We start from the raw sequence: 142,106 nt of genomic DNA on the forward strand, positions 1-142,106 counted from the left end.
TGGTGGAGGAGTTTGAGTGGCTCAGTGATCCTGGGAGCTATGTTGTCCGGGGCAGTAGCCCCTGGTAGGGTCTCCCAAGGCAAACAGGTCTCAGGGGAGAGCCCAGACTAAGAGCGGTTCAAAAGAACCCTGATGATAAGCAGCCCACGGACTTCAGCCACCTCGCCCGGACCAGGAAAACCGGGGCACCCTCCCGGAGCCAGACCCAGGAGGGGAGCTCGTCGGCGAGCGTCTGGTGGCCCGACCGGGCCCCATGGGCGAAGGCCCGGTTGGGCTAGGCCCGAAGAAACAACATGGAGCAGCCACCCTGTGGACCCACCACCCGCAGGGACAAGCATCGGGGTCGGGTGCAATGCAGACCGGGCGGCAGGTCAGGCCGGAGGCCTGGGCGAGCCGATCGCCGGCAGCATAGACTAGCTCTAGGGACGTGGAACGTCACCTCGCTAGCGGGGAAAGAGCCGGAGCTGGTGCAGGAGGTGGAGCGATACCAGCTAGATATAGTTGGACTCACCTCCACACACAGTACTGGCTCTGGAACCAAGCTCCTGGAGAAGGGTTGGACTTTGTCCTTTTCCGGAGTTGCCCAAGGTGAGAGGCGCCGGGCGGGAGTGGGGATACTCACGAGTCCCCGGCTGAGCGCCGCTGTGTTGGAGTTCTCCCCGGAGAACGAGAGGGTCGCCTCCATGCACCTACGGGTTGCGGGGAGCAAGGCTCTGACTGTGGTTTGTGCTTATGCACCAAACAGCAGTTCAGAGTATCCGGCCTTCTTGGAGTCGGTGGGAGGGGTCCTGGAAAGGGCGCCGCCTGCCGACTCCATAGTTCTCCTGGGGGACTTCAACGCTCACGTGGGCAATGACGGAGAAACCTGGCGGGGGGTGATTGGGAGGAACGGCTTGCCCGATCTGAACCCGAGTGGTGTCTCTTTATTGGACTTCTGTGCTAGCCATGGTTTGGCCATAACGAACACCATGTTCGAACATAAGGTGGTTCATAAGTGTACCTGGTACCAGAACACCTTAGGCCGGAGATCAATGATCGACTTTGTAATCGTATCATCTGATCTGCGGCCGTATGTCTTGGACACTCGGGTGAAGAGAGGAGCAGAGCTGTCAACTGATCACCATCTGGTGGTGAGTTGGATCAGATGGCAGGGGAACCGGTTGGAAAGACCCGGCAAGCCCAAACGCATAGTGAGGGTGAACTGGGAACGTCTGGCGGAGGACCCTGTCCGGGAGGTCTTTAACTCCCACCTCCGGAAGAACTTCTCACACATCCCGAGGGAGGTTGGGAACATGGAATCCGAATGGACCATGTTCAAAGCCTCTATTGTGGACGCGGCCGCTAGGAGCTGTGGCCGGAAGGTCATCGGTGCCTGTTGTGGCGGCAACCCGAGAACCCGGTGGTGGACACCGGAGGTGAGGGAAGCCGTCAAGCTGAAGAAGGAGGCCTTCAGGGCCTGTTTGGCCCAGGGGTCTCCTGAAGCAGCTGAGAGGTACCGGCAGGCCAGAAGGACTGCAGCTGCGGTGGTCGCGGGTGCTAAAACTCGGGCATGGGAGGAGTTCGGGGAGGCCATGGAGAAGGACTTTCGGTTGGCCTCAAGGAGGTTCTGGCAAACCATCCGACGGCTCAGGAAGGGAAAGCAGGGCCTACCCCAGGCTGTTCTCAGCAGGGGGGGGGAACTGTTGACCCGGACGGGGGACATCGTCGGGCGGTGGAAAGAACACTTTGAGGAACTCCTAAACCCGACCAACATGTCCTCTGCAGAGGAGGCAGCGCCTGAAGACCTGGGGGGCTCACCCATATCCCTGGCAGAGGTCGCTAAGGTAGTCAAAAAGCTCCTTGGTGGCAAGGCGCCGGGGGTGGATGAGATCCGCCCTGAGATGCTGAAGGCGCTGGACACTGTTGGGCTGTCTTGGCTGACACGCCTCTTCAGTGTCGCATGGGGGTCGGGATCAGTGCCCATGGACTGGCAGACCGGGGTGGTGGTTCCCATTTTCAAAAAGGGGGACCGGAGAGTGTGCTCGAATTATCGGGGTATCACACTACTCAGCCTCCCGGGGAAAGCTTATGCCAGGGTGCTGGAAAGGAGGCTCCGACCGTTTGTCGAACCTCGGATTCAAGAGGAGCAGTGCGGATTCCGTCCCGGCCGTGGAACAGTGGACCAGCTCTTCACCCTCGCAAGACTACTGGAGGGGTTCTCGGAGTTTGCCCAACCAGTCTACATGTGTTTTGTGGACTTGGATAAGGCTTTCGACCGGGTCCCTCGGGGGTTCTTGTGGGGGACGCTGCGGGAGTATGGGGTGCCGGACCAGTTACAACGGGCGATCCGGTCTCTGTACGACTGCAGTAGGAGCTGTGTCCGCATTCTCGGCAATAAGTCAGACACGTTCCCGGTGGGTGTTGGCCTCCGCCAGGGCTGCCCTTTGTCACCGGTCCTGTTCGTGACTTTCATGGACAGGATTTCTAGGCGCAGCCGGGAGGTGGAGAACGCCAGGTTCGGGGGTCTCGGGATCACCTCTCTGCTATTTGCAGACGATGTGGTCCTGTTGGCCTCCTCGGATCTTGACCTCCAGCATTCATTGGGGCGGTTTGCAGCCGAGTGTGAAGCGGCGGGGATGAGAGTTAGCACCTCCAAATCCGAGGCCATGGTGCTCTGCCGGAAACCGGTGGATTGCTCCCTCCAGGTGGGGACGGAGTGCCTACCTCAAGTGAAGGAGTTTAAGTATCTCGGGGTCTTGTTCACGAGTGAGGGTAAGATGGAGCGGGAGATCGACAGGCGGATCGGTGCGGCTGCAGCAGTAAAGCAGGCGCTGCACCGGACCGTCTTGGTGAAGAGAGAGCTGAGCCGGAAGGCAAAGCTCTCAATTTACTGGTCGGTCTACGTTCCTACCCTCACCTATGGTCACGAACTCTGGGTCGTGACCGAAAGGACAAGGTCGCGGGTACAAGCGGCCGAAATGAGTTTCCTCTGTAGGGTGGCCGGGCTCAGCCTTAGAGATAGGGTAAGGAGCTCGGACATCAGGAGGGAACTTGGAGTCGAGCCGCTACTCCTTCGCATCAAAAGGAGTCAGCTGAGGTGGTTCGGGCATCTGATTAGGATGCCTCCTGGACGCCTCCCACTGGAGGTTTTCCGGGCACGTCCAACTGGGAAGAGACCCCGGGGAAGACCCAGAACACGCTGGAGGGATTATATCTCCCAGCTGGCCTGGGAACGCCTCGGGATCCCCCAGTATGAGCTGGAAAATGTTGCGGGTGAGAGGGAAGTCTGGGTCAGCCTGCTTGGCCTGCTGCCACCGCGACCCGACCCCGGATAAGCGGAGGAAAATGGATGGATGGATGTTTGAAATTTAAAATGTTTCCACGTATGGGGGTGCAGTGTCTTTTAGAGGCGCCCGATTTATTGGATAATTGGTAGAAATCCATCCGTCCCATCAATCCGTTTTCATCCATTCTGTAAAACACACTGATGAAGGCCCTGTGCTGATACCTGGTTGAATTCTGTTGAGGTGTTTTTTTTATACACTCCTCTGGGATCCTCACCCCGCCCTTCGTGCCAGACTCAAAGAACATCAGGAACATCTCCATCCCCTGGCAAGAGGAGATGATCGAGACGGGAATCTACGGCGAGCTCACTCTCTGGGGAGCAGACGGCGCTTTGCCCAACGACCTGCGACGTGAATCCGTCCTGGAGCAGCCGCCCAAGTCCTCCACCTGCCATAAGTCATAAGAAGATGATGACCAAAGAGCACCGAAGAGAAACATCCAGCTGTTAATGAAATATTTCACATGAACTGTTTGTCTGAAACACTTTTTGTACAAGACGTCAGTATATTTCAGTGATGAGGCTGAGTTTGGAGGGGAATGAATGCTTCTAACTGCAGTCTAATAGATAGCTAGAAAGTCTCACAAGCGATCTCGACAGTATGGCTGCTACTGCCGGAAGACGTTGTTCATTTGAGGTCCATACACAGCAAAATCTGAAGTGTGAATTCAACTCGCATAGTGTTAATATGAACACGATGCCAGTGTTTATATCATTTTCACAGATTCCGAGTTAAATTTACACTTTGGATAGTGTTTATATTGTAACTCTTTAATAGTGTTAAATATCGGACACTCACAGTGCTGTTTTATGACACATAAAAGTGTATTTCTAACACTGTGTGTCTGTGTTTACATAAGTTTAAATGTGTTCACCCTAAAGACGTAACAGTGAACAACTACAATAAATCATTGAAACAGACAATTTTATCTTTCTTTTTATTCCAAGCACAATGTAGCTGCATATGCATATTTACAAAAGAAATGAATGGTACATTAAGGCTCTCATCTTCACCATAAGCACTTTGTAAGTCAAAGGGCTTATAAATAACAAGACTGTCTGCTTTGATTACATCTTTCTCATCACTTTCACAGAGAGCATTTGAGCATGGAAATGCTCAACCACAAGCTTGTTCACTCCAAAGTAGATAACAGTGTCGACTAAAAGTATCTTCTTTATTCTGCAAAACCCAGACATATCATGATCGATCTCACTGAAAATGATTAGTCCTGCCCTATACTCTGTCCCACTGATTTGAACCCAGTTGTAGAGAAGATTTATTTCGGTACAGCATCCATACTCAATGTGGTTTAAAGGTGATGTCTCCCAATGATATCCTATGGACCTTTGATGTTTTTTTGCAGGAGATTTAGTGATGTTCTTGAAGTTTTGAAAACATTTTTGAAAGCCTTGTGTGTTTCATGCTCTATGTATTGCTCTCCAAATACCCATAGTCAAAAGCATAAATCCTAGAGAATATATCGAGTTTTGACAAAACATTTTCTGAGAGATTAGGTTAGATTAGAAAACTTTATTAACCCCCAGTGGGGAAACTCATTTGCCACCAAAAACTCATACAGACAACAATAGACACAATCCACAGTGCACAACAGACAAAAACACATTACAAAGAATATATAACACCAGAAAATGCCATATGAAACATGATTGACATCAGAAAGATGCTAAATCTAAAAGCCACATCTAAAGGTGTTCACTGCTGCTGGTCATTCAGTAGAACACTGAGGCATCCTGAGTCTCTCACTAAATGAGCTTCTGAGTTCATTAAAAACACAGTGTACTGGATGGCCTTCAAAGGAAACAATCGTTTTTAACTTGGCCCTTGTTCGCTTTTACCTCTAGTGAGTCCGGGGTAAGGCCAATCACTGAGCCAGCCTTCCTGATCATCTTATTGATCCTGTTTTTATCATCCGCAGTGGTAGACGAGGACACTAGCTAAGATCCCCTGATAGAAGACATGAAGAAGCTTCCTGCTGATATCAAAGGATCTAAGGTTCCTCAAGAAGAAGGGTCTTAACTGAACCTTCTTAAATACAGCATCAGTGTTCTTTTTCCAGTTTAATTTACTCTCCAGATAGACCCCGAGATATTTATGCGACTGGGACAATTTCTATCTGCTGACCCGCAATTATCACTGGGGAGACTTCCTCCTTCTGAAATCAATAACCAACTCTTTGGTCTTTCCAACATTTAGTTTAAAAAATGTTCATCACACCAGCTGACAAAAGACTCAACTGTGTGAGATACTCTCACAATAACCTCATCTCATACTGAGCCACCCCTTTAATGAATGTCGTGCATTATGTTCAAAAAAGAATTGTGGCAAACCTGAAAGAACTGCAGGCTGTTGAGTTGTGGAGTTGAATTCCTCTTTAAACCAAACACGGATAACTTCTGTGGGTCTGAACTCATTGCAGCGCATTTCAAAAAGCTCCTTTCCACGGAAGATTATCTTGGGGTCATCCTCATTGTAAACATTCTGTGTATCAGCTTTTTCACCAATAATTTCACCAACAATTGTTGCAACCAAACTATTTGCCATACCACTTCCTTGGAGTTGAGCAATAATTGACACAAATACTTTTTGTATTTTCTCTGTAAAGATCTGACGCATCGTCCTCAGAACACCCAGCCTCTGGGCTCTGCGTGGTACTTGTTGACTGTGAAAATTAGCTTGAGATGACTCAGAGTTTGCTGCATCACCACTTTGACAACTATCCCTCTCATGAAAACTAAATTAAATGATTTTTTTTAAGCCAGAATATGTTGAAAACTGACTGAAGGCATCAGTTCTGGTTTGGGTTCGTCCAACAGCAAGGATGTATGGTTGTTTAGCTTCTCTTCCCTGCAAGTGTTCAACGATGCTGCAGCATGACTGAAAAACAGAATAACAAACACCTTAGAGAGGCAGTTCAATTTCCATACAGTTGTACTTGCTGTTCCATGAGAGTTTAATAGATCCTCCAGTTTGACCAGTCATCTGCCCCTGTGTTGCAAAAACGTTTGCTTTACTGGGAGTGTGTTCCTTCCAAATGAACTGTGAGATACAGGTCAGTATTTATTTGGGAGGAATATACTCCCGGTGAAGTGTGCGTGAGAATCTGAATCATCACTCTAAAGCAGCGCAGGAAAAGGAAGAGTTAGCAAGTTTTTAACTGTTCACTACATACATGGGTCTGTAAAAGTTGAGTTGCTACTGTGTGTGTTTAAAACGTCCTCGCTGTTGAGGAATTGTTGTAAAGTTTGCAACATTGAGACGTTCAGATTAGTCCTTTCTTTTTTTTAAATCTCTTGTTTTTAATTGAGTTAATATAACTGAAAAACTGGCTTGTGGCATTCAAACAGATGAGACATACATACCTTGTGGAAGAACAACATTTTGCCCACTGCATCACTGGGACTCACTGTGATCCTCTTCCGTCCAGCTGTGGATGGTAAGAGATGGAGGAGCAGCAGGGAAGCCGTGTCACTGTCCCAGTCTACCAGGAGGAAGAATGAGGTGAAACAAGTCATTAGTATGTATACTTGGAATGCTCAAAGTTAACAGCACAAGCCATTTGGAATACAAACCAATATCATAGCTTACTGGTGTGATCGTTCTCTGCCAGGTTCTCAGCAGCTGTCAGAAGTCGGCACAGCTCAGTTGACTGAGTCAGGTGTTTTGATATGGGCTTGAATGCTGTATCCCACTTCTCAAGCATCTTGGAGGCTGTTTCAGCACCAAACAGCAGCAGGAAGTCTTGATTCAGCTGTTGATCATACACAGATGCAAAAATAAAAATCAAGCCAATGGTGTGTGCATTGTTAACGGCGTACATCCAACCAAATTAAAGACGAGAGTTTAAATAAAATATATGTACAACTCACTAGTCACTCATCAATCTTATAAAAAGGGCAGTTATGGGATTGTGAATTAATGACTTTATAACAATGTCAATCAAACTAATATATAGAATCTTTTTCTTGTTTGTGTTTGTTTTGAAGAAAAACCCCAAAACTCTAGCCTGTAAAACCGGTGTGTATTCTGGAAGTAATCCTTAAAAATAAACGTACATTGCTCTTTGGAGAAAAGGGATCCTTCAGCGGAGGAAAGAGTGTAATGATTCCCAGAGCAAACTTCTCCTTCTGGTTACGGGAAGGAATCCTCCTTTAGAGCAAAGACGATACAAAAACATTAAATTCAAATGCCCCACCAATGACATTGTTACAATGCTATGCATTCTAACAATGCATGGCATTCCTTTTTAATATAAACCACAAATGTAATATCAGTGCATCAGTTACACCAGAGCACTCGCCTGTATTGTAAATAGGATAATAAAAGCTAAGGGTTTCATGTAGTGTCCAACAATATCAAACATCTAGATGTTACATTGATATGTGTTTTATATTTTAAAACACCGAATAATAGTATAAATGCCCACACGACTTGTTATTCAAATGTTGACCGATGGAGGGCGCTGTAAACTCACTTCACCGCTGCAGCCTCATGATATTACAGCCTGTAGACATTAAAACACACCAAGAAACTCACTATATTATACTAAGAAAATACATAAACAACTCGTCATTACAAAGTATAGAGTTTAGCCATATATTCTGCGAGTATTTTAACATGAGTCCTGAAATTAAAGCTGAATTAAACTTATGTAAGACAGATGATTTAATAATTGATCACTGAGGTGAATGTAGGGAGCTGATTGGTCTCTCTCGCTCTCTCTCTCTCTCTCTCTCTCTCTCTCTCTCTCTCTCTCTCGCTCTCTCTCTCTCTCTCTCTCTCTCTCTCTGTCTTTCTCTCTCAGGCTTGAAGAAAAGTTAAAGTCGTCTTCGCTCAGAATCAGCTGTACAAATCTATATGAAACCGCATTCTTATTTATCATAAGATGATTCAACTATAAGAAGCCTCTTGTTCGCAGCGTATTTGCCTGAGGAGGATGACGACTCTGTTTTGAATCTACAGGGACAAAAAAAGAAAAGCGTCGCTTCAGCCTCCTGCTCTGCTTTTATTCATTTCTGAAGATAAATCATCCGGACTGAGGCAAAATGCAGCAGCCTGAAACCCAGCGGACAACTCAGCAAACAACGACAGAAGTGCTGGATCCAGCAGGTAGGACAACATGTCTTCTAACCTGACTCTGCGTGAAGCTGCAAGTAACAGCAGCATCTTTAATACCATTAACACATTATTCAAAACACATTTTTTCTTATAGTGTGCTTTAATGTAATGAATATGGAACGTGGCAGGAAACACAGGGCTAATGTACCGCTAATTAATTTTAAAAAGCTCCTAGCATAGCTCATCTACAGAGGTGTTTACTCAAGTAGCCTAAACATGTATACTTCTACCTCAGTGAATTATCAGAGTACTTCTTCCACCACGGGTTACTTTGCTGATTAGGATTTTATAAAAAGCTTTAATAATTACCACAAACCCACAAACAAAAACTATGGCAGTGAAAAAAAACCAAATCCTACAAAATATTGATGACAAAATTAACAAGTATATACAATAAGATGTCTTGTTATACAGGAAATTAAACCAGAAAATAGCATATAAAACAGTCCCACCATAACCATATAAGAGCACTTAAAGTACTTATACTTGTGTAGCTATTTTGATAATTACTTGAGCTTGAGTGAGAATATGAATGCAGGGTTTTAACTTGCTTTACATTGTTGCACTGGTACTTTTACTTAAGTAAATGATCTGGATTCTTCCACCACGGCTCAAAAGAATAATAGAGAAATGAAATTAGAATAATCATGGAATTCTTTTAACATGTGCATGTTCTTGAGAAAAAAGGTGGCTGGAGTTTGGGACTTTATGTTCAGAATGAGGTTGATGTCATTCAGAGAGTTCAGGATGAAATGAATGCAAAGAGGTCCTCCTGTCATCCATCCTCAGTTCACTACCTGCGTCGGAGGAAAACGGCTCTGTGGGTGACGGTGTCCCTGCTGGCTCTGGCTCTGGTGGTGCTGGCTGTGGGTCTGATCTCTGCCACTCGCACAGACAACGTGCCTGTCGCTGGATATTACGCCGGCATCACCGTGAGTGACAGACGCCTCCTGTCTCACATTCTCAATCCTTTGAACGTCTTTGTCCTGACACTGAGAAAAGCACGACCCCCCCCCCCCCCCCCCCCCCCCCCCCCCCCCAACCCATCACAATATGATTGATTGTCAGACGGTATGTGTTTTCTTTAATCATGTCTTCCACTTTGATCTGTTTGTGCCTACAGCTGAGTTTTGGAGCTTTTCTGGGTATTGTTGGCATCCACCTGGTGGAAAACCGCAGACCCATGGTGAGTCTGTTCCTCTGGCTCTCATGTCATTGTTGCAACACATTTAAAATCACATTATTATGATGATTTCAATAATTCCATCGCATGTAACACCTTCATGGTCTTCATTTAGACCCCTCAACTATATACAATTTGTACTTTGGACTTCAAGAAAAGTCTTATTGTCTTATTAGCCAAGTGCAGCATTAAGCAGCTAAACACAGTTTGGCAGACAGCAAAATAGATCTTTAAGGAGAGGGAATATTAGACTTCCAATCTTCAAATTAATTAATGTTGCTGTGTAACTGCTGGATGTGCAAATTTGCTAACAAGTAGGCCTTATCAATGTTTTAAAGGTGAAAATATGTGTTAACAGCTTGTTCTGCTGCACCCAAGTGGCCAAAAAAAGGATTTGGCAGATGTTAAATTAAATGGCAAATGCTTTCAACGTGATTGTTGGCCCTTTTCTGTTTTGTTTACAACAGCTCGAGTTGTGTGTAGCCTTTTATTTTTTCTCCCTCAAGGTGACTTTTGTCAGCTTTTCAAGCTTCATAATATTTATCTTCTAAAAATGAGTTATTGTTCCTGGAATATGGGACATATATACCCCTGTGAATTAGAAGATTATGTTACCAACTTTGCAAATTCACTCAACCGTTTTACGGGAAATTGCTCTATTATGAGCAAGAAGCCAATCCGATTACTCGATGGCGGCCGTAATGTGTTCTTGGTCCTTGCGCCCGAGTCAGACTACGTGACTGGGTTTGTGGTCGAGGGCAGTGAATGGGATTGGCTCTAGATTTCTATGACAGGAGGGGAAATTGCATTAGTATTGGTCAGTTACTGACAGAGCTGCATTATCATCAAAGTGCCTCTCTGTATAACAGAGACACTTTCAGGTAGACCAAAGACCTGACTGAAATTAGTGACTCTTTAAAATGTCCTAAATTTCTAACTTGGTAAACAAAGTAAAAGAACAAAATTAGAAACTCCGCTTTGAGACCTTCACACTGCTCTAAAAGAAATTAAACACAACAAAAGGTGAACAAAAGCTCCATGAATTGACCTCCAATCAGCTTCATTTGTGGCAACATTCAAGAGGCAACGTTCAAAAGTGCTCAAGAGCCAGTGGCAATCCGAAGCTGAAACTGTTCCCTAACGTTTAAGTCAGTATCACATTCACAGGACATGAAACCCAGGACTGAAGAGGACACCAGTGACACAGAAACTGTAGCAGATTGAGAGTCCTTGTTTTTTATACGGTGATTCGTCCCAATTATTATCTAATTTAGCAAAAAAGATGGAGTTTAGAAGTTGATGAGAATACAGTGTTATTACATAATTAAGTTTCTCGATGACTATATCTCGTTTATTCCTATTTTGAAATATTTTATTTGTCATTTCTCAATTAAGATTTAACAGTGTATTCTCCATTAGCATTTGTTATGTACTACCTTACTCAAAGAAAATGAAAGAGAGATTTAGTTAAAGTTTCAGGACAAAACCAGGATTTTAAAGGTTCTCTACAACACGGTTCTTACATTTTCAGACTCAAAATTCCAGACTTCACGGTAGATTGTTTTAGACCATATTTGACATCTGAGCACAAATAGCTCGATGTTTGTTTTGTAAGTATATTGATTTATAATCCAGCTGTTACAATTTATGTTACATTATAAGTCTATATATTGCCAAATAATTGTCAGAAGGCTGTAGCTAGGAGTTCAATTCACAGCTGTTTAAAAATACAAGCGATAAAGTATAAATCTAACCTGTTGCTCGTCTGTAAGTTAAGAAGCTAAACATGGTTATGTTTGAATGTAATGAGATTTTTCCTCATTGTACTCAGTGTGTCATGACATCATGTATGTAGCCATCAAGTAACCTAATTCAAGACTCCTTTAAATGCATTCTTGTTTTAAAACGATTCAGCTGGAAACATTTCTGCAAGTCTTAGCTCAATTAGCTTTAGAAATCCTACTTGTGAGAGTTGACGCTTTAGCTGACAAAAATCAACCGGCTAGAAATGAGAATCTGCTTTTGCCACGCGAGAACAGAGCGTTTGACAAGTGTAGCAATAGTAACAGGAGCGAAGCTTTCTTAGTTAACGTTCAATTTAAATATATGCCTTGAAATACTATTAGATTATAAAACATCCCCTATGTGTCACTTCATTGGAACCGGTGTTCATTTTGACAAGAATTTCAAGTTTAATTTGGGTCTTAGTCTGAAAACTGTAGTTGTTGTAAGTCACATATGAGTCTTTTGTTTTGTTTTAGTCAAGATTTAGTCAGTGGAACTCAGCTTTACTTTTAGTCCAACTTTAGTCTGTTTTCTAAGACAGATTCATGATACTGTTATGGATTTTGCTGAGGATTATTTCTCCTGGCTGTAAATAAATCATACCTACATCATAACAGACTTATTGCTAATGTCGTCTTCTAAATTCAGCAACAGCAACAACAAATGTTATGTTTAAGCAGCAAAACCACTTAGGTTCAGGAAAAACATCATGGTTGGACTTCAAATAGGTACAGTATGTAAACTTAGGTTTAGGCAACAAAACCACTTTGTTAGTTTTACAATAACTCAGGGACCCTTTAGGACACAAACACCGGTCTCCTGGTTGAAAGTCCTGTGTTGTTTGACCCATCCTCCTCCTCGCCCGGAGCATTAGTAGTCTACTTAATATTTACTATGTCACCAGCTCTGACGGTAGCATCTGTAGTCACAAGGATGCCTTATATTCAGGAGTCCACCTCGAAAAACAATCCTAATGGACTTTCCATTGGCATTGTATCCATGGTGCCGACACACATTAAGTGCCACCACAAAGGAATGCTCTGTTTACAGATCAAGGTCATTTTACATATTTCAGTGGGACAGGTTGCTTTGTGGACACTGCGGCAAGTGGTGTGTGTAATTCATGTCAAAATTCAAACATCTCTTGCTCGTCTTTTCTCTCTGAAATGGCGTCTCATGGTGGTTCCCCTCTCTATTTGAGACTTCGGAAACCAAACAGGTCCGAAAATGATGACGAGTAAGAAATACAGTCTGAAGTCACGGTGACCACTGACGATGTGGCTCCAGCCAAAAGGAGACAAAAATATTGAGCGTTCATGATGTCATTCTTTACCCAGTTGTTATTAAGCTCATTATTTTGTTCTTTTTAATGGGTCACAGACATTCGTCTTTTCTAAATAGTACATTTTAATCTTTACTGTTAACAGCTAATGATAGGTTAACACGGGTCGCTAATTGATCAGGAAAAAAAAATGTAAATTAGGATCCCTTGACATCCCGTAACAGAGCCAACTATGTTGTCTAATTGAACGAAGCATTTGCCAACATTTTTGTTGTCAATATTTTTTTCATTTACGTTGTCGTTGCGATTTAGTCATAAAATAAAAGGACGTCAACGGATACTTATGGGAAACAATTTTGTTGACAAAATGAACACTGATTTTAACTGCTAAGTGCTAAAACCTCCAAAACTTCCAATAAATGACCTCTGGGCACTGTTATGTTTGAAACCACAGCCACAACACGCTTTAAAACGTGTCAGCTGGAAACACTGCTCAATATGTTAAGGTAAAAACACTTTAACAGGTTTTTTTTTAATTGCTTTACAGATAGACTAAACTGACAGTTATCAGAGCACATTGAAATATTGTCTTTGCATGATAGAGATGAACCTGTCACCATGACTGGTATATCAGTGTGTGTTGTGAATTTTTAATGTGGCGTCCAGGGTGTCGCTGTCTTACGTTACGCTACAGTGTACCGTATCTAATCCGGTCTGCACAGATACCCTTCTTAGAGCTGATCACACAAGTGTCTGTGTGTGATAATACATCCATAGCTCAAAATAAAGCATCATATAAGAAAGACAACGACTACTAAATAACATTGTATGTGGGCTCTCACTCCATTTGAGTGCTTGCATTGTTTCACTTCTCGTGTTGTGTGTGTGTGTGTGTGTGTGTGTGTGTGTGGCTGTAAATGTGAGAGGGAACGGCATCGACACAGACAATTAAATACCTGCTGTATCGGTCTGCCTCTCCGGCATGGCTCCCAGGTCTGTGCTTTAATCTTTAATGATGAGATCGCTGCCACACTAGCGCCGGTCTACGGTGTCTCTTATGAGGCACGTGTGGCACAATGTTCCTCTCACACAGGTGTCTTCTTCCCATCCTGTGTCTGAAGCTCAGCACTGTAACACGAGAGCCGGCTGGCAGAGCGAGGTCGCTCATTGAAGAACAACCGTTGTAACCAACGTGCCGACAATGCCACGGACATCTGAGAGCTCTTCCCTTACTTCCTGGATCTCACAGACCTTTGCTCCTCTGGCAGCACAAAGCAGCAGATGGAGGGCATGATGCTGCTATGTCAGACAGGCGTAAGCGCGGGGAGATCATGAGTCCGGTCGTGTGTGTGTGTGTGTGTGTGTGTGTGTGTGTGTGTGTATGTGTCTGTCTGTCCACAGCTAGTCTTTTATACCACTGGACCCATTAGTCTGATATTTGTTGTGCTCATTGGTGACTGTATGCTTAAAGAAATACATCACCCACGAAATGACCATTTGTATGTCATCCCTAGTTACCTTTAATTGTCTCTGAAAACGTTGATTTTCTCAATTGTCGGAGAATCCAAAAACAAAGAAAAAAGTCTTTATGAACTGTAACGTAACAACAAAACTATATAAAAAACATTTACAACTAGTGCAGTATAATCCAAGTCTCATTTATCCATGGCGTAGGGTCACTACTTCCCAAACATGTGAAAAAAACAAAAACAAAGCACTTTTCTAGTTTAAACCGTAAACAGGCAGCAACAAGTTTATCTTCTGCTGCTTACAGAAATGAGCATCTTTAAATTCCTTCCTTCTGTTGAAGTGGGCCGCATCAATTGAGCAATTAAAATGTATTGTAATGTACTGTGTGTAGTATGCAGACATACTAATAAGACTGGTGATACATTAACATTATAAACTAATGCATACAAAATGAAATAACAATAAACAATAAAACACAAACAAATGCTTAATACAAATAGAGGTAGATCATCTAGATTCTAGAATATTGACTTGACAGACATTTATGTTGACTTTATTATATGTTTATGTCTATTTGTTGCCATGATTACAAATCCCTTACAATGAATAATGGACAAACAGAGCAGCCTGCTTGAGTATATGTTTTATGTACAATCCATGTTTCTAAACAAGTCTAAACAACATATACAAACCCATGTACACTACGTATTACTGTTGAGTAAGTAGATGATTGTGGCCTTAATTCTGCAGAAATGACTTGATTGTAGACACCTGAGTGAGTCATTCAGTCGTTGATTCAATGCACATGTTAACACACACTAATCAATGCTGAAGAGGGTTTGTGCTGGGTTTTCTTTAGTAAATATGTAATGATTACTGGATAAATTCAGCTCAGGAGTCCTACAAAAAGTGAAGACCATATTTTTCTAAATGATTTACTTTAAGTAAGTATGATTATCAAATATCTACAAAATGGCTGTGACATCACTTTGGATAAGATTTGAGATGGTATTTTTGTCTGTGCGAGAGAACAGAAATAGCAACAACTTACATATAATAAGCTTTATATAATAAAAAACAAGACTGCAAACAAAAAATACCACCCACAATAGAAAAGAAGAAATCTATCACCCGTGCTCAACAACCGTCTAGTTGTGTCTTTTGGCTTTATATCTCTGGATTTTAGAGTTATAAGACATTTTGCTCCGATCAATTTATGTTCCAAAGAGACCCTTTTCATGAATGTGTGGCGTATCGTAACACACGTTTGTGCTCACTGACATCTCCTGGAGAAAGCTTTTAAAAAATCTTAATGACTTGAATATCGCCACTTTTCATTTAGTCTTATCTTGTCCTCCAAAATGTTTAAAAGGATGGTGGAGCATGAAATTCTGTCTGTAAACTCGCCTCCTATCTGCACTCACCCTGCTGCTCCCTAAAACAGGCTTCACTGCCCTGGTACACTGTAGGATTTCTTTATGACTAAATGCTTCGTGTAGCTCATGTCCTTTGTTCTGCAGTCACTGCCTGTATCTCACGGACTGTCGTCCTTTTGGTCACCTTGCCGCTTGGAGAGCAGAACGGTGAAGATTTTTAAGGGGTCGTATTTTACCCAACAAGTTTCTTATTACCAGCGTGTCCAGCTGTGGCCGTGATTGGTCACTGGACCACTGAGCAGGGGGGAAAAAGACCTTGCAGCGGTCAGCGACTTCAGTTACATAACCTGATGGGTATCTTTACTGAAGCCATAAAATTTCGCCTTGTGTCTTTATCTCTTTGTCACTGATATCGTCTACTCTAAAGCTTTCAGCCGCTGTGTCTCTCTGTTCTTCAATGGCTATAATGGATATTTTAATAATAGTGTATCAAATTATTTTTAATGATGAACCCAGAATTATCACCTGAATCTGAAGCTCTTATAAATTTTACGTTGCTTTATAACGAGGCTCATTGTTTAGCTGTCCAGCCAACAACTTTTTGTTTTGGTTCCCTCTCACTTCTCTCATCCCTTCCTTTTAAGCATCAGAAAGCAGCTGTTATCAATGAAAAAGCTCTGCAAACCCCACTGAACAGCACCTGCTCATCACCAAACGCCAGGCAGACACAGTTAACAACTAGCTGGTGAACATAGTGCAGCATTAAGAAACAAAAAGGACTAAATATTTCCCTCAGCAGCAGGTGGAGACCAAAAACGGAGCTAAAAGAAGAGTAAGTATTGATCTCATGTTCATTAGGTGGACACAACCACAACTCCAAATGAATAATAATGTTACTCCACACCTGCTGGATGTGTAAATAAGCAACTGTTCACTAACACGTTTCGCCAAATCAACTGAAAAAAGTGATGTCATATCAATGTTGTGTTCACTACTTGTTTCCTCAATTGGCCATAAAAGTTATTGCAGGTTTAACAAATGGTACCAATACCACAATATAAAAAGTCTTCAAGTAAAAGTACAAAGTAATATCAGCAAAATGTACTTTAACTATCACAAAGTAGCATTTTACAGTTGTAACTGGACTTTTATAATGTGTTGCATTTTTTTATTAAAGGAAAATTTGAAAACTGGTAAACGTAGCTATCACATAAATGTAGTGGAATAAAAAGTCCAATATTTCTCCCTGAAATGTAGTGGAGTAAAAGTATAAAGTAGCATAAAATGGAAATAATTGAGAAAAGCACAACTGTACAGCACTTGAGTAATTATACTTAGTTACTGTCCACCAACGGTCATTTTAATGCTTCCTCACTGACTCGACTCCTGAGAGCAGAAACCCATCTACAGTGTGTCTGTGAGTCTTTAATCTTTTACAGCATTTGATTTTTCTCTCTGCTTCAGTTGTATCAAGGGAGATTCGGGGGTTTTGGCGACAGAGTGTGTGTTGAGGTGTTTTATGTGTTGGCAGCTGGTGCTAAGGTAATGTGAAGTAATGCAGTTGTCAGGCTCTATTGTCTCGGCTACTGGCCTCATCTCCCACTTGCAGCCCATAAAAGCAGAGTCATTTAAACCGCTAATGAAGTGGAGAGTCTGGGCCAGAGGCAGATAAAACCCACCAGAAAAAAAGCGTATTTTCTCAGCCAGGCTATTATTTCACTTTATTCAGGGATATTCATTTTAAAATCCCCTTGTTATAATATCCGTTTAGTAGAGGTTTCTCAGCCCGTGCTGCCACAAAACAAACCAATTCTTAAGTGCAGCCTGTGGTAGATGTTAATTGAAAACCTCACATAATTTCCAGCAACGTCAACCTGAACCTCAATAAGCCACATTAAGTGAAACCACCTGAGCAGGTGTGCAGGGCCTTTAACAATTCATCCTGCTCACGTGACATTGGTCAACCTCATCTCGGAAATAATTGTTTTCATATTAAAGACAAAATCCTTTATCTAGCACAAAATGTAAATGAGATTTTGAGATGTCATTGTAGGAAAAGCACAGGTTTTACTAATAACAACAACAATGCAGCAAAACAGAATTCAGCGATCATTGACTTTATTATTCACGTGTGATTTTCTCACTGTGACATGACAACGTGTCTTAAGTGAAAAAGGCTGTTGACTCCGAATATTCGATTCTCAGCCTTTCTTGGGAGCAACTTTTAGTTAGACTCTAGTCTCACAAACAAGAACTCTTGTTGTTCGTGGAACTTTGGGACCAACAAAAATAAGCAATAATAATAATTACTCACTTGTGCTACTTCAGCTTCGTCAGCATAATCCAAACAGGAAAGGTCTTCGTGGATTAAAGAAATTATGTTGAAATCTGTCAAGAAAACCTTAAAGATCTTAAATGGCATTAGAAATGAAGGAAAGGGGGAAAAAAGTCTCCCATGCATCAAATAAGTCACTTATGTCAACGCAGCATCAATAGTTATATAGATTATATCTAGATTATGAAAAAACTACTCTACAATCTTACTTGTTTTCGCTTGTGTGGACAAACTGCTTTCTACCACCTACCATTAGATAAATAGAAAAAAGTGTGTTTTTAATCTCCTCCTTCAATACAGCAGGTTGGGTCCTGGAGGAGCGATTGAACAGACAGTAAACGATGCTCAGTGATAAAGTTCATGATCAGACATCTGGGATCCGCCAGCTGGGTCTGCTGGTTGTGAGGGGGGGAGGGAGGCTGTAATATCAGAAAAGTACTTTGTCTTACAGTAAAAGCTAAATGGTGTGTGTCCCAGATTTAAGGTTATTGATCAGTGATCACATTCTTGGGCTCAGTTTGCAGAATTGTCTTAATGTGTGAGATAAGCAACATTGTGTGTGTGTATCAGATTGGGAGAATTAGATTGACCTTGCTGTACAAAAGGCCCTCTGTCCTGTACGTCTCCTCTGTGCCCATAAATCTACCCACAAAGCACCTCTGCGTTGGCAGAGCAAGAAGCCATACATTTCCTTTATCGTCCTGCAGGACAGACGCAGGAAACCAATCAGGACACACACACACACACACACACACACGCACAGAGTGTGTGCAAAGCTTATGATAAGAATGTATACTTTGTTTTTTTATATTCAAATTCGGGCATATTAATGAATAAATAAATTTACCATCTTGATCTCTTTAAGCTGGTGGCAGCGATCATCTTCATCAGCATCGGAGTCATTGCGTCTTTCTTCTGTGCCATTGTGGACGGGATCATCGCTTCAGAGTTCATCGTAAGTATAAAATGTATTTACATGCCTGCACTGAAAACAAAGCAATTCAAACTAATGCACCTGTTTTTTTGTTCGAACAACCCCTCAAACACACATTCACACACCAAATTAATTCACACATGCTAAGGTCGACAGAAACTCGGCCTACAGAAATACATATTAAGACTGGCACAGACACGTTACTGAGATCAGGAACTTTGCAGATGCAACCAGACAGTAGTGTCGGTATAGCTGCCGTCACGACACCAGACAGGTAGACCAGACCAACTAATCTCAGGGCCCGACCTGCAGAGGGCTGCTGGGAAAACATTCGGCATAGCAGGGCTGATTAAATGTGTCGAAAAGATAAACAACTTGTGTGAAAACTCTCGTATTAAGATGCAAACAAATACACACTACAGAAAAACACAAAATATGCAATAACTGAAGATACATACACTTTTCCAAAAATACATTTTTAACTGTATTTCAACAGAGAATTGATTTGCAGGAAACATCCTTGCAATGGTTGGATGTATACACAAACTGTATTTTTTTAAAGAAAAATTAGGAAATTAAAAGTAATTCCATTCAGATTTGTGTCTCCCTTTTATTCTCCGTCTTACAAACGTATTCACTCTGACATTATGTCTGTATTTTGTTCTTTGTTTTCACAAGAAGAAGTCTCAAGAAGCCTCATTAAACATTTTCATAATTGGCTGTAGTTTGTCCCCATCATGGCATAAGTCAGAGGACAATTACAAACTCTCTAGATTTTAAACAACTCTTTACTGTACAAATACCTGAATTTGTTTTAGAGGAAATGAACAGAAAATGGAGAGGGGTCAAATAAGGTTAATTCATTATTGTTGCTTCCTTCCTGGATATCTGAGATGTTCTCTGTGTTTGGATACGCGGACACAAACACCTCAGTTTGTCACATCAGCTTAATGAATTTTAATGAGTATCTTAATGAGTATGATCCAGAGAGAGTTCAAAAACCTGCCATAGAGTCACATATATTGATTAGCCGTGCTATCAAACCCTCTGCAGATATATTTATTTTGTGCTCACGGGACAGTAAAATTCATATGTATTGCACCTTCAAGCTTTGGACAGTGAAAATGATTATATTACCTTTCCCGGTATATATAAAGCCCGGTGAGGTTTAATGCTGTAGGGTTAGTAGTTCAGTGCAGTGGACGGGTCATGTTGGTCATGTTGTAAACCTTCACTGCTGCAGTGACACAGAAACAGGATGGACAGAATGACACGAACCACGGTTCATGCAAAAAGTGCATCATTATTGAAACCCTTAAATCATGGAGATTTACTCCAGAAAAGAGGGAAAAAACATTTAGATTGCAGCTGTGGTGTATGACAAGTCGATTACCGTATACATCCTATATTAGGTTGTGCGTTTGTGTGTGGCTTGTGTATTTAACAAGTCTCTTGTCTCTCTTTCTAATCTTTCTAACACACAGGACATAAGGCCCTTGCAGGAGGACATGTGTGACTTTTACGCCAGTGGAGCAGGCTACTCCTACGATAACTACTATACTGAGGTGATATATAAACAAAATAACGACATCACAGCTTTACATTTTTGCGTCTCAGTTACTGTCTTTTAAATGTTGTAAATGAAATGCATTTTAGGTTAATTTTAGGATGATATTCTGTGTTCTTGCAGCCTTTTTGCACTTAAATAAAAAATCCACAAAGTGTGTAGTGACATCTGGTGGTCCAATAATGTTACTGCATTTAAAGCAGTAGTCATTGCGTCTTGTTCACTTTGCATCGAATTCTAAGCAAATAGAAGTTCTGGAAATGATATGCTGACACAGACACACATTTCTTCATGCATTTCTTTGTCCAAACTGTTCGTCCAGCTCCTGCTTATCTGGCTGTTGCATCCGTTTTCATGAGGTTAATACAACTTTTATCACAAGTGATCAAAAAGCTCCGAGAGCCCCTTTAACTCATCAGACCTCTCACGCTGCAGGTGACATGCCGTTCGTTTGACAAAGCGTGCAAGCTGAAGCTGAGGAGCAACACCTGCTACTGCTGCTACCTGTACAACTGTGCGAGGTGAGACGACCACCAGCTGTTGCCATTTGTTTAGGTGTCCGTGTGGGTGCACCTTACTCGGGATACACACAGACCATACAGCTGGGTGCATGTTTTAATCCCATTAAACTTCAATTTGCATGTGCCTTCCATTACTGCAGAGTATTTTCACACATTTTATTCCAACTTTTTACTTCCAGGCAACAACAATTCATTCAACTACACTGTAGCAGTTATTGCAAAGACTTGAACCTTTCTGGTGTGCGGGTGTCCATTACGGTGAACATGTTTGTAAATATATTTTTGTCACTAACAATGTTAGAATAGAGAGATAATACAGTAAAGTAGAGAGCAGTGTAAAAACAGCATCCTAGATGTAAATGCTGGCTGCATCTCCAGGCTCCACTGTTGGAAAAATCACTCTTGTGATTTGGGCGCTTTCTTGCATTAAAGAAGTTCCTATTCCACAGCCAACTTTCAAAACCCAGAATGTTGAGTTTTCCATGACCTCTCGAACACACAACAAAGAGGAAGAGCTTTCCAAGAAAGTCCCACCCCTGCTTGCAACTACGTTACCACTAAGTTATTAGCGGATGAATAAGCTGTCTGGTAGGCTTAATAAAGTCATATGGACAGTGTGAGGGATTCTTTGATTTCTTCCCTCCTTGGAAGATTTAAAAAAATAAAAAAGTAATGTGATGTGCTGTGGAAAATGGTTGCCATACATTACGCCTCTTTCATGGCAAGACATTTTTGTTAAATATAGTGAGTCATTGAAATGGAACAAACTAGATCAGCGCTTTTCCCGCGATGACAAGTGAAATGTCTGCTGTGAAGAAGGCCTCTTGTACACACGCTTTGTGATGTATGGCCATAAGCATATGAGCAGAGTCATCCTTGCCATCTTACGATGAGCACTGACTCCTGCTCTCTTCATCTTCCAGCACAGAGTTCCACACACAATACTACGCGTTCACCGGGGTCAGCAGCTGCTGGGATGTGATCCACCTGCACCGCCTGCTGTGGGCCTCGGTGGTGCTCAACGTGCTCGGCTTGTTCCTGGGCATCATCACCGCCGCCGTGCTCGGAGCGTACAAGGATATGGTGAGCAGGAGAAAATTGGAGTGCATCTTTACTTTATAGACAACAAGTACAAAAGTGCTCTTTGGAGTGAAGGGCAAAGCAAATAAAAAGAAAGACGATTTAAAAGCAGTCTGAGTCCTGAGAGGAATATAAAAGCTTGTAATATTACATGGCTCACAAACTGACTGTGACGAAGGGTTTTTAATACACTTGTTTTCTTAAAACTACTTACCTCTCTTTAATGCCTGCAGGCCACATGCAGTATCCCTACACATCGTAAAACATCCGTTTGTTGTGTGTAAATCATAGGATGCTAAGCTCCGGGATATGTACGTCATTATTTTAATAGCAACTTCGCTCACTGAGGCTTGTTTCAAAGCTATTAAAGGTTATATTTGTCACTCAAAGTGGAAGCGTGCTCTGTCTGAATCTGATCAACATAGTTCCTGAATTACCGAAACTCATGAGAGTGAACTGTCAAAAATGATGCATCAACAGAATACTGCACTGTGTGGAGTACTATTTCATCTTCTTTTGGATCTGTTAACTTTACCGAAGCTTTGTCTGAAGTATAATATTGATTTATGTGCGGATATCTTTTTGTTTTACTGCCTGAAAAACTCATATTCCCATAAGTCAATGTTTCAAAGACATACATATCTCTGATCTTATTAATTTTACGTACTGATCATACTTCTTTCCCTCTTATGTAATAAAGTGTGTGTTTCATGTGTAACTGCACGCTCACTCACATTTTCCTTCAAGCTTCATTTGATGATTTCCCATCTTATTGAATCGTTTTTACCGTTTCCTGCAGCAGAAGCCGACTCCTCAGGTGGCTGCCAGCCCAACACCGCCACCCCACATCCTGTACAACCCGACCCAGCACATGGTCACCTACGCTGGCTTCTGCCCTTCAGGACAAACTCTGCCCACCTACCCCAACTATCCAATGACCATGCAGGTACAACACCACAAAGAACCATTAATAGGTGCTTCTCACAGAAGACACATGTCCATTACGCTGCAGGAAGAAAAACAGGTGTGAATAATAAAATCATTATTGGCTGCCTCAGTTCAAGGGTCCTGGTATTGTGCATGTTGGTTTACTGGGACACTTGAATATAACTGAGCCATTTGATGAATTACTATGACATTTTCAAATTCATGGTGCCCAGAGGATGAACCCAACAGAGTTTGGTACCCCTGACTTTCCTCTAGCGCCATCATTAGGTTGAAATTTGTGGTTTTCAGTGAAAAATCTCAAAAGCTATCATATGAATCACCATGAAATTGAATACAAACATTCATGGTCCCCACAGGATGGCTTATTATTGTTTTCTGACATTCCCATTAGCCTCAGCTGTACTTTTGTGTTTAATGCTAATTAGCAAATACCGTAATAGCATGCTAACACTTTAACTAAGCAAATAAACATACTTGCTAGACATCAGCATGTTAGCGATGTCATTATGTTAGCATGCTCACTGACGTTAGCATTCAAATCAAAGCACCTAAATACAGTTTCACAGAGCATGTCTGTACATTCTTCTTCTGATATTGTTTCATGAGATCATTTTTTGTGATGACGGCCGTCCAAGAACCTGTTAAAAACAGGAGTTTCTGATTAATGCTACAAAGTAAACCGTGACAGGAGCTGTCATTCTGAAGCAAGCCAATCACTAATTAGCAGAGGCATAGTTTTATTCATATTATGGTGAATTTAGTTTTTTTTCTCACAGATTTATTCCTGATTAAACCTGTGACTGCTACCAGAGGACCAAACTACATAAAGAGAATAAAAACCATGCCTCACATAAAAATGTCAGAAATAATTGAGGTATCTTTGGCTCTTCTTCCACATACCGGTGCAAGCTACCACTCCCTGTCTCTCCACCTCTCCCACAGCATAACAGCAACTATCAGCCACCTGCTACTCCCCAGATGATCCCTGAGGGAGGCACTGCCTCTAATTCCTGTCTGTCTGAGGAGAACCAGAGCCAGCAGCCCTCTCAGACTCAGCCACAGCCTCAGGGAGCCACCCAGGAACCAGGGGGCTACATGCTGACACCCAACGCTCCTGTCCTCTACGGATCCGCCTACAGCCCCTTTGAGAAACCGCCGCCTTACGCCTGCTGAGCCACGAGACCAACATCTGGGGCATGATAGAGAAATAACGTCTTGATCTGGTCGGACTGAATGTAGCACAAGACATTTCATAGGTGACCTTGTAGATGGAAAACAATCAGTGAGCGTCTCAAATACACCGTACTGATAGTTATGCTACTTTTCATGTGGCACAGACACCGATGTGTAGCTATGTAGTGTGTGATTATACTATATATAGACATGATTAAGTTATTTCATGTGAATTCATTCAAAGGAAACGGTTTGGGAAATATGCTTTTTTGCTTTCTTGCGTCTCTTGAGTTGCATGAGAGAGATTGATACCCCTCTCATCAGCCACAGCCAGCAGCCTGCTAACTTAGCTTAGCACAACGACCGGAAACGGTGGGGAGACAGCTAGAAACAAAAGCCGCCCACCATATTTCCATAGTTTAATATGCAGAGAAAATGAAGTTTAAAACTGTGGACTATTTCTTGGTAGCAGATGCCATCTCACTCGCAGCAAGAAAGCAAACATGTATATTTCCTAAACAGCTTTTACCTAAAGCTAAGGCTGGCCTTAAGAAGCTTACATATTACATGTCAATAGGTGTATAGTCGTATACTGGACTGTGACCTGATAGTTGTTTCTATTCTAATTTGTGTAGACTGGATTAAAGGTCTTCATTGTCTCACTATATATTAACTACTGTATGAGCAATTAAAAGGGCTTTCTTGAAATGTGAAATAGAGAGTAAACAACGATGATGTTGCTGTTATTGCATTATGTAAGTGTGAATCATTTAATGTGCACTTTAAAGTCAGTACACTGTATATATTATTGATGATGCATGTTAACTACTGTGGGATGTAGCTGCTTTAAAATACATTATGTATTGAAGAGGCACATTATGTATTAAAGAGGCACCTTTAGGAAATATATATATTCACATATACACAAATAAATGTTGAGTGAGGGCTTCATCAAAGTCTCACATTTAAAGGAAGAGTTTGACATTTTGGGAAATAAGCATATTTGCTTGCTTGCCAAGAATTACATGAGAGGATTGACACCACTCACAATGCTTTCAGTGTTGTCAATCCTCTCATCTCAAGAAAGCGATAAAGTGTATTTCATAAAATGTTGACCTTTTCCTTTCCACATTTTAAAGTTGAACCAGTACTTATTTTACTCCAGAAGCAGGTGTTTTCATAGTATTGTTTCACCTTGAAGAGGAACTATACGTGTAAATCACACAATTTCTTCCTCTTACAAATAAAAAGTTAAATTCATGAGATTAAAATGATTTTGTTCAACCAAAAAGCTATATTGGAAAAAGCCAGCTTATCAGGTAAACCTTAAGTTTAGAACATTAATAACATGTCTCACACTTAGCAAGACATGAAAAGGTTGTTGAAGTAACCACACAGCAGACAAATGCGTTTTTTGAAAATACAATTTTACTCTATAATGTTCATACAACTGCTTTTATTTTAGTTTTTAAATAAGATTTTCACTGTTGAGGGAAGTTAAAACTCAAAAGGCAGACTCCTCTCAGCATCGTACACATACTGGCAGTTAAAGTGAAAAATGAAAACTGAAGACAAGTTCAATATACAACACATGAGAAAAATAAATTTAAAATAATAACTCGTCAAGCTGTATATTCTGGAATTCATTCATCAGAAAACTAGATGATACATTAGAGGGAAGTAAAATAACACTGGAGCCCTTTTGGCATTCTCAGTCACAATGCTCCTGTAATTCTTTGTTTTTATTGTGTTTTGATTTGCTCAGCACCTATAGAATCAAATTAAAAAAAACTGAGTCCCTAAAGATGTATGATACTTTGATCCCTGGCTGTTGCTCACCCACCTTCTACTTCAAGAAAATAGTTTTTTATTTGTCGCTCAAACATTTGCAGGAAGCAGATGAAGTTCAGAGACTCAGATTACCGTTTTGTTACAAATTAAATGTGCAGGAAACCTCAGTGAGCATAAGGTAGTGTTTTTTTCTGTCTTCTACAAAGCATTGTACAGTCACATTATTTACATATTCAGTATATTACAGCGCACTCTTTTTTGTTCTCTCTCTCAGTAGCTTGTGTGGTGCGTTCGATGCAGTGCTCACTCTCTCTCTCCTTCATGGTGAGGGCCCCTTCCTGCCTCCCTGTGCTTCTGAGACTAATCTAGCATCCTCGGATCGGTATATGGCAGCTATTAATTATGTGTTTGGGTGTTTCTGAGGGAAAGAAGGGGCCTTTGTGATGACGTTAGTGATCGAAGAGGATTGCGAATCAGGGTGTCAGTCAGGTCTTTAAAAGACTGTAATACCCCAAAATGCACAGGTGGTAATGCGTAGTGTATTAACTGCAATGAGTACACCATTGTATCAGGAGAAGCTTTAGCTCTGTTTGTGTGTTACAGCACTGCACCTTTGTGAAATGATTCACCAGTTAGGAGGGAAGCTGTTGGGAAGTGTGGTTTGGTTGTTCTTTGTAGGCACACGGTTGATTTTTAAGGTTGCAGGCAGACATGGAGTGCCGCTTTAGTCGAGAAGAAATCAAGAAGATTCACACGCAGTCCATTGCTGCCTGCAACAATGTGCAAGGTTTTCTACAGAACGCAAAGTTGTGCCTAATACCACGCCACCCCTGCTGTGGTGACGGAGGGGATTCAGCTTGTCAGGAGCAAATAAGATTGATTTAGTCCCCGATCAACCCCTACAGTCATTATGCGACAAACACTCGTGAAGATCTGAGCACCTAGTCACACATTTTCTCTGAGTAGGGTAGCTGACTATATTTCTGGTCCCCATCTTTTTTTTTCATTTCATCAGATTCTACATGAGCACTTGATTATTTCAGGCTTTGTGACGAGGGCCTTAGGTGGACTGGATGTGAGCAACATGACCACAGCTCTATCAGCTGAGTTGCTGCAGCGAAGAGTCACAGCCTACAAAGTCCCAGTCAGATCTGCACAGGATGCTAGGCACAGTAGGCTGACCCAAGACCAACCATTGGACCGTGATCTAGATAAGGCCCTGTGTGTTCTTGTGGGCTTAAGAGGCTGTGATTCATGGGCAGTTTTTGAGGCAATGTTGTGCAGCATTTATTCCCATATCTTCTGCCTAGTACAAGGGACATTGCTCATTGGCTTACTAACTGCCTTACTGAGTCATGATACTGGGACTACTGTGAAAATCCCTGCAAATGCCTCGAGACAGCAGTGTCATCACAGTAATAGGACAGGGTGATCCTGGAATAAGGCTCCAGCTGAACCACAAACGCCTGGTCCAGGTTTTGTTTTTTTAACATTCCAATCCAAAACATCTCCCTACTGGTCAAAGCTTTTATCAATATATTGGAAACAAAAAAATCCCCATTGCCTCAATGAACTGCCAATGGATCAGCTTTGGCAGACTAATGCGCTGGTCACTGGTGAGAGTCCAGCAGGGGGCAGGAGTGTGAGCGGATGTCGTTGTGTTTGTGGATGGCCTGGTCCAAGTCCAGAGACTGCCCGTTAACACTGACCTCCATGCAGCCGCTGTAGGGCGCCGACACCAGCGTGGACACCAGGGAAACATCTGAGGGAAGGAACAACAACATGTGATCCAGCAGATGTGTGGGAGCCCGAAGTCTGTGTGTTGAATCAGTCAGACTCAGCAAACACATTAAACAACACTTTTTATCAAGTACACATGACATTTCTCATCAAGGAGAAAAACAAACTAAATCCTTATTTTGTTTTCTTTCCAGTTTGGGGAATACTGTATGCGGAGGTATTTAATCAGCTGCCAGTCACTGCAGAGGTGACAACTTTGGATCTCTCCTCATCACTCCTCAGGTAAGACTTTTTTTTTGCTGACATGAGGAAGCATGAGAGTGTTTAGAGAGGGATTGGCAGAGAAATCTAATTCAATGGATCAGCTCAGTGTGGCTTTGCGATCTTAAAATCTACATGTGGCAAGTACTTGTGTCGTCTCTGGACACATTCTAGAACAACCATTTATCTTCACTGAAGTAAAATACATGAATAGCCGACAATAATGTGCATGTTTTTGTTAAATTACAAGCTTCTCACATTATAAATTAATTATGAATCCTTAATTTCCACCTGAGTGTAGAATTATGTCTGGCAGCTTTAGATGCCTCGATTATTTTAATACTGAGCATCTACACTAAACACTGCACAAAAAACTACACAAAAAACAAACACCCGACAAACTGCATGAATCACAACCTACTAAATGTGTACATAAATGTGCCTGTCCTCACCAGGGAGGCCTCCTATAAAGGTGCTGGACTGTGACAGGACGTCAGTAGGAATTTCGATGTCTTCACTACGTCCAGACCGGCCATCGACCAGCAGCAGGGTTTGGTTGCCTGAGATCGTCACGTGGATTTCATGAATCTCGCCGTCACACAGGGGGGCAGGAGAGCTGGCAACGATGACGTCACCTACAGAAACCAGAATAAACTGAAGGCACACAAAAAAGGTTAGTGTTGAGATCAAACACAGGAACTCATTTTACAAACACACACACACGTTGAGCAATTAATACTCACATCTCGCCATTCATCAGTGCCGGGATGATAGTCGGCCAGAGCGATGGAGAGAGGGACTCTGTCCTGGTGAACGAGTGCAAACAGCACTCCGATCGCAGAAGTCGGACGCAGGGTCAACTGTACGCTCAGGTTCTGTGACTCTGAAGTGACGATAACAGGAAGAGAGAGAACAGTGGGTCCTGAACTTTATTGACAAACAAACCGTAGGCATTTGACAGGAGCAAACATTCACCCAAACAAATTGAACATTAAATAACTACTGCAAGGATTAGGCAAAGATATGTAATCCCGAGCTACGCTCTGCATAACACTCCCACACATGCACACACTGCACCATAGCTGATGTTGAAGAGAGCGAAGCCTGTGCCGGGGTAATACGCTCCAGGAACCTCCGTGCTGAAGCACTGCATGTTGTCGTTGGACCGAATGGTTTCTTGTATGGACGTGTCTTCGCCCGTCAACCACCTCCAGTCCTTCATACAGCCATCCAGACGGGGGTTCACCTATGTGATGATCACACCAGTTGAGAACTATGTAAAGAACATTTCTCTGGTACGTGTTCGGGATAACACACGAGCACATACAAATAAACACCTGATTGACGAGGCCGTCCTCTCTGAAAGGGACTCCTCCCACGGTGAGGTTGAGTTCGTGCATGCCTTTCTTGAGCGTAAACAGATCACCGTTCACTGCAATCTTCATGACGGCCTCCCTGTCAATCTTTATCACTAGACTCCGCCCCTGCTCCTCCACCGAGATCTGAAAAGAAAACAAGACATTTAAAGAAGCTGTCAATCAGCTTATGTAGACGGTGCATTACTGTTCACAACAACAACAAAAAAACTCAAACCTTTCTCCACTGGCCGTCATTGACGATGGAACCGCTGCTGGTGACCCTACTGACGGTGCCGTATTTAAGCTGTAGCTCCAGCTTCCCATGGTGCATCGCCAGAACGATCCAGGAGCTGTTTAGGTGACCTCCAGCGAAGAAGATCACGCCCTCAGGGTCGTAGCTGCGGAAGTCAAACTCTGCGGAAAAGCTGGGAGGTGGGTAGCAGTGACAGAGCGTGCATTTAAATAAGTATGTTAGTATAACAAAGACGATTGAGAATAAACATGAAATAAAGGGAAAATTAGAGAAAAAAGGGACAGGAAGAAAAAAGCAATTGACCAAAATAATTTGATCTGCGATCCACTTGGCAATCAAACTAACTGGGTGGCTTTTCCAGAGCTAATATTAGTTTTAGAATTAGCTGATACAACTTCACAGAGCGTCTATGTATGGTTAAAAAAAAAAAACACCACTTTTGCCTTTCTGACATCAAACCAAGGGACCAGCTCAGCTTGCTGTATCATTTTAATACAAACATGTCCATTAAAAACAAAAGAAAATTATGAATCAGCTCATTGCATCTAAAATCTACATTATTACAAATCGACAAACATGCAGAAAGTTATGGCACATGTTTTGATATTGATACGATTCCTGAGTCCACATTGGGAATGTTTGTTGCCAGAATAGTACATCACTTTCCTTTTGTCTTCTCACTCGTGAAACTAACACAGTCTTACCCGAACCAACCAGCAGGCCGGAGGAGTCCATTTAATCATTTATCTGTCTTCATACTTACTGTAACAAGGGTATACATGAAAACATTATTTTCTCACCCAGTTTGAATCCTCCGGCGGAAACGCAGCCTCACCACTGGCACGCCGCTGAACATGCGGCCGAGGTAGAGGGAACGAGAGTTCCTCTTCAGAGACGGTGACATACAGGGAGTTATAGGCTGTGAAAACACAAACATAAAACGTAAAACTAGAGATAACGCATGCTGCTGCCTCGCGAGAACCATTTGTGTATGCAACACGAGACTCATTGAAAATGGTTTAAACAGACCGAGAGTGTAGTTTACGGTTCACATTTAACGGTGAGGGCTGAAGTATGAAATATGCTGGTTGATATTTGCCACAGTTAATGTATTTCACCTTACAGCTCCGGAGGTCCCGGCCCAGCTTCATTCCCTGACGACCATCACAGAAGCAACGGAAGCTCCCCGGAGTGTTCAGACACTCCTCGGCACACACGCCCGCATCGCACTCATCCACGTCTGACGAGTGATCGAGCAGGTTGAAGACGTAAGAGAGGAGGAGAGATGAAAGTCGTGAGTGAGGTACGAAGGGTTACACACAACCAGAGAGTTCATGATTTCTCAAGAGTTCCTGTGGAGGAAAAAAAAAGGATCTAAAACACATTAGTTCCACAAGCATTACAAAAAGATCTGATGTCTTTCCTGTCAACATATCAGAGAATGCAAACAACACTTGAGTCGAGTGGTCTTTGACGTCAACTGGGTGGCTGGGTGGCTGTACAGCCTTACATGGCCATGAGAAGTTTGGCTATAATAAACGTTAATTCTCAGAGGAGGGACACTGAGGTTATGAAAAGTCTGGTTTCCACTGCAGAGGAAAAACAGGGAACAGGAGAGATTAATGACCTTGGTTTTTGAATTCTTACTCAATGTTTCTACCAACAGGCCTGATGATGTGGTTGTTTATCTTGTTATGTTATCTTATTAAATACCAAGAAAGCATGTTTTCAGCCTTGGAAAGTCTTCTATTGCTTGAGTAGAAAAGTGCATGTTGAGCAGTTTGCCAATGCCTCTTCGGAAACCTTAGATTCATTTTTTAAAATCATACAGTATACAATAATATATTAGTACATTGTGGGCTCTTAACATTACATTAATGAAATGAAAGATTAGGCTTGGTGATGCTTTTGATTGTGTTTTCAAATCATTACCTGTGTAAAGCAGGGTTTGGTGTGTAAAGAGACTATGGTGTATCTTGCTGTGTTTGTGAATTATAACTACTGCATTTTGTCTTTACCTCATTTATTTTGCTTTAATTAACCATTTCTGTCCTGCTTGAAATCAAAAAGACACTGACAAGAACAGTATGTACCAAGAGAAGGTGAATACCAGGGTACCTCTGTGTTTATTTTCCCCGTGAGTTTCACTTTTTCTACAGGCATGGAGATGGTGACCTGTTACCTACTTATACAGAGTTTCTCCAAATGTCTTTGCATTCCTTTCCTGACCCCACAACACAGCTGCATCAAGTCCTGCTGGGGCTGAAGCTGCTCTTCAGTCCGTTCTCATGTATTTGTGTCTTTGTGTGCGTGTGTGTGTGCGTATACACACTTACCAACACAGCTCTTGGTTTCATTGTCGTAGACATAGCCAACATCACACAAGCAGTTGTAGCTGCCCTCCTTATTCTCACACCGTGCTGTTCCACACACGCCTGGGTCCTCACACTCGTCCACATCTGAAAGAAAACAAAACGTGGTCAGCTGGACGGGTCAAAGTCTGGTAGGATTTCAACAGAACGAGGAAGACTATAAAGTCAACTCCTCTGAGCTGAGGACGTTATTTGTATACTTCATGAGTGTCAGGAAAAGACATCATAGGAAATTAAACCAGCCACAAGACAGATGCTAGTAAACTCTGGTCCTGCTTGACTAACCACTTCACTCAGCCCTCACTGAAACTATGTCCCATTTACACTGGAATAAATATTTACACAGGAGACACTATTTTTAGAGGTTGTGCCATTCAATTAAGTGGAAATTTCAGGATGTTATTATCGTGACTTCTGTGGGTTTAAACAATGATTGCTTGCACAACATGAGTTTGTAATGTTGGACCAGGCAAAGTGTCCGAGAGGCCTAATTCACTAATTAAAACACTGCCATTGGCTTACAAAAGGGACCTCAACCATTCAAAAACCTTACAAATTGATTACAAATATTTAAACAATAACTGCAGAAACATTGTTTTTTATATATATAGTTTGACATAGATGCACTAAAAAAAGTCAAACAAAGTGTTCTTTGCAGCTACAGTATTGCCATGATTCCAGCTGTTCGATGACGTCCTTACCGTTACACATGTGGCGTCCTACCAACATGTAGCCTTGGTGACAGGAGCAGCGGTAACTCCCCATAGTGTTGTTGCACTCGTGGTCACACCCTCCATTTCTCTTGCTGCACTCGTCAACATCTGCAAATAGGATGACGGCACAGTCGACATGAACGCGGGGAAAGCATCCTCATGGGCTGAGAGCAGCATTAGGCTTGTGTTAAGATGTCCCACAGTAATTCAGGATAAGGTTGTACTCAACTTAAGTTTAATTTTGAAATTTCGAATAGGAGCGCACGGTGTATGTTGCCAGTTCAGACAGTTGACCTCAATGTCCAATGAACTTCTACTTTGTTAAATGGCTCACAAATAACAGCCACACTATGTCACTGTGGCCGGGTGTTGCAGCCGAGTGTTTAGGAGGAGTGCGGTCGTCAAGTGGAAAGGCTCGGACCGAGTCAAACTGAATCTGTTCTGGTTTCCTCTCACAGTAAGGTGGCAGGATGAGTCACAGTGGAAATGTGTGGAATGGTGGCGGTGCCATAAATCAACATGTTTCCCTCACAGTGTACACTTCATATTTGTTACATTTCCCTTGTGAAAGTGGAATCCTTGCTCTGACTTTCAATGCAAGCCTACCCTCACGTCTGTACACAGTAAATAGCTTTGACCTCTGATGAGACAAATAGATTACTGTTGTGAGTTCCCCGTATACGCAGGTCATATTGATCTGACACACCATTCACACAGCGTTAATAAAAGCAGCAGCAGCAGCTGGATATTAAAGAGGCATGTGAAACAACAACAGTTGTAAGACAACAGAACAGAAACACTAGAAGTACAGTTTAGCGAGGTCAAAATAATAAAAAACATTCACATCAACATGATGAGAAACAATGACAATATTTGACAGTTATATGACCAATATAAGTGATGGAAAGTCAGATCTTTCCATCAGTGTACGAGACAGGAGTCGGCTGTCAGGAGCAAGGTCACTAAGTCTCTGATGTGACACAGAGTGACGGTGCAAAAATCCAAACCTCTGCTGAGCTCTAGCACACAGTGTCCAACTATAGATCCTCTCCCATAGCGATGACAGTACCTTTCTCACATCTGGCTCCTGCCCAGCCTGTGAAACAGTGACAGAGGAAGTCGCCCTTTTTGTCCTCGCAGCGCACCGTACCTCTGGCATTACAGGGAGATGGAGAGCATTGGTCCGGGATATCTTCAAGTGTGAGAAAAAACAAATACAGACAGACACAGAGGAAGGTGAATATTGAGTCCGGATGCATACAATGAGTGTAACTGTAAATGGATACCAGACAGGGGAAGGGCATCTCTGATGTTCAATATAAATAGCCTAATGCTGGCTAAGCCCTCCTGCCGGAGATGCCCTAATTCTGTCCTTCCCAGCATACCTGACCTCCAGCTCGCAAAAAAAAAAAACCAAGATCAAATGGAAATTCAACGTTTCTGTTTGTTTGTCCTACTTTTCTATTTAATATTTTCACTTGAGCTCTCTTTCCCTCCGAGCTTGTGTAAGTGAGCACATGCGTAGATCTTTTCTCTCCCCGTCCACTTTCCTTTTCCCAGCAGTGGAGTTTCACTGCTCGACAAGTCCGGGCATGTTAGCTGGAGTTCAGAGAAAGGGAAAAGGACAGCGGAGGAAGAAAATTAGGGGAACAGGAGAGAGCTGAGCTCTCATGTGAATGATGCCAAATACTGTACATTTAAATGCCTTCATTTCATTGGTAAAACATCCGGTGTTTGACACGTAACCTTTCAGAGCTTTGGCATACGCACATTAAAACTCAGCCAAACAATACACGTGAACTACACAGGGGTGCAGCATATAGTGGCAAGTCAGGATCAATTACACTCTTAACTGTGAGAAGCTTTGTTCAACATTTGAGTAACTCATGCTCATCTTTTTCAGTGGCTACAGACCACTAAATATAGTAAATACATAAAGAATCAGTGTTAAAATATGAGAATATCTGTATCATTATCAGTACTTGTATATTTATATTGTGTGCCTCCTTCTAAGGGCAGGACACAATTGAGCGGGACCTATTTGACCAAAGCTCCTGGTCGGTAATGCGTTGCTCTATGAACAAGCAGGGTTACTAACCGCAGGAGCCTCACTTGTTTCCTCTGCTTAACATGTTAGAGCCCCCTTAACAGCATGTCAACATTACACTTCATTTAATAAAGCTAACACTGTGGGCTACCACAATGAGCCCTGCAAAGTTTACAGAGCGGCAACAATTCATGTCACTTACGGTAGATGCAAGAGAATGGGAAGATGTGTTTTTAATGATTCCATTATTTACTGTGGAGCAAACTGCAGACTAAGGGAACAGAAACAGGGAGGAGTGGGAGAATAAACACCGTCTGCCGTGCTTCTGGTGTGTGCAGAAACTGTATCTTTCCAGAACATGCCATGTCCTAAATATTCCATAAGTGGAATTTGTGGAATGTGGTGAGCTACCACCCACCACTAGACTGCACCGAGGCGGCAGACAGAGATTTGCAGTGAGAGATAGATGGTGAGCTGCCGTGTCATGATGCTGCAGCTGAGTCATGGAAACCCCCCCCTGAGGTTCCTCAGCCAATAGCAGTGAAGCCGGGTTGGTCTCTTGTATCCTGATGCAGCACAAATCCTGTGCTCCACTCACATCAGACTCTTTCTTTTTGTCCACGTCACTCCTCCGCTGTGCCAACTTACCAAGACGCTGGTGCAGTCACCCAGAGATAGTGAGCGAGCGAGCGAGCGAGCGAGAGTGTGACGACTGAAGGGGTGTGTCACTCATTCACCAATCTGCAGCATCACTGTAGAAAAGTGCTGCAATGTTACGCACAGACACCTGGGCTCACGTGCATATAGCACACTAAGACACAGAATCGGTCAGGTGTGTCACGCTGCAATAACTGTAAACGGAGTTGCCAAAGAAATTCAGCACCTTTTTCTTTATTTCCTTCAGCTTAGAGAGAGCGTGTGTGCCACAGTGTGATGCAGAGCAGTGATACTGCAGTGCAGCCCAACCCCACATTACAACCTCTCTCTGGATATGTATAATACTTACAAGGTGAAACGACAAGAAAGAAAGGAAGGAGGAGAAAACGACTCTCGGTCAACCTGTCTACATTACTGCCATTCACAGACAAGAGGGCAGAAAACTTACTGTGAACACATGTGATCAGATCCTGTTTCTTCTTCTCAGCATCTCCGAACTTCTCCATGCAGGCTAGACAGAAACAAAAATGTAGACAAAGAGATTAACGACATACAATCCATCTTCATCAATCAGATGTTTTATTTAGAACGATAAACTTACCTAAATACTTGGGATAGAAGTAGTCCTAAATCAGGGAGAAGGGGTGGAAAGAGAGGGATAAAGTTACGCAGGCGTATCAAGTAAAACCTAAAACAGAACAAGATAATCTAAAATAAATGCTCACGATTAGTAGAGGGGCTTCCGTTAAGACTTGACATAAGCTAGGATTTGGTTTGGTTTCATGCCTGATCTCGGTGCTCATACTCAAGGGAGTGAAAAGAGACTTGCAAACAATCAGTCATTTTGCGTCGGTGTGTTAAATTTGCGCTGAGAGATCACAATGATGAATCTCTGTGTCTGTGTGCTCTCTCTAATGGGTGCGGCCCTTTGCCAAAGGCTCCCTGAGGATTCTCTGCATTCCTGATAGTAGTAGCATCCCTCCCGCCTCCTGGCTGCAGTACTTCTCTACATGTAGGTCAGAATTTGGGGATGATCTACCAGTGGGAAGGTCTGGAGACTTCAGAGAACTACTGCTACAGTAGGATCCAGATGCAGCAGGCTGAGGTGGAAAAACTGTCTTGCAAGAATCGGTTATCAGACAAAAGTCCCAAAAGATTATTTGTAAAAAGGTGAGTTCCGTTTGTTTGAGATGCAGTGTGGTCCTAAAGCTTGTTTGAGGTTATTACGAAACATAATCCTTACATCAGATGCGACACCTTCTTACTCTTTCACTAACAAGTGAGATACCAGAAACTTGTTGCCAAAGATAATCGTGAGTATCAAGGAACACCCCACTCTCTCTCTGCAGAGCCAGAAAGCTGCAGCAGAGGAAAATGCAGAGTCAGAGACGGGCTCTTTCAGAATGAATAATGCAGCTGTGAATGAGTCTGCAGCTTTGGGATACGACAGGGTAGAAACCTGCAGACACAGACACACACACACACACACACACACACACACACACACACAACGCTGTTCTGACGGTGGTGCAAGTCCAGCTGATTCAAACTCAACTAAGACGAAACGTCACCTGCCTTCACCTTTTCCTCTGAACCCAGCTCAACTTCGCTCTAATCCTCCCTCAGCCTCCATGTCTGCCCAATTGGCTAATCTTACGAGTAATCTCTGAGTCATCGATTGCCCCATTCACTCCCTCGCTGCTACAATTCACGACGGCAAAACTTCCGAGAGTTGAAGAGCGCAGCATGACCAGCGCATCGAATCGCTCACTTACAAACCAAGCAGTTGAGCAAACATTCGACAACGTCAGGATACACTGGTACGTTTTGACAGTTAGGCAATAGTCTGCACTGTAAATGGCTCACACTATAATTTAGCTTACTAGGCAACATTCACATGTGCAAACACACAGGTGTTTGTTAAAAAGTCCAACAGCCCATGTTCCACGTTTTTAGACATGTTACGTCATTTATATCTTTGGGGCTTGTTTGGCATATGCAGCACATATATAGTACATATTCAATAATCTTACATATTTGCATGAATGGAAAGGCTAATCTGTGCATTCATGAAGGTAGAATGGAAAATCATCTGCAGCAAGTATTCCTGAATATACACAGCGTGAGGGATTTTGTTTGTTGGTAAACATTGAATAGGAAAAAGAGGGTGGGAGCATGTATACAGATTAGTGAGACTCAGCTCCAATTGAAAGGGACAATTTTCTTTTTACCCAATTTAATATATTTAGGCGGAAAACAAAGACACACCAGTGACAGTGTGCGTTTACGTGTGCGTACAAGAGTGATGTGGAGCGTAGGGAGCTTCACTGTATTTCGTAAATTAAAGATTAGTCACGCGCTGACTCAAAAAAACAACAAAACATGCCAAGTCTTTGACATGGGAATATTATGTGCACTGACAGCCATCGGCACTCTGGATTTATTAGAGCATGAAGACCAGCGGCCCAGACAATGAATCATTAGTCTACTGTTGCATTACAGTCATCAATTTACAGTCAATATGAACATGATGTAAACAACTGAGCTTGCAGCTCTATGTTTTTCTCTAATGGATATCGTGTGACAATTGGTAACACGTGTTTTGATTAGTTACCAGACTGCAGCACCTCTATGGAGAACGAGAAGGTGTGGTGTTGTGGTTGTGTTTCGGTTGCTGCATTCAAACCTTGGGAATGAAAACCACAACTTTAGACTCACCGTCTCCGGGTCGTTTTCAAACACTTCTCTGGCCTCCTCTTTGCTACACTTTTCCTCCACACACTCCCTCTCCAAGTGTCCTTGCTTTGTCTCCTCGAAAACTTGATTTGCTCTCCTCTGTCTGCTCAGAAACTGGTTGGCCTCTTGGGGAGACAGCGAAACTAAAAAAAGAAAAGAAAGACACCCCAAATATACACTCATTGACCCGAAAAGAACAGGAGAAGGTCAAACAACTCTGGATTTAAACACTATTTCTGGCTCACAAGAACGAAAACATTTCAGAAAAGGTTGCGAAACATCTACCGTTAATGCCCCGCTAATGACGTTAATAACACGCTTCATCATCAGCCACAACACAAACGTCAAAGGGGACTTAGCGAGCTAGCTAGCCACCTAGCATGTAACCTAATTGTTTACTCACTGCTGTCGGACCAGCGGACAACCAGCAGGGTCAGCAGGGCTGCCGATGAGAGGGACATTGTCGGGGTCAGCCGCATTGTTTCCCCGCTGTGTCTGCGCCAAGCTTGCGAAACTTTCTCCCGTCCCGTGCTGTAGTCTCTCTGTGCACCTCTCTGTCTCCTAGTCTCTCAATGTCACCGAGCCGAGGCTAACGTCAGAGCGAAACACGCTGCAGGTATTCAGGTACTTTCTGATATGAAACCACTGCCGCGGACCGCTGCAAACCTAAACTGTCGTGTGCTCCTCCCGCATGTCGTTCGGCACACTGGCGAATTAAGCAACCGTCCTCTTCTCTGTGCGGTTCAGCTCGTCCCCCATAGCGATGAGCACTTTATTTGTTGACCCTCCTGTCTTGTACTGAGCCCTCTCTGGCCGGACCGAGTCCCCACTCTGCAGAGAAAGACAGCGCGCCTCTGCTGCTTCAGGAGGGGGAGTACGCTCTGAAGAGTGCAGACAGGAGTTTGTAGCGATGCATCCCTCCCTCCTTCTTCTGCGTGTGTGTGTGCGTGTGCGTGTGTGTGTGCGTGCGTGTATAATGACGCCGTTTCCTGTCTTCATGAGTTTTGTATCTTCTCCTCAAACTCTCCGAGGGATTAGAATGAACAGTAAAGCAGCTAAAACATTTCATTTCCCGAGTAAGAAAATAAAAAATAAAAAAATAATTATATATATATATATATATATATATACTGTATATGTTCCAGTTAAGCTCACTTTAATTAGTTAATGTGTTGCTGGGTAGACAGTTAAATCAACGTACATATACATACAATTCAAATTTGCTACAGATGAACTTCCCAACATTAAAATGCTGCCTACACATCACTGCACGAAAAGTGCTAATCTAACAATACATATGCAATAAATCTCTGCAAGGCGCCGTTTTGCATAATGCATATAATATGTATGTGTTCCTTGGCTCTTTGGAGTAGTTTTACATGTTGGTAGTATCACTTATTTAATTAAGTCCTAAGTAAAGGATCTGAGCTCTTCCTCTACTGTAATGGGGCGATCAGAGAAGTCACAGTTTAAAAACCTTTCAGGGCAGTTTATTGTAGACGCATAACTTAATTTCCCAAGTAATTTTTCTTTCAGTTTTGTTTTCTCTGAATCTCTCCTATTTCTTTACAATTCAGCCCATATCAGTCCTCTGCTGATTTCCCCATTTCTGTCTTGGCCATTATTGACTTGACATTAGACCTGTGTGTCAACTACTCTAAACTACTTTTTATCACGCAGGGTGTTAGAATGAAATCCTCACCACACACTGGGAAATCCAGATGAAACCCCCCAAAACAGTAGTAATCAGCATGTGTGTAATGTACCTGACCGGTTGTAGCATTAATTTGTTTTCAAATTGTCTTTATATTAGTTGTACCAAAAAAAAGCATTTTCAGGGTTATATTGATGTATTGTATTTTTAAATATGGACCTAGAGTCTAACATTGAATGATTTAAGAACAGTATTATTGACTAAATTAAGGGTATTATAAACAAATATGTTATATTTACCCCTCAAGCAAGTATTGCAGTGATCTCCCAAAAATTCAAACTTTTACAATGTATTACTGTAGTATCATTATGATTTTGACAACCTAGTTTAATGAAGTGATTGTGGCAGAGTGGAGCATGACGGTGCAGAACCATGTTTCCTTTCGTCCCTGCAGAAAAGAAGGAGGAATCACTTGATGTTAAACAAAAACACAACCGGGTCACACTGTGTTTTGTAAATTACTGCTATACGAGTTTGTTGTGTCACCAAGGACTTAGGAAAGATGGATTGGCCACACACTGGCTGTGACAAGAGGACAGATAGATGTACTGATGCAAGTTTTGTTGAAATTCAACACTATCAGGTTGCTTTGACCACATTTTATTAAAACAAACAACTACATTGAAGTATTATATTAAAGATGGCTTGTTTTATATACATGGTGAATTCTGAACACGGATCCAAACAGGAAAACCCTGGTTTTAGCTGAGAAGTGATGCTAATGCAAACAAAAATGCAGTTGGATGGAAAGCCTGGAGGCTCAGCTTTCTCTTCTGTGGTTTTCACCACCACAATTGCTAGTTGTCTCCAAGACGTTTGCCTCCCAAGAAACCACAGTTGAAGGGAAGGTAGAGACAGTACCGTGATTCAACAACAGGGAAAAAGATGCAGGTGGTCTCAAAGCCTGGTCAACAGAGACCATTTGTTTATTTTTCTACACAAACATAACCACCTCTTTTCAACACATGGTATGTGTGCTACAGAGCTCAGCTCTTTTTCAAACGTTTCTTGGAAAGCATTTCATTCATAGCAACAAACTGCTACAACTACGTCATCCAGCCATCCAGCTTCTGCTCGCTCACTGGCAAGCCAGCTTTAGTTGTGCCTCACTAAAAAAAATACTCAAAAAAAATAACGCTCCCTGGACAGGAACAATAATACTGTATAGGATGAAAAGCATAACACAAAGCTTACAATGGACCCGTCGGAGGAAGTCGACAAAAATGTCCACAATCGTCTACCTCTGTCTCCTCTTCTTGTCACTTCTTTCTCGTCCCTTCCTCCCTCCCATCTTCTACATCTCTCTTTCCAAAATATCCCAAGATGTGGCCGCAGTGGGATGCTGCCTAATGTGCTGGGCTTTTTAATGTGATGTTAATCAAGGTCACTTTCTGTGCTGGTGCGTTGCCTCAGGGTGATGCTCAGGGGCAGACACAGGGGGACAAGAATGGGACTTAATACTGTTATGTTTGCTGAGAGCGTTATCGAAGTCCAGCTGCTGGCCGTTGATAGCGATCTCCATGCAGCCGTGGTAAAAGGCCGTCACAGGGGTGGCAGGTAACGGGACATCGTCTGAAAGAGAGACAGTCAGGGAAAATGACGATAATGAAATTGTGGCAAATATAGCCCTTTTACTACCAAGGTTGTAACATGCTGCACAGTAAATAAATACAACTAAATAAACACATTAACAGGTAAAAGGGAGGCGAAAACTGAATGAATGTACTTTAGTGTTAGGCAAAACATGGACCATCCCACTGGATGTTGATGAGTCATAACTTCTTGACTTAAGTTTAAGTTAAAAACCCTACTATAATCTTAAAATGTAGATTTGAATATTTCAGCCCACACCACGAGAGACTGACTTTACTGAACTCATTAAGTCATATAATCCCCATGTTTGTTCAGAGGGAGGAAAGGTAACTAATACATTTTTTTAGCCAAGCCACCAGGGATTACAATATCGGTCTGTCGGTTGTTCCATCACTTTGGTCCAGACTGAAATATCTCAACAACCGTTGGATGGTTTGCTATGCGATTTTTTTTGTCTCCTGATGATTTTGGTGATCCTCTGGCTGTTATCTAGCTCCACCCTGAAGGTGACATTTGAATTTAAGGGAAATATCTTCACAACCATTGCCATGAAATCTGGTACAGACAATTCATGTCCCCCTCAAGATGAATTGTCATCACTCTGATCCCTTAACTTTTAATCTATCGCCATCATCTGGTCAAAAATGTAAATTGTGTCCATGAATGAAGAATGTCTAACAACATTCCCGTCATCCTCAGCTGTACAGTGCTAAATAGCAAATGCTAACACCCTAAACTAAGATGTGAAAACGGTAAACATTATACCTGCTCAACGTCAGCAAGATAGCATTGCCACTGTGACTATGACAGCATGCTGACATTAGCATTTAGCTCAAAGCACCATTATGCCTAAGTACAGACTCACAGAGAGTTGCCTACAGTTATGATGTTACAGCACAACCAAGGGAATATTCCAATTAGCTTTGAACTTCTTTTCCAACATGAGAACATTTCGGAGAAAGCTTTCTTATAAATAGATGAGGTCTGAAATGATATTAGCCAGGAAGCCACATTGGCCATTCAATGGTGACCATATATAGCTAATAAATACTGCTCATAGTTACCTTCAAAAGAGTGACTTTTGTACTTTTACTTAAAACATGAACTAACCTGGTATCCCACCAATGTATGTACTGATGGGGTTCTGCATAGTGCTGTTGAGGTGCTCCAGTGCCTCCCGCAGGGCATCAGACTTCATGTAGATAACAGTGGAGGAGTTAGCTGAGACTTGGATTTCTGTGGGAGTCACATTCAGCTGCACTGTCAGCCGGTCAGGGTAACACAACATCAGTGAGTCCAGCTTTGCCACGGAGACGCCGTCCAAGAACACTTGCAAGTTCTGGAGCATGGAGGTCAATAACAACACAAAGTTTAATCATGTGTGCTTGTGAAGACATGCATTAATACACGTGTTTATTTCCAACAAAAGTGTGGATGAACTCACAGCATCTCCTTCTCCCTGCGTTACCACAGCAATGGACAGGGGGACTGTGTTGTGGTGGACAAGAGCAAAGAGGACACCTGTGCTGCTGGACGGACGTATGTTCATCTTTATATCGACATTCCAACTCCCAGAATCACCTAAGTTACACATACAAACACATTTATTTAGGAAGGTTGAACATTTAGGAAGGTTGGCCATTTCCATTTTTTTAACAAAAATTGAAGGATCTCATGTTTCTCCGTCTACTCAACCCTTAATAACTTTGAATATTCAAAATCACATAGTTCAAATGGGTTACCACTGCCTCGAACGGTTATTTAGTTTGTGTTAAAGCCACACAATACCACAAACTAAGCGATTGAGGCAGCGGTAGGCCAGTAGCTCTGTCCTGCGAGGTAAAACTTTTGGAGTCCGTTGGCCTTGAAGAGCATTACATTTAACTAATACTATTTTATTAGATGAGCCTTTTCAGGTGGCTTAAATGCATTTTGATGCTGTTCCCATCCACAGAAGTATATTATATTGCTCTCATGCCGGGTACTCCTGTCTGTTTCTCTAAACTTGGGGCATGCCGCCATCTACAGTAGGTAATACACTGCTTGTGTATAAGTACCTCATACAAACCCAATTTAAAAAATACAAACCATCGCTTTCAGAAAGTCTGTGTTCCTAAAGCCCTGACAGGTGTTGTCATGATATGGAATATATGGTACATACACAGGTGTAACAGCTTCAGTAGAACCTACCATATATGTCTAGTAAGACCTGAGCTGGTCTTACTACAAAAAGTAGTTATTTGTTCGAAACCCACCAACTTGGGCCTGTCTGTGTGGAATTGTATGCTCCCTTTGTTCATGCGTTTCTCTGGGGTGCTAACCCTAACCCCCCCCCCAAAAAACATGCTTGTTTAGTAAAGCTATCATTAAACATGGCACCAAGCTCAAAACTACATTTGGTCCTGCAACACTGTGCAGTGACCAGAGGACAAACTTTCCCATAGGAATTAATAAAGTATAACTTAACTTACTCACTGTAGTCAATGTTGAAGTGTGCCAGTCCTGCCCCAGTGAAGAAAGACCCTCGTTCCACATTCAAAAAGCAATGTTTACTCTTCATCTCCTGGATGACCTCCTTTACCCCAGACGCTCCCTGATTCATGAGGTTCCAGCCTCGAATGCAGCCATCAAGTCGAGGGTTGATCTAATGGATCGATGGATACACACACTGAGCACAACACTGGCTTGGAGCTGGTCCAATGTAAATCCTGATACATTCTTTTCACAATGTTCACGGGTCGAATACGTATGATCCATTGTGTGTGTGTGCTTTCAGACCACCTGCTTACAGGTTTGATGACGTCAGTCCGGTTGGGCAGACCAGCGATGTAGACCTTGGTCTCCAGTTTGCCGTTAACTGAAGTAAAGAGACTCTCGGGGCTGTTGATGCTCATCACAGCTTCCTTACTGATCTTCACACTGATGCTGCTCTCCAGTTCATCCACAGAGATCTGCATGTAGAGCACACAGTTACACACAACCCACCTTTCATCAATTGAGTTTATGGATGAGCACTTCGGCTATCACTATGTTAACCATAGGGGAACAAGTTGAGTATGTGCAGGGGATTACTGGACTTTAAAGTCATTCTTACCACATGCCACTGTCCATCATTGATGGCTTTTCCTCCGCTGGTGACCTTGAACGTGTGCTGGTTTTTAAACTGGACTTCAATGCGACCGCCTCTTAGCCCCAACATAAACCACGAGTCCTGCGAGGACTCTGCGTACAGCACAACTCCCTCCGGGTCAAACGTACGGAAGTCAAACTCCGCTGCAAACCTAACAAACAGAAAGACAGAGATTAGTTTACACAGTAATCCAACTGTAGTTATGTACGAATGTAACTGCAAATCAATTTCTAGAGGCCTGGAACTTGATGGAGATGGAGCTGTAAGCTGCATTGATTGATACTCATCTACTCCCATCTTGGAAGCTACTAAAAAGATACATTTTTATGCTTTGACTCATTATTATTTTGCACTAAATGTAGTAAAAGCCATAAAAAAACACTTATGATCCTTTAAGAAAATAAGTACACCAGGTGTGCACCAGGTGTGTTTGTGATAGATCCTCACTTTGTGTTCTCCGGCAGACGGAAGAGCAGATAGATGACATAGCCTCCGAACTGCTCTCCCAGGTAAAGCATCTCAGGGTGTGTGTGGTCATACAGTTCCACACACACAGGGATTCTTTCACAGTAACGCTCATCCTTCGCCAAATACAGACCCTGACGACCATCACAGTGGCACGCATAGCTGCCCACAGTGTTTATACACGTCCCATCGCACACATTCAACTCGCACTCATCTATATCTGCAAAGACAGGAAAAGAAAGAATTACAGTAGTGATCTTTGGTCTATGGTAGCTTCTTTTTTTTTTAAGTCTCACCATTGCAGGTCTTGGAAATTGAGTTATAATTGAAACCCAGGGGACACTGGCACTCGTGCATGCCCGGCGTGTTGACACATTTAGCCGGTTCTTTACAGATACTGGGGTACATCCGGCATTCATCGATATCTGGAAAACAGTAAATAAAGAGTGAAAATGTGAAGCTGGTCTTGTGAGTCCTGATGAAAAAATAAAATTTGCAAGTATAAACTATATGGTAGTGATTGCAAGTGTAGTTTTGGTACATGGATAAAATTAATAAATGTGATCGAAATCACAATAACTACAATTGCGTATACTTCCATTGTTCACGCTTTTAGACTCCATTAGTTTGTAAAAGTTACATTTAGAAAAATTTGAAATGCAGCTGCAAGCAGAGCCTATTTTGAAAACTCCTCCATGGTGGTGGGTTCAAGGAAGGAGTCAGCTGCTGAAAATCTGTTGCTCTCATGAGATATGTTGCTGTAAAAGTAAACCTAGCAAACAAGCAATAAGCTGTGAACAGAATACAGTTGAGGTTCAACCAGCAACTCTCAACTCTCATGCCAGTCTCCTTCAATGTGGTGCAGAAACAAGATGTTGGTAAAGAAAATGACCCACGAACCAGTTTAATAATCTAATTGCTTAAATCATTTAGAAAGCAAAAAAAATGAAACATTCACTGGTTCAAGTTTCTCAACTGTGAATATTTTCTGATTCTGTTTTTATATTGTTTGACCAACAAAATAAGCAATTTGACGATATATTCTAGGGTCATATCTCAATATTTACTGACATTTTATGGACAAATATATGATTCCATTTTTAAAATATTAAGTATGGGCTCCTAAATATCACCGCCAAATAAAAAAAAAAGGGGGAAAAGCAAATTTACCAAACTGAGTCAGTCCATGTTTGTGAAGACTTTGTACTGAACAAGCCTTAACACACTGAAGATAAACACTGAGTGAACTTCCCACATATACATAAATGCGTAAATGAGACAACAATCATTTACAAACTGTAAGCAAGTTCTAACAGCTCAGACATGTGAGACTGGTGGACCATCTTTTTAGATGTTAAAAACGTTTCATATTGTGTTACATAAGAGGTCACTTCAGGTCAGCTTTAGAAATAACAAATGGTTCAGGGCAGGCCCTGAGCACAACAGCTGGACAGCAGAGATTTTGTTATGAAGTGTGTAGGGTTCCACAGCCCATATGAATAAATAAAAAGAAACAATACACCCTGTACAAACGTGTGTTTGCTCAGCTGCTTAGTAGCACTATATGTCCCTCTTCCATAGGGACAGTAAAAAAGCTGGATGTATAATACACATAAAGTACATGAAAACTCTACGTTTCTGTCCTTTGGTGTAACTGAAATCAAACTTTAAATGATGATTCATAACATTACTGCAGTTTAGCTGCACAAATTGCTATTGAAATGAATGGAGTCTTACCAACGCAGTTGACTTTGTCATTGGTGAAGTAGCCTTCTTCACACGTGCATTGGAAAGTACCGGGTAAGTTGTAACATTTCTGGTTACATCCCGCTGGGAATTCCGGATCTGAACACTCATCGATGTCTGCCCAGTCAACACATTACACAACAACATTTATCAGCGGCCAATTCAATCATTTGAAAAGGTTAAATTAATCTGTTTTAAGTTGAATTCTGAGCCTAATTTTAAGAACAAAATATCGACACAGAATGTTAGACAAAAAGTGAAGAGATGCCTATTTTAAAAGTTGCACGAAAATATTTAAAATCCCAAATGACGTATCAGAACTTACCGTCGTCACAGCGCGTCCCCTTCCAGCCGGGTTTACATTCACACGTGAAGGAGGCCTGTCCGTCCACACAGCGCTTTGAACCCTCCTTGTAGCATGGCGGCGGTGTGCACTGGTCACTGATCTCTGAACAGTTTCAGACACACACACACATGTGTTAATGTTAATGAGAGCCTTGACAAAAGCATTTCACGGGGGGGGAGATAACCTTTATTAGCATTCCAGACTTCATGACATAAATATGCATTTTATACTAAGAAGGCCCTCACCCTTCACACAGGTGCGAAGATCTGACGGGATGGGATCTGAGTTTTGATTGTTAATGCCAACACGGTGTGAACCCAGACAAACTGCAACAAAGAGTTTGCTTTGTCAGAACAGACTAGTAAAGACAAAACAGAACTGATATTAAAACATGGCAAACAAACAAGAGACACAATACATTATGCAAACTTACCAACATATTTGGGGTAGAAGTATTCCTGGAAAAACAAGATTTAAAGTTCACATTTGACAATAAAGACAGGAAGACAAAGCTGTGCTCTGAATAACTGCTGTTTCAAACAGAAACGTCTATATAGTAATACAATAACACAAAAGTATGTTTAATTTTTTCTATATTACAGTGAAGGAAAATGAAAGGTGCAAAAGAAAAATGGAATATGTCTATAGGTTTTGGACTGTTGGAACACAGAGTGGCTCTTTTTTGCCATTTTACAGATCAAACAAATAATCAGCAAATTCATCAATAATGAAATGAATCATTAGGTGCAGCCCTAGCCTGATCTGCATGTTCTTTCACCGCTCAATCCTTCTCTGAATGTATTTCTTCCTTCTCGTCCCCTCGGATCAGTTGGTTGCTGCTCTTCTCTTACCGTCTCTGGCTGGTTCTCAAAGATCTCCCTGGCCTCCTCCTTGTTGCACAGCTCCTCGATGCACTCCCTCTCCATGTTGCCCTTCTTGCTCTCCTCAAACAGAGAGTTGGCTCTCCTGTGCCTGCTCAGGAACTGGGAGGCTGTGCTCTGGCTCAGGACTAAAGAGAGAGAGAAATAGAATCATATAAAACACACAGTGTGGAGCTAACGTGTTATTGTCTTATCAGTGTTGTTTTCTATCACAACGATCAGGACCAACCAAACCAGTAAGGTGCAGTGATACTCTCACATGTGTGATTAATACAACCAGGCATATGCAGCTACATTATAACAACACATGACTGATCCCAGCAGGAATCCAAGTCCTCATGACAGATGGCTGATGCCTGCATGGACAAAGTGGACAATAATTACTCTTCTGTGAATTGGGGGGGGGGGGGGGGAAAGGTCATTGCGAAACCGTTATTTCCCAGAAATTACTCCTAGTTGTTGTAACAAGCAGCTCATGTTGTCCAATCATTGTTTCACTGTGTAGAACGGAGTTATGACCCCCCACACTTCAAATGTTTTTGTCTGTTTGCTTAAAAAAAAGAGTCCTGAAACCGTTCCCAAGTGGTCACATATAGGCTGAAAAGCTGCTTTCAATCAGAGGGACTGGCAGGAAACAGACTAACGAGGCTATTCCGTGATTTACTTCTACTACGTAGGATTCAAAATGCAAACCGCAACAAAAAAAAACACGTCCATACTTACATCGATAAGCATCGACGAGCGTCACGAGAAATACGAGACAAGCCACGGATTCCCCAAGCGCCCGTTTTTTTCTCCACATAGTCGGGCCGTTCTTCCTGCTAGGCCACGGTTTGGCTGCGAGTAAAGACTGACGGGAGCGCACGAAAAACTTTATTCTTTCCCGAAAGTGTTTTCGTAGAGAGCGAGAGAGAGAGAGCGAGAGAGAGAGGGGGAGAGGGGGGTGACCAGGGGAGCAGATACACGGGGGTATGAGCGGAGGCAGCTAGGGAGCGCTGCTACGCACTCACCCTCACACACACACACACACACACACACACACATACACTGTCATTGTTTAGCGTTACTTACACGCCATGCTGCTGCTGCTTCTCAGTGGCATCGCCTAACTCACAACACTCAGTAAAAGGGACAGGAAAAAAAAGGAACATGACATCCATTTCAAAGTTGTTAGGGCAACATTTAGTTGTTTCACTGTAACTGAAAAAGCCAATGGACCACAGTGGGAAATAGCCTGACATTATGTAGAAGGCATTTGTAAAAAAAAAAAAAAAATCGATTGTAGATGTCAGACGTTTCACGGAAAGATAAGCACAGTTGGAAGTATTAACAATAATCAAAGCTCCCTTCCATTTGTCCCGATAAGCCATACCAGAAACATGCAAAGTCATTTAAATAATAGCCTCCTTGTGCTTTCCCTGCCATGACATGTCAAAATGTATGCTGTAAAAGAGTTCTAGAATAATTGATTCATAAAAGGCAAAACTTGGACACAAACACAAATGTATCTGCACCACAGCTAAAGCCAAACAAAATGTCTTAACTGATTGAAACAAAGTGCAGCTCCTGATATGACCAACAGTCTCAGGAGATTACACAGTGGGACCCAGACGCAGATGGATTGAGAGGAGGCAGCAGGAAAAGTTCAGTGATTTATTGACTCTCTTACAACCTGAGAGGGGGGGGGGGGGGGGGGGGGGGTGAATACAAAACTCAGAGAAAACTGAACACTACAAAACAAAACCACAAGGAAAAGCAGGCAGTAACTCCAAGCACAAGGTACAAAGACCAACTAATGAAACAGGGGAAACAAGCGTAAACAAACAAACAAAAGGGTGCCATCGAGGGACAGGTGAAATTAAGCAGGTAGGGGCAGACCATCACAACGGTCACGGAAAACACACAAAGGCAGGATTTAAACAAGATATGACACATGAGGTGCAGGAAGCACTAAGCATGTATAAAACCCAGAAAACTAGCTCCTCTTAATACAAGAGTGAAACAAAGAGAGACTAAGAAACACAGGCAACCCTAAAACTCACAAGACCACAGTCTGTAAAGGCACAACTCAGTTCAGTCCCGACAAAAAGTCAGAGGAGCGGAGCCAGACTGTGACCATGACTCTATACTCAGTGTAGAGGCAGACTGCACTGGATTAAAAAAAAGACACAGACGCCACATTTTCATTAATATTGGTTTCATTTAGTTATTCAGGGGAAAAAACACATCACATTTTCACCATTCATTCAACTGTTTTATGTACACATATAACAGGCTTATTTTAATACTTTTAAAATATTTGTACAAAATACACTGTTCTCCCTTTATAACATGTGTTTATCTGAAGAGGAATTTCAACTGCAAAGGGTCAGCAGATGTGCGTTGATAATTTGGCGGGCTTATTGTGGGGTTGTTGCTATTATTGCATGCTGAAACATCATTATTGCATAAGTCATTCCCTTGTGGGCTTTCGGGTGGAGGAGTCGCCGTTACTGTAACTGGCATTACCTCACCAATTCAGCTGATGTTTTTCTGGGAAGGTTTCACTGAAAATGATAATAAATATGATGATCAAGTTAGGGATGAGAGACAGAGCTGTTTGGTGGTTTACACTTAAGTCAGAGTCTCCTCACTCTTGGCAAAAAAAAACATGCAGTGCTGCAGAGTTTCATAAACCTGAGGAGAGTCAGTAACTGGTGGAAACAAACACTCACCAAAGTTCAGAGGTTACAGCAACGCTGCTCTCTTAATGTTATTAATGTGTGACATATATAAAATGAGTGGGGAGAATATATTGGCAAAGGTTCCTTGAAATGGAACAGTTGTTCTATACAAGAGGAAAGAGGAGACAACCCATATCAGGCCAGAGTACAGCAACAATGTTTCCACACTACAGTCTTTAGTATAATTACAGGCAGTGATTTTCTCCTTTTTTTTAACAAGTGGACCTCTAACACTGGGGTCATTCAATTGGCAATACAACCTGTCATCTCAGTCACTCATGCACACCCTGACAAAAAGCACAAACACGCACATACGCACTAAAACAAACACACACACCTCAGTCATTCGATTCAGATACACAGCAAGATTTTTGTATGACAAGACATAATTAGAAAACAGAGTCAAACAGTTGAGAACTTTCCTTGTAGTTCATAGATCAACACATTTGACAGAGAAAAAAGATGTCATCGGAATAATTGCTCATCTGTTTTAAAACAGTATAGGTTTTGAGATATATATATATATATATATATATATATATATATATATATATAAACATATCTAAACAATGATTTATTTTTGTTTGTTTTTCAAAAAGAGAATTTTATAAAAGTGATGACTGGCACTGTTTGGGAACCTGTAATCACAGGAACACCCATGAGGCTACATAACCAGGTACTTAATTTTGGAAAATACAAAATTTGTTGAGGTTTGTTGTCACCCGGTAGCACTAAAGTGACTGTGGAGGCTACCGTCGCTGTGACTACAACTTATACTTCACATGCACTGGTTTTGGCAAGAGTAAGTGCTGATGAATATGAATGCCGATGAGAGTGGTTGCCTTTGGGAGGCGTACAACAACACAACACAAATGGTTAACAACAATAAATCCTGTACCTGCGACCGATTCTGGGGTGCTGACCGGTAAGATTCACAGCAGGCAGTTTCTCAGAGGAATGCATATAAATAGGTTTTAAACTACCGGGCGCAGCTATTTCCAAAGGAAGATGGAGGTAACTCACAAAACAGAATAACTAACATTATTAGGCAGCCAACAGTGCAACACAACCAATAACACACTATCCATTTCACAATCATAACTTGAGACAAGACTGGTTAAAATGTTAATATATCAGTTAAAAGCTAAAAGACGTCCTTGTTTAGGAGCTGTGCTAACACGTAGTTTCTGCTTTGTGATGGGTGTAAGGATAGTTTGGCTTTACTGCCCTTTTCTCATGCAGTTTGAGGGTGTGTTGAATGGATGGTTGAATTAGTCAACTGCTGGGTGTCGGTAACACATTTTGGCACCCCTTAAGAGTAGCAAAATACACTGTTTTCCACTAATATAAATCTGCAACAGAATAACCAAATGCACCATGGATGTGTGTGTCTGTTAGCCAAGGTTGGACTACTAACTGGGCTAGGTTCAGCATGTGGCAATTAGTTTGTGGCGATTGAATCTAATTTCAAAATGTGTTTATTAATCCATTATGCACTCTATATTCTATATACACTCATTGGTCACTTCATTATGTACATCTCAGACAGAGTTGTTATTAGATATATAAATATGAATAAAATTAACATGACCTGTACAGTCGAATGCAATCATATACAACTGTTCTGTCATAAAGTCTACTTTTATGATGGCAATAATATTCGGTTTTCTTCTTTTTACACCGTTAAAGGTGTTGATTAAGTTATATGTTTATAACTGAGGTGATACTGATGGGGCTGTTCTGGACTGCATTATATTCAACCCTTTCTAATATTCTGTAAATAAGAAGAACAAAAACGTTAGAAACACCACTCAGTGTCGTCCAGAACAACACCACCTTTAACTTAACTACACGTTTCTCACAATGTCTGTGATAAACAGAACATTATAAACGTAAAGGCTGAATTTATGGCAGAGCTGAATTGCAACAGACTGTACCGGTGCACCTAATAAAGTGGCCACTGAGTGTATATTGCTAGCACACTGTTATTTCAGTTTACATTGTGGTTACACAATGCATTTTACTGAATGTATTTGTGCTTATCCACAATTCACAATTCACAGATTGCGGGAGTCAACAGGGGCCAACAGCACGCAGCCCTGATATCGACAGAAACTGGTTCTGAAGTTGGACGTTGTTATCGAACGTCTTTGTTCAGATGAAGATCAAGATGGAGTTCAACTAAATACCCGCCCAGTGTATTTTGTCTTACTTAAAAGAGAAGCTGCAACTTGACACCCATAGAGATACAAAAAAGGCATCTATGGGTTTTTCTGACTCTCCAAAAAAAAAAAGAAGCTATTCCTTCAACCCAGGTACTGATAACACAGGAGCCTTATATCCAACCATAACACAACAAGGCTTCAAATGACACGTGAAAACTTCATCCTAAACATCGAAGGTGAGGATTAAAAATGAGGGGATGAAATTGAAAGATAACATTGATAACATCAAGCTGCTTTCGGCTGTGCTTGGTCCCGACAATCCCTTCTTCTTCTGTGCCCTCAACCTTCACAGCCTTCCTGAGGAGGTTAAGGACAAAGAAACGACAAAGACATGGAGGCGACGCCACCCAAAGAGGGAAAAGTACAGTCCTTCCTTCCTTCTGGAGTGAAATACAATGGAACATCTCAACATGTCAACCATTATAATAACCAAATACAAATCAAACTGATAAAATAAGCTTTTGAACGTGTGCTGCGATGCTTGTTCATCCATAGACGTGGAGGCGATTAAAGTGCGTGTTGGTCACTGTCAGAACTGTCCAGTGAAAACGTTGGCTTGTCCTCTTGTCACATCACAGACAGGAGACCCACGTAGATGTACGGTATGATTATGTCTTAATTCGTATCACTCCTTTCCTCCACAACTGTTCCTCTATTTTTCATGCTGGTCTGAGGTCTGTTCTCCCGATTTGGAGTGATGCACCTTGAGACACTGCAAAAAAAAAGTCCATCTACACAGCTCGTCCAGTCTGGTACGGACAATTAAAACTCGTATTTTCCTAAAACTGGACAAATACGCCAGTCAGGTGACACTTATTTCTAAAACAGCATGCTGCTCCCTGAAAAGTCTTTAAAAAAGTGAAGCACGGATACTTTGCTTTGGAAATAAGTAAAATGATCTCACATTGATGCCTTGTTTATCTTGTTTTGAGGAAAAATAAAGCTTTAAAACTCAATACTAGACACGGGGCATTGCCAAGATGAAAGTTTTTCCAGTGAAGAAAAATCTGCTGGTTATAGGCATCGTAGAAACAGTACACAGGGCTAGATGGAGTAGGTGGAGCTCTCGGACTGCTGGCGAATGTAGCACTGAAAACTTTTGTCTCCAATCGGATGCTCCCTGAGGAAACAAAGAGAAAGATGGTGTTTATGTGTTGGCAGCAGGTTCTAGAGAGGTTTTTAGAGCTAAAAATAGAACATGAATCAAAAACATTTTCTGGGCAGATTATAAGGGGCTAAGCAGAGCTGGAGGCCAATATTATGATGCCGATGTCATGTTATTTGAACTGTTAAAAGTGCTTCATTTAATCTCCAACATACTTTGTGCAATTGTGGACTGTACAACTGCAACACCTGCTGGCCCAAAGGGGAAGTTGCTCGGTATTGAACTACATTTTACACATAACATTTTTCCAGCAGTTCTCAGTCTCCATTGCATTGAATATACAATAACTCTAGTTTGTAACGAAAGATAATCAAGCGTAAATAAACAACAAACCACATACTGGCTGCCTATCTTTGTCTTCTTGAACTTGTCACGTTTGTACTTGGTGTGCTGCTGCTCCAAGGTCTGCACGGCTGAAACAATCAGTTTCAGGGTTTTGTAGGTCTCCTGGGGGTCATCGATGACAAAGCTAGAGTACTCCTCCTGTTCGGGCCCGTCATACACAGATTTACTGCCGCAGGCCTCTGCAGGCAAAGACAGACCAGCAGCAGAGTGAGAGACAGCACAAAAGGGACAAGGTGGAAAAAAAAGAAACATGGAAAATGTGCTCACAAACATTTAAAGCACTCTTGTCAGCGTCTGACCTTGCATCTTGATCAGTTTGGTCATGTATGTGCTGAACAGGGAATAAATCCTCTCGGTCTCTCTGTCTCCATCTACGTCCAGCTGGATGTTTGCCGGGAGGCCGCTGAGGACAGACGCATATAAGAGGATGAGAGAGTGTACAAAAAGGAAAAGGAACCTGACGCTGGGTAGATTTTTGACAACTTGACGTACCCAGTGCAGGGCGTACACCCAGGGGCTGTGTCTGCTGAGAGCTTGCAGCAGAGCCAGTGGCTGTTGAGGTAGGCTGAAGGATGGTAGGTGCTTAGGCGTTTGCGGTTGCACTGGCTGACTTTGGTCAGGATGTCGATCCAGTCGCGAGCCTCGACGCAGTTGTTGGCCTGGATGTAGAGCGCCCGCTCCGGCTGAATAACCTGGAACATCTGGAGGAGGGAAAATAGGGACAGCGTGTGAGGGGAGAATCTTGTAGGAAACACTTTAAAGGGTGATTTAAGTTCAAATGCTCAAAGCTCTAAAAAGTTTATGGCTGTGTGGAGTCCTTACATTTTTCATCTTGAAAGACTCCTCCTCCAGCCTCTCTACAGCCAGAATGTTCTCTATAGGAATGCTGCAGAGAGCGCTCTCGCCTGGACATAAAAGGAAACACATCAGACATGAGAAAGGACAAAAAACAGCACAATAAAACAAGAACTACATTTTTTTGTTGTCTGCATACTGACTAATTTGAGCATGCATGGAAACCTGTTATGTAGTATGTCACTTAGAAACAGCTTACGTATACATTTTGGCCCGAGATTGTTTGGATGCAGCACAAATGTATCGTGTGCTCAGTAACTTAATCTCCACCACATGTGTTGAATGCACATTGTGTGAAGACTAACTGTACATTCAGCAGATTCTCTCCCTCCTGCTGATTCTTACAAAAGCACACACAGCGACAGAAACGGACGAGGAAACAATGCAACTGCGGGGAGATCCTGAGAGACCTTTGACCTTACCTTTCGTTTTGTGGTAGGTAAACTCGTGATTGGTGAGGCGAAACCATCTCTTCTTGAAGTTCTTCATTCCAAACCGGTTTCTCCCTTGTGCCCTCTTTATCATAAATCTGAGGGAAAATGGAAACACCACTGAAAGCGTTGACAAATGAGCTCATGTTTCACTGAATTCTTTTTAGTGTATTTGTTATGTATCTGGCACAATGCATCCCTTTTATATGTATGCAGTGCTAAATGTAAAAGAGTGTAAATGAATGACTTTGCATAAAACCATTAGTGACTAGCATTTCATTGTGGTTAAAGGAATCCTGTGCAGTCATCATTCTATCATCATTCCGTTTACATGCTTGCAGTTCCTTGTATGTATCGCTGCTGTTCATGTAAAAAGCTTCAGGACAGCACTCATAGATTTAACAGTCTATGAGTTTGAATTCTAAGATGGGTCAGCAGATCAAAGGTACCCCCATTATCTAAATTGTTACTACATTGTGAATAACTCCCCACCTGACTTTTAGCCAAATCATAACACAAGATTTTAGAGTGATTTCCTTCCAAACAGTCAGTGGCTTCCATTATGTGTCAGTACATTATGGAAATCAGCTTGCAGAAACTTGAAACTTGAGAAAGCTAATCCATCACATTGAACAACTCATGTCATGTTTATTTTTAAGTCAATGATATTGATCAGTTGTTGTACAAAAGGACAATGTAAAACTATTTTGACCTCATTTATTGATTGTTTAGTCACTTTTAAAAGAATTCTTGACAAAAATATCAAGAATTGTCTTTGTTTTTTGGACTGCTGGTTAACACCACAACAAATATGTTGAAATATGACATCGGGCCAAACAATACTTTTGAAGTCATCACATTGATAAATCGAGAAAATGATCAGCAGATTAATCAATAATGAAAATAATTGTTAGTTGCAGCCCTGCAAGAAATTCACAATAAACTCTTGACAAGGATGTTTATATTTTCTTACTTTTTAACTTCTGGGATGGAATTTCTGACAATATCCAAATGCTCATGAATGCAGCGTTTCTGAGCTCGCAACCTATTTACCAATAAATCAATGAATACATGCATAGATCCACTATGATGAATTATCAATCTCAAGGAAATTTCTGTGCAAGTACACTGTAATAAAATAAAGGGAACCACTGGATGCCTGTAACTTAAAATCAATCTACAAAATGATGGTATGCTTTGGAAAATGTCTGACAGTGATGTGAGGTGCAGCCTACACTATTTGTTGTTAATGGGCTAAAACATGTAAAATCACCAGCATGGTCCTTTAAGGGAGAGCAAACACCAGGATGTCTTTGTTTATAGTTTGAAGGCCAGCGCATACATGAAATCTGAAGCACACGGGTTCTAAACACCAAAGTCACAACTCTCCCACAGGAAGACTTGTACTTTTTTGACACTACTGCCCCAAGAACGTGCTGGTTTCACATCTGCCATAACGCCGGGAGCTGTGCGGGAAACTCTAACGAGTGTGGTGGTGATATGGTCACAGTCTGGACAAAGGGTGTAAAGGGTCAAGATGCGGGCAGATATGAGATCCCAGAAATGTTTGTACAGTAACCAACCCTTGCTGTCACTGTCACACCAAGCATGTCTGGCATGGCCAGGATTGAGAAGGGCTATCAGCGCTAATGAGGGCTTACAGGCGTAAAGGTTAACACTTTACTTTATACCATTACAGTCTGTGTGTGCACCAGTCTACTGCCATAGAAATGCAGAAAGACTCAAATCCATCACACAGTGTCAGACAGTAACAAATAGGTTGCTTATGTGTAGGCCAGATATAAAGTAAAGTGCAGCAGCATCTAAAGCGGCGCATGATGTTGGTGGGAGAGAATATGGCCGGCTTGGTTCGGGGGGGTTGCAGTGCACACACAGGGGGTCACAAGGGCAATGCCTTTATATAGAGAAGCTCTTACCTGCCCTTCGTGCCTTTTGAACCCTTCCCATCAACCCTCTTTATAGTGAGTTTTACACTCCTATGCCCGGTAGCAGAAACAAAAGAGGGTGGGGATGTTGGTGAGCGAGGCGCTGGCACAACTACCGTCAACTGGAAACTGTCCTCGCCTTTACAGCCTCATTAGAAATAGCATCAAAACAACGGCCCATGTGTTGGTAGAGAGGGCTCAGTTTACAGCCTCGGGTACATCTGTGCTTGTCACTGTTCACTTTGGTAATGAGTCAGACCGTGAGGGCTGAAACATGTAAAGGTATAATCTACTTTAGTGACAATTTAAAGGACTAATGTGAAAATTTGGGAAATACTCTTCTTTTATTTTTTTGCAGAGAATTGGATGAGAAGATTGATACAACTCTTGGGTATGTATGATAAATATGAAGCTCCAGCGAGCAGCAGGTCTTAGCTTGTCCAATGGCAACACAAATCCTGCTTTTCAAAAATTGAAAAATCACCTAAAAGGAGGTTATGTGCCAGACCGTTTCTTCTTGCTTTCGGCAACTGGCGGAGACTCCAGGAGGTTATTTGTTTCGGGCCAGTCAAGAAATAGTATCTCGTAAAACAGACTGGTACGGATTAAACAAGCAATACATAACGTGTGTAATTAGTGTTATTAGTTACCCTTGCACAGAGCCAGGCTAGCTGTCTCCCCCTGCTTCCAGTTATGCGCAATAGCTTCATATCAACATACAGACATGTGAGTGGTATCAATCTTCTCATCCAACTCTCTGGCAGAAAGTGAATATTTACCAAAATGTTGAAACTATTCCTTTAAGTTAGTCTGGACTGTTGAGCCTTAATAGTCAACCCAACAACTAGAAACATTTGCCAATAAGGTGGTAAAAAGACAAACACTGAAGCTGCTTCATTGGCAGTGAAAAGGTTACTGCCACAGAACATAAAACAGTTAGGATTACGAAATCAAATTAGTGTTCCATACATTCTCTAAATTAATCAAATATAACATATTTAGGACTTTTTAGCGGTGGTATCGAGAGAGCTGTTTATGGACCTTTTTTTCTTTCCATGATTATCAGTTTGACAATAAGCTGGCTCCTTACCCCTCTTTGAGCATGATCGGTGTTTCAATACTCCTCTGATCCCATTTTCCTGAGGTGGAGATCAGGTCCAGGAACTGTGAAGGGAAGTAAAGGATGTCATATTTCAACATATTTGTTGTGGTGGTAACTTTCGTTCCCTCTCATCCAAAGAACTCCAACCATGAAAGGCATGCTTTGACATCCCCTCCACTTTTTCATTTGTTTTCAAATGTCTCCTCTCTTTCATTACTCATTCATCTGAGTTAGTCTTCTGACATACAAGACAAAGAGAATATCTGATCCTGCGTCTACCAACTGGAGATTTATAGCATGTAACACGGAAAGAAGCGAAACACTCACATTCTTCACAGCGTCCGCATATTTCTGCTCATTGAAGTAGTCGTAAAATGCAGCCATGTAAGACTCTTTGAAATTGGCCTTGAAAGGAATAAAAGTATGGAAAGAAAGAGTGACAGAGAGGAGAAGATTAGATCGTTCTTACACTGAAATACAAATGAAGTCTAGGACGGTCACAGGAATGAAAATAGAGAAATACACTTTACTCAGAGAAACTCACAGATTTAGACTTGGCGAGACTTCCCAGGGTCTGGATCGTCTTGGAGATGAGGGTGAGGGTTCGAGAGGTGGCGGGATCCTAGGGAGACAAAAATACATGAAATCCAATCTTGAAAAGCTGTCACACATGACCACATCATAAACACACTGGTTGGACCAGAAAAAACAAAGAAATGTAGTGTCTTCAAAGTAAAGAATGCACTTTGAACTTCCGCTTGTATGCCAACCGGCACGAGAAGTCCTTAATGTGGCAAAAAAAAAAGAAGGAAATGTGACCATAAAAAAATCAGGACAACTAAACAAACTCTTTCAAGCTTTGATAAATTAAATCTAAAACATTTTACGCCACATATTTTCAGCAGCAGTTATTGTCACAGGTATATGTGCATGTGTTTATATGTTGGTTGAATGTCTGTTTGTTTTGCTAATCAGACTCACTGGATGGTGCGGCCGTAGATGGAACAAGTTGGGAGAGAGGATGGCTGGAGCGAAGAAACGCAGGAAAATAAAACTGCTCACTGCTGTGTATCGGACATCTTGGTCAACTAGAGAGCAGAAAGGAAAAAAAGTATGATAGTGATGATTTATTCCACTATACTTGCTAGAGTTATATCTAATTCTTTCTATAATTTCACATATAGTATATACGGTCAGTCTGGAATAAGAAAAGCATATTTGTTCAATGTGCTGTCTCAATTATATAGAAAGTTCCAAAATTGAAAATCGAAACAGCTTGTTCCTCTTGTGACTGCAGTGCCCTGTGGCAGCCAAAAGGAGGCAGCACAGTATGTGACACTTAGTGAACATACTCGATACTCCACACATGACCATAATGAGTGTGTGGGAGGCTTAAGTGTTTTCAAGTTTGACACAAATAGCAGAGCACAAGGAGAAGAAAGTGTCCTTGGACGCCTTGCACATCCCGTTCTTTATTGTATATTTCCTGTTACTTAATAGCAGCTTGCTTTGTTTCCTCCATCGCTTGTAAGTCATTCAGAGGGTGAATTACCTTGGAAACGGGTGGCAGCGGACTCTCTCAAAGAGAAGAAGATATCACACATGACGGTGGGACAGCGAACGCCGGAGGTGGTGATAACGTTGAAGATACGGTCCACATACTGACGAAGATTTTCCTGGAGAGGGCAGGCAGGGCAGATACATGTCAGATAACACTGACGATACACACACACACACACACACACACACACACACACACACACACACACACACACACACACACACACACACACACACACACTCATGCTCTTACCCTGTTCGTATCCAGGTTCTCCGATTCTTTGAGCTTGACCGGGTCGATTTCACAGGATTTGTGTTCTGTGCAGATCTGTGAAGATTTACAAAGGTATTCAAATAACCGTTGATATCTGATTTAGCAAAAATATTCGGAGGGGTGCTACAGAGAGAGACATGAATGAAATCAAGAAATGAAAAGACAAATCAACACGGTAGTATCGCGGTGCCATACCTCATCTATGATGGGTTTGAGTGTCACTTGCAGATAGTGCATTCCTGCCAGCTTCATGGTCTCGTCAATGCACTTGGAAGTCAGCGAGTTTCCACGGAAAATGGTGTTAGGATCCCTACGCAGAGAGACAGGGTGTGCTTTTTCAGAACCGCTGCCTAATAAACAACATGAGTTATTTAATATCCATATTAAATTACATTCCTGCCTGTATAGTCACAAACAAATCAAAATGCTAAGCTATTTGATTTTCACATACAACCTGATGACCTCATTTCCACAATCACTTTAATTGATACGACTCAAGAATAAATCTGCTCTTGATTTAGAAGTGGAATTAATTCCAACTCCCAAAAAATACAACAGTCAGCTGGGCTTATGTTGAAGAAATGTACTCATATTAGTACTGAGAATGATTTGCTACAGTTTATATCTGCTAATACGACAAAGTTCAAAGGAAATTCTCCAACATCTGATTCGTCTTCCTGCGACGAGACACTCACTGTGTGCGGTTGACTTCGGCGTGAGCGATGGTGCTGATGAAAGGCACAATCTTGCCGTAGTGAAGAAACAAGCGTACCAGGGGAATGGCGGCTTCTTGTTTCTCTCGACACACCTCCCCCAGGGTGTGAGCTGGGGACGCCGACACAGGCTGAACAGAGAGGTGTGCGGAGTCAACATGCGGCATTCAAACAGTGGTGTGTTATAAGTAGGGTTGGGTACCGAAACCCGGTGCCAATATGGAACCGGTACTTATACGACCGATACCTACCGGACCGAAACGCAACGCAGATTTCGGTGCTTCTTTTCGGTGCCTGAGCCGATTGAAATACTTTTTTTTAACACTACTCTGATGACTCCGTCCTGGCAGCAGGTAACGATAGCTACCGTTTGTATAGCTACAGCAGCTAGCTAGCCATCAACCTTTTAACAGAGAAAATGCCGAAAGGTAAACGGTCAAAAGTGTGGCTGTTTTTATTTTGAAAGTTCATTGCTCACTGGCAGCGGTGGAGGAATGGAGACTACTGGACATCGCTGCGGTAAAGTTAGCAGACACTCAGGTCTCCGTGGTCAACTCAGCAGACACTTAGATGTTAGTGACCTATACGCTGAAATTCACGGTAAACGCATTCAAACGGCACAGATCGGGAGCGAGCGAAGGACTTTGAAAGTTAGCGGAAATATTTAACGTGAGACAACATCCGGTTTCTTCAGAGGAACATCCGATTTTCAGAATAAGATGCCAACAAAGTATGAATTAAATTCACATTAAGTATAAAACATGCTACCTGCATCTCGTGAGTTAAAGGGAAAATACACCTACATTGTGCGTAAGTGTGTCTTTATTCTTTGATCGCTGGGTAACCATCATCACCTCTGAGTTACAGCATTATATTGATGAACAGTAGAGCTGCATTCACATGCTCTGTCATGAAGACGACACACATTTAGATGAAACGTGCTGAAACATTGTATTCCTGTTGCACAGCAGTGGAACGTTTCACATGAAGTCACACACTGAGCACAGATAGTGAAGAGATATAACTGCTACTGTGTAAAGGGAATACTGCTGTTAAAAAGAACCTTATTTGTTTAAAGTGTTTGCAAACCAAATGTTATTGCACTTTTGTTCATATAGCAGTACTTTTAAAATAAAAGTGCACAATACACTACCTTTGAATTAATTATTGAACTTTGCCATAACAATGAGATTAATCGCAAAAATTCCATGCGATTAAAAATTGTAATCGTTGCCCAGCACTAATATGTATAGTATACTTTAAACAGTTAAATATATTGTTAAATTTGACTTGGCAATAAAAAAAGTATCGGTTCAGGCACCGTTTAGGCACCGGTATCGTTTTAAAAGTATCGTTTTAGCACCGGTATCGGAAAAAACCCAAACGATACCCATCCCTAGTTATAAGCGGTAATAAGCACAAGATGCCGCAGGACACCAAATATGTATGAGCAGAGCAGAGGCACATTCACATACGCTCACCGCTACATTAGCAGAGTGCAGCAGTAGATCTCTGAGGGGAGTGTAGTGTTCAGAGGGGAAGACGTGGTCCTCAGTGTAAACGATGTTCAGACGCAGAGAGCCGAGCTCTTCTACCTTCACTGACTTCCCTCCGTTCTCCCTGGGCTGGAGAAAGTACCTGAGGAAGGAAAAAGATCAGATCGTGATCAAACTTGAAGGGATGATGGGCAACAATTGTCTCAACATTTTCAAAAACAGTGATAAAATATTTTGTTTTCGTTTTAATAACTTAAAGTCTCTGTACACCTGCATAGGTGTTTTTAGTTATTCTGGCTGATTAGACCTCTACTCAGGTTGATGGATGGTTGGATCTTTGATGGCATTTTATTAGGTCACACATCTACTTATAAGAATGATAAAGGTGTAATTTGTTCCACCTTAACAGGTTCAACAAAGCCAACAGGAGATGTCACTCATTGAGTCTGGACACACAGCATGCATGCATCTCCAGTCCAGCCTTGCAAACTTTTGGCTAGTGGATTTGTGTACAACGTACAGAACCGGCCTTAAAACAGGCAAGAAGATGTGTGTCTCCAACTACAGTAAAAAATATTGCTGTGTACATGTCCAAAAAACGTGCCTGATAATAACCGCGTATCCAACATGTCTTAATTAAAAAATGATACATTCGGAATAAGAAATTTCACACGACTCTGCCGTTTCCATCAGCTCTAATCAGGACTCTAAGTAAATGGTGACGTTGCTTGAAAATGTAGTTACTAAATTAATTCTGATTACATGTAAGGAGGTGATTATTCCGCTCTGTATTGGACTACACTGAAAACCCAATTTTTATTCTCTTTGTTCATATTTCCAAAGCAGCGCTCCCATCATTCATGAAGACAAAGAAATGAAATGTAAAAACAGGCTCTGTTGGGTCAGCAATGTAGGAATGCCTTCATGCTCAGAGAAATCGACCCTGGATAATAAGGACTTTAACTGTTGTCAATGTTGATTATTGTTGCTATTGCTCTGCTGTTACTGTGGCAACACATACTCCGAATGTCAACTGACAATTATGATGAAACAAACACAACCGGGTCCAGCAGGGTACAGTACAGTACTTGTTCAGTGGGGGGAAAAAAACAATCTAAAAAAGACTGATTGAAAGAGAGTGCGTGAAAGGAGATCATGTTACGTATGAGTGACAGTCCTCTCACCATGCGTCATGGACACCGGCCTGACCCAACGCTCGCAGAGGAACTCGCACCCCTCCCAGGAACTCATCCCCGAACTTCAGGTTGCTGGCGTTCCACAGTTCCACCCTGAAAACACAACCACAATGCACAGTTCAACCCGAGGAGACGCTTTAAGTTCAGCACAGCACAGAATCCTCTACGGGCTCACCTCAGTGCCAGCTTGTCAACGTCCTCTTCTTCAACATCAAACTGACGCTTTGTGTAGCTTAACGGCCGCGTCACCTAGAAATGGAGGCAGAGTGAACATTTAGCATAAACCATGTGGAAGTCGGTATTTCCTCCTGGTGAGCTGAAGGGTCATCTACATCCAGAAAAACCGGCTGGTGGAAGCGGAGACAGAACATTGAGACTCAAACAATTAGTTGATTATTCAATCTAAACAAAATTTGTCTACAACAAAATTTATAATCGACTATTCGTTTCCGTTATGGTTTGAGCTTCTGAAATGTGAGGATTTTGTTTTTCTTTGTCAAAGATCTATTTTTTTCATGTTAGCTTAATAAAATAGATAATTGGCAGAATTATAAATCATGAAAATAATTGTAAGTTGCAGTCCTAATTGAGACATCAAGTGCTTTACTATTACATTGCAAAGCATAAGATGCTCTTTTGCAGTGTGGAAATCAGATTTTTCAATATTTTGTTGAAATGAGTCATTTTGTTTATAATTAGGCCAAAATAACCTAAAAAACAACTTTAAGCTCACTATCTGGCAGATTTGGATCAAAATAGTATATATCAGAGATCAGAATGTGACAGGGTAAGTTTGAAGCGATGACAAAACTAAAATCCCCCCCCCCCAAATAAAGGACAATCACATGACAGAGACATGATAAATGGACCGTGTTTGCGTGAGGATTGCTCAGAAGGGGGCTGCATGCAGAAAGCACCACAGGGCATGAGTCCTCTTCATGTGGTGGTCGGGAATAAATGAGACGGTCTTGTCGGATAGAAATCAATGGGCCATATTGTTTGGTGGTGGTTTGTCCGAATCAATCATACTCTTGTCCTGCTGTCTTCTAGTGCTGCAGCGGGGAGGCCACAGGGAGGAGCGACACAAAAATGTCAGAGCAGAGCGGCTGGTGAGCGAGGGTTAACGGGGGCAGTGTGAAAGGAAGTTTGTGTGAGTATGAAAAATATATATAAATATATATAATCATAAATAGAAATAAATGTGAACCATGAGAAGTTTTTGAAAAAGGTATGGTACAATATAGTATGGTACAATATAATATGAAACAAATATATATATATATATATATATATATATTTGTTTATCTTTGTGAAGCTGATTTTTACAATTTAGCTCATGTTATTATGCTAGCTTGCTGATGTTAATTACACAGCGCATGTTAAAGTTTGTTTATTAGCAAGAATTAATGTTATGTTTAGTAACTCAAGGCTACTGTGACTACTTTAGAGGTAAAAGCAATGAAAGCCAACGTTTTAATATCTAGGAACCTGAGCCTTTAGCTTGTTAATTGCGGAACATTTTAGTGGCTAACTACAGTGTGATGCTAACTGAGTATAGCCTTACAACATGTGCACTGCAGCCTGTGAAGATGATTACATTACAGCTTGCTCAGTTTAAAAGGAGAAGTACATTTTAAAGTAGCAAATAGACCCATGGAGCAACAAAATGGACACCAGAGGGAGAGATTTTTTTTTGTTACTTTATAAATTCTATGGTCAGTTGAAATTTGTCAGTGAAAATCTTTGAACAAATGTTTTAGTATCCAAATTTCAAACATGTTGCTGAATTGTTGACTGTGCCCAAATATCATATTTCATAACACCACTCAGTTTTGAATACATTTTTCTTTTATTAATACGAAGGTTATTATGGGTGGTTATTAAAGGCCCTGTACATCCACACACGTTTCCCAACTTATTCTGGTTACTTGTACCTCTGCTCAGATTGAAGTTGGGTAGAGCTGTGCTGGAATTACATCACCAAACGTCATTAACCAATAATAAAGATAAAGGTGTCACAACCCACCCACAACAGGTGCAATAAAATGATCAGGATGGACAGAGAGATGAGAGATGAAGCCCGGTTTGAGCACCCACATGCTAATTAGAAGAAATCTAATTAGGCCATGGGTGTGTAAGATACTTACATTAAACAAATCAACAATTACATATAGCTATATTGCTCAGGTGTCCACATAGGTTTTGAACCCACACTATACCTCTAGCTTTGACTGATACCCAACATGAAGACACAAATTACTGTTTAACAACTGAAGTAGATATATTTACCTCAAAATAGAAAACCTCCTCAAACTGTGGATTGTTAGTTTTCCTCTTCACTTTGGTCTTCTTGGCTTCCGACCTGAGGGAAGCAGAGAGGCAGAATGAGATAAAACCACATGTTAAAAGTTAGCATGGAAAACAAAGGTGTGTCAGGTGAAATCACGTCCAATCGTGTGAGCGATCTGACCTTGAAGGTCCTAGTAAGGAGACGGCAGCGTAGGGATCACATTGGCCGTTGACGATTGGAAGACCTTGGCACTCCAACACACTGTTTAGAAACACACACAAAACATTAATGAATAAGCGCACTACTGTACAAGCATAGGCACACAAACACACACACACACACACACACACACACCTGTAACACATTAACGTGATGCTAATTAGAACTGTGTGATCTCGTCTAATGCTCTACTCTGAATGACTTATCGCCTAAATGTCAGGGATGATGGTACTAAAATTTGAATGGTGTAATACATAAAATCTAATATAGACAAAAGCTTTTTACAAGGTGCTTTGACATTATCTTTACTAAGCTAAGGTATGTTTTACAACGCTAACGTAGCTTTGCTATGCTAAGTTAGGAGGAGCTAGCTTAGCTCTTTTTTCTTTTGGCAGCACCAAAAAAAGCAAGAAACAGCATAAAATGATCTCCAAATGCCAAGAGCTAGGGGCCATACAGAGCATGGAGAGTATAAGACTACTCTCGGAGGACTCTTAAAGCTTTATTAAGTTATCACAACATCAAATGACGAATGTAAAAGGGTCACCAGTCCTGCTGACCATTGACAATTGACATCCAATCCTCTGCCCACACAGGCAGCAGGAATCTCATTGCTCTCCATTGGGATGATAATTCTGATACTATCAGTTTGTTTTGGAGGCTTTCATCCCCCCAGTTGATAAAAAAGTGGCTTAATGCAGCTTTAATTTAACTTCAAAAATCCTAATTTGAAGTGCGAGCTCTGAAATGATTACAGAAGGTTCTCAGTAACACAGAGCTGGTAAACGAAAAGAAAACATGTGACACCCGTGACACTTGAACCTTACAAGATACAAGAACTTCACTGCTGCTATCCAATAGACCTTTTTCACAGGATATCCACATCACATGTGGACATTTACAAATCTATATTTGTGACGTGGGTATTAAACACATGAGCATACACTAAATTGTTTAATTGTTTAAGTGACAGAAAGAAAGCTTTTTTTTAACTGACCAAAAACTACATCTAAAGAAAGCCATCCACTCAACCGCCCCCTTTTCTCAGACATAAAACATCTGGTCCATTCATACTGCAGCTCCCTCCTACGCTGGGAGTCCTTGCACGTAGATTTAAGAGCTCTCCGAGAGTTTTCTTAGCATGTGAATACGGTCCCTGGTGTCAATGTTAGGTGTGTCTGTAAGAGCTGCAGAAACAGAGAGAGAGAGAGGACAGATGAAAAGAGATGGAGGGAAGTAATTCCATTTGAGCATCACACAGGATTTAAAATTGGCACAACTCTTCGCCAATTTTAAATCCTGTGTGATCCAGCAACTACAAACACAGCACAAAGACCACTTGAGAGCGGCCGGAGAACAAATAAAACGAAAAAGCATCGGAGAGCATATCTTCAGACTTCTGACTCTACAACAGAGGAATCAGACTGAGAACAAGGGAGATACAGGAAACAAAGATCAGAAGTGGAAACAAAGAAGAGAAAAAGCAGCAAAACGTCTTTCTTTTCCAGTTCTGCAGAAATTCTTGTTTCCAAATCAAATCACACACATTCATGCATATGCATGTATTCAATTAAATTCTACTTTGTTTGCTTTCTAATTGCCTACAACATAACAGTCTTGTCATTCCAAGGTAATTTTAATTGGCCGCTGTTTTATACACTATAAACATACAAGCAGACAGATATGTGCATTTTGTCTGTCTGTCTGTCTATATGTGTATCTATCCATCCATTCATCCATCCATCTATTCCTGTGTCCTGTGTCCAATGACATCATGCTGTAAGGGGATTAGAAAACGTTACAGGACACCCAGCGGAACGAATCACTTCCAGTGTGTCACGATGATGCACCACTACTCACACCGCATGATGAATTACACAGCAAATCTCAGCGCTGCCCACAACTGAACCGACTAAACACACACACACGCACGCACGCACACGCGCACACACACACACACACACACACACACACACACACACACACACACACACACACACACACACACACACACACACACACACACACACACACACTGGTTCCTAATAAAGAATAAGGAGAGGGCTGGGTTAAGCATCACTAATGCCAGAGCGCTTCCTGTCCAATAAGCTTGTTTATATAACCCCTGCTTGGCCTACTATCCAGCCCCCTCCTCTTTGTCTCTTCCTCTCTCACCACTGTGAGCTCTGACATGCCAGACAGTGGTGGTGAAGCAGACTTATTTGTTTTAGTCAACATTACTCATATTAGGTTAATGTGCTTCTTTATTGCGCCCACGTAACCTGTCAAAAACAATTTGGCTCAAATAAGAGGGAAATGAATTACATCATGGTGCCAAAACCACAGACAAAAAAAGCGGATGTGATTTTTGAGTCTGTCACTGACGGAGCACTATTGCAAGTAGGTGAAATATTAAATTAAAACAGAACAGGGACTTGCGTATCTTCCATGAGAAAGTAATGTGTTTGTTGTAAGATGTTTCTTGTTCTCAGATGTCATTCGTGGTACAAACCACAAGTTAACCACATCTTAAAAATTAAAAAGGACAAGTGAAACACGTATATTCAAAATATTACTTCAAGGGGAACTCCATCGATATTCACACATCCACGTCTGTTTACAGGTTTTGGATAGTTTTGTCTATCTGATGAGTCACCTGAGTCAGCATCAGTTGGGGCTGAAGTTTGAAAATGAAAGAAATCAGAAGGTGTGACATTAGAAAGAAGTGAGTCCTCCTTAGCCGCTCCTCATCTCTGCTTGAGGCTTGTGGTTTGAGGCTACATAGAAGAACACACCCGAGTGTTAGACCAAACTGTCGTTGGTCGAGTTGCATTGAGGGTATTGTAGGCGCCATGTTTTGACAAGGAAGAATGTGTGGAATCAAAAAGACATACATTTTGTTATTATTAAGCAAAGGTACAGTACTAGTATAAAGTACAAGTACTTGTTATGCAAAACACTGGCCACAGAGTTATATCATATACATTATATTATTTGGTTATCACTGATGCATTATTCTTTAAGTAGTATTTTATCGTTGTAGTTGTTTGAAGAAGTGCTGAATTTTTCTTATGTATTTTATATATTGTATTCTTATGTACATGTTACTTGAGGCTAAATGCATTGAATGTACACTCAGTTGACCTGCAATAAAACATGCTATGATAAACAACATTACTTCTCTTTGTCTAAAGACGATTTCTGTCAATCGGTTAGCTTGATCTGTAGAGCTGAATGGACGCAGCTCTCTCCCCGTCCCTCTGGTACACGTGTCTTCCTAGAGAAATCTGACCAGATGACCGGCTGCTCTAAGCTCCTTACCCACATTGGGCTCTGGGAACAGAGCCACGCTGGCTCGTCATTGGACTTTACTGCTGCATTACACAGAGGAAGAGCTGGAGAGCAAACAAGCATCCACAAATATTCACACACAGAATAATCCATCCACACCATAAGCATATCATTGATGCCAAACACTGAAGTTCACACATCACATGCGTGTACAAGAAGTATCTTTTAAACTCACACAGCAACACATGCACACTGACACAATGAAAAACGGAAGATTCAGGAGTCAATGACATCCACAACGTTTTGATTCACACGTTCAAAAACAGATTTATTCTAGACAACAAGCTCTAACCTCCAACCATCTCACTACCTGTCAAAAGCTGTTGTCGGGCAACAAGCCATGCACCTTAGAATGATTGGCTAAATGTATCCACTAAATAATGCCCTAGAAAATCCATGCCATTTAAACTACTTCCTTCCTGATTCAACAGCAGGTAAGTGTCCAAAATCTCACTTTACTTCTCACTATTGAGTATCCATTATATTGAGAATAGCAAATGAGTAAACAAGGGAGTGATTTCCAAAGTTTGATCTTCAGTGTTATGTAAAACAGCAGCACAATGTATTAAAAACAGGTGACGACAGACCACATGCGTGTACACTGCACTTGATTTAAATTTTACATTAACATCAGTTCACATATAGGTAACCATGCTCTACATAGTGTCAGGCCACCCTCTGTGAGGCTGTACTTTAGCACAGCGGTACGTCGAGCTAAATGCTCATGTCAGGATGCGAACATGTGCAGAAAGACCATACTAACATGCAGATGTTTAGCGGGTATAATGTGTGCCATGTTCACCAGCTTAGCTTAGCGTGTTAGCATGCTAACATTTGCTTGAATTAGCACTAAACACAAAGTACAGCTGCGGCTGATGGGAATGTAAATAAAGTCACATTTTGACTTCATGGTGGCACTAGAGGAAAAGTCAGTGGATCACCAAAGTCTGCAGGATACATCCTCTGGGGACCATGAATGTCGCTACAAAATGTTGTGGCATCCATCCAGTACTTTCAGAGATATTTCAGTTTGGACCAAAGTGGTGGACCAACTGACATTGCAGTCCCTAGAGCCTCATTGCCCACGTGGCTAAAAATAAAAGACATCAGCAGACAGTAGCAGTGACTAAAGCTTTGACAGAAAATGGATATTTCTCTGTAAACAGCAGAAAAGCAATCTTTGTGACTTCTTTTCTTCTGTTTACATGTATTTTTTATAAAACTGCACAAGTCAAATAAACATAAGGACTCTGTGTGTGTGTGTGTGTGTGTGCAGTCTCACCGTGTGGCTAGTTTATGGTTGATGACCCCACTGTCTGTGATGACTTCACTCAGACGCAGCTCCAGGTGCACTTTTCCCTGCAGAACACAAAACACACAAATGGATACTTTTTATGCACACACATTTGAATTTAAATGTTCAAGGTTCTGCAGAGTGCTAATGAGCACTTCAGCGTCTGTACAACACCGGCGTCCACCACACAGCCAGGTGCTCAGTGACAGGTGTAAACCATGCATTCGTCGTTTTGTTTGTGTGCGTGTGAAATAGAGCTGGCTTGTGACGCAAGACAAACTTCTGCTGACAACAGGAAACTTTATCCAATAAAAGAATGTTAGTTTTTAAGCTTGTTTTAGGCTTGGTGACAATCCATCTCTCACAATGAATAATCCAACAGGTTCAGCCATTGATTTCAACTCGTAAAAATATGTAATCCTTCAGGTTATCGGAAAACACAGCTGGTGGAGATCCCTTCAGAGATGCTTCACTCTTATATTGAATTGCAAGTTTATGAACTCTCTCAGTACTACCAAAAATAAAAATCCCAAACTTTTAGCTATACACGCATCATATAGTATCATATTCCAGTATGAGGCTGGAATTGGTTGAAACTGTTTTTCAGAAACCGCCTGATTACGGTAAGTATTAGCCAAGTAAACAGTCAACTAATAATTTGTCTTTGATAAATCCCCATACAACACAAAAAAAAAAAATGGCATTCCTCCACCAACAAAGACACTGTATGTAAATAGCTGCGAGCCTGAACGTCATGTTGAAGTTATTTCCCCTCTCTGAAGTGATTGGATTAATGACATAATGACAGTGTAGTGGTCCAGCTGTCGAGAAAAGCTCCAGTAATTAACAGCATCAGTATGCAAACTCACAAGCGGAGGGAACAAACACACGCACTTACACATGTGCGCACAGGCCAAACAATGTGTCCTCTATTGAAAAGAGAAGAGAGACACTCTATCTTCCTACTTCATTTGATCCATCTCCCTCGCTTTCTCTCTTTTCTCTCATTCTCTCACACATCCTTCCTCTCCCCGGCTCCACGGATGAATGTGTCTCTGTTTCAGATCGCTGCTCCAGGGCAACACACACCCATCTGTCTGCAGATGTTACTGTTCACTGTGTCTCCGACTGTGTGTGCAGTACCATGTGCCGGGTGTGTGCGTGCATGCGTGTGTGTAACCATGCCTGTGGGTGAGTGAGACTGCTGAAATACCGAATAGTAGAAAATGTTGCACATGTGTCAAATGAGCATGTAGGACAAGTGAGGGAAAAACGCAACAGCTCACAGCTGGATTACTAGAAGAAAAACAAAGCTAGTTTTCACTGTCTTTTAAGGTTGTAAGGTCAACTATTCATATGTGTGTCAAATTGCATTGACGACTTGCTGAGAATACCCAATGAGAGGTGCTAACTGCATGGCAGATGAAACCGCTGTCAATCACAGAAAGCTACTAAATTCACTTTTAAATGCTGCCATCAATTGTGCAAACTTTCCTCCACTTGTCAAAAACAGCAGCAGACTGGAAACTTGTCGGTTTTTCTTAGAGATCGACACACTTTATCATTTGTGTTGTTCCTAATGTTTGGACTTATGTTTGGATGTGCATTTGATTAACATTGTCAGAGATGTCAATGGTACCGAAGTAGAATAAAGAGCAAACATTGCAGATCAAACGATCAACACTTGAGATTTAAATGTTAACATTTCAGTCAACATTTCCGAAAAATAAAGGAGTGATTTGCTTTGATGTGCTTTTTTTTACTCCAACAGGTAAGAACCATGAATGTATTTCCTTAACATTCAGTGATATCCTATTATTATTCTCAACAGCCAATCGGAACCACAACCATGCGACCCGAACACACACACTTTACATTTTTATCACAGCCAGCTGTCATTAAAAGAAGTGAGAATGTGAAATATATAGTGATCTTGTTCACTCTTTCACCAGCTGATCACAAACTGAGCGAATGGGATCTAGAGTCCACACAGAGAGCCAGGTGACTTTGACCCTGCAGGCTCAGGTGTTTCAGGTGCACACACGCTGTGTTTGTTTGGGTTCTGCCCTGCTTCAAACATTAACATGCATAAACACTATCACACACCAATGCACGTACGGTATGCTGGTGTCTAAGGCTGGGTGTCGCATGAAACCCCAAAAATACATTTTCATACCTTAATTTAAGAAATATAATTCTTTTTAATAACAGGAGCCAAACTTCTCTCCAATTTTAAAGCCTGTTTATGTATCTTTTTCACAATGACAATTCGGGTTAAAATGCTAAAATGTAGTGTAACTGTAGAATAAGTATAGCAAGGTCATGTATGCAAGCAAAACAGCTCAAACCAGCTTAGTGATGTTGCCATCAACTAAACAATATCTATCCAAAACTTGCTAAGATTAGCTAACACTCATACCAGACTATGGAAGGTCGTATTAGCAAAACCCACGAGTGTATTGAAATTAGCAAGGGTGTGTTACTAATATCACCAGTACAGAGTCATATTATACTCGCCATTCTGCTATCTGAGTTTCTATAAAGGGAAAGGCTGCAATTCATGGCAGTTCATGGTCGTTCGGGGTAAAAGACAAAGCGGAATGCGTGACGTGACTCTGTTGTCGTACGGACGGAATTAGTGCATTGATGGCAGAACGGGGGAAATAAAAAAATTAAAAATCCAGTCTCTAATATAAGCCTGTCCCAAATAAAGGCCTGGCTCTTTCAGCCACGAACCCCGCCAATGAGGCAACCATTGAGAATTTGTGGAATTCTTACGTTAAATGTTGTCTAAACTAAGGCAGTACTACAAAAAGCTTAAAAGATCAAAGGATCAAACTAATCTGAGCAAGCGACCGACACCAGCACATTTTGGTCAATACCGAAACGTATCCAGCCCTAAGACTAAGTGTAATTTGGTATTTGGTTTCTGTGGAATAGCTGAGAAACAACAACTGGAGGATCTGCGATAGAAGAGGAAGAAAAAGAACAGAGAACAGTGCTTTGTTTTTAAAATGTGTGTGTGTGTGTGTGTGTGTGTGTGTGTGTGTGTGTGTGTGTTTTCTCTCTCTGTACTGACCTGCACTTCTGAGTCAGCGCTGACAGGTTGTAGCTGGAACCAGGTGTCTTTGCCGTGATATTTCTGCAGGTCCTCTTTCTTCACGGCAACTTTGCCTACACCCACACACACACACACACACACACACACACACACACACACACACACACACACACACACACACACACACACACACACACACATTAAAACACAAAGACAAATGAGCTCAAAACATAACTCACTTCACTAAAAAGATCTACGTGCTTCGATGCAAGCTTCAACAAACACTGGATGGATCACACACCTGCTGTCAATCCACACACCACATGTCTTTTTAATGCATGCAGGCACCTGTCGAAGAAATACTCACAAAGTGTACTGTTGGTGGCCTGGATATGACCCTGTCATTTCAACCCTGAAACTAACAAGTTACTTCTCTGTAAGCAACACCCATGAACACACAAACACACACACACACAGGAGCTGTTGATGATACAAATCACATCCTGAGAACGATTTTTCAGTTTGTGGTCGGTCACACAAATACAAACCCACCGATATTCACACTGACACACCCAATGACACTGACAAAAACATCCGCCCTCACACAAACAGACACACACCTTTTTGGTACTAAAAGTGTAACTGTAAGGGAACGTAAAGGAACAATTCGACAATTTCTGCAAGATGATTCTTGGTTTTATTAGCTTAGCATTAAAGACTGCAACATGGCTAGCCTGGTTGTGTCTAAAGATAACAAAGTCTGTATCTCACCTTTAAAAAGTCACTAATTTGAAGATATTGACTGCAATTAATGGTTGTTCGGATCCTTTTTAACCTATTTAACAGTAAATATTTTAAGATATAAAATATTTATGCTATTTAAGAATAGATATAGATATAAATGTTTAATTACAATAAACATTAACATTCATTTTTAATAGTGTTATTACTTGGCAAACACATTGTTTTGTTGCTGGGAAACCACTTAATTAAAAACAGTTTTTCAATATCGACTCAATATTTTCAATATCAATTAATCGAATCCCATGATCTATTTATAATACTGAAAAGCCCCTGCCACAATTTGCAAAGTGCAAGTTACAGTAATATATAATACAGAAAAACAGCAAATTATCAACATTTGTTCCTGATAAAATACTAAAATTGTTTCCTTATTTCTGTCGATCATGACATTGGAAACCGTGTTTTAGACATTTACATATTTTTTATTGTTTGAAATTTTAACGGTGTTAAATTCCAAATTCAAAGCATATCTATGACTGAGAGGTTGCCTCCACACGGCTCTCAACATGGCTGAGCAGCTGATGCACAATGTAAACAAAGCAAAGAGAAGTACAGATACCAACACAAACAGAGAGAGAGTGACTTCAGCAGCTGTTTACTCACCGATACTGGAGTCCCTCCTGAAGACGTCCCTGTCGAAGATGTAGAAGGAGAGGTGTCTGAAGCTACGTGGAATCTCACAGTAAAAGTCCTCCCCATAGAATGGACTGGAGGCGAGAGGAGACACAAGGCAAGCTGTGATTAGAGGCTCCGCTTGCCTGATTGAGCATGTTAAGTTAAGTTTGACATATTGAGTTGTTGAACGATGAGAAGAAAGCATGCTGAGAGGGAAAAAAAGAGGGAATTGACTCGGGGAAACAAAATCTCCTGTAGAAATGAAGTGGCGGCTTTTATATAACAATAACTGTCTAAAAGGAAAAACATATAACTGTGTATACTTTTTTTTAAAATAAGGAGATGCCCTGTCCAGCCAGCAAGATAAAGTTTCTATATGGAACTTTTAACTGGTTATGAAACAGTCTCAATATAATACTGATGCCTCTTTATGACCTAAGTAAACTAAACCATCAGTGAGAAGATTGTCTATTTCTGTATAGTTATACTAAATGCTCGTTATCGGTGCCACCGGGTCCAATTCTAGCAAAATCAGACGAATTCATTCAAGTTCACCAGAAACTCCTTGAGCTCAGACTCCAGCGGGGCCTCCAGCAGCGACCCCAGCAGGACGGGCCCAGATCCGGCTCCGCTGCAGCCTTCGCCCGGCAGCTGCTGGAGGCCCGGGACGTATTGCTGGGCCGGCTGGAGTTAAGGGAGACATGGGAGAACCAGAACCAGGACTAAGCAGGGCAGACTGTCAGACCCTGCTGCGGTTAAACGAGAGGTTTTCTAAAGGGACTCTGGTGCTCGGAAAGACTATAGCTATTGTGTTCACAGGGATGGCCAAAAACAACAGAAAATGAAAATTCCTCAAAGCAACTTTAAAGTGCGATAATCACATGTGAATGTGTTGTGTGTAACAACCTCTAACTCTCGTGCTCTCACTCATTCTTTATCCACTAACTAACTAACTGACTGATTGGTTAATCTGTAAACTATTCCTGCCTCTACCATAATATTTTGCAGTGTTGCTGTCTGACTATGTGTGTCAAACATCACAGACAAAATTCTTTCATCATTCTTGCCCAAAGATGATTGATTTTGTCCCTTGGCCAGACATAAGAAAAAGATCACATGCATTTACATCTTGCCATGAGTCATGTGGACTCTACAGCTCGCCTGCCTACAACAGTCGGCCTGTTTGTGACCATTGGCTGGAAGGTACATCAACTGCCATGCTCTGCCTTACCTAAACAACGGTCATAGATGAATTACTGCAATGAGAATCTCGTGAGCTGAGCCCTCAGGGTCGCTGCTGACAATTACTGACTTCATGTGTAACTCCTCAGACATTAAGACATTAAGACATACAGAGGGCTGGCGGATGGATAGGCAGGCAGGCAGAGCCGCATTTATGAGGAATCCTACAAATACGGGACCCTTAAATACATGTAATTACATTTTGTCAACTCTGTTTAGTCTGGTTTGATATATGATGGTATATTTACACTATCTATACAGAAGTCTGCTGTGTTTATAATAACACCTTGATACAGAGATATTCTGTGGCCAAAGAATGTACAGAATACATACAAAATTAGATCAAGCTTGTAAATAATATTTTTTTCATCTGTATTAAATACTATTGAAGTCCAATAGCATCACTTATGTCAACAAAAGATGGACTTATAACTAAAACTACAGCTCTAACCTGGTGGTATTACATGTTTAATCGTCCAGTTCATAAAGGCAGTGAGTTACTGTTTGTGAATAAAATGTGTTTTCATTTTTTGTACCGTCTCAACCTTTGACCGACAAGAAAGTGATTATAATTTGACTTTCACGATTGCACCTTTCTCTATATATGGACTGAACGGATGACAAACAAAAAAGGGTGGAGGGCCCCTGAACGTACCAAAGTGACTTCTCTATGATCTTGGTCCTGAAGACCTCTTCTTGGTCCAGGTTGACGGTGCAGTAGCAGTCCCTCATCCTGTTTGGCCCCGGGTACGGAGGGATGTTTTTTGCTTCTCCTGCACAAAGAGAAAGGAGAGGGGAGAGCGGGCAGTTATTATCTAGAAACGCTGTTGTAAGCAGTAACAATGTGTTTATTCAGGCACACCACTGTATATGATTACTTATTTATTAACACTGAAAGCATGCACGCAAAGTTTAAAAAGGAATGGTATTATGTAAGTTCACACCTGTTTTAGCTTTGAATAATCTGACCGCTGCACACATAATGAGCTTAGCTCTGCCAGGTAGACTTACTTCCTTTAAAGTGGACGGGAAAATATTAAGACATGCTCTCTGAAACAGACACACACATAACATGTGTGTTATGGTGAGTGTGTGAGTGTGTGAGTGCATGTGTGTTGTCAGATCTGTGAATGAAAGAATCTGCGTGGGACACTTGCTGAACCCCGCTGAAGCCCAATCTGTTCGTCAAACATGTGTGACAGATAGCACTCCCTTTGACAAAAATGTGGTCCGACCACCCACCGAGACACACACACACACACACACACAAAGGTGGTGCTCCACTCAATCCCTCGGGAGCAATACATACATTCTCCTTTATAAAGCCACGGATTCATGTTAGCCAGTACTCTGTTCACTTATTGGGTTTCTCTTCACCCTGAGGACCAACAAAACTCTGGAGTCTAAAGTTACTCGTGTGTGTCAGTGCAACGCTGTCACTGTTTGCTCCGATAACGCTCCATTATCTGCATGAGAATCGCATGCTGCCATTCAGCCGACATCTCGCACAGCTATTTCTGGTGTTAATGGAGTAACTTCTTCACAATGGCAGCATGAGTCTGCGGCTGGGTTACGATGTTTCTCTTTAAAATTGAAACCTCAACAACAGTGGTTCCCAACATCTTTGGGCTTGGAACGCCATAAAATCAAGCAGTGTCTACTTACGATTTTCCCCTGTCAAATTGTTTAATTTTAAAAGGGGAAAAATGTCCACTATCTTGCCTTTACCAAGAACAAAAAAACATTATATAACAAAAGAAAGTTTATAACAATACTGTCCTCTTGTGAGCCTTATTTATCTTTGGGAACAAGAGCTTTAGACAAACTGTAAGTAATGCAGTGAAAATATAACGCTGGTGTAGCTTTTTTTCTTGGTCCTTTGTTTTGGGGTGTTAACACTTCAAAATATTAACTTTAGAAAGAGCCAATCATGCTTCCTACAGTCAGTTCAATAAGAAAAAATGATGTTGCTGCACTAGGAAACAAGTCAGATATACTATAGAAATCCTGAGCTTTTTATTCACCACACTGCAGTCATCCAGCTCTGACGCCTCATGTTTGGGATTGCACAAGAACTGACTGACTCCTAACACAGAACCAGTTTCCTCAAAACTTGAGAAGGAAAAGTTAGTGTTGCAACAGTGAAAAGGAGTGGAAAAAAAAGGTGAGTTATCACATTCACGTCATGTCATGACGCACTCAATAACATGCAATTACACTGTTTGGATAAAACCTGTGATTTATTTACACACTGGTAGGTTTGTTCTGCAGACATGAGAACAATCAGTTAAGCAAAGGTCCTGCACTGAAATGTGACTATTACAAGTCTACGCCTTGTGATATTCTATATTTGTCTTGTTGTAAACCATGAAAAGTTGTTGTTGAAATCAATTGTTTTTCTTTGTAGCGTGATCCAGCTTATTCCTCTGTGCCATAGAGCTCCACTGTCCAAAAACGGTTAAAAACCCATATATGAGCAACACCATATCACTGGGTGTCATGGTCCCTGGTTATGAACATGGGCACTGTAGTTTATTTAGAGTCAATGTATAAATCCACAGCTAAAAGTAGTCCCCAACAAATGCACTATTTATTCATGTTTGAGTAATAATTGTTAAAAACTACAGAGCTCGGCTGTTTTAGGAAATTTCTTTTAAAAATGAAACTATTTATTTGTGACGCTTTGTTTTACAGATTTCCATTTCAAGTGAAGTGGCGGTTAATGTCGGTTTTGGAAAGTTGGAGACTTTGGTTGGGAAAAATAAGGAACAAATGCCAGGTGTATCTTTTTAGCTCTTCTAAGTGTTGGGATATGAAAGTCTTTGTCAGATACATAATTTCAATATACAATAAGAGTGACAAATGGCCAGTTATGACAGAGAGCTTAACTGGTACATCTCTACCTCTGATCCATAATTCTACAAAGAGGATGAACGTAAAACCGCGCTGAGATAAACAGAGGTGATTAAGTGTCTCTCTGTGGGGTTTGCGGCCCAACACGGTGTTATGACTTGTTCTCTGGAGGCTGATTTATACAGTATGTGGACCTTTACACCACAACAACATTCATTCAAAAATTAAAAAGACACCTGAGCTGTAAAACAACACACGCGCTCCGCTACTTCGATTTGTTGTTACAGAATCCGACTCCGCCTTTGTTTATGTGCGAGAGCAGAGCGGTGACGCAAGTCTCTCTTATCTCCGTCTTTATCCCTCATCTCCCCCGTTGTCTCCGATTCTCTCTCGTTTATTCTCCCACATTTATTTTATCTCCCTCCTGTAATCCTGCTCAATCACCTCTGCTGCTCCTGAATTTCCTCCAATCTCTTTTTTTCCTCCAGCTCTCATTCATGACCTGTGAGGTCTCTTGAGTGCACTATCCAAGTCATCCTAGTAACCAAAACATCATGGGATTACTACAGACAGCTTTCTCAGCTCTGTGTGTGTGTGTGTGTGTGTGTGTGTGTGTGTGTGTGTTTAATGACTCAATTTGCGTATAAACTAATCTCTGTGCCAAAATCGGAGCTACAGCAGAAAGTTTATATATTGTACATCACATACACAGTTCAAACACTGTTCGAGTGGTTAAACATGTATAAACACATTTCTACTCCAAATATTGTATTTATTTTTACATTACTGCTGAACTTTCTACAAACCCTCTTAGATTGATGAGTGCATTTTTTCTGCTTTTTTTTCTCCAGCAGCCAGAGGATTCAACTCTAATACGGCATGAAAATCAACTTGCGGAGACTTGAAACTAGCTTGAGATAAGTAATCCATCACAGTGAACATCTATTTGTCTTCAGTTGGAACGATGGACCGATGATGAGACTGTAACTTCCTTCAAATGAAAACACGAAACAAACAGAAATGGCATGTACCCATCATGATTTCCACATTGTTTTCATTGTTTGAGGTTTGACAAAATGTCAATAACATGGGATTAGTAACCCCTGTAATCCCTTTCACTACTTCCAAATGCATTACCACGCAATGTCAACATCGCTTTGACTTACAATGCAGTCTGCTATCAGGCTAAAAGATGCTAAAGAATCCAGTAATGTCTCCTGAGCAGAACAGAAATAACCACAGTTACAGGTTCAGAGTGACATCTTGCTGCTTCCTGTTTAGGGAGAGAAGGAAGTGACGGGCAGTTGTCTTTCTGGATGAGTCGATAAGCAGCAGAGTTTGTCAGTTTGAGGGTTTATTACAACGGTGATATTGCATGTGTGTGTTTATGTTTGATGGAGAGTGAGTCTGTTACAAAGGAAAGGATAAGCCTCTCCAGTGATCTGACGTTCAACACGTTAGATTAAAGACTTTATTATGAAACCAGAGGGTGTAATCCTCTGTCTCAGCACGTCTCTATATTTCTCTCTTACTTTCTTTTCATCCTGGTTCATGTGCTGCAGTTTTATTCTTTTTCTTTTTTGTCAGAACCCACTTTTTTTTTATCTATGTCGGGCTTGTATTGCATTGTCCCTTTCGCTTTCCTTTTCAAAATTAGCTTGAACCTAATTTTACTTTCCTCTATTTCTGGTTGCATCCTCTTTTTCATCTCTTTCTCTCGTTTACTTTCTCCAGAGACGGTGCGTTGTCTCTCCTCAAGATTCAAAATAAGCAGTAAATTAAAAAAACAACAACAGCAGCAGCGTTCTCTTTTCATCACTGCATCACTGCAGCTGCCCTTGGAGAATATCTTGCCCTAGTATCATGAGCAAAAACAGTGTAACGACACTTTGTTGGCACACCTGTGTGAGTGTGCTGAGGTGGTGTGTACGCTAAATTCGGGGGCTGCAGAGAAATAATGACGACAGGGCACTTCTACACATCAAAAGAAAGGTTGACTCCCACGCCTCATTCCTGCAGAGGAAAGTGAAGAAAAAGGAGGCGAAGACGGAAGAAAAGAGGAAGCACAAGTGATTTAAGCAACGTAACAGACCCGCTGAACGCGTAGCTTTGTTCCTCTTCCCCTGTTGGCTAGTCTCAGTCGGACACGCTTGTTTGTTACAGTTCCAGCTCGACTCGTTGTTCTGATCTTCTCTGACATGAACACATTCGAGGATACACAGACGTGAACGCTTTCAGTGGCTGTGCTAGCAGGCCTGGGAAACACAGGCTTTGAGGAAAGGAAAGAGAAGGGAGGGGGGCTGTTAGTGAGGAAAATACAAGCAGTGTACTCAATCAAGGGCGAGAGAGAGAGAGAGAGAGAGAGAGAGAGAGAGAGAGAGAGAGAGAGAGAGAGAGAGAGAGAGAGGGGGAGAGAAGTCAGTCAGATAGAAAACTGGAGAGTGGTTAGCTACAACAGGAAATGAGATGAGGGGAAAGGAATTCCAACTGAATCCAAGATGTAGTTTAAAGGCAGTGAATAACCCACCCCGTTACCCCTGAGTGTGTGTGTTTGTGTGTAAGAGAGAGAGACACCGTGAGAATGGAAAGAAGGACTGAAACTTGTAAGAGGACAATTTATTAACCCAGTTAATACTCAGTTCCTTTGATGGTCCTAATTAGAGACTCAAAACAAGAACTGAAATAAAACTGTAAGTCATTAGTGTCTTTCTGAAAATGACAAAACATAAAAACATTACACACACACACACACACACACACACACACAGACCCCTACACTGTGGATATATAGAGCAGTAGCTTTGATCCCACAGTAAAATATTCCTGTATCATTGAAACTAGGGCTGCAACTTGCATTTAGTTTCAATATTAGACAACAACACTCATTAACAGTGTTCAGATCCCCAAATCAGGTCTTCGAATGTTTCTCCTGCGATTTAGTAATGCAATTTTTATAAACCTGGAGCCTTGTGAGAGACAGATTAAAACAAGAATGGCTAAAGAAACAACCACATATCCTGACTTTTAGTCCCAATTGTGGGTCACACTCCAAAACCCTGAATCCTATACTTCCCATGATGCAACTAGATAATGTGGGTTTTTTTAGGCCTCCACTGCCTAAATCTTTCAAACGCAGACTTAAACCCACAAACAACACTGGGCTGTGATGCAAGTTTGGCGTAGTGGTTGCAATCAGAATTGCAGATCGTGTGAGGTCCAGTGGCTCTTTTCTTATGGACAGAAACCCACAGTACAAAAAGTAAATCAACCCAAAGTAAAAACACTTTAACGTGATTCGTACTGATGCTCGTACTGAATAAGAGTGCACAAATGCAGAAGCCTGAAAAACATCTTCAGCAAATGCGCCCAACTCAAACACAAATTAACTTAACACCCCTGAAAATAAAATAAGCAATACCATCATCGACAGGCAGCCACATACTTTGAACCCAGTCTTGCTCATCTTGAAACCCACAATCAATGAAAACCTGTTAACCTCTGAAACCCTCCACCTGCATCTTTCCAATATTCAAGGGTTAAGCTTGTCACAAATCGTCCACCAGCTGTGCTGAAGTTGTCGAGCAGCTTGAGGAGGATAAGCATGGAGGGGGAAAAAAAGGTTACAGTTAAAGACTGCACGCCCCAGTTTCTGTGATAAACCACCTTTCAGTTACTGATCAAACTCGCTCTCCATCTACTGCGTCCTGGAGCTAATGTTCAAACAGATTCGTTAGCCTCAATGGAAAACTTGAGAAGAAAACAAAAACAAAGTCACGTGAAGTGAAGTTACACTGTGTGTGGAAAATCTGCTCACATGATAGAAATCCGGGTCTGAAACCGGGTACCTTCCCCCAAGATGTGAGCGTGATCTTTCAGACCAGTGTGGTGTCATGGTGGAGTTAGTATGTACAGGGAGCTGGTTTCACAGCTTTACACGGCCCGTATACGTCCTGGTCACTTTAAACTTCCTCGTCCATTTACTCAATACTCTGTTTGTCTTTTAAAAACTTCTACAAAGATGTCAAATGAGTACAACTCTCCCCTACATACGCTCACAAACAGGCATGGCACACAATGACGAGGAGATATGATATCTTTTGCAAGCACAGGAAAGGGAGAGTAGGTCGGGTGTAAGTCCCTGTGTGTGGCAAGCTGACATTGCTGGTGTTGCCAGAGGAGAGCAACACTGTTGCGAAACCCCGATTTAATCAGCGTGCGCGGGGCCATTTGATACAGACATTTCTCACCACTTTCCTTTGGCTTTTTTTTCACAAGATGGAAACAATGTGGCAACGTGCTTCTGACACTTCTTGGCACTTTGGGTTTTCTCTCTCTCTGCTGAGCAGCATGGTGAGTGGAGGTCATCCCAGGGAGGGAGCCAGTCGACTTCCCCTACGGGGGCATGTGAAGGACATCCTGAAGGAGCTGCACTCCGGGTGCAGCCCTTTGTTTACCCCTGCTGACCCTGCATGCTGGCCATGCGCCGTTACTTCTCCAACGTTAACGCAACGTTACTGTACCCAGCCCGGATTATTCCACCAGCCTAAAGCCGCCCGGGCCGAAACACGGCCTGCGTCTTAACAGTCAACAAACATGTTTACAGCAAACGACTTCCAGAGAACTGGCCTTCTAGGACAAAATGGAGAACCTGCCGCATACGCCTGTACGTACACATACCCCCCCCCCCCCCCCCCCCCCCCCCACACACACACACACACACACACACACACACACACACACACCCACACACACACACCCACACACCACTTCTTTGAATTGAATCATAGCCTCATGAAATTGTTCTTAATAAATAACTAACAGAACCCTTCAACTAAATAAGAGCGGGAGTCCCACGCACACAAAACAATACATTGTTCCCCATCCCTCTCCTCATCACGCCATGTCTCATATTCAGTCTGGACAGGAGGGAGTTTGGGAACCTCTGTTGGCCAGCTGTCAAGGGAAGGAGGGAAGGAGGGGAGATGGGGGGGGTCTCTGTCACCACAAACTTTTCCCTCTCAGGCTCACCCGGCTCGAGACATCCAGCCCGTGCTGCCTGAATTCATCTGCCCGCTCCTGTTTTCCTCGACCTCGACCGCTTTACCTCCTCTACACCACATGTATGTATCCTACATACTCTTGTTCCAACGGGGTCAACGGCCTCGGCAGTCCAGGTGGAGTAGCTCACGGGGAGAACGGCACGTTTCGTGGAGATCATCTACTCTCAGGCCAATCCAATAACGCACTGGACTCTGGAAGGATCTAAACCTTTAATTTGGGATTAAACGGCAAATTGTGAATTTATTTTACTAAATAAGTCGTACACATTTACACAAACTAACGTATGGTTGGATGTGTTTTCCCAGCGCTCTGAATCTGTCAGAGTATGTCTAGCAGTTACAGAGAAGTCAAAAGCAGACATGCTTTTGCTAATGAGTGCAAAGTCACGACTCCAGCTGCGCCCCTGAGATTCCACCCGTCTCTCTGAGCGCGCTGACAGAGACACGGTCGCTGACGGATGAGTCACAGCCCGCTCCTGTATGTGAGGCACCTCCTCCGTCCCGCGCTCTGTGTCTCCCTACATCTGCTTTGCATTAGCCTGTTGCCATGCAGGAAAAAACACAATTCTTTTGTAGTCTGTTCCAGCTAATCGGGAAGTGAATTGGGGGGGATGTTTCCTGTTTCCTGCGCTCGCCAGACAGAACGGACTCGGGGCCCAGTAGCAGCGTTCGGTTTCCGAATCGTATGCGTTCCTCCGGGAAACTGAGGAGAGTCATCACCTGGTGGAGCACAACGATAATAAGTCCTCTCTCTCTCTCTTCTTCAGATATCTGGCAGACTATCAGCTCTGAGTCATCCGCCAGCCTCAGTCTCCTGCCAAAGGACAAGACTTCGGTGAAGACAATGTTGTGCGAGGGTTACATAGACATTACCAGGAGCAGAGCGCCATGGGGGTCAGACTGACAGCGAGTACGGATGCTGCTGCGTAACAAGGCGGAGTAAACTCTACTGTCGTCACCGTACAACATGAACAAGGGAACTCGAGGGTCCAGGCGTGGAAGTGACAACAACAGCAATGTTCTTCAACAAGTCGCGACATATTTATAAAGCTAGTTTCTAAAAAAACAATGTCATTTTGCCTGTGAAGGAATGTAACAAAGTACATTTGCTCAGGTACTGTACTTGAGTACAAATGTCAGTTACTTGTTCTTTCCTTAGGTATTTCCATTTGATGCCACTTTATACATCTACTCTCATTTATTTGACAGCTGTAAGTTACTCGTTACTACTGTTGCCACTTTTTTGTATTCAAAATGTCAGGAACTACTCAAAAGTTAGTTCAGGGTCATTTCTTTTTTTTGTCCAAGACCTAAAGATATTACATTTTCAATCATGAAAACTGAAAATCTTCCTATTTAAGAGGCAGTAAATAGCTATTTCTTGGCATTTTTGCTTGGAAAGATGATTTACAACATATGATGTTTGACTAATCGTAGCAGTTGTATATACTAGGTAAGATTTACGTCCACCTCAACAACTACAACAATAAAATGCTACATAAATCCATTAATACTAATTCAGTATAGAATAATAACTCACATGGGGCTTTTTTTCGGCATTGAGTGCTTTGAGTTTTGATACTTTATATAGATTTTAGGCATGCTACTTCTGGACTTCTGCTTAAGTAACATTTTAAAAACTAGATTTGAACTTGCAAAAGCATTTCACAGTGCAGTGTCGAGTCCATTACTTAAATAATGGATCTGAATACTTCCTGCACCACTGCACTTTGCTGGCCTGATTCGTAAGCAGGATTGTGTCTAGGAAAGATGTTCGCGGTCCTCCACTCATTCAGTTTTTATTCACAGGAACTCAACGCTGCTGGCTGACTGAACATTCATTCAGAAAGTGCAGCAATTGAACAAGGCCTTTGTGAGTTACCATTACAACTCCCCTCCAGCATATATCATCTCACTGGGGCCGGACTATTTGATCAACTCACGGTGGTTCTCCCTCCAGCTGTTTCCAGACAATATAAGCAGCAGGAAAGAGCTTAAAAGCACAGCCTAACTTTGTACATCAGCTCAACTGGAAAAGGTCTAAATGCTGGCTGGCATCATCACACAGCACCACAGCTTGTGTGTGTGTGTGTGTGTTTGTTGTCATTTGTTTTTCTCTGCTCATCCCTCCTGTCGCATGTTTGGAGTCAAAACAAACCAGACAGCGGAGCCAGGATGAATGGCCCGCCAGATGTCAGGGAAAAACTGCAGCAGACGCTTCCAAAACGTCCCGTGTTGACCCGAGATAACAGTTTGGAGCAGACAGGGGAAATGATTGTTTGCTTTGAATGTTTTGATGTGAAAAAGGCAAAACAACAAAATAAACACTATAGTAACATAGTACAGTAGTTACATTTACTATGATTGCAGGAACAATTGGTTGTCGGTGGACAGAAAATTAATTTCAATCAGCAATTTGTCATTAAAACACTTTTACAAATTCTCAGATTCTGGCTTCTCAAATATGAATTTCTGCAGCTTTTGTTGGTTTTAATTGACTGTAAAGATAAAATATTTGGCTTTTCAACTCTTGGTTGGATAAAACAAACTATTTGAAGACTATTTGAAAATAACGTTCAGAATACTTACAATAATGAAAATTGATAATGAAACGGTGATTTCTCCCTCCTGTTTTGATATTACTAGTATTTATTCCCCACAGTATTCTTCTTCTTCTTCTTCTTCTTCTTCTTCTTCTTCTTCTTCTATCTATTGTAATCCATGGGATGCAAGTGGTTGTAGTGTCCGTTATGCAATTACTACAGTTTTACAACAAACTAAATCAAGAAGAACAACTTCTTGCACAGACATGACAATTGCAAAAACACACAGGCCTCTCCACTTAATCCTCCATCGCAAACTGTACTCAGCCTCCTCAGATATGCATGCACCACATGCCTAGCTCCTACAAACCAGGGGTACTCACTGGAGACCAGCTAGATATCTAAAAATAGAAATCTGGGTTAACAATCAATAGCTAGACAGTTAGGCATAAAGCTGTTTCGAGGGGGGAGCTGAGAGAGAAGGGGGGTTGCAATAACATGAATGGGTCGCAGCAGCTAAAGGTGTTATAAAGGTTTATTTGAGCGTCTAGAAAGAGCATCTGGATATGGGCAGCTGTGGAGCCTTTATGTCGCACAGCCTGCTGAATATCAAGTCTCCATATGTGGACCCATAGCACACATGATTTGGATTCCTATGCCAGCTGCCAAATTCCCACAAGGCATTGAATTTCTCGATGAGGCTACTTTTTTTTTTTTACAATTTGCGGTTTACAGCGCTGAGAGGAAAGCGTGTGATTTGAATTACAATAACAGCAGGAACGAGACAGATCTGTACACCCCCACCCCCTCCAGCCCTCACTGCCTGCTTGGCCCGTTAACACGGAGCCATCCATTGAGGCGCTCAGACTGGGGGGTAGGGATTTTTGTGTTCTTACCTATTTTTATTTTAACGCTCTGGAAAACCCGGAGACCTTCCTCTTCTACCGCCATGCTTTCCCCGTGGCTCTTTCCCTTTAAACGACTAGATAAAGACAGTCCTCCACGGTGGTCGGTTCTGGCCTCTCCAGCGCACGGATAATCCAGGGGTTTTGCACATCTATGCTCTCCGGACAGCGATCACACTCCGGTCCCGATCACTGCTTCTGCTGGCTGGTTGAAGAACAAGCGGGCAGATTCAGCTTCAGTCCCTCAGCAGCAGCAGCAGCAGCAGCAGCAGCGCGCCAGTGGAGGTGTGGCTCCACACAACACCGCCCACACATGGTATGGAGGGTGATCCGTGCCACTAGGAGGCGAGGAAGTGGCGTCATTGAGGAAAATGAAGACACCCTCCCACTCTCCCAGTCAGAAAAATAAAGTATAGTAATGAAAATGATATAGTGGAAACTTACCAGTAAGTTAAACGGGATTTAGCTGTATAGCAGAAATGCATTCGTCTTCAAGATAAGATAAGATAGAATCGCAAGTGGCAGTACGAAGTTTGCCTGGGTCCAGACCTTTCAATCTGCCCACTCGTGCCCAATCGTGACATGAAACAGTGGTTTCACAGTTAAAAAGCAATTGACCAATGAGCGCTGCGGGGGGGGGGGGGGGGGGGGGGGGGGGGGGGGGGGGAATAACAATGAGCAAATCAGCTCAAGGGGCGGGACTAAGCTGCAGCGCTGTCGACGAGATGTCTTTTCAAGATCGCTTGACATCGTAGTGTATTTTTACTTTGCTCTGCTCCACTCTAAAAAAAACCGGTGTAACCATGTGACGATTTAACGATGTGACGATATGTTGGTCTCTAGTGATTGATTAGGAAGATCATATCATTTCCCATAAGTTACAGCATGGCAAATGAAAATATTAGTTTTTAGACAAAAAAGACCCCAAAAAAGATATTGACAGTGACTCAGTGAGAGCAAGATAGGTTTGTCATATTTCAGATTTAACAGATAACTGACGTATTTGCTCAATGAATATGCAGTATATGCTAGAATAGGTTGTAATAATGTTGACCAGAGAAGGGAAAATAACTTGTCAATCATCTCTTTTCTGTTTTTCGTATCACTGTCACTACTGTGTAATTGAAAATGACAGCTAGTTTCTCAAAACAGTGCTCAGATCAGTATGTCATGTCTAGTTCCAAAGGGCCTCAATGTGTGTAGTTATCTGACGGGCTGTATTTAAGTTGTAATTAGAAGTGAATCTCCTCATTTAATAGCAAGAGCAATATGCTAACAAGCAACTTCACATTTTGTAATTTGGCACCAAACACATGAAACCACCATGTATTTAGTTTTATTTACACCTAAACCCAGTGACCAACTGACATGTCTATATGTTGTCATGTTGAAATATTTTACCTAACAAATTCCCCTTGGAAATAGCAGCAGTAGTGTTGTGGATGGCACTGCTTCTTCTCTTCATACTTTTCTCTCAATCACCCCTCATACAGGCTTCAATGTTCCTGCTCCTCTTTGGCATTAATCACCCCTCATATAGGCTATAACGTCATGAGGATGGCTAGACTCTGAATTGACAAGAACTGGCTCATAATGTTGAATGATTTAGAAATATATAAGTGTAGCTGCTGGTAAAGCTAGGTCACCATACTCATATATATCAGCGTTTTATGTATTTATGTACCTTTCCTCTCTGAAAATTGGCGATGCATCTTCTGTGGCTGTTCAGTGTTACTCCCCCTTTATGGGCCCCACATGCAGCAGCAGTCTGACTCTACTGAATCTCTCCGGATTGTTTCCTACATCCAATAGACTGCAGATGCAAAAAAAAACTACAACACAGCTTTAAACTGTTATTTCTATGGCGCAAATGATCTATTGCTGCTCCCATGAGCTGAGCTTTACAGGCTGTAAACGACTAAGGATTAGCCTCGCTCCCATTTCAACTGCTGTGCATTATGGTCACTGCCAAACTCTGGACATGGTGTACAATAATATGCTTTAAAAAGTGCAGCACACTGACATTTAAGGTTGCCACAGGAAGAGGAAACAGCATTGGCCTCTGGATACTAAACTAAATTGATCAACATCCAGCAAAATGTTTACTTGAGTTGCGTCAGGGGATTTTTGGTTTCCCTACAGTATGGCCTAATAATGACATGAAAAGCGAGACAAATGCACAGAGAAAGGTCCCTCACCACTTGAACTCAAACATCAACCTGCCATTATTGAGTTTGTTTGGTCATGGGTTATGTTTCAAACTTCCTCCATAAACGGACAATGTACATCAACAATACTGAGAATTAAAATGGGTTAACTTGTTTTCATGGTTTGTATTCATAGCCTTTGTTAAATCATTCTGTTCAAGAGGGTACAAGGGTGCAAATCTCTTGTAAATGTCAAGGTCAATAAATATTTCTTGAATGGTCAAATAAATCCCTGTCTCTCAGAGTTCCACCAACATAATTAAAAATGCTATTGATTTGACTGAATCACCACCAAACTCGTATCAAACTATCCTGATGATAGACACAATGAGCTAATGGAAACAAGGTAATTATAGAGCCAAAAGAGAATTGTTCCTAAAAGCAAAACACAACAGCAATAACCTGTAAATTATTCATTTGTCCCTGTTTTCCTGTTGACACTGATCTTGAGCCAAATTTAACAGATGGAAGAATGGACACGGTGCTGGTTTGCTCGGTGGGGGGGAAGTCTGGAAAGGGTTTAACATCCATTCAGGTGAAAGAAACAGGATGATCATCGGCCCACTTTGAGCCTATTGGAGCACGCCTCTAAGATCACCATGACCACATTCCTCAAAATAGCCCGACTCTGGTCCAGAGCACCCTACAAACCCAGCTGGCCGAGCCCAACCCAGCAGAGATGTGGGACTTAAAGAACAGTCGGACAGTCTCTACCAGGAGTGAAGGTTAGCTGCAGTGCTTCCTCTGCCAGCTAAAGTGTTTGGATTAGCTGTGACTCCTTTAGAACAGCTCTAAATCTAATTAGGCTATATGTCCCGTATACCATCAGCCTGTTAGACTCTCCTCTTAAAGAGAAATTACAGCAACAACACTTACATGCACTAAAGTTAACAGAATGCAGCAGGGAAAGGAATTAAGTACATTTACATTTAATTCCACCTATACTTCTACTCCACATTTCAGAAGGAGTTATTGTACTTTTTACATCACTACATCGTTTGACAGATTCAGTTTTTAGTTACTTTGCAGATTCGGATCATCAGTGGTGGAAAGTAACTGACTGCATACTGCTGGGCATTGTCCACATTTCAGGAGTTTTCTGAGTTGTTTGCAGTGCCACCAAAGACTAAACTTCTCACATGGTTTCATTTAAATAACTCTTCAAGGCCAAATGAAGAAACATCATTCAAAGATTACAAAAAAAATAAGCAAAAAGGAAAACAGTTGTGGAGAAAGACGATTTTTCTTCTTTTCTCTCACGTTAAACATCTCACGGCCCCTCAGATTTCTCTTTTGACCCTTCGGTGGGAGCCTGACAACGGTAAAATGCTGCTTACACACCGATGCATCAGTATGAAGTAACTAATTATGTCATATATAATAGTACAACACTTACAGAGGCAATATTCATGCAGAATGAGCACTTTTACTTTGAGTAAGTTTTGCTGATAATACTTCTGTACTAATGTGGGAATTTGAATGCGTGTAACAGTCCTTTTACAAAGTTGTTTTGATACTTCTTCCATCAGTGCAGATCATCAATACAAAAGATAATTTAAAAGTATTCTATGATGCATTATACTAGAAAAACTAAATAAAGTAGTTCAAAATTAGCCGCGCTTTTACCAACTGCAACACTAGTGACATAAAGGGACCCTTACACATTGATGATGATGCACATTGATACTATAATTACAGTATAATCCAATAGTACTTTTACTTTCGGTAATTTAAACATATTTTGATGCCAACATTTTACATAAATACTTTTTTGAACGCATGTACTTCACTTATACTTCAGTAAAGTATCTGAGTACCTTTCCCACCACTGACTGAATGTGTATATTGTGCCTGTGCTTGCATATCAGTGACACAGTTAATCCAATTTGCGTGCCTTTGGTTATCTCCTCTAAAATTCTGTGGCAACTTCCATAGACATTAACCATGGTGTGCACATAACCTTAGCACAGGGGAAAACAGCAACAATGTAGGTTCTTTATGTTGGCCACATCCTGTCAGCTGTGTGTTTGTGCAACTTGTGGCAACATTGGGCTCTACCTTAATTCAAAGTCTATTTCGCCCAGCAGGTAAGCCGGGAACTCTCCTCTTGACTGCACATTTGCATGCACAGATGTAACACCAGTCAAATCAACGTAATATAAGACAATGCAAGAGTCAAGGGTTGCCACTATCATTACACGGCAACCAAAGTAGTATCGTATCTGCCAGCAAAAATGCGAGGTGGAGAACACTGTTTTTTTGTAGCTGTGTGCATCACATAGGGAAATACTGCTTTAAAGATGTTAATGACGTGCATTTATTTCAGTTTAGCTAAACTGGCTACGCCCTGTGGTAAACCACCACAAGCCTGTGTGTGTGTGTGTGACTATGTTCGTGTGTATGAGTGCTAATGCTATAAAACAGAGAAACAGAAAAAGGCCTCATATTTTGGAAGTCTAACTTATCACGAGTAAAAAAGTGAACGAGGATATCAAAATAAGTGTAAGCTTGGCGTCAAACAGTGCCTGTGCAAGTGTTTGCATGTGTTCGTGTGTGTATGCCTGACAATGCAGAGCCATTGACAGAAAGAGGAAGAGAAGGCAGATGCTGACTCTAAGCAGATTAGTGAAAGGATGCTCACTGTTGTTTTATTACGCACAAGCCAGCCACCAGAGCAGCGACTGAGGGCGTTGGCACACTTAAAATAACTGCACACTCTCCCTACCGTGGCTTGTTCTTTATTTTTTTGTGGTACAAGCACACACCGTGACACACATTGTACGTATGTGAATATGGTGTATGTGAAGGAGACGGGGAGTTCCGAGTTGAACAGATGGCCATTGACATGTGCAAAGTTAATCTGGTATTATGGGGGAAAAACAAATGAAATCTCTATGAGTACATGAATCAAATCTTAGAAGAATGACTGTGATCTGGTATGTGGAACGATCACCAATGCAACTTTATCTCTAATATTTTCAACTCAGAATCTCCAAGTTGATCAGACTTTTATTTTTATTTTGTTTCCAAACTCCACCATTCTCAACGCTGCATCTGGAGAAAATAAAAATACAAAACAGCAGAAATCATGCTGTAGGCTAGTTAGTGGGGCTACAGAAACACTAATCAGCAACATATGAAGATATGCGGACAGTCTTGGCTCCATCCCTTCAGTTAAACCAGAAATCCAAACATTTATACAAAAACACAACTTTTTGTTAATCTGACACAGTCTCTGATTGGTCACAAGGGGCAATAACTAATTTCACGGAGGGTGATATGATGTCCTTCAAACCACTTAATGCATGCAACCCCCCCCCCCCCCCCCCCCCCTCCACAAAAAAGCAATTGAAAAATTAGCAAGCGTGGGATACAGTCTAACGATATACAGCATTCTGGGCTTTTGATTAGTGCAAGCAGCTACTCTTCAAATGATGGATGTTTGCATGAAGACTTGTTTAGATAAACTCCATTCTGTTGTCCCTAAATACATTGTATAAAACCCATTCATTTTGACTTGAAATAGCAGCACTGCCAAACCTTGCAATTCATTACTTCAGTTTAGTTTAGTAAGCCCTTGAGAGCAAAGAGAACAGAGTGTGACTGCAGCAATGCCACAACTATCAGTATTATATCACCACCTAGTGTGCACTATGGGCCAGTGACCCAAACTTCTAGATTTACAGGACGGAGCCAATAGTCATAAAGATATTTTAGACTGGTCTGTGGTTTTACGCCAGTCTTAATCTTCCCTGACCGGTCTAATGCAAGTAAGACAGTTTCACATTTGAATGTTTTCCTCTTTATTATTTGGTGCCACTGGTCAGCAGGTGTCAGAGTTAGCCAAGGGGTAGGGAGTGTTTGTTTTTGTTGTATTGTTACACTTTTGGCTACGGGTAACCCTTAAGTCAAATGTCTTGTAACGGTTGCATTCTTCCAGAGGGCTGCTGGAGTAATCCTTGTAAATTAGTCCAACTAGAATATAAATCAAGAACTAGACAGCTTTGTGCAAGACGTCTGTCTGAAATCTGATCTTGAAGTGTTTTCGCATGTTCTAGCTGATTAACTAATTTACCGGATGAAGCAAAGCTAAAAGTAGAGTGATGGAGATGTCAATCAACTACCATTTGCACACACTGACATACTCCTGAGAGGACATCTAGTCAGTGAAGGAATCTTGATTTTATTTCCTGGGTCCAAACACTGCACACTTCCAATGATTCTCCAATGTGATAGTTATTGATAACACGCTATATTAATTGAGGTACACTCAAACCTTAGGGCAAAACAGTAAAGTAATGGCCCCTGTAGCAACAGTCTAACAAGTCCAGATATTGACACATGGCCCCAAATTTGGATCAAATGCAATACAAGGCCTCTGTTTTTTTTCAGTTATGTGTTTAATATATCACAATAAATGTCATTTTGTTCAAGCTGGCACATGGTGAACTTGGGGCTTTGAATGCTAGATAAGACAGCCTCGGGTGCGATCAGTTAAATATTGTTATATATAATGTCAAAAGTCCTGTTCAACAAAGGTCACAGAGATGTGGCTCGCACTGCCCCTTTAAACAGCTCTCCTCCCAGTCTCCCTCACCCCGGTGCTCTCTTCCCCATTTCGCCGCTTTGTTTTCATTGTCGCTCTTTTGACCATGGCTGCTCATTCTATCGATGAACCGTTCCCCTTCCACGGGCTGCTCCCCAAAAAAGAAACCGGTGCTGCGTCCTTTCTTACCAGGTTCCCCGAGTACGATGGCCGGGGAGTGCTCATCGCCATCCTCGACACCGGCGTGGATCCCGGGGCCCCCGGCATGCAGGTAAATCTGACGTTAGCTACCAACTAGCTAGCGCAAGCTAGCAATGCTAAAGGCCCGACTCATTCACATTAGTGGTAATTAATACACGGTCACACAACGGCGATAGCTAGATTGCTAGCATTGATAGATACACACACACACACCAACTATTACAATTAGCTTCATAGCTGTTATGACAACCAAATAAACACAAAGTAATTGATAGCAAGTACTTTCTCGTGCTGTCAAATTGTGCTTCGGTGTTAGACAAATTCACGAGCACAAACGGCAACGGTAGCTAGTTGTCATATCTGCTAGCATGTTAGCCTGGCAGCTAACAGCTGCATTTGTCTGTCAATCTTCTCAGTCATTTCAGTTTGTCCTGCCTGTTGGTTACAGTGTGGCTGTTGCGACCCCGTTAATAGTAGCAATGTGACCGGCTAATTGTCGCTTAGTGAGCCGTGACGTTAACTAGTTAACGCTACATGTTTACGTTATTGTCAAGTCACACCGGAATCTAGTAATTTCCATATAGTTACGTGTGTACTTGGCATATCATTACACTATATTAAGGTCGATCATCTCATTTAAACCACATGCCACCTTACTTCAGTGGTGCTTAAAAGCGCAGAATCTGACTCTGACCTCTTCAGTGTGTGTAAACAAATATGTATAAGGATGGCAATGCTGTTGCATTACACGTTTATTCAGCATGGTTTGTACATCATTTACACTCAAGTCTCATATGTCCACTGCCCTACTTGATCAGGATAAGTTAGTGCTATGCATCCCTTTCCCCCTGAACGTCGTAATTGATTACTTATCGCTTTCTTCATTGCTGCTTCTTCAGGTCACAACTGAGGGGAAGCCAAAGATCATCGACATCATCGATACAACAGGCAGCGGTGACGTGAACATGACCACGGTGGCAGAGCCTAAAGATGGGACAATCGCTGGCCTCTCTGGTAGAACACTTAAGGTCAGTAGACTCCCCAAAACCAGTAATAAAACAACCCAAAATGAATGACACCTGGCCCATAGGAAATGTCCCATCACAGGTATATTGTCCTACATCTGAAATCATTTTTCATCGAATCTGTATGGTCCATTTTTAAATCTAATTATACGTGACTGGATTATTAGACCTCCACTTTATGGTTCCTTCTTCATATTGTCTGTCTTTTTATGTCTTCCAGATCCCTCCTGCCTGGGTCAACCCGTCAGGGAAGTATCGCATTGGAGTTAAAAATGGCTATGAGTTCTTCCCTAAGGCTCTCAAAGAAAGGATACAGGTAGGAAGATAAGCCATTATTGCTGAACTAGGTCTGTCGTGGGTTTGATTTTTACAACATTGTGGTTTTTCACAGATAGCCTCTCTCCCTTTGCAATGTTGCTACTTACTATAGGTTTATTCCAGAGTAGTAAAACAAGAATGTCCGTTAGATAAAATGAATGAAAATCAATTAGCTTGCCATCCTCTGTGGATGTTTTATGCTACTTTTGTTGTGCTTTGGTCTACTAGAAAGAGCGAAAGGAGAAGATGTGGGACCCACCCCACCGATCAGCACTAGCTGAGGTCTCTCGTAAGACGGAAGAGTTTGACCTCTCTCACCCAACGCCCTCACAGGTCAGATCTACAAACCTGAGTTCTTTGTGAACCCGTCAGTGTTTGCATGCAGTTGCTAGTCACAGCAATGCGGTGTTTCCGAATCTTTCTCTCTCTTCTGTCATTCTCAAATGTACCTTTCCCTCCTGCTTTCTCTCTCCAGATGGAGAAATTGCAGAAGGAAGAGCTGCAGAGTCAGTCAGAGTTGCTGGCATCATTGGAAAAGAAGTACAGTGATCCTGGTCCTGTATATGACTGTGTGCTTTGGCACGATGACGTCACATGGAGGCAAGCCATAATAACCGATTTTTCCTTTTCACAAGTGATTTTGAACTTTTCCTCTATGCTGTCTACTTCTGTTCACTAATAGTATGTTTATCCTTCTTGTTTGTTCTCCTTAGGGCTGTAGTCGACACTTCAGAGAGTGGAGAGCTGTCCCAGTGCACTGTGCTTAGCTCCTACAAAGAGACGCAAGAGTATGCCACGTTAGGAAACGCTGAGATGCTTAACTACTCTGTTAATATTTACGATGAGGGAAACACGCTCTGCATCGTCACCAGTGGAGGTGAGGTGTCCCAAAGCACACATAATCTATCTGTTCAGCGCAACAGTGGGTTATTGCAGGTTCACCTGTTACGGCTGCATCAGATGTAGAAGTCCACAGTGTCTTCTCCAGTTGAACTTGTTTGTGTGCTTTTTAAAGGGGCTCATGGGACACACGTGGCAAGCATTGCAGCAGGTTACTTCCCAGAGGAGCCCGAGCGTAACGGTGTGGCCCCCGGTGCCCAAATCCTGGCTCTGAAGATTGGAGACACCCGCCTCAGCACCATGGAAACAGGCACAGGACTCATCCGTGCGGTAAATTGCTGAGACAAATATAGATTAGCAGTTTGGTTACCCCCCACACCCTTTTAATTTTTCTTTCTTTCTCTTGTCACTCAAAGATGATTGAAGTCATCAACTACAAGTGTGACCTGGTGAACTATAGCTACGGGGAAGCCACCCACTGGCCCAACACAGGGTAGGTATTTCAACAGAGGGTGTGATTGATGCAGAGTGGTTGTCTGCTGTAGCAAGGACGAGACAGAGTGGGCACAGGGGCCAGCATTCATAGCTCAAGGGCCTCATCATCTGTTGACCCTCCCACGTCAGCCAGTTGGTCAGGACAGCGGGAGGGGCGTCGCAACGCTGTCTGATTTTAGGTCCATTTGTCTTTCAGGAGGATTTGTGAGGTGATCAACGAGGCTGTGCAGAAGCACAATGTCATATTTGTCTCAAGTGCAGGAAACAACGGCCCGTGCCTCTCCACTGTCGGCTGCCCGGGGGGAACCACCGGCACTGTCATAGGTACATATGCTGATGAAACCTCCAATCAAGTACTCATCATTTAAGCGTACACCTTCAGACTGCATGTAACCCGAGGTGTAAAAATGTGTGTGTTCAATTTCTTTACGTGTTGCTGTAATCCTGCTCCCTTCTCTCCGTAGGAGTTGGCGCATACGTGACTCCAGACATGATGGTGGCGGAGTATTCCCTGAGGGAGAAGCTGCCTGCCAATCAGTACACCTGGTCGTCCAGGGGCCCCAGCACAGACGGGGCCCTGGGTGTCAGCATCAGTGCGCCTGGCGGGGCCATTGCCTCTGTACCCAACTGGACTCTGCGTGGTACCCAGCTGATGAACGGCACGTCCATGTCCTCTCCTAACGCCTGCGGCGGCATCGCACTGATCCTCTCGGGTGCGTCCGACAGACTTATATTAGACATGGGAATATACTGCATGTACGGAAGTGCAAATCTGATTCTAGTCGCTGTTTTTTGTGTGATTTCTTTTTTAAAGGACTGAAGCAGAGTGGGATCCAGCCCTCTGTTCCTGCGGTGAGGAGAGCGCTGGAGCACACCGCTCTGAAGGTTGATGACATCGAGGTGTTTGCACAGGGTCATGGAATAATCCAGGTAACGCATAGTTTAGCATGTTCCATCACTCTTATTTAGCCCTTTCTTTACATGTTTTTGTGTGCCATCCAGTAATCTACTCCCTTTCTTCGTCTCAGGTGGACAAGGCATTAGACTACCTCACTCAACACGCCACTTTACCCACAAGCCAACTTGGCTTCTCAGTGAATGTGGGATCACAGAGAGGCATCTACCTCAGGGACCCAGCCCATATTGTTGCACCCTCAGATCACGGAGTAGGAATTGAACCCATCTTTCCGGAAAACACCGGTACTGTTCACACTTAGAAGCACAATCATTTACAGCTTTTCAATTAAGTGTTAACAAGTGTTTTTTTTTCTTTTTTGAATTTTTGACACCATCTGTCTTCTTTTAACGTCCACCGCAGGAAACGCTGAGCGAATCTCCTTGCAGCTACACTTGGCGCTCACATGTGCCGCCCCGTGGGTCCAGTGCCCCTCCCACCTGGAGCTGATGAACCAGTGTCGTCACGTGAACGTCCGCATCAATCCCGTGGGACTGAGAGAGGGAGTGCACTACACAGAGGTAGGGACAGGAAAGAGAGAAGGACGGAAAAAAAAGATTAGTTTCCGAGTCTACTAATGTTAATCTGGTCACTTTGAACAAGTGCTTTTTTGTTTTTAGGTCTGTGGGTATGATACATCAACACCTAGCTGTGCCCCCCTCTTCAGAGTCCCAATCACAGTCATTATCCCCGCCAAGTAAGCTCTTACGTCATATTGGATTTGTTATTTTCTGTCACTCTTCCAAGAGGTTTAAATGTGTCTGACGGTGCTCTCTCCTTCATCCGACAGAGTGACAGACAGTCGTAATCAGGAGGTGTGTTTCACAGACGTCCACTTCCGACCAGGCCAGATCAGACGTCACTTCATCACTGTTCCTCAGGGGGCCTCCTGGGCAGGTCAGTACATTGTGTGCTTGAGGAGCTACTTTGCATTTTACATTTTACAAAATCCCTCAGCGTTATCATAACCACAAGTCGGTAGTAAGAGAGATGTGACTTGAAATTACTTTCCATGTCTTTTCTTCTTGTCCTCGTCTACATTCCATCTCCTCCTTGCTCTGCTGTTTCTCACCTCTCTGTCCTGTGTGTCTCCTGCAGAGATCACACTGACCTCTCATTCGGGAGACGTGTCGTCAAAGTTTGTCCTCCATGCGGTGCACCTGGTCAAACAGAAAGCGTACAGAGCTAATGAATTCTACAAGTTTTCCTCGCTGTTGGAAAGAGGCTCACTAACCGAGGCTTTCCCTGTGCTGGTATATATATTTTATTTTTAATATATGCTGAATTGACTGGGATTTTGCACATAAGTAATTCTGTATATATACCAGTCAGCTTTAAATCTAGAAATGGAATGGAAGTCACTTAATTTCTTAGATGCATACATTTGAAAAATATAAATAACATTCGGGTGGACTAATTTCTGCATGTTCCTTGTCTCCTCTCCAGTCAGGAAGGATAGTGGAGCTGTGCATTGCACGCTGGTGGGCGAGCCTGGGTGACGTCACAGTGGACTACAGCATCTCGTTCCATGGGCTCACCACTTCCCCTACACCCATGCACATAGTGAGAAGACAACAGTCTTACAGATTAGCCACACGGACAAGTAAACGTCAGCCGAGACGGAGTCGCTTCTCTGTTGGTAACTGTCATTTGTCCCTGCGCAGCATGCCTCAGAGGGAGTGACGAGTTTCGATGTGTCGTCGCCGCTGAGGTACGAGGAGGTGTCCCCCACCATCACCCTCAAGTCTTGGGTTCAGCCTCTCAGGTAACTGCACAAACACGCACGCACGCACGCACGCACGCACGCACGCACGCACGCACGCACGCACGCACGCACCAGTGCAGTTCATTAATTCATCCTCGTTGTTGTGGTTCTAGGCCCTTAAATTCAAAGATAAAAGCGCTGGGATTGAGGGACGTTCTGCCCAACAACAGACAACTCTACGAGATTGTCCTCACCTACAGCTTTCACCAGGTACTGCCAACATGGTCCACACTTGAGAGGAAAATGCAGATATTGTTTGAGCTTTGTTTTCATGTATAATCTTCTTTTGCTCTGTCCTCAGCCTAAGAGTGGAGAGGTCACCCCCAGCTGTCCCATGCTGTGTGAGCTGTTGTATGAGTCTGAGTTTGACAGTCAGCTCTGGATGCTGTTTGATCAGAACAAGAGGCTACTGGGCTCCGGGGACGCTTATCCACACCAGGTACGCTTATCTCGCCCCCCCAAGATAACATCTTCTTTTCTTTGCCAGGTGTTGTTACGCATTTAAAACGACTCCCTTCCGTCTGTATTACTTCTTCAGTATTCTCTGAAGCTGGAAAAGGGGGACTACACCGTGCGCCTGCAGGTCCGCCACGAGCAGTCCAGCGAACTGGAGCGCCTTAAGGACCTACCGTTTGTGGTTTCTCACCGTCTGTCCACCACGCTCAGTCTAGATGTGTACGAGTCGCACCGCGCCGCCCTCATGGCCAAGAAGAAGGCCAACTCTGTCACCTTGTGCCCAGGTGCCACGCAACCCTTCTACGTCACAGCCCTGCCAGACGACAAGTGAGTCGATTTGGGGAGGGACGTTTCATTTGTCACCCACAAAAAAAAAGAAGAAGCTTTCTCAATAATCTGTCAGCTAAACATGATTGGTATGATTGCTGCCTGATCAAAGAACAGCAGAAACATGATTCAATTTAGTTTAATGTTCTCGTCTTTCTCCCTTTTTGTTTCTCCCTGTTTTTTCAGGATCCCAAAGGGGACGAGTCCGGGATGCTATCTTTCAGGCTCTCTGGTTGTTTCCAAGAGCGAGTATGGCAAGAAAGCAGTGAGTGGCCTTATTTGTTGTTGCCCTCTATCCTCCAGAGCAACAGTCAGTCCTGCTCCTCGGGATCTAAAGTCATGGTAGTTTTCAGTCTCCTCCTCTAATGAGGGAATATTTCACATTGTTGTGTGAACACATAACAAACTACAATATATCTGGTTGACCAGTGTGCTAATCCTTTAATTTGAAAATATGACATTTTACGCATTTAATATGTGATGTACTTGTTGTCCGGAGGATCAGGAGTGAAGCCCAGTGCTCCAGTGCTTGTTGCTTGTCCTTTTTTAAGGTCTGTCATCCCCTTCAGCGCTGGTCTGACTCTGGTGTGTTGCTTCTTAAATTGGTTGCTGTTTTTTGGGGGTTGGGGATGCATTACAAATTATTTTCTTCTTTCTCTTTGGCCTTTGTCCACGCTTCTGCTGCTAGTCCAAAAACACAATTTAATGTTCCTCATTCCATCCCCTCTGTCAGATTCCACCACACTGGATCTGGCTGTTTACTGGGTCATTAGATTGCAGATTAGTATGAATTCATAAGTTGCTAACATGATCTAAATGTTTTTACAATTTGAAAATGGGAAGTATATTAGAGTGATGAAGAAAACCAAAAATGGGGGCATACCTTAGCTTCAGGTATTTACTGAGTACAGATGTGATGCCTAGGTTTTCAGCACCAATACAAAAATTATACTTTTTTAAACCGTACTTTGAAAAAAACTTTTTTGTCTCAATTATTTTTTTTATTTAAAAAAGGAAGCCAATGTTCTAATATGTTACATGTCTAATTTTAAGAATTTATGACTTAAGATTCTGAATCTGAGCAGCCTTATAGTTACCTGACAGTTCTAGATTCCTCAGGCCACTGATGCATCCGGATGTTCACATGTTGACTTCAGAGGGACCTAAATCACATTCATTATTAGCACAGCTACTTCCTTTCCTAAATTGACTTGAGTGAAATATTTATTTAAAGGGCCTGGTTCTGTAATACTCACTGGGATTTGTGCAGTAATACAGCAAATGTTTCATTTCTGGAGCTTCTTCTGACTTTCTCTGTGGGCAGTAGGTGTTCCTCTTTTCTCCACTAGAGGGTTGTTTCTTCACTCAAATACTTTTGTTTTAACAGCTCTGTGCGTCTTTGGCTGAACCAGCCGGACTCGGCAGCTCTAATGCAAATATCTTGTCAAACTTCAGCACCGATTTACATATGAATGTTTCTCATATTGTTTCACGTTGCATTCCTGAAGAATGTTTATTGTTTGAGTCTCGCATACACATAAATACTTTTACTGTCTTCAAGTCAAAGATTCACTGTGAAACCACGTCATATTTTACTGTAGGTTTCAGTTCTGAGTGAAGATGCAGAAGCAGTAAAAAAACAAATCCATCAGATTTGTTAAGATATAAATCTGAGCTTGGATTACAGCACTGTTTACCACCGTAAGCATTGATTGAAGTGTGACAGGTAGGTGGATTACACTGTGACTCTGAGTGAGGATAAAAGATCAAAGAAAGAGAGAATCCTTTTTGGTGTGTTGATGTTGTCTCTTCCTTACTGTGTGTTATTCTGACCACCAGGGGCAGGCCTCTGCAAAACGACAAGGGAAGTTTAAAAAGGTACTGGATGAGCTAGAAACACTGTACAACAGAGCAACTGCTCTCCTACCATCAGGAAACGGCTTATTCCTTACCTTCAGATGGGATTTGTTATATCTTCATTAATTAATTATGTGGACGCATGTCATCATTGCTGTATTGAAGTATGCAACTGGCTAGTCTCTATAAATAGCAAGATCAATTGATAATGAGCACCAATTAAAGCTTGTATGTCTATTGAAAGGCATTTTTAAAAACTGATTTAAAAAGAGATAACCAGAACAAGCTGGGAGTCATAGGACATTGGTAGGGAGAGAGAGAATTTGGGATGCTGATCCAGAGTAGTAGAAGAGGTCATGGATTTTATTATCATGGATGTAGTAGTTATTATTTTTTGACTAACTTATATATATTTTTTTGTATTCATACAGGATATCGTGCCAGTCGTCTACCACTTAATTCCTGCTCCCAACAAATCAAAGAATGGCGGGAAGGAGAAGGACAAGGAGGGGGACAAGGAGAAAGACGTGAAGGAGGAGTTTGCTGAAGCTATGAGAGACTTGAAGATTCAGTGGATGACAAAGTGTGCACAGTAGCTCTTTTGTTTTTGCTCAGCCACACATTGCTTTTCCTTTTTTTTTTTCACTCTTTTATTTCTAATTTAACAGTTTGTCATGTTCTCTCTTTTGCTGTTCAGGTTGGACTCTAGCACCATCTACGATGAGCTGAGGGAGAACTACCTAGATTACCTCCCGCTGCATGTGCAAAGACTGCACCAGCTGGACTCTGAAAAGGTGACGGTGCACATACCAGGAAGAGACGAGGGGGCTTGTGGAGGAAGCTCTGGCCTGGAGCATTTAATTATTCATCTCTAGAAGTTTGAGTCTGCTCACTGTTCTTTCTCCGCCCTACTGTTTGATTTCCAGGAGCGTATAAAGCGTCTCAGAGAGGTGGCATCAGCAGCCGAAATCGTCATATCCCACATCGACCAGACGGCCCTGGCCGTTTACCTCACCATGAAGACGGACCCTCGGCCCGATGCCGCCTCTATCAAGACGTACGTCGCGCACACAGTAGCGTTAGTAGGAGAAATATGAACATTGTTAGGGTTTTTCATCAAGGCATACTCAATTGATGGTAAAGAGGCAAGCCGAGGAGGAGATAACATTGGTTAACCACACAAAAAAGTAAATTACAGTACGTGACTGAATTGAACATGACAGACTTGGGATATTTACCAATTTTACAATATCTGCAGTTATGTTTTCGGTAAAATCTATAAAGTGTGGAGCATGAGCCCAAAGATACAGTAGAAATAGTTTAGCCGAGGCAGTAAGGCACTAAGATCCCGACACATCTCACCTCATGATAACAATAAAGCAACACTGTGTAGCTTTTGGAAGAAGAACTAGCAGAGGAAAAGTTGAATTAATAAGCGATAAACACATTCTATCCAATGCACTCTAAGGGTTTTGTTGGTACAGCCTCTCTTGGTAGTCTTGTGTGACCAGTGGCTTTTGTTGGCTAATGTTAGCAAAACTTATGATAATCATTGCTGTGTAACTGACATTTGTGAGTTTGTTTACTGTCGCAAAACAGTTTAGCATTTACCACATCCAGTAATTGTTCAGCAAAAGTTACATACCAGCAGCCTCGCTTTACATATATGGTATGTGTCTTGTGAAATAGTGCCTCTGCTCTTTTCCCTTGAGGCTTCCCTTTTAATTTCATATGGGTGTATTGATTATTTTAAGATGTCAGCTGAAGGGGTCTTTGTTTCCACTGGGAGATGCTGAAGCTCAAGGCCTTAATTCTGACCGGTTCTTTTAACGTCTGTGTTTCAGCGACATGGAGAAGCAGAAGTCGTCTCTGCTGGACGCTCTGTGCAGGAAGGGCTGCGCTCTGGCCGACCAGCTGCTGCTGCCCGACCAGCTGCTGCTGCCCCCTGTGCCGCAGGACGGCGTCGGTGCCGTCTCCACGGGACCACCAGCAGCAGAAGAGGGGGAGGAGGAGGTGGAGGAGGAGGTGGAGGTGGTGGTTGGAGAACAGGTGGCCAGCAGTTCTGACGACAGCGTGGTTAAAGCTCTGACGGATACGTTTTGGGAGGTGCAGAAGTGGGCGGAGCTAACGGACTCCAAGGTGAGCCAGATGTTTTTAGAAAATGAAGGAAGGGCAAAGTCCGTTACTTGGTATTCGGATGTGAATTTATTTGCTGCGTAAGATTGGAAAAGCAACAATGTGTCCATCTATCAAGCTAGCTACTTTGTATAAATTCAATAAATGTTGAGCTAATATTTTCTGTTTCTACGGCTCAGGTGTTGATGTTTTCATACAAACACGCTCTTGTGAACAAGATGTACGGCCGAGCCTTAAAATACGCCTCGAAGATGGTGGAGGAGAAGCCCAGCAAAGACAACATGAAGAACTGCATCCAGGTATGAGAGCGGCGACGGATCTCTTCCAGATATTTTCAGCTGCATACTCTCCAAAGACGAATGTCCCTTTGAATCACTTCCTGTTCATTTTGTCTTCCAGCTCATGCAACACCTCCGATGGACACACTGTGCCACCTTCAGTGAGAACTGGCTCCCCGTCATGTACCCTGCAGAATACACGCCATTCTAGGCACAGACGCACATGCATGCATGAGCAGCATGGCCATACATGGTTAATTGGATATCGTGTCCCTCAGGGTCACATGATCTATGCATCTGGGTTTCAAGTTTAGATGTGGGTGGACACCAAAATGAAGCATAACGCAGAGTGTAAATGTTGAGACTGAACACCTTTATAATTAGGTGAGAAGGGATTGTGTTTTTAAAATGTCACAGATCTGCAGACCGTGTGGCACGACGGTTCATTTGAACGCCACAGACAGAAAAACGACATAATTCTGTTTACATTTTTAAAATGCTTCAAACGTTTTGGCAGCTTGTAGCTCAGAACTTTCTTCGTTGTGTGTTGTTATTTTGGTGTCCTCTACACATTTTGGAGCTTTTCACATCCTCAGCTGTCTGGACTCCACTTCACAATAACCTCATTCTTTTGTGTAAATACTGTAAAAGGGCCAGTGTTGACCCTAGGGCCATCCCTAGTCCTAAAAAACAAAAACAAAGACCCCATCTACTCACAAACAAATCAACATAAGTGAGCGTTGCGTTACTTCAGTGAGAGGACTGGAGGCCTTGCTGCTGCATGATGTTCGGACATACGGGGGCACGTAGAGTCTGCCTGGTCCCTGACTTAAAAGGGAGACTGAACTTGATATCTTTATTGTCTTTGTTTTTTTCGATTGTTACAGCCAGGCCGGGTTGATAATATGCAGTTACCCGAGCGGCATGTTTGACGAGCCATCTTAACAGACGTCACCAACGTGTGAGAGGAAGTTGTGGGCAGCGGAAGGATGTTCAGATTTCATTGTACAATGTTCACTCGGTATTAGATGTTTCTCTGCACCAGTGTCATAAAAATAGTGTACATACACGCATAACATACAAATATTAAGAAGCAATAGGAATATAATACAATTATTCAAATTGATGTATTTTGCATATATGCATGTCTTCTAGGATTTAAGGGAAAACAATAGATTTGTTTGTTTCAATTTGAGAGATTTTTTTTAACCCAAAACAAGATTCTGGTGATAATCTACGTGTGTTTGTGAATGACTTATTGTGTTACTTGTGAGCATATTTTGTGTACGTGAACATTTGCTCCCTACAGAAGTGAAATGATAGCCAACTAGAGGGGTTTAAGCATGATTTAGTTTATTTACCATATTTAATTTAAAAGGACCATGCCGGTGGTTTTGTATGTTTTATCTAATTGTCTACAAATCCCATACTTTACATCACAGCTAACCATTTTACATGTTTTAGAATTTTTTTTTTAATGGACTTTTCCAGGCAACCGTTTATCAACATATTAGTAGACTTTAAAACGTCCATAGTGAACACCAACTCTGCATTAAAGGCCCTTAGAACTACATTTCTCAATCATTTTACTATAAGTGATCGGGTTCTACATGAACACGCAATATTTTGGGAAAAGTTGGAGCAGTTATTGTTTCTCATGAGCGGTTTGTGTTTGTGTTTCTCTGGGTTGAGGTGGTGCAGGCTTTCTATCAAAACTAGATGGTTGTACGTTTATGTTGCCACTGTTGATTAAAATATGCCTAAACCACACCCACACACACACGTTAGCGCAGTAGTTGAAAGTCAGTCTCTTCATAAAGGATAACTAATAAGTTTGATTTGTGATTGTGTAGTTATGAATAGAAAATCAATGCAGTCTTGATGTTCACTTTGCTGAATTATACAACTTGAAAGAGCACTCCACCAATTTAGAATTTACTCATATCGCAGGGCAAAAAAAAAAATCAATGCAGCAGAACCAGAGATATCTGGTGATATTTCTTTAGTCTTCGGTCCCAACTGACAAGACAGTTTATCAAACTCGTCGCAGCTCTGGAGCCACGAAAACCTTTATACACATACGCAATAGTAGCATTATTTGTTAACTTTCAGGTTTACATGATTTGGTCTAAAATGTGCAAAAACACTGGTGTGGTCCTTTTTATAATATCTCACCTGAGTCATGTAACAAGAGGACAAGCAGCTGTTTGTTTTCACAGTGTGAATAAGGACCATGCTAAAGATACAAACTACATATTAACCTTTTATAATTGTGATTCTCAACCTTTTCTGCTTGTTCTGTAAAACAAGTTTGATCCGTAGTTAAACCAAAGGATTGTCCCACACTAAGTTGGTTTCGAGAAGTATGAAGGCTGAACATTATCAAATTATATATTATCACAATATTGAGTAGAAGAAATAGATTTGCCCTCAAACCACCCAGTTTGAGAACCACTGGTCTTCTACATGCAACAGCTCGAAATGATGCGTTAAGTCCTCACAAGTGGAAGGTGCATGCTTAAGAATGTAAAAGCAGCTGCTTTTAAGCAGAGGCCTTTCGTCCTCATGGGAGTAGACAATCTTTTCTGGGGTGACTGTAAACTGTGCATACACAGCGAATCCGTGGTCACGACTCATGTCGACCCTGGGTTAAGGACAGCTTGCGTTTCTGTTTTTAGCTCCGACTTGCACGCACTTTCTGCAGCGGCCTCAGCGTATAGACTTCTCCGGGTATTCAGGGCTGTACTGGAATCAGTTGGGTTCGTCAGAATTTGTGCTCACCGTCTTTTTCTTTCTGCATCTTCTGTGTACTCCTGCGTCTTTGTCCTTTTTTTCCCCCTCCTCTTTTCCTGCGTTTGGAGTTTGGTTTAGGCAGATGTCTGCAGTAAGCGTTGCCAATAACAGTTTCTCCGAAAATGGCCTTAACTCACCACAGGACTGTACCGTCCGTTTCTGGCACCGAACAGACTTCTCTACATCTGTCGCTTCTTCTGGATGTTCAGTGTTTATATTTGTAGTCATGAAATCTAGTAAATGCCAATATTTTACAGAATGTTATGAGATAAGGCTCTTAGTATTATTTTATACCCATTCTTCCTCGATGATGTGGGAAAGACCCGAACTGTCACACTATTTTGTGGTCACGTGGAATTACGTCACAAACAAGGAAAACAACACTGAATAAAAATGATTTGGAAGAATTTGTTTTTTCTGGTCTTCGAGTGATTGTTTTACCCTTCATTGCTTCATTTTTCTCTGCATTTGTGATAGCTGGGCAAGAGTTTGTCCAGAAATGACGAAGTAAAGAAGAAGAAGAAAGCTAACGGGTTTTTCTTTTTACGGAATTAAACATTAGAAAAATACAATTCACATGCTAACACAAATGGGACATTTCAGTTACTGGTGAAGACAGGCAGAGAAAGGGACTAACACTTGTTTAACACTTACTCTTATGATTATTTTCTTGATTAAACTTCCAATTGTTTTGTCTTGAAAATGTCTAAATAGATGTCCTGTCAATCAATTAACTGACTAATTCTTTCACCTCCACAATGAGACAATTGATTTGAATCCAACTATCTTTTCTTGGATCTTATGTAACAAAAGTTTGATCTTTTCAGGCTAAATATGGCGCCTTATAATGTAGTAAATATGGTCTTAGACCTCAATGACAGAGTAAGTGAGTCTCCAGACAGATCAGAATGTTTTATGAAATGAATGCACACAATATTATAGGGAGATCTTTAATGCTGGTTAAATGTTAAAGCTCAACTTTTGTGTCAAACAAGTTTAAATGACTTTACTATAGGAGGTGCATTCAGTAGAGGGAAGACCTCAGCCAGGTGCGTCTGCAACGATCACTGCTGTATTGTGTGATTTAAATAATACAACCCACAATTGTCTAACTCCCCGTCTACACACCAAAGAGCTATAAGGTGTCGTACAACACACATCATTCAAACTCAAAATCAAGCCACAATGTATGCAGACTAAAAGTGGTCATATAAGAAATTTCATTCAATCGTGCCAAAAACTAAATTTAACTCACCACGTGTAGTAGCGGCTGAGTAGTACTGGTAGTTCCGTTAGCGGTTAGCCAAACACAGCGCCCAAAACAAAAAAAGTGAGTCAACTAACGGGTGATGTACACAACCAATGGGCTGTAAAGTGTCGTAAAACACACTTCACTCACTCAAACAAAAACGAGCACCGATGTATGCAGCCTGTCGGCTCGAAGTCGTCGTATAAGACACGTCATACAATCTTACCCAAAACAAAATAAAACTCACCATGCGGTCTGCCCGCTTAGCAGCAGACTGATAGTTCTGTTAGCTGTTAGCCAAACACACCGCAAACTGTTTCCCCCCCACTTTTGGTGCAGAGTAGCGGACAGGGGGTCGGAGATGCACTCAGCTGTTACCACCAGCGGCCCCTACCGGCCAGGGCTGGTTAGTAGTAAGTGAGAAGTCGGCAGGTAGTCAATGGCAGAATAAAACAGGCCATAGAAGGTGTTTTGAGAAAGTGCTAGTCACTGCAACCACAAGACGTCCGTGAGCACCCAGCCATAACTGATATAATGCAGTTTGCTGCATAATAATGTGAGATTAGCTGTGGACAGACAGAGGTGCACACTCACTCACCCATTCACAGAACTACACACATGCGACATCGCATTATCCTCCTGGCGGAGATAATTAGATACTCGTCCTTTAACTTTCCAAAGCGTGATGTTAATAAGACTTTAAACACTTAAAACAGAGGTGCTGACTAAGAGCCCCCTGGGCCTGTAGGGGTCGTCGAGTTATCCATCCATATCTTTTCTGTCCCTCACTCTCTACACGTTGCCATGAAGATCTTCATCTCTCCGTCTTCAGCCAGCAGACTTGTGTGAAAAGCCTTTTTAAAGTTCTTGGTGAAAGTCAGATCGGTCTCAAACCTCACCTTGTTGGCCCAGATCACAGTCGTTCCTGGTTTGCAGAAATGCTTCATGGTGACCAGGAGATCGTCCAGGAAGTCGTGATGGTAGACCACGTCAGCTGCCAGCACATAGTCATACCGGTGGACGGATGTAGGATAGGTGCTCTCCAGGTCATGACCCCAGGACAGAGCTGCCACCTGTGGAGTGTATCTGCAACGCTCCCTGGTGTTCCTCATCACATTGGCCAGGAGGTTACCCAACACGTCGGGTAAATCTGTAGCTGTGACTGAAGCTCCTGAGGAAAACAGGACACCTGACATCAAAATGGCTACAATAAGAGTAAAAAATAAAAGCATACTGGCGACCTTTGTTAAGGAGTTTGTAGTGTGCAAATGCAGTTTATGCAACGAAAGTTCATTATTTGTTTAGGCTCTGGTGGGAAATTCATCCAAAGACATACTTTTGTGCTGCACATGGTAACAAAATCAAGCAATAGTTCCATACAGTATGTGTTTTGTGTATCATGTCATGGGTTACTTTTGCTAACTTTTCCCAAAAATGACTGATGATTTTTGTGTTTGTGCTCATTGTGTGAATTAAACTGGAGACCGCTTACCCAGCAGACTGGCCACAATGGTTACCAGTCCAGTTCCTGCTCCCAGCTCCAGAACCTCCTTTTCCTGCAGGTTCACCTTCTTCCTGTCGTTGTCCAGGAAGGAGCACAGAGCCAACGCCTGCAGGGCAAAGGCATACACATCTCTTATAAGATGTGCATGTTAAGAAAAACAGTAGAACACTGTAATGGTGTTTTCAGAGGCACTCACTGCTGGCCACATCACTGCTCCATAGGAGTCTATGGACTCTCGAATAACAATGTCGTGTCCTGCGTAATGGTAGACATCCCTACCAATATGACTGTTGATGCCGGGAACCCATGCTGGAGGTCTGATCTGCTGTTCTGATGTGTAGAGAGGATGAATCAAGACTTTAACAGAGGGGAACTTCCAGTCAGATTCAAAAGCAATGAAGACACAAATACATCATGAGCACACAAAGACACGATATACAAGTCAAGCTGAAAAGAAATCTGATGAGCCCACAGCGTGATATGATGCAGTGAAATGCTCATCAAAACAGGTTCAGACACACTACAACGGTGGACAGAGTGCATCAGCCTCTGATTAAACTGACGACAGTTGTTAGTGTTAGCTTCACCACACTTTGGTTTTACCACATCTCACATCTCAAGTCTCAGATGTTGTTCTTGCCAGATTATATAAAAGTAGAGTCACTAGAGTACGCTGCCACACCCTAGAACAAACGCTACAAGTCATTTTTATTATATGGCACGGGGTGAAAAGAGAGCACCCTCGTTGCCAGAAAGGCAGAGCTTTATTCATGGAGACACCGGGACCAGGTGTCTCCATTTTGGGCGATCACCACCTTAAAGAAACATATAAAGACAAGTATAGAAGGTAGTACCACAAGTTCACGCAATTGATCAAAGTCGTGAAATGAGTAGGCAGATCGCGCACTAACTCCAGATGACTCGGATTCTCTAATTTGTTCAAGTTCCTAAATCGTTGCCGGTAGGCCTCAGGAACCAACTGATGGGCCTTTAACACCGCTGCCTTCACAGAGGAATATTTTTTACCATTAGTATCAGTTAACGAGGAGTATGCCTCCCGCGCTCTCCCAGTCAGCATGCACTGCAGCATCAGCGTGCGCGCGGAATCTGGCCAATTACGCGCGTTAGCCACACACGCTCAAACAACGAAATAAACAACTCCGGATCTTTTCCCGAAGATGTTGGAAATAGCCTTCAGTTACCCAAGACACCAAAACCATCCCCAGATGGCTCTGAATAAGACGACTACCACTAAACTCACCAACAGCTTGCCTTCCTTATTAAATGACAGTCTAAACTGAGCCATCTCCAATTTGGCATTTTCGGTCTGCTGGCGCAGCTTCTCCACAGCCAATTCTTTCTCCAGTTCTGCTTGTGGTCAAGTTGTAACATGAGTAACTATTTTTGCTGTTCAAACATTAAACTAGATCCAGTTTGGATCGGAGACCACGCGGCATCCTGCAAAACAGCTGATGGATTCTCAGTCAAAACATTTTTCAAATAAATTGGATTTCAAAATGGCTTTCACTCTCTCCTTTAGACGTTTATCACCAATATCGATTACATAATATTCTGCCATTTTCAGCAATTGCTCTTTAGTGCAGAGATCTAAACACTTCTCGGAGGGAGAAGCAAATAAGTTCTCAATATATTTAAGTGTGCACGACATCAATGAAACGAATATATAGTGAAGGCTCCTGGTGCACAAACAACATACTATGGCCTAATCAGCATAGTGCGCCCCTCTAGCTGACTGCCTAACCATAATCTACCTACATACATACACTATCTTCATCCAGTTACTGATATTGGGTCAATATGCACTGAAGCCCAGTGGCGAGGGAAAGCAAACAGAAACTGGCGACTCACGCTGAACCATGGATGTACTCGCTCTAAACACGGTCACTGCAACACTAGTAAAAAACAACAAGACGAAACCCAAAGGGGTAACGCCACTGAGCCTGACAGAGGAACGTTTGCATCAAAGTTTCTTACAGCAGCCAGACAACACGTACTTTACATCGATTTACAATTTTCACACCGAGACAAGAGAAAAAAACTATTACCACTCGCAAAACAAACCTATCTCTATGCCGAAAATAAAGACAAACAACTGCATCTCCCAAACAAAAGCGCCTGTTTCCCGCTATAAGACCCACAAAGGAATTACGCCAGCGCTATAGGGAATCCAGGGGAACCCCACTTACAATTTAGTGACGTCAACTATGATGTACATTAACAAACAATTAAGCATGAGCAGTAGCAATACTCAAACAAACCAACAAAGTTACGTACCCATTACCGCAAAACGGACCAATATCGATCCCGGACGAGCACCCAACTTGTCACGACCTGGCTCTGAGGCCACGACACTAGATAGGGAGACGCAGATGGTTGGCAAGAGTAAGCTGTTTATAATACGACATCGGGGGGGGGGGGGGGGGGGGGGGGGAGAGAGGAGAGAGCAACCGCCTCGTTGCTCCACGGGGTGAAAAGAGAGCGTTGCCAGGGCGTTCACCACCTTAACCTGGTGAGCTTTACTGGCGACCTTTGTTAAGGAGTTTGTAATGTGCAAATGCAGTTTTAATGTAGCTACTGATCTGAATTTTTCCAGCTTGATGTTCTGCATCAGATCTTTGATCCATTGATTGTGTAATGGAGGGCTTCCATTGAAATATAATTGAGTGTCTAGCTAATAGAGAGGAAAAGGCAATGACTGATTTGAGTCATGTGGAACTGAGAATACCAAAAATGGCAATTGAGAGGGTTTGATATCAGATCCCTCTGGTTTTACTGCCGACAGTTGGAAAGAGCCCTGTCCCATTCCTCGTCTGACGTTTCTTGTCCTTTCACTGACTTGTACTTTGTACCTGTGCAAATGGAAAAAATCAAGTTTAACGTGAATATAAACGTCTTACAGAAGAGCGCTGCTACAACAGACATGAGGCCAGTTCCTGCTCCGATCTCCAGAACCGTCTTGTCCACAAGACTCAACTGTTCCCGATGAGTGTCCAGGTATTGACAGAGAGCCAGAGCCTGAGGGCAGTCAAGATGATCTGAGTTACAGGAGGTATAAGCGCTTTAGGGTTGGGGCAACTGAAGGATCACTGGAGCAGGTTAAGTATGGACCCGAAGGCTCAGAACAGCAAAGACCAACAAGGTCTTTGTAGATGAATAAGTAGCAGTGGATATCATGTTGTCCAGGGGCCTCAGAGTGCAGGCAGCAGCACGTCGATATATATGATATCCCCATAATCCAGAACTGACACTAACACTGTGAGTGGGATTGCATCAATAAACAGAGCCATCCCAGAAAATACAGTATTGACAAGTGTAATGGTACACACGAGTATTGTCTGTCATATTCTGGCAAATGAGGTTGCAAATCTCCAAAAAAAGGTGCTACTCACCGCCGGCCATACCATGCCTGCCTGCATAGCAGCCAAGAACCCCTTCGATGAAAATCTCCTGCCCAACGTAATAGTACACCTCCTTATTGGCTCTGAGGTAGTTGCTTCTGGGCTGCCGACTCATCTGAATGAAACAAAAATCAGATGCTCAGTTCTCTGAGGTCTCTCAGCGAGAGCTTGGAAACGTTTTACATCCTGCTCTTTCTTGCATCCTTCATCTTACCTTTTTCTTCATCTTTATCTTCTTCTTCCTCTTCCGCTTCCTCCTCCGGTCCGTCCTCCCTGCTTTTCATATAAAGGGTTTCCCCCAAAAGGTGTGTGGACAAAGTATCCATGTATAATCCTGTATGCTGGTGGACTTAAACAGATCTCAGATATTAGAGTTTGAGCTTCAATTAAATGTTTTTTTAAACATGTAATAACTTCCTGTTTTTTTTTTCTTCTTAACTTAGTTATCTTTCTTGTTGATACAAAAGTAAAATCATTATTATTAAAACAGGATTCATACAAAATATAAACAAGATTTTCAAGTCATATATTTTTGATATTTTGCTTACTGATATGCGACTGTGATTTCTACCTTCTCTACATAATTTTGCTGTGTTTATAATTATTTATTTTCTTTTAACTCGTAACTGCAGTCCTTCAGTCTAGCCAGCTATATTGGCAAAACAAGTCCTCCAACGTGAACATAAACAGAGCACAATAAACATCGTAATTCTTGATAAAAAAAAGTTCTTAGTGCAAGTACTTCCCACATAGCTTCTTTAAATACAATCAAAACCTCACTTTCAAACACCCTACCCGTGACCTTTGACCTACCTGTTTCTGCTTTATTTCCCAGTGAAGGATCTTAGGATAAATCAGATTGCATCTGAAATGAAGTAATACTAAACCTGTGAAAAACGACTCCTGCATTAATGATTTCCAGCTACTTGGTAATCCGCAAATAGTCACATCGGAAAACCAGACCAAAACCTTTTTTGTGCTTGGCATATTGGCAGAAAGACCTTGAATGTGTATGTTGTCACCCAAATATTTATAACCCCAAAGCCTTATGAAGTCATTTTAACTTCAGTTGGTCAAACTTTTATCAGACAGTATAGATAATTTAATGTAAAGATGACACAAAGTCTGGAACGTGTCTATGCTGTCATTGCCTACTTGTTTTTCTTGCAATGACCTCAATTGCCTCACCAGAGATGGGAGGTAACAGGATCAAGTTGGCATGTAACATGCCCCTAAGAAAAGAAGGGGGCTTCTGTAATTTTAATCTCAATTAGACCTTCCTCAGTTACATTTGACATCTTGGGCAATGAATTAGCACCTTCCAGTTTCAGGTATTCTCAAACTAAATCCACTCACAACCCAAAACTTGGACTCCAGAGGGGGAGTGCACAGTGGTTAGGTAATTCCTAAACTGTGTGTTGTTGATGTGGAGCAGCCTTACTTGGACAGAAGATAAGAGTTTTTAAGCTTGAGTTTTTGACAGTATCTCAGCTCTGTCTCTCGGTGAAAGGTTGTTTGTTATCAAGAGACTGTTGAAAGAGTGATGAAGTTAACCGATGCCTCTTCAAGGCCTCAGAGAGTCTTCAGCTACACGGTGTTACACGAATAGCCGGTGACTTCAACTTATTCTTTCCAATATAATTAAGCTAACTGGTGACTTTCCAAAACATGCAAAGTTTGTGTGTGACTCATGTTACTGAAGCAGCACAAACTGCCCAATATGGATGTGATCTTTTAATTTGACCTCGTTAAAGTGTTTTGCAGCTGAATGTTACGTAAGGTCGTCTCATTTGGGTGTGAACATATTTGTTGCAAATAACTATTACATTTGTCGAACTTATGGCACACTTGGTAGCAAACAGTTGCTTATTAACACACCCAGAAGTTATAGAGCAACTTTATATTTATTTTTTTGTTTGTTAATCATTCACTCTCTTATAGCTCTGTTTTTAGTCTCTACCAACAAGAACATATCTGGCTCCTCAGCTGCTAAATGCTGCGCTATGTTCACCAGCTTGTAGCTAACTGTCTGTCTGCTGTTTGGTGCTGGGCAGGAAGTGTACAGAGAGTTTTTTTAAAGCTTTTTAGCTGAAAATGAAGCTATAACAGCAGTGAAAGTCAATCAAAACGGTAAAGTTGAACTAAGCAATTAGCTATAACTTGCTATAAAGCTAAGGGTAGCAGCAGATCTAAGGTTCATCACTGCAAGCGAAACATTGTCACATTGGGGGGAAAATGTTAAGTTTGGCCTGATGGTGGTGCCAGAAGAAAGGTTTTGTTGTTACCTAAATCCTACGGGTGTATCCTCTGTATGCAGCTGGTCTTGTCAGGTTTAACTCTACATTTTTAGACCTGCTAAACTTTCACCAGCCTCAGTTGTGCTTTAAAGCTCAGCTTTGCTTGCTGCTGACTGTTAATAACGTTATCAGATTAACGCGGCAGTCGTTCGTGGTCGCCAGAGGATTCATCTTTAGGGAACCATCAGTGACTGATCTAACATTAGAGGAAAAACGTTTTTTGACGACAGTGACTAGCCATGATTAGGTGACAAATCCCAAATCCCCACAAAACATAAAAAAGCCTTGAGTGTATCCAGACATACGTTTGCCAGTTTATTAAGTTCAGCTAAATGATCATATCAGCAAAAAATGAGGCCATACAGCTTCTGTTGACCCCTTGTCAGAAGGAATTCAATGTTCATTTTGAAGTTTGGGGTGTTCTAGTAGATACATACACCTGTAAATACTGTACATAATATAATAACGTGTAAAAACATGGATCACAACTTGAGATTGTGATCCATCTGGCATATCAAACTATGAATATCAACAAGTCTTAATGTAGACATTTGCACATGAGATCCATAAAAACACATGACATTACAAACATTTCCATTCAGCAAGACAATTTACACATTTTACACAATTCTGCAGTCACAGAATCTCACACACAATGAATATACAGTGTGTATTAACAATTCAGGCAGCAGCCTTTCCCTGGTCCTTAGTCCTCTTGTCCTTCCTCCAGGCTCGGTACAGTTTGATACTCAGACTGGGGAGGTCGTACAGCTCCTCCATGTGGAAGCGCTGCCGAAAGCGATCAACAAAGCTGTTCTCTGGGTCCAGACGAAAGCGCATGGCCCACAGGATCTGTGTGTTTTCCTGGCACAGGTGGTCAAAGGCGTCCATCAGCTCCTCCAGGTAAGGATGGGCGTACACCACGTCAGCTGCCAGGATGTAGTCGAAACAATGTGTGGCACACGGGAAACGCTGCTCCACCTCCTGACCCCAGATGAGCTCTGTGACCTTGGAACAGAGATGATTGAGTAAAACACCAACACAATGTAACATACATTACTGATGGTTGGATTTACAAAGATCAACCCAACAGTATGAAATCTGAATAGAAAAACGCTACCAGAGGGATGTACTTGCATCGGTCCTTGGTGTTGCGCATGACATTGTACTTGAGGTTCCCCAACACATCCGGCAGGTCAGTGGAGGTCACCTTAGCACCTGGAGAGAGACCGTGCAACTTTGTGTTAAAGGGAATGAGACACAAACAGCAACAGAGAGAGACATTTAAAGATTAAGTCAAAGAGACTTGTTGGAGCTAATCACCAGATGTGTTTTGTTTCCGTACCTAACAGGCTGGACACGACGGAGACAAGCCCAGTTCCAGCACCAAGTTCGATCACATTTTTGTCCGTCAGGTTGTATTCGTCTTGGTTGGTCTCTAAGAAATGACACAACACCATCGCCTGTTGGGGAACACAGGTTTAAAGTTCACTGGCAGCAGCAGTGCAGCAGCTAATTATTTGTGATAATGTATAAATCGGGGCGTACCGAGGGCCAGAGTACAGCTCCATAGAGGTCTGTGGACTCTTTAATACGGATTTCCAAATCAGAAAAGACGTATCCCTCCCAGGCTTCCGGACCAAGCAAGGATGGGTGGAAACACCGAGCCATTATGGCTTTAGCTAGCTCTGCATCCACAGCAGCGAGGGAAAGAAAATACCACGTAAAGCTTAGAGTGTGATACTGTAGTGAGTGAGGACAATGCAGAGCCTAGAATAACACAAGACAGACAAATAGACCTTTTTCACAACAGGCATTTTGACGTCACAGCAGGAGAGACTGACTCACTAGTACATTGAAATGGTATGGAGCTATAATTATAATGTTATTTGTTGCACCTGTGCTTTTCCTCTTGTGACAAGTCAAGAATTGCTGTGAAAAAGGTCATTAGAATACACAGTTTTAACCTATACAATGCTACTGAGGCAAAATAACCGAAAGGCCTTATAACACAGCTCAGTAGTTTAATACTAGTTTTGTTAAAGATAATAATGGCCGTTTTTTTATGAAAGACACTTAATGGCTAAATTTGCATTTGATTAGGAACTACAATAGTTGCTATGAATATTTTAGCACAGTGAGGGCTGTAGATTATCCAGATTAGCAAGGACATTGTATTCGGAAAGAATGTTGATTTGTTTTAATGCAATTTTTCGAGAGAAGCGTGCAGAAATCTCATAGATTAGATGGCTAAGATCTTAACACTCGGTAAGAAGGCGAGTCATTTAGGTGAAACAGTCTCAAAATGAGTTGAAAAATAAACTATCAACAACAAGATGGTACTGCAGGGCTACTGTGCAGGATTGGTAGGTGTTTCTTTTATTTTGTCCACCACTGCACATCACTTAAGAATGACACTTAAATGTGCCAACCTTAAATCAAGCCGATGAGTAATCATGTTGTTCTTCTTTCATATCACATTACGAGTAACATTTGATTCTCTGCTCTATAAATGAATCACATTTAGGCTCATAATGCCCATCTGATCCTGCTGTTTGTTTGCCACATCATGTCCGTGTGTCAGACTCCAGCTATGTTACAGTGCCGATGGATACTCAGAGCATCTGATACACAACTTCAGTTATGCAACACTGGTTTGGAGAAAAGGTCATGGGAGCCCACAGAGCAGGAGGTTGGGGAGTGCATTTATAGCTGTTGTGTGTATAATGTTATATATGTCGTTAACGAACAGAGATGCAATTGTTTGCATGGAATAAATATTTCATCATCTTATGAACTCTGACATTACGTTCATAATCAGTTGATTTATGGGATTTAAAATGAACTCTGCATGCATACTTTCTCTGAAATGTGATTCCCAAAAAGTAAAAAGTGCACCATACTGCCAATATCAATCAATGCCAATTCAAATTAGTAAGAACAATCTTTAGTTTTTAGCTGTGTATTACAAATTCTCACCTTCTTCTTTGGTCCTGGAGTCCTCCTTCATGGCCTTGGACTGTTGAGTCTCCATGTTTGAAGGAGTCCAAGCAGGAGGGCTAGAATGCCCCAAACAGAAAATCTATAGCAGCCAACTGATTCTTCGGTCGCGGATCCTTTGGATTTCAGTCAATCTGGATCCAGATCTACAGTAGGCTGTTAGCTGTCACCTTCCGTGGTTTTAATTTACACACAAATAAAGTGTGTCCTAACTTCTTGTCCAACCACTTTAACTCCACCCAACATTTCTAGCTCTCTCTGGGCTTGCTTAAACCCCTCTCTATTGCAGTATGACTGACAGACAGCGACAGCTGCTCCGTCCGACTGCTGAACTGGAGCTGGGGAGTGAAGAGGAGGGGTAATGCTAAAATACTGACCCAAAATATACTCAATTTATGAAGTTAAAAAATAACTTTGTGCAAGTTAAAGAAACCTCAGACACGCTTACATCTTTCCCACATGTGCAAAAGCCTTCCGAGGCAGACGGAGGAGGGTCGGTGTATGCAGGAGCAGCATGTATGCGACTGCCTGGAAGAAATTTGTGGCGCTGAAGACTTGCACCTGTCTCAGTCTCACACTAAAAAAAGTGACTGGAATGTCTGAAGATGTGCCAAACTTTCATCTACAGCAGAAATACTTCAAAACTACCAATTTAGCTCAAAGATTTAATGAAAAATATTCTCATTCCTCTCACAGATCGCAAACCTCGAAACATATGAAAAAAATATTTTCCGTCACCTCAATAGTTAAAAAAAATACATTATCTATAATACAGAAAAGGCTCAATTCATTACGTGATTCATTTACACATTTCCCTTGTAAATATCAAATATAATATCACAGACATTATTTGGGAGTGTGCGACATGTTTCACAACACAACCGCTTGGACGATTTCAGTTTGTAGTTCAGTCACAGCTTCTTCCCCCTTCCCTTTCCTCCCTTGCTTCCTCTCCCTCTCGTGCTTTTCGCTCCGCGGCCTCGTCGGCTGCCTTCGAAGACAGATCGGGCTGTAACCATAGCAACTTCCCTGCCACGGTCGCTGTCTTCACTAGAGCTGCTGCTGCTGCTCCTGGCCCACTGAGGTACAGCCTTAGTGGGCTGGGGGACGGCCTTCACCGAGAGACACTCCTGGCTGGTGCTGCTCACATCCTTCAGAGATGGAAGAGGAGATTCAACAATCACCGCCGACCCCAGAAACCCTCCTCCTGCCACAGACGTCTTCTCTTCTCCTCCTTCTCCTCCTCCTCCTCCTCCTCCTCCTCCTCCTGCTGCTTTCTTCGGACTCTTGCTTGCTGCCTTTCCTTTCTTAGTTTTGGATGGGGATGGACTTTCCTCATCACTGTCCTCCTCTTCCTCTCCTCCTTTTCTCTCCTTCCTCTTCAAGCAGGTGACGGCTCTGCGCAGTCGCTGGCTGCGAATCGCCTGCTTTTCCTGTTGCTCCATGCGGAAGAATGAGTCGATCCGCAGCTGAGTCTAGACCGAAACGGGGAGGAAGTATAAATGATGTAAGATTCGAGCATTTACAATTAACTATTTATTCATACTTTGAACTAACTATCACAACTTCTCTGCTCACTTGCATCCCACAAATCTGTAATCCCATTTGGCTGTTTATGTTCCTGTTTAACGCAAACGCATGGATATACAGTATATTCTCCTTAAATCTATTTTAGATGAGTTAAATAATTAGCTGGCATTTCACTGCAAAAGTGTCCCTCGGGGTACAAGTACACCTGGTTACCTGCTGGGTGCTGAGCTGCTTGATCACAGGCTGAAGGGTCTCCTCTGTCCTCTGACTGCTCCAGCCAAAACGAGTCAGACAGAATGTAAAAGACTGGTTAAGCAAACTATCATGACTATCATGAATATGCCCACACACACACACACACACACACACACACACACACACACACACACACACACACACACACACACACACACACACACACACACACACACACACACACACACACACACACACACACACACACACACACACACACACACAGAAAGGATATTCTTTGATCATGTCGAGTTGTGGGCGTCCCCAGCTGAAGAGGTTGTCTGACTGATCCACGGCAGGTTGCAGGTAAGCCTGAGCAACCGCAGGGTTGGGGAACCCAGGATACAGTTTCACGTCTCTTAATTTTTTCTTAACCTTCGTATCCCGAGGATCAGCCACCAGGCGCTTTTTCTCCTGAACCTCTGACCACCATTCACTAGAGGAAACAAACAATAACCAGGCAAATCAACCTAATTATTATTCATTATTTATCTAGTTCAGTTAAAACACACAGGCAAATATAAACACTTATATACAACTTTAAATGGAGAGTAAATGATGAATAAATTGGCTTTAACAACGAGTTCATTTTGCCTGTATTTGACAGTCACAGTAGAGAGAGACCGGAGGGATTAAGTGTGAAAGAGGGAAAGAAATATATGATCAAGAACCTTTATTAACACCTACTTTAAGAAAAATCTACTAACTTTTGAATAACCTGGACCGGTTAACTCAAACCCTGAAACACACACCTGAACTGTGTGAGTGGCTCCAGGCCTGACCCGGGGAACTCATTCAGTATCTCCATGCCGGTCACATATCCGACCCCCGGCACGCCTTCTGTGTAGTCACTTCCCAGCAGGTAAGCCAGGTTTATCAGTTTAGTCCTGTCCAGACCTGAGACAGAGACAGAGAAGAGAAAAGGACAAAAAGATGGGGGAAGAGAAGTAAAACCTTGTGCTGACAGCCCATCACAACACAAGCACCTGTCTCTGATATGTGCAATATAAACTCAGCGGATTAGTGTGGTCATTTGTTATCCAAGCACAATTTCAACACCCTGCCCTTTCATCTCAGCAGGCCATTAAACCGCTCAATAGCACCATCTGCTGTTGCACATAAGTCATACAAATATATATTACAGTAAATATTATATTATTAAAATAATCCAATGTCATATTTGTCTGTGGTTTGTTTTGTTTTTATATTAAACAGGATATTTAGGCGTGACCTGCTTTGACTGAAAGTTGGACCTAATGAATTTGCATATGCATCTCAAGGTTCGACGAGTTTCTGACTAAAATATATATATATATATTTTGTTTGTGTATTTTGCATCTTCAATCAACATGGACAGGGCATTTACGCTCTTGTGTCATCTCTTAGACTCAAACATTGAAACTAATACCAATTCAACAATAAAATAAAAAAAAAAAACAGGACAAGAGGAGATGAAACACGTCTTAATACTTGATAAGCACACGGGACAGGGAGCACCGACCCAGCTGATTCTGCAGGTCACTGTACTGGTAGTGTTCAACATGTTTGTTCTGGCTGAAGAAGTTCCTGTAGACATCTCTCCCTCCAAACAGCCACACGTCGGAGTCGTCCGTGATGGTCCCGTGTGTGTGGTCGGTGCGGTCGAGTGCTGCACACTGAGCCTCGGCCTCCATCGGTGCCACCAGGAACGGCACACCAAACAGCCGCAGCAGCTCCTGGGATCAAAGAGGAAAATAGTCATTACTCTCAAACCCCCCCCACATCCCCCAAAACAAACAAGACCCAATCTCCTAAATTGACAGACACATAAACTTACAGCAAAGATTGGGAAGTTAACCCGACTGCAGATCTATCCTCCGGGCCGGCTTTGCGCCTTCTCTAAGTTGCCTTATCTCGTACATGTGTATTTACATTTTGCATTATATTTTTATATTTACGGTAGTGATTTACCGATAGAGGCTCGTACATTTCTTAAGGTTAGGTGTGAGGGTGGAGTGCCTGTGTGGCTTTGAATGTGTCCGTGTGTGATTTTACTGTGTCTTCGGTTCACCTGGCTCTCCAGGTGCATCTGCCCAGTGACTGTGTTCGCCATCCTCTCCTGCTGCTGTTTCAGCTCCCTCAGGCTGCTCTGCTCCACCTGCAGGGAGCTCTCCAGAGCCTCCAGCTCATCCTGCAGCACAGCACAGCACAGCACAGCACAGCACAGCACAGCACAGCACAACACCACACACACACACACACACACACACACACACACACACACACACACACACACACACACACACACACACACACACACACACACACACACACACACACACACACACACACACACACACACACAGCATCAGCCCTGCCTCATACACATTAAACTGCTACACAGCTCAGCCTAAAGCACGTCATTTAAAAAACATCTGCATTTCTGCTTAGCCGTGCTGCAGCGCTATGCAGTGTTAAGTGAAAGGTTGGATGGATCATTTAACTCATGAGGCTACATTCTTAATAAATCTAATAAATTAAAAACAGTTATTAGCATTGAAGTTCAATTCTTGTGTGTCTAAACCATCCTGACAGGAATGCTTACCATGTCCAAGTGTTCCCATTCATTTATCGCTGGAGTTGTGCTGGACTCCGTCTCTGTTCCCTCCTTTAACTCTGTCTCCTCAGTCTGTCTCTTTTTGTCTTCTTCTTCTTCTTCTTCTTCTTCTTCTTCTTCTTCTTCTTCCTCCTCTAAAGAATCAACAGCTGGACTGCCGGGAGGCTTTTTCAGGCCTTCCTCTGGTTTTTCTTCCTGCTTGGTCTCATCTTTACGGACCTCACCAGGAGATCCTTTCTTTCCAACTGTCACAAGTAAATCCTCTGCACTCTCCTCTGTAAATTCTTCGTCCGACACCTCGACGAAGCTCTCTGGGAAAACACAAAAGAAGCAATTTTTGTTATTGTCGGCAGGTTTAAGAAGTTTTGAATGAGTGTGATCTTTCCCCCGACGATTACTGTACCTTCTGACTCGCTCTCCTCCGACTTCATATCTTCTCCGTTCCTCTCCTCCAGAGCTTCAATCACCTCGTTACTCCTCTGCTTTAACGGCACAGGATGCATTTTAGTCTCTTCACTGGGAGGTTTCCCACATAGCCGAGCAGAGAGATTGGTGGATAATGTGTTTTGATTGAAAGCAGCTGCACCGGTTGTCTCTGTGATCAGCTCTTCTTGTTTCTCCATCTGTCCTCTACGTCCCAGCCTTACGTCCTCTGTCAACTGTCTTCTCTTCGTCTCCTTTTCTGACTCCATCTCTCTCTCGTGAGGTTTTTGCAGCACCGCAAAGCAAAGAGCTTCATTTCTCTGACCAATCATGGCCTCCGTCTCACCTTCAGAACTCCCAGGGAACAAACCATCTTTCACGTGTAAACTTTGGTTCCCTTTAAAATCAGATTTCTCACGAGGCAGAGAGTTCACACCATCAGGTTCTCCCTCTTCCTCCGAGCTGCTGACGACCACTTGTGGCACAGGACGGGGAATATTGGCCCGCATTTTGGTGGGCGAGCTGCTGATTTGAGCCCTGTGTTCAGCAGCGCCGACGTCGTCGTCGTCTTCTTCAGCTAGAGCTCGTTGGATTGCCAGCAGGGTACGAGGGGACGCGCTACCATCCTTCTTGTCCTGGTCCACCGTCTCCTCCTCTGAGCTGTCGTTCATCGCAGCCCGGATCGCCTTGAGTGTACGAGGCGAGGGTGGTGACGTGTCTCCCGGAGTCGGTTTTGACACAGAGGGTTTGGAGTCTTCTGAGGAGGGACCCGCCACTTCTGCCTTTTCCTCACAGGCAGGACGCCACAGGGGCTCAGGTCTGTCTGGTGCTCGTCTGGTGCCGCCTGCAAAGGAGCTCCCGGACCAGGCTGCCACTGCCGGTCGGCTCTCGGGGGCAGCCTCGCTCTTTTTGGAGCCTGTGTAGGAAAAAAGCAGAGTGGTGTTTCAAATATGAAAACAAGGTTGCACTTTGAGATCTAAATCGTACAGTCTCTTATCAATGAAACCCTGTTAAAAGGCACATTCCACAAATCGTTGGTTCCAGACAACCATAGATCTAAATATGGCACCAAATCTTCTCGCAGAGGTTCAGAATACGGTTGGGATGAGTAATCTATCACACTGAATTAGTGTGCTTTACTAAATATCAAAGTGACACTATTTTGGAAATGCTTCCTTTTTGATGATGCGTTCAAGAATCAGGACAACTGACAGTTTACACTTTTCCTGTAAAAAACTGAAAACCTGTATTTGACTGAGTAAACACACCATCATCGCCTCCCTCACCTTTAATAAGGATATAGTGGGAATAGTCCTCGGAGACCAGCCGGCGTGTCTCTACGCTGTGAGTCTGCTCGTCCCCATCCTGTTGGCAGAGCTGTGGAGCGCTGCCGGCGCTCCGCTGGCTCATCTCTTTCTCCACACCATGCAGACGCTGGTTCAGCTGGTTCCTCTGCAGCAGGCCGGCCAACTGGTACTGTGAAAAGTCTCCTGAATGCTAAGAGGAAGTGAAGAGGAGTCTGTGTTGAAGAGCAGGAGATGGGTACGTGCATGTGTGTGTGTGTGTGTGTGTGAATGAACAGTACCTCTGGGGGTTTGTGGTACATGGTCCGGCGTCTTTTGGAAAACTCCTTCATGTCTTTGAGTATCTCATGTTTCATTTCAGGAGGCAGGCCGGCAAACTCCTCTGAGTTGATGTCCACTGAGTTGGGGTCTTCATACAATTCTCCCTGAGACACAGTGAGCAGCCGACCAACATAAGAACATGGGAATAATGGGAAGATGTGACTCTGAATACTTTCAGAAGATACTGACACATTGTAGAATTTGATGAAACAATCGAGACAATGTGATGGCCAAAGAGAGGCCTTTACTCAGCAAAAAACCTTTAATGTACCAAAGCCAGGACAAGACCCGGATCCAACATTAACCAAGCAATATTTAAACATTATTAAAACCCAAAATACCATCAATATTCGCTCGAACAAACTATTTGAAGCTATATCTTTGGTGGTGGTGCTATTCAATGTTACTCTCCCGTGCACGTGATAACTTTACCTGATACATGTGATAACCATCATCCGTCTCCTCCAACTCTTTCTCCTCCTCCGAACTGAATAAATAAAACACATTCAAATGATTAAAGTACCTGTATTATCGGCAAAACAGCTGTATATTTAAAAAAAACAAAAACATTTTGCAGAGTTCTTCTTCATGCACAGATATTCCGACTGAATTACAACAACGACTAGCGAGTAGTAACCGTCCCACACCTGCTTTTGTCCTTCTCCTCTGCAGCTGGCAGGGCTGGTAGAACGTAAATGTCGTCAACCTCATCTCTCCTCACAGTGGAGAGGCTGGGGAGAGGATCCTTACTGTGGCAGGAGGAAAATAAATACTTCAGACAAAGGAGATTGAAATGTCTCTACTAAGAAAATAGACAGTTCATTGTGTAGGGAGAGAAAGAGAGGAGAAACATGGCATTTATTCCTTAGCCATCCATCCACTTGCACACTGCCCTTGCCCTTGCCCCTGACCTGAGGTCCCCAAGTGCAGCTTTGATTGCCTGTCTCTTCAGGAATGTCTTCAGAAGCTTCTCATTGGTCTGTTTGGACTCGCGGGTCAACTCCTCTTTCCTCTGCCTCCTCACAGCCTGCAGGAGAGCCACAGCCACGTATGATCAAATGAAAGAATACGTGGGAATCACGTGCATTTTGGAAGAAAAATATCCAAAAGCGATCGATATAAGACATTTTTTGTTCGTTGGACGTACCAGAGTCTGTTTCTTCAGCAGCGGTGCGTCCCCATCAAACACGAAGATCGGCCTGATGCGGAAGAAGAGCAGCTTACAGACGCGGTGGAAGAGAGTGAGGAGGTGGGCGTTCTGGACACTGTTGCCGTCGCGGTCCCGCACACCCTTCACTGCCTGGTTCAGCCATATGCTGATGTCTGGAGGTGTCCGGTTAAGGTAAGCGCTATGGCTTAACGCAATCAGTTAATACAGTCATCAATTCATCTGAGAGAGAGATGTGAAGGTAAAGTGATGGAACCCTGCTCAAACAATGACAGACATATAGAAAGATCACAATCAAGTCAGGAGGATACCAACGGCCAGGATCTTTCCCTCCAGAGTCTCGGGGTTGATGGGTTTCCCTGTACTCTCCAGCAGCCTCCAGAGTCCATGCACTCCCATGATAACCAGTCCAAAACGCACCCGAAATAAAAATGTGAATATCAGAAACTGAAACACGAGAAGTTACCCGTGCATGACTAATCTGAGCGTTTTTATTGAATGAACTCCGAAATTACCGAGGTGAATAAAGAAGACAGTAGCGGCACCTCTCAACGTTTGTTGTAACACTATTTTCTGTCCGTATAGCATTAATTGACAAGGCATGAGGGTTCCGCATTATTTACGCCGGGACATATTTAGCTGTTACACCAACAGCTTCAGGTTTCCTGGATTTAGTCTGTCAGGTTTTCTTGTCTAACGCTGCTGTCGCTTCAACCAAATGTCTATATTATAGATACTGTCCGAAATTGTCGAGGTGAATGTTGAACGACTTTGGGTAATGATCCGTGCTCAGCTTTAGTTTGCAAACGACAGGCGTTCCTTGGCCGGAAGTGTTGCCTGAAACACCAAACCCAGGGTAACGATGACCAATGCCGTCGTCAATGGCCAACTGTGTCCGGTGACAAAATAAACAGCTTGCTGCTGCTTACACGAATTAATCGAGGAGGTTGAATCCATTGTTACCCGGTATGTTATCTAACAATCTGAATGAATCCCCAAATCCAATCCCAGATCTTACTGCTGGGACGTGTCATTCTGTGTAGCAAGCAGCTAACACGATAGCGTTACTTCAACTTGGGATTGTTAAACTTCCTGTTAACGGCTCCTTTCCGTTAAAGCTGCTCGGCAAGCAGCTAAGCTAACAAGTTAGCTTACCAGCTAAGTTAGCTACCGTTATCAGTACCTCAGCTGTTCAGCCTGACTTTTGACCAGCGGCCTTCTTTGCTGAATGCTAGAGATGTTAACAACAAATCACTCTCTCTCTTCTGTCAACTGCCATAGATGACGAGTCACCTGGGTTTTACCTGAACTACAGACTTCCTTCTCGGCTAACACCACCTCCACCATGACTGCTGCTGTGAGAGGTAACGTTGTGGATTGTTTTGTTGGAACTAGTTTCTGCTCATCCAGCTTGTACAGTAAAAGCCGATGTTCACCGAGCTGCGTTGCCTGGAAATGATAGTGTAAACTTTTAGTACTTGACACAACAGACACATTTAGTTAAGTACCCAAAGCGTATTGAGGTTCGTACTCAGCGCTACATACTGCTAGAGAGGGTTAGTGGCTACACCTTGGTATCTATTTGACACCTTGAAGTCTTTGTTTGGCATTGGCCAATCAACTTTTTAATGTGCAATACAACAGGGCGTTTATAGGAATATTCACACCTGCATTCAGAGCAATCCTCTTCTAATTGGTTTATTCAGGACACATTTAAGTGCAAAGTGTAAACTTGGCTTTGTTTAGTTCACCCAGGCTTTGCCCGTGTGCCTGTCCGAGGAGCTGGCGATGGCATGGAAACTGAAAAACCGCCCAGCGCCATTCTGGAGGTGAATACAGATGTGCCGCCACCGGGCCCGTCTGCAGTTCCCCTCCTGAAGGTGGCTAGCCCTAAACGTAGCCCCAAATCTACTCGGCCTGCTCCCCCCGCGGCTCCCCAGCCTCCTGGGGTGCTCTACCTGGGCAAGGTGAGTCGAGAGGCCTGCACGGAGGTGGAGGCTGTGAGGATCATCATCCCCCGCTCTGCTATTAGCCGGCGCACCCGTACAGGACCTGCTGAGGGCAAAGGGGAGGCTGGGCAGCAGGCTGAGGGGCAGGGCTCTCCCCCGCTGCCTCTGGTGGAGGACTGGAGAGGACAGCTGGAGAAGCTGGAGAACTCTGAGCGCAGGCTGCTGCAGGACAAGGAAGGCCTTTCCAATCAGCTCCGTGTGCAGACGGAGGTAAGGAATGAATTTAAATGTCAAATGTCTTGAGTTTATAGTTCCGTATAGTTAATACGATATAATCATGCTCGTTATTTCTCTTATGGTGGACTTAAAGAGACCACTGTATTATCCTTTCAGTGATGAAGTGCTTTTAAGTGAAAATAAAGGAAAACATTATGTCTTCAGCTGTGAATTGGGTGTTTATTTCCGTGTTGCCAGGTAAACCGTGAGCTAAAGAAGCTGCTGGTGGCGTCGGTGGGTGATGACCTTCAGTACCACTTTGAGCGTCTGTCGCGGGAGAAGAACCATCTGATTCTGGAGAACGAGGCTCTAAGCCGGAGTCTGGCACACACTGCAGAGCAGCTGGAGCGAAGGAGTATCCAGTGCGACGTCTGGAGGAGCAAGTTCCTGGCCAGCAGGTTTGAAATTAAAAAATGACAAATAAGAAAATGGTCCTCTCATCCTGCAAGCATATGTCAGGGACATTTTAGCACTGCATGAGGAGGACAAACAAAAAGAAGATTAAATTACGATTATTAATAATATGATTATTGGTGACATTTAACGTTGTCATGCTGAATAAACACTTATTCAATGTTGACTATTCAGAGTCATGGCAGAGGAGTTGACGAATGCCAGAGTTGCTCTGCAGAGACAGACCAGAGAGGCACAGGGAGCAATTCAAGACCTGCTGTTGGAGAGAGAAGAGTTCTCCAGTGACATGGTGCTCACTCACAGGTAACATACAGTATATATTTATAATTACTAAATGAAGGGAATGGTTCATTATACTAGCTTGCCATTTAAAAATCCTGATGAAGACACAAACTCTGTTAAGTTCAACGTTCTGCAGGGAAATGCTGCCCCAGATAAGTAAGAAAGTTGTTGCTCCACTTAATTGCATTTATATTTTAATAAAGTAAGCATTCTCCTCTTGATGTCTGGTGTATTTGTAAAAACAAAAAAAGCCATTGAAATGTGTGTAACATACATACAAGACTACTTGCTCAAACAAATAGACTCACACTGGCACAGCTTTGTAGTAACACTTGACCAACAATTTGATGTTAATGTGGAATGAAATATATTTGCGCTTCTTTTCACTTGTTAGGCTTCGTAAAGTAAACATTTACAGGGTTCCCACGGTACCTGGAAACCATGGAAAACATGGAATTTATTTTTTCATTTTCCAGGTTTGGAAAAGTCATGGAAACTGAGCAAAAGTGAACACTTACATGGAAATTGAAACAGTTGTCCTGGAAAATTTCATTGGATAATGTGTAAAATAGTAATAAAATGAAACTATTGAGCACAGAATTAAGACGAGTTTATAAAAACCCTTTACATGTGAACAGCTTTTACTGTAGATATAAATGGATGATCCCATGTTGTAGAGCATGCTCTTGGCATCCTATCTGGTATATTGGATGTTGGAATTTGATGCAGGCAACCTGGTGATATTGACTTTAAAAGTATAGTTTCGGATTGGTGGACTTCGGGAATAATAACCGAGAAACGTTACTCGCGATCTCAATAGAAGGGTCAAATACATGCATTTCCCAGCCAACACGGGAGCCTTGACATCTACAGTGAAACTTCTTATGCAAGTTTATCCTCAAATGTAAGTAGCTGTGTTTTAACTGTGTGGTAAACCTGGGTCTACCACACTAGGTGTCCAAGGGGGTTGTGTGTGTGTGAGGGGAGGGGGGCGCGGATGGGGGCGGAAAGCTTCAGGGGCCTATAGATCATCACTTAATATGGTACCCGGAAAATCAGGAGGTAGCATGGAATTTTTTTTCAAGGCAAGCGTGGGAACCCTGATTTATGATTTCAGTCATTCCTATTCTATCAGCTCCTTTGCATTCACACGATTGCAGACAGTACATGGGAAGTTGAAATGATTACATTTTACTTAATTAAAAATAAGTTATTTGAAGAAAAAAGAAAGTTGCATTTATTATTAGATATGACGTGAACTTAGACCCTTAACAACATTCTAGTTCACTTAGAGACGCCTGCATTAAGGAATTGACCATTTACAGCAAATGAATAGAAAGTGTCTGCTTTTTGAAGGAACTTTCCATGAATCTGCGCAGATCCTGCAGCGAGAACTTATCCCACTGCATTACCATAAATGAGCTATAGAGATAGCTGTGTGAACTTTATATCTTAGCGGAGTCAAACATAACAAATGTTGAGCTTGAGCACATATGGTTCAAGGCTCACAGCTGAGCTACCGATACTTAAGTTTGTATGGGTTTTTTTTTTTCTTCTTTTCTGTCAGATCTCTGGAGCAGCTCCTGGTTTCTCTGCAGTGGGGCAGACAGCAGACGTACTACCCCAGTGCACAGCCCCTTAGCACAGGAGAGCTGGCAGCAGCCAATCACAAGCTAGCAGACGCCATCAACTCCCACCTGTTGGGAAACACCACCAGCACCACCAGCAGCAGCGTGGTGAAGAGCAGCACTGCAACGCCTGAGCTGCTGTGCAGCACTCCGGCTGAGAAGATGGCCGAGAAGGTACGAGCTCCATACCCTTGTGGAAGTCTGACCATTTTCCAACATTTGTCATAAAATCCAGAGCTTCACAAATGTTTTTCTCTGTGTTCTGTCCTAGGTGCTGAAGATTTTAGATCCGATTTCCTGTTCGGAAAACAAGGCGGACCCTCCGCTCAGTGACTCCGCCCCCTCAAGCTTTCTCGGCAGTAAGAAGAGCATCGGCAGGTTTCACCCATATACCCGCTATGAAAACATTACTTTTAACTGCTGCGAGCGCTGCACTGGAGACATCCTGGTGCTGTAGGGGGGTCAGAGGGCAGCGAAACGCACCAATCTGACACTGATGCGGCATCAGAGGTTATTTCAAATGACTCTGGAGATCATTGCTGCTGTGTGTTGCATGACTTCTTCGGTCGGCACCAAAAGTTAGCGATCTATCTTTTGTATTCGTAAGAGTCCTAAGAGTTGATTGTTGGATTTTCACAATTTCAGATGTTTTTAAATTGTATCAACCTGCTGTTTATTTTGCTCTTTAACTTGAAAAAAAAAAAAAGCTAATAAGAAAATGGAGTTTGTTCAGGGATGGTGATGTGAAAGTGATGGAAACAGAATGCATTTCAGAGCCATTGCAGCCTGGTTTAAACTATGGAACGGGTTATTTATTGCTGGGATGTGAGGTCAAAATACTGAGCCAGTATTACATGGTGAACAGACAGTTAGGGTGTCTGCTTATTCATACTTGAACATTAGACTAGTGCGTTTTATTTTAATAATCGATAGAGCGAACGGGCTGTATTTCATATGCGTGAGCCCCCAGGCTTCCCTCCAGGAAGTTAACTGATGAGGTAATTGAACAGTCACGACGCCGTCATACTGCAGGGGTCGCCCAGATTTCTCAGTATGATGGTGCTATCATATTTATAAAAAAACATTGTATTGATATATTTTGTATAACGCATGTGACAAGTGTATATACATTCAATATCTTGGAAGTGGTTTCTCGGTACTACAATACTTATTGTACACAAACATCCAGTTATTTGCAAAGAGTTTAACTTTTGAGGTGTTTCAAAGTAAAAGATTGACATTTTTCTAAAATAAAAATTCCAGTAACATTTCAAATCACATTTGATTTGCTTTCATTAAATCATGTCGTTCATTTTGGGTGATGTTTTTTTGTAATTTATATTTTAAAAGATGTTTTCAATACTTTGTTTAAACCCAAGCTGCATAAATGTTTTGGTTTATTTTATCTGTATGGAAAAGTGTGAATTGATGATGGCGTTATTTACAGTGAAAACCCACCATAAAAATATTTATACATCTTGTTTTCCATCTCAGACCAAAATAAAGACCAAAAGAGTTTCTACCTTTTAAGATGTCTTGTTCTTTTCTTATTGTAACCTTGCATTGTAACCTCAAAATAAAGCAGTCGGTAAGCACCAGTGACGACCCAAGACAACACTTTAATCACTGCTTGTCTCAGGTTGACATTTTCCTCAGACACCACTTGTAAACAGACATGTCCTTATTATCCCAAGTTACCATTGTTGTTGACTCTACTCATTATCCCACCACAGATTGCCTTTGCCTGCACCCTTTCTCCCCTCTATGCTGCTCTTAAATGATGTCCGTACTCTGGTTGCAGCTGGTTTGTTTTCTCTGTCTCCGGGCAGTCCAGTCGTTCTGCCTCTACCACTGAACCCAGACTCTTTAGGGGCTCTGGGAAGACTCTGGCCTTCATTTTTAAATGTCCTCTCACTGTTTCTTTCTCCAGATCTAAGCGGCCTGTCACCATCCCGTCCTGGTCCGTGATGTGTGACTCCCCTGCCTCTGTTGTTACCGATCTCTCTCGGTGTCCGCTGTTGGTGGAAGCCGTCATACTTCCTCTTAGGCACGAACTGCAGCGCCTCCTCCCATTTCCCCGTCTCCTTGAGCGTGAGCATGATGCGGATCATCTGGTCCAGAGTCAGATTTTTGGCTCCCATCTCCCAGTGGAGGAACTCATCCAGCGGTAAACGGGCCGTGGCCAGATTCAGACGCTTGGCATTGGCCAACGACAGGCCTGACTGGATCGACCGGTCCACCAGAGCTCCAATGATGTAGACCTTGGAGTGGTCGTACGTGCGGAGAACGTTGGGGGAGTCTGCAGTGAGGTACACGAGCCGCTCCCGGGGGAACCGATCCACGTGCTGTCGGTCAGTGCTGGTGACAAACAGGCGGTCCCAGGCCTCTGCGCCGTATCGTTTGACCAGCTCCTTATTGTAGGCTCCGTCCGCCTGCAGGTTGCAGAAGTGGAGGTGGTAAGGCTCAGTGGCGCGCCGATTCCACCCTTCTACCTCCATCAGCTGGGACACCGTGTTCTCCAACTCCCGCCTGGCCATGTTTGAATCATAGCTCATGTCAAACACCAGTGGCTGACCGAACATCATGGCCTGGGCGCTCCTCCAGGCTAGGTGCTTGTCCAGGGAGCGCCCCCAGAACTGGAGGAGCAACGTGTTTCGAGATTCGGGTCCTCTCTCTTCCTCTGCGTCGCTGTCCCGTGCTCTTCTCTGCTCCATTGAGGCTTCCTTCTCCGTCTTCCTCTGCTGCTGCTTCTCCTTACGGGACCTTTTGTGGCCCTCCTTGATGGCCAGGTACTTCAGGTACTTCTTCCTGGAAGACTTGGTGGTGAGCTCTGACAGCGTCTGAACCTCGTCGTCGGTCATCTCTTGAGGCACAAGCTTCCCAGCTTGCCGCCACATTGCAACCAGATCGCGAGTGGCCTCCAGTGAAGAACCGTCCTGTAAATCACCACCTGGTTCTTTGAGGTTTTCATCCTGATCACTTGCTTCCTCATCCTCATTGCTTTGCCGTCTCTCTTCTGCTGCCGCTTGGGCTCTCATTACAGATTTCCATTTGTCCAGATCTAGTGTCTGTACTTCCTTGGGGTTGTCTCTTTTGGGCTGGAGGGCATCTTTCCACACTTGGATGCCAGTACTGAAGAGACCAGCAGAAATGTGTGGCCGGTGACGACCGGTGCTGCTGACTACGAGAGACGCTCCGACTTGCGTCTTGGTAACACGGGATGCCAAAAAGAGACCGCCTCTCCAGAGTTCATAAAAACCCTGGTTCGTGAAGAGCCGTAACATCGCGATAAAATATATTAAACTGCAGCGAAAGTACTGAAGTACTACAAAGAGGAAATACAGACGGTCACTGGTGGACTGTCACTTTGCCTTTAATAATTTAAACGGAACAAAAAGTGTCATCAAAGCGGTTCTCTCTGTTCCCCACCGTCATGAAAATGTAACATCTTCATCTTGTGTCTTAGATATTGTTTCTTCCACTTGTCGCGACGTTCATGCTTGTACAAAAATGTAAGAGAAGGTCACGTTGTTCAAACGGTGTCACACTATAAAGTGTCGTAGTGAAACGCCACTAGGTCGCATGCTACAGATTGTCTGGTTCTACATGTTTATTTAACATTGGCTGACGATGACACGATATTTTAGTCAACACAAATCTATTTCTACTCACTACGGCTTCTTTAATTCTCTGTAACTGGTCGATATAAATTACAACAGCCATTTTTACACGACTGATAATTTTATATAGTTTCCAGACGGATTCTTCACAGCGTCGTACAGCATTTATGACGTAACTTCCGCCTGTTAGCACAACAAGGGAAGCTAACTTTCTTTAGCCTCGAAAATGAGTTTATTTTTGTCAAAATTAGCGTGCAAAAAAGACATAGATGAAGTCATCAAAAGCGTAGCAGAAAAAGTCGTGGTTTTGAGGTTTGGGAGAGACGAAGACTCTGTTTGTCTGCAGCTCGATGAGATTGTAAGTAGGATCATTAACGTTAATGCAAACAATCAAACGGCTGCTCAATGTTAGTGACACACGACTGTTTGGCTTTTGCAAATTTGTCCATTTCTGTCCATCCTAGCTGTCAAAAACTGCCCATGACTTGAGCAACATGGCGTCCATCTACATTGTTGATGTGGATAAAGCTCCCGTCTACACAAGATACTTCGACATCAGTTACATCCCCTCCATTGTTTTCTTTTTCAACGGACAACACATGAAAGTGGATTATGGGTGAGTGACCGGAGGTTACCTTTGCTGAATGTTGTCTGGTGTATGTTTACGTGCAATGTTATACGTACGAGTCTCCGCGTCAAACCGTTTAGCAATAGAGCTGGAATGGACGATTTCCATCATCAATTAAGTTTAGTCGATTAGTTTTCAATCTAGTAATTGTTTATAAAATGTTAGAGATCACAGCTTGCAGAGCTTGTTGACATCTTTAAATGTATTGTTTTTAGCACTTTTGCTTAAAACAATATCTAAACACTTCATTTATTATCGGAAAAGTTGTAGTTTATGTTAAACGGCCATCACGTTTCCCTCTATCCAACAGTACACACCCCAAAGCTCCTGAGAAGCTGGTTTTGCATATTTACAACTACAACAGATGCACACACTGTAATAACAAAAAGAGTCTGACTGACCTTATTTTCTCTCTCAGCTCTCCAGATCACACCAAGTTTGTCGGCAGCTTCAAGACCAAACAAGATTTCAAGGATCTGATTGAGGTCATATACAGAGGGGCCATGCGTGGGAAGATGATTGTCCAGAGTCCCATAGATCCTCGAAATATTCCCAAATATGATCTCCTCTACCATGGGATTTAAAATCAACACCTCCACTGTGCGGCCTTACGATCATAATGATTTCCCACTGAGCGTCATCAACCACAGCTGATGAACTGAAAAACATATCTTTGATATTCAAGTAACCGTCTGAATAAGTGTGTCGAGTTCATTTTTATATAGAAGGCAAATTACAAATTGTACAATAAAAGAGTAGGTTAGAAAATTAACAGCAGTACATGCTTTATGAATGAAAAATAATTTGATTGTTCCATAATTTTTCAATGTGCTCTTAGCCATTCTCACGTCATGTTTGATAGAGAAGATACGTTTTGATAAAATAGGTTCTGCTAATTTATTCTGATTTAAATTATGCCTTGTGTAAATGCAGTCTTCTTGATGTTTCCCATGGAAAAGAGCTGTATTATCAGCAGTGAGATACAATTAATTCATCCAATGTACATGCTCTGTTTTTTATAATAAATGTTTATATTTTATGTAGCATCATTAATCACAACCCTCAGAGTATCAGTTTAAATAAAACTGCCAAGTGAGTGTAATTTCTGGACAATTGACTAAATAATCAATAAAATAAATTCATGAATGAATTAATAGTGAAATAAGTAATTGCAGCACTCCATTATACAACACCACACCTGTCTAAATCTGAAGCTGTGCTGATATAAAATATCTGTCTTTGGTTGGTGGCCCATACTAGTGCTGCAATGATTGAATACTGTCATTCATCATCTTTCAATGGAAACATATTGTGAATAAATGATATATCGCTATATCGTGATACACAATTACATCGTCCAAATCAATAACTCAAATTTCTCAAAAAATGTGCGCTGTCTCTTCTCCTTATCTTGCTGGTCTGCTCCCAGCTCCGGAGCGAGGGAGGCTGTGTTCCCTGTAACTGTAACCCAGGTCTTGGATGGGTTTGCCCCAGAAGCCGTCATTGGTGCGTAGAGGGAAGAAGGGGGCCATGAAGGCCTTCGCTCTCTGGGCTGGAGTTACTTCATCACTGTCAGGGTAGGTAGCATTAGGGTGGTCCTTAAACCAATCCTGGAAAATCCTGATAACAGTTCACACAACACAGAGAATAATGTCACAATCCTTCATTAATCATTCTCATTAAACAAACTGAATGTATTGAACTAAACTCAGCGTGATGTTAAGCACAGAACAAGGTGGAAACCTTTGTTTTTAACGTTCAAAGGATAGGTTCACATGTTTTTCATCTTTGTCTTTAAACAAACACACTGAAACAGTCTTTGGTCTCGTAATCATTCTTTCTTTCCATGCCAGCTTCAAAGAGATCTCTCCCTCCACAAAACTGTACAGTTCTTCCATTTAATTAACGTTTATTTTCATATATTTATTGTATCGGTATGAAAATGACAAATCAAGTAGTCTTATACTACTTGATATAAGATATAATATAATATTTGGTATTAATAAATATTAATACCAAATTCAGGCTTTGTGTTACTGTCCCTTTGTCGTGGCTGACCAACAAAACAATCTCTGGAGGAAGAGGGAATTCATATTAAGACACCTTACTCTGGAAGATACCAGAAAAACATAAAGGAACCTTCAGTTTATCACAAACATGCAAAGTCTTCGAGATACATGGATTTCACTGCACATAAAAGGTATTAAAAGTGTCGTGGAGTGAAAAGTACAACATTGTCTCTGAGATGTAGTAAAAGTATAAAGCTGTATAAAATGGAGATACTCGAGTAAGTAGAAGTACCTCAAATTCGTACTCAAATACAGTACTTGAGTAAATGTACTAAGCTAAATTCCACCACTGCCAATATCCCTTTTAATGCCCACACACGCATGTCAGTACTGGTTTCAAATAGACTTTTAAAAAGGTGAACTTACCCTTAATTGAGCACTTAACCAAAAAATACAACACCTACTTGTCAACAAAGCTGTGATGCAACATGAATATGGGGTCATTAGGTGAGGTAGACACCAGAGTCATGCTGCCGAACATGTAGTTGTGCACCAGGTTGTGCATAGAACTATTCAAGTGTCGGGGATCATCGGGAATCTCAAAACCTGGGAGGATACAGTATTGCATTTTGAGTTTCCTCGCCCTATTTTCACTTCTTTTACATCTTACTCTCTTGTTTTCTTTATGTTTTAGAATTATAACTTGCACAAATTATGGTTAGTTGAAATTCTTGTGTCAGAAATTTGATATATAGAATATATAATATAATATAATATATATATATGTATGTATGAATTATACCTTCCAGTGTGTTCCTGAAGCTTTTGTTAGAGCTGCTGTCATATGGAGGGGTGTCGTAATCTGGTATTGCCAGAGTGTCTTCAACATCCTTGGTGGTTGGCAGTGTTTTGTAGCTTCGATATTTTCCAGGGTTGCGGATCAGATACCTAGGATATCCCTCATTAGAGAGTTTGCAGATTATACTAGCTTTTCCATAAAAGGGACATGTGGTCTGTGGAGAAAAGAAAGAGGAATACATTATACAAGTCAGAAGAAGAAAAAGCACAGGAAAGGAACAAAAATGATATCCCACCGTCCAGTTTGAGAAGTGGGAAGCACTGCCTATACGACCATATCTGTCAACTGCCCCGAAGTACTTGTTGGTGCAGATGTTGCAGTGGTGGTCGGATCTGGTCCAGTCCCAGTATGGAATGTAGAAATCTTGATTCCCAGTGAGCTCCCTCATCTCTCTTTCAATAAAAAGTAGAAACACTCTGTGCCAGGGGACAAGAGCAGGGCCCATGTGTGCAGAAGGACTGTCATGGAGGGTAGAAGTCTTAGCTGCGTAGTAGTGCATCCATATATACAGATCATAGACAGTTGAGTTGTGAAACTCATAGTTCCCCTCCACTGTTGTGTCATTACTTCTAAGGATCATATACCGGCTGCTGAGGCTCTGTTTCGCCTGGTGCAGGTTCGAGAAGAAGGTCTCCCTCTCAGAATCAGTCATATCTGTTATGTCTTTCCTCTCTATAACGTGCGGTTCCTCACAATGGGGTCCTCTCCAGCCCGGGAGGCACTGACTACAATCAAAGCCATCATAGTTTCCCGAGCACTCACAAGTTGAATGAAAGAAGTAGCGAGGCCATCCTACCCTGTAGTCCACTGCTCCCGAGTATAATTCAGGAAGTTTTACACATTTTCCTCTTCTGGAACTAGAGCCACAAATAGAGCCATTGAAGAGGGGGCAACACGTCTGGTTGTTTCTAGCCTCTGGTGTTGTACAGGGACGTGGAAACTGAGCTTCCACCTCTCCGGGGTTTGTCAGATAAAGCACAAGGACCAGCCAAAACCAGTGCATCGACAGCAGCATGTCGGAGGAGATGGAGACAGATCACTGCCCAGCAAGGGCCACTAAACTTCCTTTTAAAGAGTAAATTATGAAAGGCTTGTAGGCCGAGTTCTTTTACCACGTCTTAGGTTCGATTCTGACTCGTGACCCATTGCTGCGTGTCCTAATGCTACAATATTTGAACAAGTGTAACATCGGGAATTTCTGTGACGTCTCTGAATAGCTGTATGTTTACATTGCTCTGTCTCTTAGACTGTGTTTTACATCACTTGACCACCCAAAGAGGTTCATTGTGGTGGTAAAAATACAAATATAAACATATTTACATTTAAACGTTCATTTTACGGGATAAGGGAATAATTAAAGCCTTATTATTCCTTTGTGAGAACACTACTGAGTAGACATTGAAAAGAAAAATAAATGGCATGGTTTGTGTTGAATCAGCAGTGTCAACATTTGGTTAGTAGGTCAGTGTCCTGTGTGGCCCTGTATCCTGGAAGAGAGAAAGAGGAGGGAGAGAGAAAACAAAGACGAGAAGTTAAACATAACCTTGCATGTTGTACCCTGTAGAGTTATTGATCACTTCTGTACAGCAGTCCTTTTCATGAGCAGCTCCCTGTTTGTATCACACATTGTACCCATCACTCAGCAGGAGAAGGACATTGTGTTTAGTTTTAATGAGTTTAAATGATGAAAAGAAGAGCAGTGTAGATGTCTGTGTTGGACCTTTCATTTGTTTCTAATAGGGTTAACCCAAAGTGTGACTGGGAGGTAGTACAATAGGAAGACACCATCATTTTGTGCTGTGCAAAATAAATGTGAATACAATTCTTGTCATGGCTGCACTGTGGTTACTATCGCCTCACAGCAAGAGGGGCCCTTGGAGTTTGCACTTTCTCCACGTGTCAGCGTGGGTTTTCTCTGGATTCCTCCTAAAGTCCAAAGACATGCAGCTGAAGATGTGCCTTTTGATGAAATAGGTTCTGCAAATTTATTCAGATTTTATTTATGTCTTGGAGAGCGTCTTTCAAAAATCACACTCGCCCTATTTTCTTATCTTCTCTTTATCTTGATAGATAAATCATAAACAAAGTGGTACGGCAGCACATTTGCACGTTTGTTTTTTTAATTCATGCATCTACAAGGTAACCTGTGGAGTTGTGGATCACAAATGATGCTTTGGAAGAACGTTGTGATGAATGGATTTCTGTTTTGTTTGTATCTTGTGTTTTACAAGCCCATGCACAATGATGCACACACATCCACACAAGGGTGATATGATGGCAGACATGTTTGCCAACTGCAGAGGGCAGCAAAGCAAATATATAACTGAACTAGATGGTAGTTGGTAGCTACGTCTGCATGTCAAATTGAGCACTTAGAGCTATGGTCTGGGGATGAATAAATATGTTTCTCTTTCGCTCTGTTCAATAGTCTCACTTCCTCTCAGAACTGACGGTGGTCTTTGTCAACTCCAAATTCGTGTCCTCCCTGAAGATTGATGACACACCAGTACAAGACCTGGTGGCCAATAACAGTGACACCCTCAAACTGCTGAAAATGAGCAGTTGCCCTCTTCTTTCACCTACAGGTACTGATAAATAGAAGGAATGGTAGCTATTAAGGAGGTTAAGGATAAATAATGATTGACTAATTATCGTTAAGAATTTGACTGATCAAGGTCAATTATAGCTGACGTTGGGACATTTGTAGATGTAACATCAGCCCTCCCCGGAATGTTTTCAGCAGCAGGACGCCAAATTTGAGAGGGAATGGTAGAAGTAAAATAAATAGAAAAGCATATTTATCAGCAATTTACAAAGAGAGCAAAAATGACTTGGAAGATAATTCTAACAGCTTTGGAAGATAGAACAGTGTTGGCCGACATTGCTGAGCCTTAATTAGGTTGTGTAGATCTATTGTCTCCTAATTAGTTTTTCTTCTTATCCCAGGCATCCTGTGTGTGGCTGATCAGTGCCACGGCCTGAGAGAACTGAG

At 42.4% G+C, this 142,106-nt stretch overlaps 12 protein-coding genes and 1 pseudogene across 15 annotated transcripts in view; 6 read left to right on the plus strand and 7 right to left on the minus strand.

Moving 5' to 3' along the window:
- Positions 1-3,727, plus strand: part of grk1a (G protein-coupled receptor kinase 1 a) — a gene marked incomplete at its 3' end in the record, with an annotated part of 10,611 nt that extends 6,884 nt beyond the window's left edge. Inside the window, 1 exon segment of the mRNA XM_079160948.1 lies at positions 3,536-3,727. Coding sequence (XP_079017074.1) covers positions 3,536-3,727 — 192 coding nt within the window.
- A 4,659-nt stretch (positions 3,728-8,386) lies between these two features.
- On the plus strand, positions 8,387-24,113 carry tmem255b (transmembrane protein 255B; the record flags this gene model as incomplete). The annotated part of the gene is made up of 9 exons (XM_079166320.1): positions 8,387-8,450; positions 9,249-9,391; positions 9,583-9,645; positions 18,756-18,845; positions 20,309-20,389; positions 20,827-20,912; positions 21,836-21,995; positions 22,792-22,938; positions 23,883-24,113. The coding sequence occupies 9 exons, from the start codon at positions 8,387-8,389 to the stop codon at positions 24,111-24,113; spliced, it is 1,065 nt and encodes a 354-aa protein (XP_079022446.1).
- A 2,076-nt stretch (positions 24,114-26,189) lies between these two features.
- gas6 (growth arrest-specific 6) lies at positions 26,190-38,924 on the minus strand. The gene is made up of 15 exons (XM_079172579.1): positions 38,445-38,924; positions 38,024-38,184; positions 35,907-35,931; positions 35,754-35,816; positions 33,671-33,793; positions 32,590-32,709; positions 31,853-31,975; positions 30,635-30,756; positions 30,317-30,435; positions 29,499-29,688; positions 29,243-29,407; positions 28,983-29,151; positions 28,649-28,788; positions 28,358-28,559; positions 26,190-27,666 (listed from the first exon to the last, which is right to left on the minus strand). The coding sequence occupies exons 1-15, from the start codon at positions 38,518-38,520 to the stop codon at positions 27,515-27,517; spliced, it is 1,950 nt and encodes a 649-aa protein (XP_079028705.1). The 5' UTR covers positions 38,521-38,924; the 3' UTR covers positions 26,190-27,514.
- A 1,479-nt stretch (positions 38,925-40,403) lies between these two features.
- Positions 40,404-48,718, minus strand: pros1 (protein S; the record flags this gene model as incomplete). The annotated part of the gene is made up of 14 exons (XM_079163374.1): positions 40,404-41,327; positions 42,459-42,687; positions 42,793-42,929; positions 43,824-43,992; positions 44,138-44,299; positions 44,443-44,629; positions 44,926-45,163; positions 45,240-45,368; positions 46,681-46,806; positions 47,015-47,137; positions 47,281-47,361; positions 47,469-47,493; positions 47,887-48,044; positions 48,640-48,718. 14 exons carry the CDS (start codon positions 48,716-48,718, stop codon positions 41,140-41,142), a joined length of 2,031 nt encoding a protein of 676 aa, XP_079019500.1. The 3' UTR covers positions 40,404-41,139.
- Positions 48,719-53,779: 5,061 nt separating this feature from the next.
- Positions 53,780-88,291, minus strand: rasa3 (RAS p21 protein activator 3). 2 transcript variants are annotated; one of them, XM_079159636.1, is made up of 24 exons: positions 88,176-88,291; positions 77,479-77,596; positions 75,570-75,673; positions 74,181-74,275; positions 71,090-71,166; positions 66,418-66,498; positions 66,237-66,309; positions 64,123-64,196; positions 63,936-64,040; positions 62,737-62,893; positions 61,238-61,386; positions 60,738-60,852; positions 60,522-60,596; positions 60,261-60,384; positions 59,690-59,796; positions 59,253-59,330; positions 59,036-59,113; positions 58,697-58,770; positions 55,652-55,758; positions 55,197-55,279; positions 54,867-55,075; positions 54,674-54,777; positions 54,370-54,553; positions 53,780-53,984 (listed from the first exon to the last, which is right to left on the minus strand). In XM_079159636.1, exons 1-24 carry the CDS (start codon positions 88,228-88,230, stop codon positions 53,909-53,911), a joined length of 2,502 nt encoding a protein of 833 aa, XP_079015762.1. In that variant the 5' UTR covers positions 88,231-88,291; the 3' UTR covers positions 53,780-53,908. The 2 variants fall into 2 exon arrangements, with proteins under 2 accessions (XP_079015762.1, XP_079015761.1); XM_079159635.1 differs by having other exon boundaries at positions 61,238-61,400; positions 62,676-62,893.
- Positions 88,292-95,043: 6,752 nt separating this feature from the next.
- Positions 95,044-108,761, plus strand: tpp2 (tripeptidyl peptidase 2; the record flags this gene model as incomplete). Of its 2 annotated transcripts, XM_079160039.1 has the most annotated exons (29): positions 95,044-95,208; positions 96,038-96,166; positions 96,384-96,479; positions 96,710-96,814; positions 96,957-97,081; positions 97,195-97,358; positions 97,497-97,651; positions 97,738-97,814; positions 98,013-98,140; positions 98,281-98,529; positions 98,631-98,746; positions 98,845-99,016; positions 99,135-99,292; positions 99,392-99,468; positions 99,562-99,668; positions 99,870-100,024; positions 100,218-100,334; positions 100,436-100,536; positions 100,650-100,746; positions 100,838-100,975; positions 101,075-101,319; positions 101,506-101,584; positions 103,159-103,197; positions 103,608-103,759; positions 103,874-103,970; positions 104,103-104,233; positions 105,021-105,315; positions 105,492-105,611; positions 105,712-108,761. In XM_079160039.1, the coding sequence occupies 29 exons, from the start codon at positions 95,044-95,046 to the stop codon at positions 105,799-105,801; spliced, it is 3,879 nt and encodes a 1,292-aa protein (XP_079016165.1). In that variant the 3' UTR covers positions 105,802-108,761. The 2 variants fall into 2 exon arrangements, with proteins under 2 accessions (XP_079016165.1, XP_079016166.1); XM_079160040.1 differs by lacking the exon at positions 103,159-103,197.
- Positions 108,762-109,329: 568 nt separating this feature from the next.
- mettl21ca (methyltransferase 21C, AARS1 lysine a) lies at positions 109,330-113,506 on the minus strand. Its single transcript, XM_079184338.1, has 4 exons — positions 113,432-113,506; positions 111,333-111,466; positions 111,125-111,242; positions 109,330-110,803 (listed from the first exon to the last, which is right to left on the minus strand). Exons 1-4 carry the CDS (start codon positions 113,433-113,435, stop codon positions 110,418-110,420), a joined length of 642 nt encoding a protein of 213 aa, XP_079040464.1. The 5' UTR covers positions 113,436-113,506; the 3' UTR covers positions 109,330-110,417.
- A 3,659-nt stretch (positions 113,507-117,165) lies between these two features.
- Positions 117,166-120,090, minus strand: mettl21e (methyltransferase like 21e). The gene is made up of 5 exons (XM_079165131.1): positions 119,832-120,090; positions 118,401-118,540; positions 118,198-118,315; positions 117,973-118,070; positions 117,166-117,860 (listed from the first exon to the last, which is right to left on the minus strand). The coding sequence occupies exons 1-5, from the start codon at positions 119,884-119,886 to the stop codon at positions 117,534-117,536; spliced, it is 738 nt and encodes a 245-aa protein (XP_079021257.1). The 5' UTR covers positions 119,887-120,090; the 3' UTR covers positions 117,166-117,533.
- Positions 120,091-120,521: 431 nt separating this feature from the next.
- Positions 120,522-127,854, minus strand: ercc5 (excision repair cross-complementation group 5). Its single transcript, XM_079158442.1, has 15 exons — positions 127,761-127,854; positions 127,429-127,604; positions 127,193-127,308; positions 126,929-127,030; positions 126,714-126,768; positions 126,242-126,385; positions 125,943-126,153; positions 124,637-125,572; positions 124,222-124,544; positions 123,688-123,807; positions 123,139-123,352; positions 122,390-122,534; positions 121,871-122,073; positions 121,596-121,678; positions 120,522-121,327 (listed from the first exon to the last, which is right to left on the minus strand). Exons 1-15 carry the CDS (start codon positions 127,846-127,848, stop codon positions 120,764-120,766), a joined length of 3,480 nt encoding a protein of 1,159 aa, XP_079014568.1. The 5' UTR covers positions 127,849-127,854; the 3' UTR covers positions 120,522-120,763.
- A 61-nt stretch (positions 127,855-127,915) lies between these two features.
- blzf1 (basic leucine zipper nuclear factor 1) lies at positions 127,916-133,528 on the plus strand. Its single transcript, XM_079158454.1, has 7 exons — positions 127,916-128,415; positions 128,731-128,813; positions 129,196-129,668; positions 129,873-130,072; positions 130,263-130,391; positions 131,938-132,172; positions 132,270-133,528. The coding sequence occupies exons 2-7, from the start codon at positions 128,795-128,797 to the stop codon at positions 132,453-132,455; spliced, it is 1,242 nt and encodes a 413-aa protein (XP_079014580.1). The 5' UTR covers positions 127,916-128,415; positions 128,731-128,794; the 3' UTR covers positions 132,456-133,528.
- Positions 133,529-133,654: 126 nt separating this feature from the next.
- Positions 133,655-135,468, minus strand: trmt10c (tRNA methyltransferase 10C, mitochondrial RNase P subunit). The gene has a single exon (XM_079162798.1). It carries the CDS (start codon positions 135,280-135,282, stop codon positions 133,711-133,713), a length of 1,572 nt encoding a protein of 523 aa, XP_079018924.1. The 5' UTR covers positions 135,283-135,468; the 3' UTR covers positions 133,655-133,710.
- A 326-nt stretch (positions 135,469-135,794) lies between these two features.
- txnl4b (thioredoxin-like 4B) lies at positions 135,795-137,639 on the plus strand. The gene is made up of 3 exons (XM_079157533.1): positions 135,795-135,976; positions 136,083-136,234; positions 136,665-137,639. The coding sequence occupies exons 1-3, from the start codon at positions 135,845-135,847 to the stop codon at positions 136,828-136,830; spliced, it is 450 nt and encodes a 149-aa protein (XP_079013659.1). The 5' UTR covers positions 135,795-135,844; the 3' UTR covers positions 136,831-137,639.
- A 3,807-nt stretch (positions 137,640-141,446) lies between these two features.
- LOC306697189 (F-box/LRR-repeat protein 3-like) overlaps positions 141,447-142,106 on the plus strand; it is a 1,150-nt pseudogene continuing 490 nt past the window's right edge. Inside the window, exons 1-3 of the transcript in view lie at positions 141,447-141,452; positions 141,543-141,699; positions 142,061-142,106. The exon at positions 142,061-142,106 is cut by the window's right edge and continues 490 nt beyond it. The product of the transcript in view is annotated as an F-box/LRR-repeat protein 3-like (transcript). The remainder of the gene's footprint in view (positions 141,453-141,542; positions 141,700-142,060) is intronic.

This window comes from Pholis gunnellus (assembly GCF_910591455.1).
Source record: "Pholis gunnellus genome assembly, chromosome: 1".
In the NCBI taxonomy this organism is placed as follows: Eukaryota; Metazoa; Chordata; class Actinopteri; order Perciformes; family Pholidae; genus Pholis; species Pholis gunnellus.

Bases quoted from the DNA above. Each gene is read 5' to 3' on its own strand.
- mettl21ca (XM_079184338.1), bottom strand. The intron at 111,243-111,332 runs GTGAGTGCCTCT...TTTGCCCTGCAG, and splicing joins GAGCAGTGATGTGGCCAGCA to GCGTTGGCTCTGTGCTCCTT. The intron at 110,804-111,124 runs GTAAGCGGTCTC...TGTTTTCCTCAG, and splicing joins CATTGTGGCCAGTCTGCTGG to GAGCTTCAGTCACAGCTACA.
- gas6 (XM_079172579.1), bottom strand. From the start codon at position 38,520: ATGCGGCTGACCCCGACAATGTCCCTCTCATCGGCAGCCCTGCTGACC. The intron at 35,817-35,906 runs GTAAGTTTATCG...GTTTCTGTCTAG, and splicing joins CTTCTATCCCAAGTATTTAG to CCTGCATGGAGAAGTTCGGA. The intron at 31,976-32,589 runs GTAAGGACGTCA...GTTTTCTTTCAG, and splicing joins AGGACGCCACATGTGTAACG to ATGTGGACGAGTGTGAGGAC.
- txnl4b (XM_079157533.1), top strand. From the start codon at position 135,845: ATGAGTTTATTTTTGTCAAAATTAGCGTGCAAAAAAGACATAGATGAA. The intron at 135,977-136,082 runs GTAAGTAGGATC...TGTCCATCCTAG, and splicing joins GTCTGCAGCTCGATGAGATT to CTGTCAAAAACTGCCCATGA. The intron at 136,235-136,664 runs GTGAGTGACCGG...TTTCTCTCTCAG, and splicing joins CACATGAAAGTGGATTATGG to CTCTCCAGATCACACCAAGT.
- trmt10c (XM_079162798.1), bottom strand. From the start codon at position 135,282: ATGTTACGGCTCTTCACGAACCAGGGTTTTTATGAACTCTGGAGAGGC.
- rasa3 (XM_079159635.1), bottom strand. From the start codon at position 88,230: ATGGCGGTAGAAGAGGAAGGTCTCCGGGTTTTCCAGAGCGTTAAAATA. The intron at 60,597-60,737 runs GTATGGCACCGC...AAATCTTCACAG, and splicing joins TCAAACCCATCATAGATGAG to ATCTGCACAGAACACAAATC. The intron at 58,771-59,035 runs GTGAGTGTTTCG...TTCCCTTCACAG, and splicing joins ATGCGGACGCTGTGAAGAAT to TTCCTGGACCTGATCTCCAC.
- blzf1 (XM_079158454.1), top strand. The intron at 130,392-131,937 runs GTAACATACAGT...CTTTTCTGTCAG, and splicing joins GACATGGTGCTCACTCACAG to ATCTCTGGAGCAGCTCCTGG. The intron at 132,173-132,269 runs GTACGAGCTCCA...GTTCTGTCCTAG, and splicing joins CTGAGAAGATGGCCGAGAAG to GTGCTGAAGATTTTAGATCC.
- ercc5 (XM_079158442.1), bottom strand. From the start codon at position 127,848: ATGGGAGTGCATGGACTCTGGAGGCTGCTGGAGAGTACAGGGAAACCC. The intron at 127,031-127,192 runs GTCAGGGGCAAG...CTCCTGCCACAG, and splicing joins GCTGCACTTGGGGACCTCAG to TAAGGATCCTCTCCCCAGCC. The intron at 126,154-126,241 runs GTACTGTTCATT...ACTTCCTCTTAG, and splicing joins TGTACCACAAACCCCCAGAG to CATTCAGGAGACTTTTCACA.
- mettl21e (XM_079165131.1), bottom strand. From the start codon at position 119,886: ATGGAGACTCAACAGTCCAAGGCCATGAAGGAGGACTCCAGGACCAAA. The intron at 118,541-119,831 runs GTGAGAATTTGT...CTGTGGATGCAG, and splicing joins CTCCAGGACCAAAGAAGAAG to AGCTAGCTAAAGCCATAATG. The intron at 118,071-118,197 runs GTACGGAAACAA...GTCTCTCTCCAG, and splicing joins CGTCGTGTCCAGCCTGTTAG to GTGCTAAGGTGACCTCCACT.